This window comes from Scleropages formosus, chromosome 3 (genome assembly GCF_900964775.1).
Source record: "Scleropages formosus chromosome 3, fSclFor1.1, whole genome shotgun sequence".
NCBI lineage: Eukaryota > Metazoa > Chordata > Actinopteri > Osteoglossiformes > Osteoglossidae > Scleropages > Scleropages formosus.
In genome coordinates this window covers 9224367-9368545 of record NC_041808.1, presented here as the reverse complement: position 1 = coordinate 9368545, position 144179 = coordinate 9224367, and the positions used below count along the sequence as shown (strand labels likewise).

General features: G+C 45.7%; 1 protein-coding gene and 1 long non-coding RNA gene across 5 annotated transcripts; both read right to left on the bottom strand.

Moving 5' to 3' along the window:
• Window positions 1-40132: 40132 nt before the first annotated feature.
• Window positions 40133-101116, bottom strand: pbx1a (pre-B-cell leukemia homeobox 1a). Of its 4 annotated transcripts, none has more exons than XM_029250293.1 (9): window positions 100403-101116; window positions 98823-98896; window positions 51020-51264; window positions 48385-48575; window positions 47630-47765; window positions 46142-46301; window positions 44584-44696; window positions 43200-43289; window positions 40133-40607 (listed from the first exon to the last, which is right to left on the bottom strand). In XM_029250293.1, exons 1-9 carry the CDS (start codon window positions 100585-100587, stop codon window positions 40515-40517), a joined length of 1287 nt encoding a protein of 428 aa, XP_029106126.1. In that variant the 5' UTR covers window positions 100588-101116; the 3' UTR covers window positions 40133-40514. The 4 variants fall into 4 exon arrangements, with proteins under 4 accessions (XP_029106126.1, XP_029106127.1, XP_029106128.1 ...); XM_029250294.1 differs by lacking the exon at window positions 100403-101116 and adding an exon at window positions 99502-99544; XM_029250295.1 differs by lacking the exon at window positions 100403-101116 and adding an exon at window positions 99524-99534.
• Window positions 101117-105668: 4552 nt separating this feature from the next.
• On the bottom strand, window positions 105669-143447 carry LOC108923787 (uncharacterized). The gene is made up of 3 exons (XR_001965247.1): window positions 143299-143447; window positions 105889-105939; window positions 105669-105807 (listed from the first exon to the last, which is right to left on the bottom strand). It is a non-coding gene; the product is annotated as an uncharacterized LOC108923787 (long non-coding RNA).
• Window positions 143448-144179: the final 732 nt, after the last annotated feature.

Here is a 144179-nt window from a genome sequence, read left to right as displayed (position 1 = left end):
GGACAGTAAATTCCAGGATGGAACTGCTCAGATGTTTGAAAAGCGTTAGCAGCCAACACTCACACAGACCTGCAAACTGACACAGGCAGCCATCAGGTCCCTTCTGTGTCTTAAGATCTGAATGGTGAAAATTGTTTTTTTTTTTTCTTTCAAATTAAATTTTTTAAAAAAAAAGGGTGGGGGGGCAAGAAACAGTGATTGCCATTGAAGAGGAGCACATGGCATATTTACAGTTCAACGTTGCTCTCCTGTTTCTGATTCTACATTGCTGCGGACGCAAGAATGCATTATTGAGCAGCTCGGAGACGATTCCCACGGTAAAAAAAGATCCAGTGAATCCTGAAAAGTGGTTTGCAATGCTTTGCAGGCGGAAATATAACAAAAGAGAAGAAAATGCAGAAAGGGATCCTTGCCACGTCTACCTGTTCGCCTGCCTTTGGGAATTACATTCCAATCCATATCCATTTCCAGGATCTGTCTATCCTGTGTTTTATGCACCTGCTTGAACGATGAACCGCGGTGCAGCAAGTGGTAGGTAACAAACTAGGTTTACCTGAGTCACACATCTGCAGCTATGTCTCTTTCTCTTAATGTAATGAATAAATTGTACTTTTGCTGAGATGTACATCACTTTGGACAAAAGCATTTGCTAAATGAATAAATGTGAATGTAAATATCCTTGGTCCTGCTATCCATAGACTCCTTGAAGGGGTAAGCATGCATTGACCTTCGATGAAGACTCCCATTTCATACCCAAAACATCTCCTCCTCGTACACACGTGTTAGCCAGGTGTGGGACTCTCCATGGACTCCTGCAAAGCCACGCTCCACGCTTGCATTGTGTGCCCACCCAGGGCAAGACTAATCAAATTTCTACAGATGCATCTTAATTTCTCGCTCAACGCTCGTTGCGTCCCCAACAAGGCGTTCCCATCTCTGCCCCAGATGAGATTCAATTCATTTACGAACACTTGAAGCAAAACAATCGTATATTTGGAAACTGCTGGGGTAATTCTTTTTCTGTGGGCTTTAAGGAAAAGAGGAAATCACATTGCTCTTGCCTTATTCACTGAGCTCCGAACACAGAGACCATAATTCCCAAGACTGTCAATTACGCTCCCTTCAGTAAGTTGGCAGGCTTTCATTCACCAACTTTCTGCCCGAGAGCTTGGGCACAGCGAGCTGTATTATCCACACAAGATTTCACACCGTCGGAATGTACACAAAGGGGCCGATGCATTATTCATTTGTGGCTGCATTAGCTGTCCATTAAACTACACATGGCTGCGGTTCGAAGTGTTCCCCTGCCACCTGAGCCCTTCATTAACTCCTTGACCAGTTTGCTGTTTGATCAAAGCAATTCGGGCTTCTTTTTAGTTATTTTTAATGAGGGAGCCAGAAGATGGATGTAGCAATATTACTGTAACACAGGACCGTAGGATGTGAGATCCAAAAGTTGATGCTGAACCTTCTCTTCATTGGGTTTTTTTCTTGGTTTTAGGACATGAAGGGTACAACGGTGCTTCTCATGAGTGTTAATCTCACTCAGCATCATCAGATTTTATTTGCACAAGTTGTGTTGTGTTCCGTTTCCCCTGTATCTCACCTCCTCGTCTCTATATATTAGCTTCTGGTTGCTGCCCGTATCACATTTAAGACTCTGGGTAGAGCCTACAAGACCATCAATAGATCTACTCCCCAAGACTTACAAGAACTGATCACTCATTGTACCCCCTGACAAACCACTATGATCCACACAGCCACAAAACATCTCTTTCAGACCCACATCTCCTATTTGCATTACATGACTTGCTACAACTACCACTGTAATTGATACCAATTCTATATGCAGATACCCATGTAATGTATGCTCATTTAACGATGACATCAGACTGTTTACCACACTTCCAAGAATCGTGTCTGGACCCATATCGTTCCATCTCTTGGTTTCTCCGAGTTTTTGGTCACTTTGAAGAAGAGTGTCTACTAAAGGACTACAAGGCTTCCTTACAAGCTTGTGAAGAACAACTCACGCAGTAAGTAGTGGGACAACGGGGTGTCGCAAACCACTTGAGTGGATGTCACATATGAATATTTTATTACAGATCAGTGAGCTGGAGATGTGAGACAGGTATAGAGTAGCACTGGACAGGGATGAAGAGGAGCTGTTTGAATCTGGCACTAAAGCGTGAGCGCAAGGGGTCATCATTTTGACACACCAAACAATAAGGAGAAAGAGGAACTATTTGAGTGTGACACAGCGCAGTAAAACAAGAGGGAGCCATTTGAGTGCAGCACATAACATTGAGCAGGAGGGGAGACATTTACTGTGACAGTTATAGAGTGTAAGACATAAAGAGAAGAAAATGGGTGTCTGGGAGAGGGTAGGTGAACACAGACAATTCTCAGATCCAGATTTTTCAGCGAATTCCGTTTTTCGTCGCGATTCAGGAAGCGGAGAAAATTTGGCTTTGTTTCTCAGTTCATCTGCACTGTTCTGTAAAACAGTATTCTAAAAAGTCCGTTTTCCTATTTCGACCGCGTTTGTTCAACGTAAACTGGATTTATGGTAATTCAACGGTTAAAATGATTTGCTTATGCCTAACAGGGCAGCAGGTAGCATATTGGTTACAGCTGCTACCCTTCAACTTGAAAGACTCAGGTTCAAGTGTAAGTGCTCTTGTTCAAGGTATTTACTGGGAATTTTTGAAGTGAAAATTAGCCAGTTGCAAAAAATGGGGAAATTTTGCTAAGTGGGCTGCTCTGGGGAACAGCATCAGCCGAATGGGTAAATGTCACGTGCTGCGTGCTGCTGTCGCTTCCTTCATAACATCACTTTGTGGGGAAACTGTTTTGTCTTTTCTGATGGCAGTGTTTTAATCCATCTAAGAACAAATGTTTTTCAGTGCTCATTAGAACCCAACTTTGACTAGACATCTCCCTTACCGGCAGCTGCCCACTGCCTCCACAGGGGGTGGGACGCAAAGCTATGTTAACATGACAAGGTGTTACAGTCTACCTTCACCACCAGAAGGGCTCAGGAAGGTCCCTGCCTGTGTCTGGTTTTAAAACATCCAAGACAATGAGAGACATGCCACCACGCGCTCTTCCTCCTGTCCTCACCCACGTCTCCTGCTGAACCAGCAAGAAGGCACCAGGTGCCGCCAGCCGGGCGACTAGGTCCCTGGACCGCCGCCGAGGACATTCCCCGGTGTCTGTTTGTCAACATCTGCTGCCATTTAACAAGCAGCCGCCAGACATTCCGGCACATGGCAGGCGCATCGTCAACGGGCCGCTGGGTGTGGGGACTCCTGGGGGGGAAGTGTAACAGCTCACCCATCACCACCGCCGCCAATTACACCAGCCGTCAAAGAAACTCTTCCAGCATCCAAATTAAAACCTGCATAACCAAAAAAAAAAAAAAAAAAAGAGTCTAAAGAACCCCAGTGATTTCATTAATATTTCACACAGGATGTTGATTGTCTTCTAATTATTCCATATCTTCTAATTATTCCATAGTCTACATGTTGGGAGAAAAAAGGCTGGGAATGATAAGCGGGAGCCAGATTACTCAGCGTGTCACACAGGGTGCTGAGACCAGGATGCAGTCTGTGGTCTCTCTAGTGAGTTTGCTGAGAGGGCTGCAGCAGCACAACCCTGCTGATATTGGACAGGGGTCACCATGAGGGTCCCGGGTTTCGGTGATATTTCATCTCACCAGGCTTAGGCTCAAGTTGTCTCCTCAGGCGCCAGAATATGTGTAACACCATTAACCAGACTTGGTCCAGGAAGGACATCCACACCACTTCTCTTTTCTCTGCCCGAAAAGCAACAGCCTCCGTCACACCTGAGGTTTGGCGGAACGTACTGCCGAGCAGGTGTCATCAGTCTCGGGCGACTTCGCTGTCACTGGTTCCTTCTCCAGTCCCTCGAATCTTCAATTTCTCCACAGCACCCATGCAAACAGCTGGACCTTTGGGGTAATTACCAAAGCATCTTCTGCAAAGCAAGGACCGGTCCCCTGCGGAGACACTTGAAGCGTCCATATGCCAGAGTGGAATCTGTCAGGGCTTGTGATACAGGGAGCTCACTTGGCGAGAAGTCCTCCGCCACACACACAAAGCCTTAGAGCAACGATGTACGGTTCAACCACCTTCACAGAGCAATAACGAAATGATCTTTCTGTTTGAGCGCATCCTTAGTGGAGCCCGGCCAGGGGGTGGCAGGAAGTCAGGGTTTGCAGGAACAGGCATGCCTATGTGGTTTCAGGTCAGCCGCCTGGGCCACCTCTCGGGCGCAATCCGATCAGTCTCCCGGGACTGCAGATCCACAGTAATGAACTTCTCCGACAGCCTCGCCTCCGTGTCCCTGTCGGCAGATAGGAGGAGCAAGTAATGAGGGTCTTACAGCTCAAAGATGAAGTGCCAATAATTACATCATAATCCTGGTACGGCAGAAATCAATAATACAACGTACCGTACATTTAGTCAGGCAAGCTAGAGCTGGCAGTAACGTCACCCGTTAAGTGAGGGAAAAATGCACAAAAGCAAACTGGCGGCTTAAAAGGGAATAAAAGCAAGGCGTGGGAAGCCGACCGAGGACATCAGAACGAAGAAACTGGTACGTTTGGACACCGATTACGGCACGTCGCTGAGGGTCGTGGGAAGGAAGATGATGTCAAAGAATGACGTCAGCGTTCGGTGAAGAACCGCCGCCGCATTTCGGATTGGGATGGGCTGATCAGCTGGCCTGGTGGGACATCGCCTGCTCTTTATACTCGAGGAACGGAGAAAATCCTGGAGCTTGTGTCTAGGAGGCAAGGTGCCGCTCATTTCTGCAAATGTGACACCGATTCCAGACATGTTTCTGACGCCAGCGGGTATGAAGAAAGCCTTGCAGCGATGCTGTTTCAGCTATAGAACAATCGCTGCCTTTTCAGTGTCGGAAGCAAAGCTCCTTTAATGGGGACATCGCTGCCGTATCCCCTGGCACATCGAGAGGCAGAAGGCAGCGGTAGCAGCCATCGCCGCCTCCGCTTTCATCACGGCGGCTTTTGGGACGGTAAACTGCCGGGCCTATTTTTACACATCACGGGTGGCGCCTCCGTCCTGCTGCTCCACGGGCGCTTTGGTCTATTTTCCGCGAGATGCAACTTGTCAAACATCACACCACACCGCGCGCTCCAACATTACAGGTTTTTACGCCTATTAATATTTACAGTTCACTCAGAGGTGCCCACCTGTGTGCGAGTCAAATGCTGTCTGTCTTATTGGAGGTGGTTGATCGCGGCATTGCTGACAGTTATTACACCCAACTTATCAGAATTCATTACTTCGTGGCCCGTTATTCTTATTTTAAAAATCACCCCAAGGACACGGTTTAAGGGCGTTCTCAGTACTCACGATGGTACTCTTCACAGTCTCACATGCTGCAAAGCATACCAAGTGTCCCATGAATAATTTACTAATTTACACTGACACATTCATTTAGCTGACACTTTTCTCCAAAGCAACTTACAATGTTAAGCTACTTGCACTTATTTACCCCTTTATACAGCTGGGTAATTTTACTGGAGGAATTTAGGGTAAGTACTTTGATCAAAGGCACTACAGCTGGAGGTGGAAACTGAACCTGCTACCTTTGGACCATTCAAGTCAACAGCGGAAATTTTGCTTACAAAAGTTTTGTGGTTCAGAGTGCATCCTGGAGGCACAGGGCAATTACACTCACATAATTTAGAGCCACAAACGCATCTTTGGACTATGGGAGGAAAGCAGAGCTGGAGGAAACATATGAACTAGGGGCGTAAATCCAAACTTCATACAAACGTGTCCCCGAACCCACAGTACAGAATGTGAAAGGTGCCAGCGCTACCTGCTGCACCACTGTGCTACACTCCACTGCAAACTAACAAACTTTTCAAGCCTGACTGAGTTTATGTAAACAACATTACTGAATTTTAACAACCTCACAACGAAAGAGCCAGTATAGTCTATACAATTAGTATTGTCGAAGGAACACATGACTTTAAATTAAGTCCTTTGCATTATTTTACCAATTATCATCGTCAACCAAGCATTTCTTAATTACGCCCTATTTGGATACAAGCAGAAACAATTTACTTTTAGAGGCCCTGCGAAGCGGACTGGGATACCGCATTATGAGAGCGTTACTTTTTGCAGTCGGCACCCCCCCCTCCCAAAGTAAACGTTTCACTATTTTTTGTTTTTCTTTAGGGCCAATCAAACGGTGCGGCAAAGCTGGGTTGACAGCTGTACGAAGCCCGTCCGTAGCCCGGCGCGTCTGCATGACAGCACCTAGAATGAGTATGAATGGGAATCAATCAGCTAGTCAGGGCGGCGCTGTGTCTCCTGCAACAACCCCCCACGCCCCCCCCCATCCACTCCCCCTGTCTTATTTATCTCCTGACTGACACTTACAGATGTCACTGCCACAATGTTGAAACTCAGCCCTGCCAGTATCGCATCCCAGCTTGACAGCTTTAGGACCCTTTTAATTGATTTTGCAGTCGACGGGAAAAAAAATGAATAAATAAATTTAAAGATGCTCGATGCGCAAGAGAGGAGACGCCCGGGACGACGGATTTAAATGTGGCTGGCAGCGTGGATGGAGTCGGGTGGCAAGGGGCCACGGGGGGGGGGTGTTTATCTGAAGCAGAAGTAGCCCCCCCCAAACCTCCCGGAACAGTTGACAGGGACATCGTGGCACCTGCTTGCGCACACCTGCAAACTGGTCCCACCAGTGAGCTGAGCACACACCATATTGCACATTTAGTGTAAGCGGCACTGGCAGCCCAGGCGCACCGCAGCTTCCGCGCACTGGGACTTCCGCTGCAATAATGATCCTGCTGCTCGTAACTGGACGTAAAAGGTCCTTGGGTTTCCATGGCGATCATAAACTTTGCTTTCGGACACCATCTGAAACATGATCCTCGGTGCAACTTCAGCAAGGCAGCAAAAGCCAAAGGCACTTAATCAGTGTCTAAATCACCTGCGTTCTTAGAGCCGGTGTGGAAAGCGCTGCCGCTGCAGGGCAGTCAGTGAGGAATAGTAGCTGGGGAAAGTGCCAGAAAGGTGGGGTTGGGCCCCCAGCTGACACCGTTCTGATGGGCAAGGTGTCAAAAGGCTGCCACGTCCAATTCCCAGTGCGTGCCGTGGACCAGCGCATCATCTCACCACCAGCTGCCTGGCACTCTTGAAGAATTCCCACAGTTGATCGATCATCCCAAGGAAAATGGGAAATGACGAGCTGGCGCGCGGCTCTGCCAGCAGAGTGCTGAGGGGACGCGGGAATAATCTGCGCTGGACATCTTCCAGAGAAGAGCAGAGCTTCCACAGAAACTCAGGGTGCGAGTTATTAACAGGAATCGCCTGAGCAGAACCAGCGTTAAACAGCTACTGGGTTGTTAGCCATTCTGATCTCTCTCGCTGGGGTACAGCAGTTAAAGCACCATCCCCTGGTGTGCCCTGGAACACAGGTCTCGCATGGAGACAGCAAAGTGTAATAAAACTAAAAGCTTTTGTTGTCATTATTCGAGAGGTGTACCCGACACAGGCCAGCTCCTCCGTGTACTGATATCAAGGGTTGCTAGATTGAATCGGTGCTCGTTCTGGCCTCCATTGCTGTTCCAGACCAGATCTACCAACCGAATGGCACTTGCTTTGCTTACTCGCACACTGCTGCTGCTGTTGCTCCCACCTAAGTGCTGATTCAAGGCTTTTGGAGAAGCCCTGAGACCAAATGTGTTTTCCAGCCTCCTAAAAACAGATGGTACATTTGTTTGAAAACAATTTTAAAAACGTACTGCCATATCTCCGTTTCATGCCTTTCATCTCTCTTCCTTTGGAGTAAAACTAAGGGGTAAATCAGAAAAGGATTCAAAGAGTAAAATCCACAGAAAAGCTCTTCATTTCTTTTCAACTCCCATCAAAGCATTTCCAGCTTGCATCCCTGCAATGTTTTTTTAATAGTTGGCTGGACTTCACTTAGACCTGGGGTTTATAGCAACGGTCCTCCAGAGCATGGGGTCATGCTTATTCTTGCTCTATCTCAGCGCTCTGCAACATCCTGGAATTCTTTGAGTAGCAGGTCACCAGACCCACTAATATGAATGAAAACGAGGTATACTTTATATGTATTGTTAATCCGAAAGAACAGAGACTGCCAAGCCCAGTTAATTAACGTTTGGGTATGAGATCCACTGTTGAAAAGGCTAGATGTTCCCAGCAGGTTTGAGTCACTGTGAGGGTGGCCAGGTTTCCCCAAAGTTCCCTAAGTTTCACAGAGAAATTTCAAAAAGAGCACGAAAACACCAAACGCCTCTCTAATGTCACTCGTTGCTATAAGAATTAATTTTTCTTTTAAAATGGCAATTGTACCATCAGACACAGTCAGTCTACCTCGCATCTAACCAATACCCATGCTGGTGGACATCGTATTTCACTCACACTTATGGCAGGGTTTGATGAAGCCTGAAGCAGCACCCGCAGCCCACTCGGGGCAACAGGATCTCCAAACACACCATTTCCGCCGCTCCTACTCGTTACTGTGGAAACACTCCACTTAGGTTTAAAGCTTGTTCAGCATCACATTGACGATGATCCTGTGGTCCATGGGGTCAGCAGGTAAGTTACAAGAGCTGTTGCCTTGCAGTTTCTGCTGATTTGAATCCCTCTCCTGAAGTAGCACCCTCAAAGACCTTTCCCTGAAATGTCTAGCTGTATAGATGGGTGAGTCACTGTGAAGTAGACCAACAATAAGTTCCCTAGACACAGGAGTCAGCTAAATAAAGATGAATAATAAGCTGGGAATGAACAGCCTGAAAGCATGGGCTAAGGTAGGGGGTGAAAACTTTTGAGTTGGTCATAAGCTGCAATACTGGGAGAAGGTTTTTTTTTTTTTCCTTTTTTTTTTAAAACGAAAAGTCATAAAAAGCAATGGAAAGAATTACTGTGGTCTTCAAATGTGAGTGCAATTGTAACTTTTGGCCTCTGGGTGGCAGAATTACACCACAGCCACAGTAATGATGTGTGGACGTTGCCAAGTCACTTGTTTCCCCCTGCGAGACAAACCTTTAACACTGAACCTACAGACACTGAATGATTTACCTCCAAGACATTCATTCCAGTTTTTCAGGGTTGGAAACAGGGCGCAATTCAATGATCTTGGATCCATGTTTACAGAAACACTGAAGCTATATTTTGTAATTATCATTAATCTCAGCACTCCTAATGTCTGAGGTCAAATTGGGGCAGTTGTTGCTGTCTGATTTATTTTCCATGTGCACCATATTAAACATTTCATTGCCAAGATGATCCAGAAAAATAAAATACTTTGGAATAAAGTTTGAGTTGAACTGCTTCACAGAAACTTTATTCGGATTCTTCGTTTTCACTATTGCATCCCAATGAATAGAAGAATGCAGAAATTAAACTCAGGATAACCACCACGTTATAAAAAATAAACTTATTGCTATGAATAAGTATGCATAATTATACATTTTTCTGTAAACTGTTTATTTTCAATTTACAGGATATACAAGACAGCATATTATTAGCTTTGCTGTGCTATGAAAAAAAAAAGTGTGACATCTTACTTTGGAGGAAAAACAATAATAAAGGGAGGTATTTGTATGTGTTCATTGCCACACACCTATGTGGATTGCTTGTGCTGAACTGTTGTCTTGGCAACAGACTTGGGTTTATTCGTGGGTGCCATTTCCAAATCTGTTTCCAAGACAACGGTTCGGGATACCCAGAGTACGCATGCACTTGGCAACTCATTTAGGTGAACAAGTCCCTGCCTTCCAAGTCAGACGGGACTAGTTTGCAATAGAGAGCAAAAAGATGTCAAACCTTTCACTTCAAAGGGAATGGAGTCGGTTGTTCTGGATGACTGGTCATTGAATGAGAGCAACACAATACACACTTTCCTACCTAGCAATTCCATCTGCAGAGAGCTCTGCCCTTTTTGCAAAATAAAACTTGCTCGACATAAGTGTGTACAAGATACCAGAGCAGATTAAACAATGAGAAGGATAAAAATGCTTTTGAGAATTTGCAAACACAAACCATGGGAGGATCTCAAACCAAGAGAACCATCTGAAAACATGTATGAAAACTCAATACTGTGTTCTCATTTGTAGTGTGTCAACATCCACACCACTCACCACAGGATTCTACTGCCTGAAATTACAGAAGCATTTCATGTCAAACTATTGTTTAGTCAGCTGCTATTGTGAAGTTCACTGCGTGCATCATTCACAACAATGAGAAGTTTGAATATACATACCAGCATGAACAATAGAAAATGAAATACGAACTACACAACTGCCAAGTACAATCAAGTACTCATGTGTGCTATGCTACATTCCATTATCAGGTTTTCATATTTCACTTTATACAGCAAATAGTCAAGGAAAGTATTAAAGCAAAAATCTAAGATGCAGTATTAATGTCAAGATACTGGAAAACAAATTCTTGGATCACTGAATACATTTACAATTGTAGCTATTCACAATTACTCCCAGATGAGTATTTGCAGCATTCAGTTCAGCTTCACAACACCAATAAAAGCAAAACAGACCACAGAAAAATAGAAGTAGTGCAAAGCACTTATCAGTACAACGTCTGACGTCACAAAGATGCTGGACAACATGCCGCTCAATGCCGTTGCTTAATGAGTTCACACAGACACAGTCTCTCAGTAGCAGAGAGGCAACGTGCAGAGAATAACTGACTGCAGACTGCATTACAATCAGGAACACCACCAGTGCCCAATGTGTGTCCTGGTCCATCACCGTTCCTCAAGAGAGCTGTCAGGTATAGCACTGGTGCCAAAATACAAAGAAAAATGCAGAATTTTACATTTTGAATACATATCTGAATGTCCTGTTCTGAAAGATCTCAGCATATAAACTAAGTACTTTGAGTAGCCCTATGTTAACACTACAGGACAGACCTACACACAGTTTTTCCATGAACAGTCTAGGTGCTTTTTGAAACTGATATGTACAATTCCTTCAGCTGGTGACAGTGTACTGGGCTTTTCCAAAACTGACCATCACAGGCATCAATTCCAATGCACTGGAAAAGCAGGATGCCCCCTTGTGTTGGAATGCTGCTACTGCATGTGTGGCACAAAAGTTCAGTCCCATTTACATTTACTCATTTAGAAGACACACACACACACACACACACACACACACACACACACTTTCTGAACCACTCCAAAGCGAACTACAATGTTAGCTAGACAACTGATAGTGTAGTGGTTACAGCTACTGCCTTTAAATCCAAAGGTTGCTCGTTTAACTCTCACCTACTGCTTGCTTTAGGACCCTTGAGAAATGCACATATCCTAAACTGATCCAGTATAATTGCCCAGGTGTGTAAATAAGCTGTTTTGGGGAGAAATATCACCTACACACATAAATATAGTTGTACCGCTGCTCAAAACATCATACATTCCTTATCTCTATGGTTTAGCAAGCAAACAAAAAATTTGAAAGAGAAGCTATTATACCATTTCATTTTCCAGCAACAGCTAAAACAAGTCTCCAATATTTTCAAATTAACAATGAGTGCAATCTGCAAATCTAGACATTTCACTTGATATTTACCCTTAAGTAGCAAAATGTGGATAAGGCATTACAACACCACATTTGCCTGAAACATTTTTCACCACTGCTCCCCACAGGGGATGCACCATTCCAGTAGGTGCTGCAATAGCAGGTCGATGTGCGGAGTACACAGAGAAAGCCCTATTCCATTTCCTTGTTTCAAATTTCCATTGAATATAGTCCCCAAACAAGGAACACATCAATTTTTTTTTTTTTAAACTTCATTTAATAAAGTTATCAATAATACACAACCAAAACACCACATTAAAATCCACAATCCAACAAACCCAATACCATTTTCCTACAGTTGGTCAACAAAGTTGCTAAGCAACCATTACATAAAACACATTGTCAAGACAAAGTCTTTCCCATAACAATCCCTTTCTGGCATTAAAAAATATAACTGACCCATGTCTTCCCCACACCAACATACCCAAAAGGACTGTCCCCCAGTAGCATATATATCAAATATTAAACATAGTTATTTGATGCCCCCCTCCAAATAAAGTTACTTAATCAGTTAAAACATACTCAGGCTTGAGTCATGCTGTTCAGGTGGACTGGTGACTAAAAGTCACCCTTAGTGTGTGTATGTGACAGAAGGAAAGTATTTCACTGGTGTATGTATGAGTGATTCATTGTAAGCAGTGCAAGTCACCTTTGAGTGAGTAAAGTGTGGGTAGGCAAGTAAGGCAACCTCTGGTAGGATTTGGTTAATTGTTGTTGAGTTTGACAAAGAAAGAATTGTGGAATGCACGTATTAACCTTGTCCGAAAGGGGTTGAAAATGGGAGCTTATGGTGCCTTTTTGAAGATTCGAGCTGAACTGAAGTTCAGAATAAAGCAGGATTGGATTGCCTGGGGCTACCACGAGGCAAAAGACAGATGGAAAGACCTCGTGGATAAATGGGTCTGAAGCTCTGAGAATGGACGTTTGCCTTTTGGAACTGCATTCTTTTAAAACATATTGTACTTTCTTGTATCTTACCCCTTTGTATATTCATTTTTATATATATATGTGTGTTTTTTTTAGTTGTGCAGTATTCACAGATTTTAGTGGTTTGGGTTTGTGCACTTTTAACTAATAATTTTAACTTATATGGGTTATTTGTATAAGTGTTACTTATAGATTTTAATGGCTTTGTCTTATGTGTTTTTGTGCACCGAGTTTTACATTGATTATTTATGTGCATGTTTGTTTTGTATTTGTCCAGTTTTAGGAGTATGACCAAGTTTTATTTTGTAATTTAGAAGTATTTTATGTGTTTTGAAAGAAGCATGTATTAAGATGATGACTTCAGCTGAGCTGCTATTGGGGGACAGTCCTTTTGGGTATGTTGTGGTGGGGAAGACATGGGTCAGTTATATTTTTTTTTTTTTTTTTTGATGTCAGAAAGGGAGTGTCATGGGAAAGATTTTGTCTTGACAATGTGTTTTATGTAATGGGTGCTTAGCAACTTTGTTGACCAACTGTAGGAAATGGTATTGGGATTGTTGGATTGTAGTGTGTTGTTTTGGTTGTGTATTATTGATAACTTTACCAAATAAAGTTAATTAAAAAAAGTGTGGGCTAATAACACTATATAGTGGTCACTGGAAGTCACTTTGGAGAATTGTTAAATGAATAAATGTAAAAACTACAAATATCCCATAAGGCAACAAAGTATTCCCGCAACTCACTACACGTGACACAGAGACCAGCGCGAGGACAGAAAGTCGTCCAATTGCAACGTCACAAAAAGGGGTGTGAACAGAACACTGGGAGCATGGCGTTTACTGGCAATACTCAAATACATAAAACGAACAAAGAGCACATTTACATTTAATCCTGTGGACATTTTTCTTTAAAATGCCTTAGGGTATACAGAAGCGCATTCAACATTTATTCATTTAAGCAGACGTTTCTCCAAAGTCACGTGACGTACAACTGAGGAAAAGTGCAACGAAGAGCTTTAAGTTAAACAAAAAGAAAAGAAACTCTGCATGCCAAATTGCGTTTGTCGAAGTTTGATACGAAAACTAATAATTACATTCTTCTTTACAACAAATGTTAACATACCTTAAACATTTAGATAAACATTTTCACTGTGCGAAAACACCATGCCATGGAAATTTCAGATAAAGAACTACACTGAGTAATATCTTCTTGCTCAATAATATCCAAGCACTAGTAAAAAGGAACAGTGGACGTGGTTAGCGCTGCTGTCTTTACTTTATATCCAAAGGTTGCAGGTTCGAACCCCACTTCCGGCTGTAGAGATTACCCTAGAAACTGCTCCGGTAAAGCTGCTCGGCCGTGTAAATTGGTAAATAGTTGTAACCTTATATTGTAAGTCGCTTTGAATAGAAGTGTCAGCTACATGTAGGTGTGTGGAAAATATCGCTAAAGACAACAGCGCGGACTGCATTGGCTCAAAGGAAGCAGAAGTTAAAGTGTGGAGTGAGGGACCCTGGTGGACAGACATGGACACTGCACTCATGAAACTTAATTGAAGGCATTACAAACACAAAACACTTTCATCACGACGATCAATGTACGATACCTGTGCGGAAAAATACTCGGGAAGTTGCTACTTGTTAACTGTGAGGGGGGGGAACAAAAAAAAAAGTCTCGTAACCGGATTAACAGAATGGAAAAAAAACTCCAACTCCACCGCTGTTAGAAAACGGGTTATTACGGCAAAACATTTTCTACAACTGGAATAAGCACAAAATCCCACTGTTCCTCAAGGTCAACTCCACAAGGAGCTCTGGAAAGTTAAAGTATGCTTTACCGTGTAGTCAAACTCAAAAGCATTATTTGAGATGAGAATCAAATCACTCAGACGTCGAACTTGAATGTAACGTGCTGAAAACGCTGTGTAAGTTACGGTTCGTTAAGCATGAACGTTTGAAAATATTTAAAACTATTTGAAAGTGTGTGTGTATTTATACTTACAGGATACATCCTCCATTGCCGTAAAATAAACGAAAAAGAGCTACAGCCCAGCGCTAACTTGCCTCCTGTGTCTGACCCTACGACCTGCCGTGCCGTGACAGCGCAGACTGGACGAGGCCTACTCCGGTATCACACACCTTCTTCCTAGTTCACTTCGGCCGCGACTCACACCATCAACTGGTATATTTTATTTATATATGTTTATTTCCGTTACATAAAACTACCACTCTGCGCGTCAGGCGTTCATAGCTGTTCTTTCTCCTTTGGAAAGAACCGCCAACTGCTGTCCTCGAGACACTGAACCAGGCGCGCGCCATCCACCTACAATCAATCAATGGGAGCACGACAGCACAAGACGTCGCATCACATTATGTATCACTACGCAGGTGGCACATAGTCCTTGCTATCAACCCTCATTTTATTTCCAATTCCAGCAGTTACGCCTTATCGATGCAGACTTCAGTTCCGCCCCCCCCCAACTATTACAGTTCTGCCGACCTCTCAGACACGTAACCCACAACATACTTAAACTCACAGATATGTAAAAGACTTTAAAGTTATATCTACTGTACAAAAAATTATGTATATGGAAATACTTACGAGCCTTTCGCGGAAGAATACCTTCTCTTTGAGTACCTTGAGTGGTTCACACGTCTTTGCATCGGTGGACGGTTTGTTTCCAGTCGTGTTTAAACAACTTTATTCTTCACCGTGAATGGTAAGGAAGAGTTTGGTTCTTGTAGGCAGTTTACAATTTCTCCGTTGGGTCTGAAGAAACACGAAATAGTTTTAAAATTTTGTATAAAAATCAAGGAGGCCAAAAGCTGTTGGCCTTCTTCTCAGGGCCCTACTTTTCCTGCTGTAATGCGGTTCCTAACGCATAGTTTCACAGTTTATTTCATATTTTCAAGTATTTCTGGTAAATGTCTTTCTCTGAAAATAATTTGTAAACAGTTTGTGTGAACAGTGTTTGGTAAAGTGTAAGTTTTTAGGGTAAGTTGTCAGACATGCCAGTAGTCAAGATCCGTGTGTCCCTAAAGGGCAACAAACCAAAAAAAAATTGTTTGAATTCCTGGAATGTTACCTTTCTATACCTCAGGGGTTTGCTGTACCCTTTTCCTTTACGTTGAGTAGGCCTACTTACTGAGTTCTCTGTCTAGATGCAGCGAAACGAAAGCATTTTGCATCTGACACTGTTCCCAGATATTAGAAATAGATATCACTGAAAGGTGCTGACTTCTCCACAGGTTTTGAGAGAATAAACCATGTAGCATCACTGCAGATGATAAACATCCACTCTTTCCAGGCCATCTCAAGCTGGACAGTGTCCGGCCTTTGCTCACAGGTGGGTGGACTGCTCAGAAATTAAAATAACCTCAAGATCTCACTAAGTCAGCTATCTTGTTAGGCATGCTGGTACAGACCTGTCAAAAACGCAAGAACTGAGTTGTGTTTGGTCAAAGTTCCTGTTGCCTGTTTACGTTCCAGAACCATGCAGAAAAACAAGCACTGACATTTAGGCTCTCAGGTTTGAAATGGTCTTGATCTGAAATACCTGTATTGTTTCCCATCCACTTGACAATGAAAATCTTATTCCTGCACTGAAGTGTCAATGATACACATCTTAATTAAGCCAAATGAACAAATATAAAATGCATGCAGTCTGTTGTTGCTTAGTGAGAAAACTAATGTGGCATTAATGCTGTTTATTCTAATATTTCTGTTGTATGTCATGTCACAGCCTCTGGCTTTTCACTTTCAACTGGTAGGGATAGCAGTCTACTTTGCGCTCTATGGTCAAACTTTCAGCTGTTTTCCTTTCTTGTCCATTATTGAAATATCTAGAGATGTATAGGCTGTGGTTCATTGTGTGTCATTCCACTTTTATTTTCAAACGGCAAGTAATTGAGTAGATGATTCATTTGATAGATATGACTTACCAGTTTAGTTTTATCGTATCTCATAGCTTGCTGGTGCTTGCCTGTCAGAACTTTTCAGACGTGGTCTTGTGTCCGTGAGTTCATGTCTTCATACTTGTGTTTCTGTCTTGAGACAAATGGACTCTAAGCTGTAATGACAAAGGGCAAAAATGAAGCAATTATAAAATGTACAGTATGCCTTATCTTTTGGATCAATAAGTGACAGATGTTATTCCCTCAGCCAGCATCCTTACTAAAACAAACTTGCATGATTATTTTGACAAAGTGCTATTAAGTGATTGCAGCAAGTGCCTACTGACAACACTACTCCTGACATTTATTAGTTAACTGGACTAATGGTTTGATGTAATTGTGGTTTTTGTGTAAGACATACATTTTTTGGGGCAGTAGAGCAACTGCTGTGCAAGACTGCTGTATTGAACCCAGCCTTTTTTTTTTAATTCTTTCATTTCCTGGCAAAAAATGCTCATAAGTGTCTAAAACAGTTCTGTTTTCTGGACTTGGAACATTAGATTTTTGGGTCCAAATTTAAAAAAAAAGAAAAAAAAAAAAAACTTGTGGTGCCTTGCAAAGCAAACGCATTGACTGTAATAACTGTTGCCCTCTTGAGGACAAAGGTAATATTGCAGAGCTGTGTTCAGAGGTATTTTACGGTGATTCTCTAGGTCCAGTACTGCTTTGCCAACACATGCTACATGAGTAATTTTATCATTTGTTTACCCTGAAAAATAGTCTTTATTATAGTTTTGAGTCCTTGTTAAAACAAATGAAGGATAAACAAGAATACATTGCCCATGTAATGTGTGCTGGTTTTAGTGGTAGCATCAGGCAGTCTGACTACTTTGAGATTCGCATGTCTCTTTCCGTGTGATGGTGAAATGCATTTTTTTCTCTGAGTTGTACAGCGCTTCGAAGGAAAGCGTGCTTAATGAATGAATATATGTAAACAAGCATTTTGATGTACATTCCAGTTTATTTCCTTTAAGGATTAGAACCCAGATAAATTTATGCGTTGAGAATCCGTAGCCATGTAACATGGACCCTGTGTGCGAGTGGAAGGAATGTGGAGAGGTTGAATGGTAATTAACAGCCTTTTTAAGTGCCTCATTTGCTTTTTATTCAAGTGGTTTCACCCAGCAGTTTTTACAGCCAGGATCGGTCAAATCAGCCATGTCGCTACGTATTAGCCACACGGCGTTGTGGGTTCGTTAAGAGGGTTGGACAATGCAGCAAATTTTCTTCCCATGCTCCACGGCGGCAGCGGTAATTAAATGGGGAGCTTAATGACAGCTGGAATGCCAGATGTCATTGGAGACATTGATTGCGCTCATTGGTTTGGTGCCACCTTTGAAGGATGAAGTTGTTTAACACATCCGTTGCTGAAAGTTGTTCTACTCCATTTATGTGCAGGAATTTTGAGTTTCCAGGTATGCTAGTGTCCCTTGTGCTGCCATCAGGTCTTTGAGTAGTAACTGTGTCATTTCACAAACCAAAGTCGTTCATGTTTTTTCTCATTACAAAGGTTCTCTGTAACACCTACAGATCTTTGAAAAGCTGAAGCTTCAGTTTACTGGACACTTGCATATCAGCACAACACAGATATGCAGATGTAAGGGGATAGTTCAAATACAAATGAAGGTACTTTTTGATACTTTAAAATGAAAATGAATATAAATTAAGGCATGCATTGCAGATGTTGCATACCTTGGCACTGTACAGTACTACAGGATGCCTGGTCTGGGGATATTGTTCACTTGCATATGTGTACAGTGTAGGAGTGGCATGTGTGGCTGGGGCCTTGTGGCTGCAGCACGGGCAAGGTGGCCAACGGGGGATGTGTTAATAGGGCCTAAGTGACAGCTATTCCCGCCGCGTGAGTAGGGGTGGGGGGGTCGGTGCCGCAAGCAGTGGGGCTGACAGATGGAGGAAGCACCGCAGGTATGGGAGAGGGGGGTGGGGGCAGAGGAGCTATACAAGGGTATTGGGTTGGTAAGCCTCATGGTGTTTGGAGACAGCTCTTTGTTGTTTGACTGTCGGCCCACAGGACTCTTTAACACTGCATATTGTTTGCTTATTTTCTTGTTTGTTTTGTGTTAGCCTCAGCAAAGAGGCTACTCGAAGCACTTCACAGCATTCCAAAAGGCCTTCTGCAGATATGTAAATAAATTACTCTGTGTATTACTTTGAGGTGTTATTTGTGTAAGTTGCACATTATGCAAAATGAAGTAGGTTGATTTAACCACTCATAGGGTTAATCACAATAATGTCTGCTGTAGGAAATGCAAATTGTAGCCATAGTAAATATGTTTATAGGCAACAGCCGCAACAGCAAGGGTGACCCACACGCACTCAGGTAGGCAGGAGTGTACTGTGGGTGTCCAGCAGTCTGTCAGTTAGGATCACATCAGGTAATTGTGGTTAAAAAATGCATCCCCGGCAAATGGGTGCCTTTTGTGCCCTGCGGTCAGCGTTGATTGACATCCCTGCATACGCTCATGCTGTGGCCACCAGGCCATCACTCCTCATCATCTGTCGGGACCCTCTGCTTCGATTGCGGACCCGGCTGACACGTAGCAGTCTCCCAACATTAGTCAGACGCAGTGACACATCACTGTAATGCTGTGCTTTACCTTCATCTTTGTTTTTCATCTTATTTTTGCTGACTTGCTCGTTCATCAGCTGTTTGTTCATGGTTACGGGTGTTCCTCTGTGTAACCTGGAGGCAGGTCTGCACATCAGATCAAAATGCTCTATTTTGGGCCAAAGAAGTGTGCTCACATCCACAAATGCCTTTGCTTAAGTTTCACATTTTCATACGTGTGATGACCCCAACACAAATTTCACAGCAGCATCATATCTTCAATGGAATGAAGGTGCACGTGTGTATGCTCAGGCATTCTTTCTCGCAAACACACGCACCCACACACTTTCACATGTGGAAGCCGACAGGAAGGAGACCAGGGTCGAACTACCCTCGGTATATTAATATTCAGAGGGTGCCTAGGTAATATTCTTCACTGGCAATTTTCCAAGAAGTGAGACATTTTGCATACATTGCTTCTTAGAAAAGATAATCCGTTTTATGGGTTTAATAAAATTTCATAAAGATGTACAAAGAATTTTAAATGGATGCCAATCACATTAATGGAGCGAGGCGAGGGGGTCAAACTGCTTAGAATGGTTGGTAAGAGCCCAGTGGTTTCTCGAAGTGCAGCCAGCAGCTTTATTGCGTTTTAATAAACAAAGGCGGGGACGTGCCGCGAGCTGCCGACAGCAGCCGCATGCTGCGTAGCCGAACAGAGGGGCTTCCTCTCTCCTGTGACACATTTCTCACCGCGGCAGCAACGCCCCTTTGCAGTTGAGCTTCATACATATGAATGTAGCCTATGTATGCATCTATGGATGCTGTATTGAATGCGGTGTTAAACTGGTAATTATGCCTTTTGGAGGGACTGAAAACCTGTTCTTGACATTTTTTTTCCCCATCCCTCTTATCTCCAGTTAGTAGAGAGTAGATCCACTGTCTTTTCGCCTGCAGCCAGTGAAGGGGTATAGCTGTGGCATTTCACCATTGTGGGTTCAGAAGTCAGTCTTGGTGACCATCCAGTTCTTTTTTTATGTTTATATACCCCCCATATGCCTAGCAGTCCATAGCTTCCTGACTATATTTAGTCGATTATGAATATGTAGCAGTAGTGAAAGTAATTCAGTCAGACATGTCACTGTCCAGCCAAATAATGTCACCGCCATTAATGGAGGAAATCGAGTCTGTGCTGACAGAGGGGGCCTCAGAGGACCCGTGGCCTGTCCACTCTGCTGCCTGTCCTGTGCGGAACAGTGGCTGCTCCATGCCACATGCAGAAGCATCGTGGACTACCGCATGACCTACATATTGTATGCCCTCCCCCAACCCAGCTCTTAACATGTCGGCCATCTGAAATTATCTGCAAATGCAGAGGTCGGCTGAAATATTGGTAGAATCACTTTGAGTTTTATTACTCCTGCCGTATTACCTCACCACAAATGCACATGTGTTTTTAAGATGAATCAACATCAACAGAAAGTACAGCATCAGTACAGCAGATTATCAGACAGTAATATGATAAGAAAACTGACCCAAATGTAAAAAAAAACTTTTGAGAACAACTGTACAATTAATGTCAGAAATATACACTTAATGAAACATTGTTATAAGTTGAGCCCCCTTTTTCCATACATAGTCACACTTATTGTCTTCAAAATTCAAGGGGTCACCAAGGTGTCAGGTTCATCTGTGCAAGTTACGTTGCCCAGTCTTCATATGTGCATAGACGAACAGAATATCACAGGTCGTACTCTCCGTGGGCACTGTATTTGTACATTGTGTTCCAAGTCTGCCTTGGTACCCTCGCTGTAAAAAAGGTAAAATGTCTAAACTCATGTGACACACGTGCCTCATCATTACATGTACATGTACATCCAATTAGTCAGCTGTCCAAAAGACACTGGTCGAGTGCTGGTGATTGGCAGCTGGGGCCTGGGTGGTTGATTTCTTTGCCCATAATGTAATCGTCCTAGATGTCTGGGCTAGACAGTCATCCGGTGAACATCCGGCGCCCCACGACGGGTTCAGCTGTCAGCTCCCAGGAGGGCAGGCACGGATCACGGTGATTTCCAGCACGGGAAGCGACCGGGGATGATCTTTCGGGGTCAAGTGACACCCTGTTTTTGCGTGAACGGACCTTACAAGAGGTGACTGGAGTGCTCACGCCTCTCCCGCCAGCCCGCCAGACCCCATTCCATCAGCCATCTGCGGGCTGTCTAGGGAAAAGAGCATCAGGGCACACATGGGTTTGGGAGGCAGTGGTGGGCCAGGCCCTGCTGTAGAAAGAGGAGAGTGCAGTTGTGAAAACAGAAACAAAACTCCAAAGCTCATCAACTTCCCAGTTAAACTAGTTGCAGTAGGCAGAAAATATTTGGTAACTAATAATGGCAATGTTCTATGGTTACTTTTATGTAAAACGACAGTTTATTTTGTATTAATTTTGATATATTGTTGTTATGTGGTTTGATTGCACCATCCTCTGTGCAGTGTGCAGACCTGTGTTCCTCTGCTTTCACAGCAAAATGCACAAAATGTAAAATCAAAATAGGGCAATTCCAACTGGCTTCATCCCTGGTGGTATAACAGTAAATGAAATGAACAGCAGGTGGCAGAGTAGTTAGAGCCGTCACTTTGCAGTTGAAAGACACATATTCAGATCCCACCCCCTGCTGTAGTACTCTTGAGTGAGACACTTACCTTGAATTGCTCAAGTCAAAATTACCCAGTTTGTAAATGGATAAATCGTTGGAAGTAGTTCAGTGTACAAATTTAACCTTAATAAATAATAATATAAGAACATACAGGGCATACAGCAGATGGCTTTCTCATTCAGCATAGCAACACTCCTCTGGAGGACCAGTGGTTCTGCTGGGGTGCTTTTTAGAAATCAGTGATACCAAAGGAATGAGTTGCAGAGCCCCTCGTAATGCACCCTGAAAAATGTTCACCCGTCATGACTGTGGCTCCATGAAAGCCCACATTAGGTTCCAGTGTGTGTCAGTCACACAAATCAAATGTATTCTCCAGCCACATGAAAGCTTACACGGTTGTTTCATGCTGTGACAAGTTGCCCTGTCACAGGAGGTAGTCTCCACATGGTGGTCAAAAGGTCTCCTCACTGACAGGTACCAGTGGCTGGGTTTTTTTTCTTTTTAAACAGTGTCGTTTGCGCTGAACTTCAAGAACTCATATCCATTCACATTAGCTTGATCGCAATGCTCCTGCAATGAAGAAAATGTTACCTTGCAAAATCTAATTAATTCATAGGGCAGAGCCCACAATCCATGGTTGCCACCACCCCTCCCCACCATGGTCCCATTACAGAGAGACTGAGCGAAAGGACAAGACGAGCCAATGGCATTTCGGCGCCATTACCATTGCCGTAATTAAGTTTCACCTTTAACCAGAGCAGTAATCATCTCTGAACCAACACCCTTCTTCCCCAGTTTACTGCTCACTGCCTAGGAGCAAAAATTGGAGTTTGGCTCTTTAACTAGTCTGTGCTAAAGTTTGGTTCAGGAAGGCTCATGGAACTGATTTTATGTGTCTAACTCTGTCTGACACCATACTGGCCAGGTTAGGCCCAGTTTTAAGATTGGGAGGTGGGGTTCAAGTCAGACACTGCCCTGATATTCTGTACCACAGAGTCTGCGTACTCCCCCAACTCCCTTCCCCCAGAGAGAGCTGCAGCTGCAATGTTGCCTGACACCACCGATGTGCCTGTCTGACAGTGAAATCCTCGACTTTGGTACTTCCAGGTTCCACAGTGCACTGCAGTTCAGAAGCCAGAGGCTCACCGAAATCTTGAAATGAGGACTGTGGTATGTAATGAGAAAGGTCAGTCTACTGGGTGTGCACAGGAAATGGAAATGGAGAATGCACTTAAAACAAGTGATGACCCAAAAGTCTGCACAGTGCCACTTTCAGTTTTTACCTGCACATTTGAAAATGGGAAGCAGTAACTTTTTCTCTCTGCTCGCTACATGAAATATAAAACAAGATTTTTACAAACGAACATCGGCTGTTTTGAATACTTGATCAGCTTCATGCTTGTAATCGACAATATGGCTGACATAACAGCAATAAATATCAAATTTTGTATATAAACATGAAAATGGGCTTCTGCTAAGTGATCTTCCCAGACAAATACATTCAGCTCTTCACTGTGTGGTTGAGGTTTTCTTTTTTCTGAGTTGACTATGAAAATTGTCCATTAAGAATTAATTCACTCTTGAATATTGAGGAAAGTAAGTCACATCTGTGACATCATTTGAAACAAACTGATAACTGAATATTTGCACAATTTCTTTGCTTATCATGTGGCATGAACCTGCATAAAAAATTGATGTTTAATGTCTCCAATTAATTAACCTTATTGTAATGAGAGGCATGCTTTCCTCATCTATTATTTGCTGAAATGTTATGGAGATGAAAAGCATTCTAGTCACTGAAAGAGAACCAAGATAGCGCTCATCAGCTAGCAATCTCATTCTGTGTTGCAGGAACTATACAATTGGCTTGTTCTGTTGAGAGCTGAAAGCCATCATACTATGTATCTATTGATTATTTTAATTCAATTAAGAAATTAACAAGGATACATACATATGTTAATTACATCTTAATGGTCACCAACAAAGCAGATACATTTCTACTGAAAGTGATGTCCAAGTGTACGGTGTTTTGGACTGAATCTGTTTTGACAATGGTAAGAGATTTCTTTGATGAATCCCCAGGTAACATTTTGCCTCAGGGTCAGTCTGTTGTTTTTTGCTCTAGTTATGTAATAGTTTTAAGTATTTTTCTGTGACCTCAGTGTTCTGTATTTTAGTGGTTCCCTGACCTCTGAAGTTTTGCATAATGGAAATACGGTATTATTGGTATTCACTCTTTACATTGTGTAGACCTTTTCTGACAGGAGTTAAAAGTAAAATTGATCATGCACAAAGAAATTAGTTTCCTCATGTTGGCAGAGAACTTCCATTTTAAAGGATTTATTTTAGAATGGACTTGTATGAGAGGGCACTGTGTCATATGTTGTTATATCCCCATACAGCTGTTGTTAATCTGTTCTTTTTCTGGTTTTAAATAGTCACACCGTGAGATACAACCATACAGGAATTCAGCTTTACAATGAACTTAATGTAAAACCCTTATTTTCATTTACAAGGACTTTCTTCACTTTTGTGAGGACCAAATGGGCACTGTATATGTGCTGACAACTGAGTAGGCAAGATATTTACATTTATTTATTTAGCAGACAGTTTTCTCCAAAGCAACTACCAATGGATACTATGTAGTGTTATCAGCCCACACACTTTATTATACTGCTAGATACACTACTTACAATGGGTCACTCATCCATACATCAGTGGAACACACTCTCTCTGTCACTCACACACGATGGGAAACCTGAACAGCATATCTTTGGACCGCGGGAGGAAACCGGATCATCCGGAGGACATTCGCGCAGACACGGGGAGAATGTGCAAACTCCACGCAGACTGAGCAGGTATCGAACCCACGTCCTCTCGCACCACCCAGGCGCTGCAAGACAGCAGCGCTGCTCACTGTGCCACCCTATTTTTACAGTTATTCTTTTAGTGGATGTATTTCATCAACCCATTGTACAATGATTATTATGTGGTATGTTGCAGACATATTTTATCCAAGGTGACTAACAGTGCTGACTACACTACACTAAGTCCCTACAGTCATTCACCCATCCATGCATACGTTCACACAGCCACACACTATGGGCAATTCAGTCACCGGTTCCCATGAAACACATTTCTTAGGATCATGGCGAAAATCCACACAAACATAGGGAGAACATACAAACTCTACACAGACTGAGCAGGCATCGTACCCACGTCTAATTGCACAGCCTGGGCAATGTTACATCAGGCAGGAAATAGGAGTTTGGAGAATACTTTTGTGTGAATATTTCAGGAAAGCAGAGTCTGGAAAAATGTTACTCACAGGTGACTGATTTAACTGACTCAAAGGACCATGGCCGCCTGCTCAAAGATGAGCTTTGTTGCATTGCGTTGTGTTGTCTGAAGGGTCCAGTGTGGCTGCTCTGTAAGAGCTAGCACGGAGATGCTGACGAAGGCAGACAGGGAACGACTGGTGCAGAGCCGGAGTAGGAAGGTCCCAGCCCATTCCACTAATGACATTAGCAGGGTCTTGCCAACCGAGCTGATGTCATATTGCAAGGCAACTAATTCACCCTGTCCAGCAGGGGCTATCAAACCAGCCCTGGAAGTATCATGCGACTATCCACCTAAGAAAGTGTCCACCTCTTACGTGGCTGGATAGGCATTAGCCGTTACCCAGGAATACAGGCAGCACCGACTGGGTCAGTCCTCCTCATACCATACAGAGACTTGTTCATGTGGCATATAAAATATTGTTAGCAGGTTGCACAGTTTTTGACACAAACTTACATGGTGAATATTGTTGGTTCAAGCTCCATTTGGGCCATGCTGCCGTACCGTTGAGCGAGGTAGTTAAGTTGAATTGTATTGGTAAAATGTCTACATGTGTAAATGGGTTGAAATTGTGAGTCGCTTTGGATAAAAGCACCAAATAAATGTGGTAACCATAAAACCAGTATGCAATTTGATGGCTAAAATCGTGAAACAATTTTAGAATTTCTAAGCCAGCAAGTACCTGGCAGAATTCCAAAGTGGCTGCTATAGCATTCGTGGTGTTTATATAATATTTTTTTAATTGGTCTTGTTAACACAAACAGCAGAGGAAAGAGAGACCTCTGCGATGCTTAACCATGTGAAGAGGGGCTTTGCCTCCTAATACGCTGCCTTATTTCCCATGGAGAGCTGCTTTCCGCATGATTTTTCCCTCTCAGTTTCAAAGCCATTGGTTCTTGAACTTAATAGACTTGGAAACCTTGACATGCGTCTCCAAAGGCTCGTATTAAATCCAAGATGTCAAGTGAGAGAACCCACACTGCCACACTAACATCAATTCTCTCTATGAGAGGGAAGGGCCCTTGTCTCCTGCTGTCAATAGAATATGACCTTGTGAGGGATGTCGTGACCTTTAAGGCCATTTGGAACATTCCCATGAAGCAGCATTTAAGAGACAAAACAACCAAGTAAAAGCCAGTGGAATTACTGCATGAAAGCTTTTAAGAACAGGCATTTCTTGAGAGTAGGGTTCTGTTTCAGGTACTATTCGCATTTTTTTTTTATGTTTGAGCAATAATGTTGCATGTAAAAATTAGAATAGTTTGAAATCCTCCATCTGTAATTAAGATAGTACTTTATTAATCCCTGCAGGAAAATTCACACACAGCAGCTAAACATGATATGTAACTACAGACGGAAAACTTAACAGTAAAGGTCAGTTATACTAACAAAATAAGAAAGTCAACATTTACAAGTTAGTTACTCCCATAATTGTTAATTATAGTACTGTTAGTCTTGATTTACAAGCATTTGAATGACTAGATATATCACTATATTGTATCAAATTGTACTCATTGTTTGAAAGCAATGTGCCAAGTATGGTAACATGGTGGTATTTAATTCCAACAAACAGTTTGTGTCCAGCATAGTAACACTGGCAATTTTCTCGGCTTGAACGTTTCTTGGCTTGAACGTTCTGTATTATTGCAATCTTAATTTCCATAGTAATTGTCTGCCTTTTCTTACCACTACTGTCAGCACTTTTCAGAAAATGGTAGTGGGTTAGCAAACACAAAATGGCACAAAAGAAACATGATACAGAAGCAAAATTGGTACAACAACAATGGATTTGGTGGTTGTCTTGTCTAATTCCATGTACAGTCATGTAGTTATCGGAAGTGGACAGTAAATTAGACATACAGCCAATTTGTACTTCTGAATGTTGTAAGTTGAGCAATATCTGTATTTCAATCTGTATTTTTGAGAATACTATGCACCTGTCTTGGCAGATTATGCATAATTTATTTTCCATCTAAAGTGTTAAAAGCAGATGACTACAATCAACACAGCACACTGACCGAGGTAAAATCTTCATGCTTTTGCAGGAACATAATATTACATTTGCCGAGTGTTTGACTTTTTATGGGAATAAACCTGAAAGAAATTAGTCTGACAGTTAAAAAATAAATAAATAAATAAATAAATAAATAAAATAAAATAAAAAATAAATAAATAAATATGGTAGACTATTTCCTCCATGCAATTTGAAGTAGCAAATATTAGTTCATTTAGAGTGACTTCATAAACTGGGTTCCAGATGTCGGTAATAATCCAAATGTAGCTGGTCCTAGTTTTCTCATACATAAAATACTAATGAAAGGTTGTCGTGGTTAGGTGTATATGCACACGCACATGCACACTGACTAACCCAGGCTGAAATTAGCAAAATCAGCCAGTTGATATCTTGATGATCCCATACTAAAACTTCGCACATTGACTGAATCATAGAAAATATTATCTGTATCATTAATATAGCTTTTCAGTTTGTCTCAGTAAAGCATAATTGATATGTTTTTTTTTTTAATCCATTTTGTTGTTCAGATATAATAATTTAAAAGAGCAGTGATTGGTATTATGGACTGAATATCATTACAGAACTAATGCATGTAAAGATTGTCTCATGGAGTTTTATGGGAAGATGGGATGGAGTTTTAGATATACCTTTAATTTGGCCTATAAGCACATTGTGCGTAAATCTGTTATCACACACAAGCATGCACACGTTTTCTGACACTGTTCTTGATCCGTAAAGCTCATCCTCACTTATATAAAGGAATTACCAGCATTTTGCTTTTGATTTTGTACTAGCAGTACAATATCCGTGTTAATTTTCTAAAATAAGAAATATAAATCATTATTGTATTATTCAGTATGTATGTTTGTACTGTATAAGCCATATGGCATCATGTATATTCTAATTTTCTGTGAAACTATTTCATTAAAACTAAATTAGAATAATTTAGTAAATGCAAAAGATGCAATGTTAGTTTTTTCCATTCTAACAATATTCAGTAGATAGTTCAGCAGCTTCCAGAGGAAATGCACTGTATGCGAAATAAAATGTTTGAAACAGAGGTCCACCAGAAAAGCTGTATTATTCAACTTATATGGTTTTCTTCAAATTTGTAAAATGCTATTATGGTCCACAAATGAATACAAAAGCACAAGAGTGTCTGTCAGACACCCGTTTAGCAGTATGCGTCTGAACCTGTGTGTGCTGCTCCACAGCTAGCTCCGAACCCAGCGCCCGTCTTTGATGTTTACAAATCAGGAGCGCCCAGAGCTGCCTGTACCAAAAATACTTCCAAGTCTGCAAATTCAAGGTTATTTCACATCTCCTTTCTTCATAGCAAAGCCTCCTGAAATGTTCGCCCTCATGGCGTTTATTTCATGCTGAGTGACTGATTTCAAGCCTACCATGGGTTACTTGTTGAAGGCTTTCCTGCATTTGCTGAGTACTGAGGTCTGCCGACTGGTTACTCCTCTGTCTGCTTTAATTATATTGGCTGTTAAAAAAAAAAAAAAAAAAAGTCAATTTTCAAATGTGTAATATTAGATAAAATCAGATGTTTGCAATTATCTCATTTGATTTAATAGATGCACGGGATCTCTTTGCCATACGGTGGACTAGGATCCTGTTCAGGGTGCACCCTGCTTCATACCCCGTACTTCCATAATCGGCTCTGGGCTACTGCAACCCTACACTAAATAAGCAGTTACTGATAATGGAGGAATAACTGAGTGGATGTTTAGCGCCCGAAGGCCTGTAGTGCCTTGCAAGGAATGAACGCACACTGAACTGCGTGGTCTGCAGGGTGTTTTGTACGACCTTTGACATGTGGGGTCATTGTACATTTCGATAAAAGAGTCAAGAGCATAGAATATGGACACATTACTTTTTTTTTTTTTTTTTTACTATTAATGTGGTGGGAACACTTGCAGCGCAGCTTAAATTTTTGAGATTGACACCAAGGTGTGACATGTAAGAACAGTCATCTATCTGTAAGCTCTCTGTATTTGAATAGTCCACGTTACCGAACTAATGGCCGAGGAGGGCTTCGTACAGTTTATTATCAGAGGACACATTTTTCTGTTTTGCCTACTGGCTCTTGCTGCCAAATGATGCTTTTATGGTTACCAGATTAAGCAGAATTTTATGATTCAGATAGATAGTAATTTTGGCAGGAAAGGTCAATGTGCAGGCAATTTTCAGCAGGCCTGGGATAGTGTCATAAACATAAGATCTGTTAACTCTATCACTGTTTTAAATTGTCTTAGAGCATCTTAACTTGCTCATTTTAAAGTGACTTGTATAGGTTTATTACTGTAATCGAGCAGAATCTGAACATGTTTTGATTTCCATAATGGCGTGCGTGAATTCTTCTAATCATTAAACCCTTGTTTTGAATTCAAATTGCGGAGGAGGATGAATTATACATGATAATGTGGCTACGTGAATAACATCCCAAAAACCACACTGACTTCTGCACACACTGACCATAAGAGGTCACCAATGTTTCATTACCAAGATGAAAATGTATTTCCTTTTCACATCCATACAATGCTAATTGCACTTTTTTTTAAAAGTAATGGTAATTATAATGTTAGTCGTCTTTTTATTTATTTTCTGCTTGATAACTACTATATTATGTTACACTACGAGCTCAGTCCTGCTGCAAAGGGTCCTATATAAGCATTAACAGAAAATGTGAGTAATTTTAAAATGGAGATTGATATCGAGTGGAGGTAAGATAAAGAGAAATAAAATGCTAACAGTGGGTTATATATAATGTAAAAAAAACCGAAATCTTGTTCGTAAACTTGTTTGAAGCAGTTCAAAGGCCTTTAGCAGCAGCATATTTTTGTCAGTTTTCTGACACTTTATGTAATTCTTAACCGGTAGACAGCATCTGTTGTGCTAATACTAATATTTTCATAACTCCAAAACAATTTCTTATCAGCTGTACACCAGTGTTTTGTCTATATATAACATAATACTTTGTCAGGTATGACTGGCACATTCATCTTGAAACAAAACCTGTTCCACCTCGCAGTCCAACTCTCTCCAGCACATTTTGTTCAGATGTTTTTTTTTTTTTTTTTTTTTTAAAAAAAAAAAAAAAAAAAAGAAGGTTCTTTTCCCTGTCATTTTTAGCAAGATGTTTCTAGGGAGAAGCTGTTTTGGTAACAGAACCTAGAACAAAGTCCTTCCGTAATGTTTTCCACAAGAAATGGTGCATCGGTTTGGCATCGTCCATGTCACAGTTAAGTGACTCTACAGACGCCATTTCTGACACTCACTTTTTCCTCTCTTGTTTGTTTAGTTGTCAGTATGTCCCTGACATCCCTCCCCCCCCACCCCTTTACAACCTGCGCTGAGGGTGCGTCAAAAAATACTGAAATATGAGGGCTATTTACACGGCTATGAGAGAAGCAATTATTTATCAAAGATTTATTATTACTTATTTGTCAAAGTTTTTTAATTCAACATTTTTGAATTATTAGAGAGTTGGCCGGTGCTGTAATTATTGTCTCGGAAGAGGGAGATGCGTTATAAGGTACTCATCCGTTTTAAAAGAAGCGTGTCACAGCAAATCGTCTTTCCGAAAGTGTGTGCGTCTGCGCGTGTTACCGTTTTTTTTAGCTAAATCGCGTTCTTCTCAGAGCTGGTTTCTACAGTTTTGTGAAGATTCCGTCTTTGCATGTAGAACAGGGGTGCAAAGTTGGACCCTGTTCAATTAGCGCATATTGAACCATAACCGCAGTCATCGAGTAGTGCTGCTGGAACATAGTTTACACCACCAGAACTGTCAGAATGATTTTCATACTTCACAGAGACTGGGAAGGAAACAACCAGTGGCTGAATGTCATGACCTAACAAGCAGTGTGCCTTGCGCAGCACGGGACTCTCAGATGAGGAACGTTCATTCTTCATTGGTATTCTAGGGGCCATTGCAAATATTGGTTCATCTGTAGGGCTGCTAAACACATTTGAAGAGGTACAGCACATTTCTTTTTTATTTTTTTATTTATTTTTTTTTTCCCCTCTTCCCAAGGAGATGTTTCTTTCAATTTTAATCAGGCCAAGCGTTCCCTAGACAAAGCCAGTTAGAGAGAAAGCGTATCTCTACTTCTGGTTTGAGGCGCTTAGCGTATGGGCTTGCTGGGAAACCCAAAGTGACAACCGCTGCCTTTCCCTGTGCGCAGCTCGGGCCCAGAAGTGAGTTTACAAGGAGATGGAGGCAAAGCACACACACGCAGCATAAACAGGCACGCACAAACATGGGCATACACAAACATGCCTGAGCCCAGAGATAAGTGCACGCATGTAGGCATGCGTAGAACAAAGACGCAGTTTGTCGATGTATAGCCTAACGCAAAGAAGGAGAGGCAGAAAACACAAGAGGACAAGGTATGTCCTCCCGCAGAAAAACCCAGGGAGGAGAACCGCCAGAATCATGCCGCGCTAATTCCACCACCTCCGAGGAACTTTCTTTTCTCTTTGTGGACGAACGAGGCGACCCACATTCGCGCTTCTTCCGAACGGACTCCCTCTTGCATAGGGCTCACACTCGTGATGGTGCAAAGCAATAATGTTCGACCTTAACTTAATAGCGCCTATAATTAAGTCTGTAATTTACCCAACATGAAAAGTCAAACTAGTTTTCTTTGTAGTTTTTGCCAAGGTAATCCCTGAAACAGTGCACATTTTCTTTTTTGTTGAACGTGTATACATTTTCCAGCAATTTTTTATTTTTTTTAAAGGATTTGTGTTCCACTGAGATAAGACTGCAGCGCTACTTACTTTCAGGAAAAAGTGTCTCCGGGCCTTGTTTTTCATCCAAGGGTTATTTGCATTGGTTTGGGAAAAAGTCCATATCTGGCTCATTAACAGCGAGAAGGCTTTAGGCGAACATGGTAAAGCCACATTGTACACGTCGAGCGTGCACACACCCACACACGAAGACAAATCACCTAATTCACCACTGGCGTGCATTCCCCAAAATTTACCGCGTAGTGTTTAGCACTACAGCTCGAAGACATGTACATTTTTTTCAAAAGCAAACTTTGTTTGCAAGGGAGTTCATTTTTTTTTTTTTTTTTTTTTTTTAAACACATAGTTATGCCTGTTAACTAAACACAAGGCAAGCTACTAACTCCGGTTTTGGCCACATGAGACGGTGCTCTGACATTGCTGCTGGATCTGGTGGGAATTTTGATCTCGTCTATGAACCTCTGTCACCTTGTCTGTACATGAGGCATAAGGCTCAGCAAATTCAGGCATTGCACACAGCTTCAGGGCTGCACGTTCTCTCCTGGTGCTGCAGCGCCGGTCCCACTGGACCCCGTGCCGCTGCCAACTTGATGCGCTTCCAAGTCCTGGGCCTCCAGAGATGACACCAGCAACTGTTCCCCAGTTCCTGGAGACATTGCCTCAATTAACTACATTTTGTATTGCATGTAATTACAGCTTAGCTACTGTACCCCCTGTACCAAAGATGATTCCAAAGCCACTTTTCAGACCATTGTCATCAGTGTTGTTCAAATAAACGTTATGTGTGCATGTATTTACATGAATCAGTTTGTTTACCGTACAGCATTAAACACGTATGACCTTACAGAAGAACCGTGAATGTTTCCGTATTCTCCGTAGTGCGGAGGAATAGGCAAATGGCCTCACACTGAAACCACATTGTATTAGATTGCCAAAAACCAATTAGAAAAATTGTGAAAGTAATATCTGATATTGGTTGTTTTCTGAGCTCGATGTCTAGACTGGAGCAGCTTTGAGCTCTATTGGATGTTGTCATTTCGATCATCGGAGAAACCCTGACATGAGGCGTCTCTCCCTCAGCTGTCAGACAATCGCCCTCTGACTTGTGTCAGAAAACCTTTTGCAGCGAGGATCAACCGGGGGCATTTACAGTATCTCGTAACCACCTCGGTTAGGCCAGAAGATCTTCCATTATCTTCTGCCCTCCAGTCTGTGGCTTCGCTAGTGTCTCCTTTTGACTTGCTAACCCTCCCTCCCTCCCTCCCCCCAGGGGAGAGGAACTGACCCAGTTCGGAGGCCAGAGGTAACTGAGTAACCGGAGGTGGGAAAAGCTCTCAGAATGCGACCGAAAACATTCATTAGCTGGGATAATGAAAGGTAAGCCGAGAACAAACTGGTGAGGCCGAGCGTTTGTGTGCGCGCACGCATGCGATGTGCTTGTATATGTCCAAAGACAGATTTTCACTGTACAGATGCATATAAATGGCAGATTTTCCATGTGAGACTGCAGCACCATGCCCCCCCACCCCTTAACTCCTAGCCCCAGTGCTGGGTGAGGAACAGATGCACATTCATTCGAATGAAACAGCTGGGAGCAGGAGTGATATTTGGCTGGTATTAGACGGCGTGTGCAGGAGGCAGATAACCAGGGCCAGCTTTAGAAAAGCACCGTTTGGTCTTGTCGTCCTGGGGCTTTCTGCCGTCTCCTGTGAGGGGCAGATAGAGTGGATCCCGGGTGCAGCCTGGATTCTGCAGATAGGCCATGCTCTCCCTCCCTCCCTCCCTCCCATGCGAAAGGTCAGGTATGTGGCAGAATAACAAGGGACGGGGCACCACCTGGGGATGCAGCAAGGCAGGCGCCAGGTAGCTGGAATTCATGTGGCACATCCACGGTTGTTGGACACGTACTCACCTTTGTTGTAATTATTCCACTAACGCGGACGATGGCAAGCTTTCCGCCACGTGCTTTGTGCACTGCCATCGTTCTTCCTGTTTTCATTTTTCCCCTTTGTCTTGTGCTCGTATGAAAAGGAGCTGTGTTTAGATAGAAATGAATTACCAGTGTCTTTTGCTCATGCTGCCTATGGGATTTGTTGCAAACGGTTAAAATAAATCCCTCTAAAACCCAGCTGGGCATATAGCTACCCCCTCCTCCACACACGCACCAGCCCCATCCACATTCATGTACTGGATTCATTTTCAAACAAAGTCCCGCTCGCCGAGGATGAAAAATATACCCCGGTGGGAATTTAAATAGTGGCCATCAATAAATATCACTGCTTTGGATTGCATTCATCTTCCTCACTTAATGCGTTTCCCAGATGCCCATCCCACGGCGGCTGACCTTTTCCTGGGAAGCTCCTGAACCAGCACATACTGCAAAACACTTTGTTTTGTGGGCCAGTCATTTATAGAGTGTAGACTGTAAAGGAGTGTATTACGAGTTGGGGAAATGTCAGATTTCTCTCCAGGAGTGGCTCCTTTGCACACGGATGGTACGAGGCTTGACTGCAGGGCCTCGAGTCGCACCAGCATTTTGAGAATGACTTTTTGTTGATTCAAACTAGGGACCAGGGGATTACATTCATAAGTGAATGAGTAATGTCCTGCGATCAATTCGCACCAAGCGGTAGACAACCTCAGAATTATTTTCCGTCCGAGAACATGAAAAATGGACTTTGTTGCATTGTCGCAATGCAACCGGTCAAATTGGAAACGGCTGCGGACTATCCTGTTGAAAAACTGGTGTCACCGGAGCATGTTTTTGGGGAGAGGAATGCCATTAGTGAGTTAAAAACGAGAAAGAAAGAAAGAAAGAAAGAAAGAAAGAAAGAAAGAAAGAAAAGAGGGAAACAGAAAGATTACTGGAAACCTGAGCAGAGGTATGCGAAAAGAGCAGCGAAAGCTGCGCCGTCACATTAGGCAAAAGCAATAATGCGCAATTCACTCGCCTGCACAACAGCGATTAAAATACATTAGAAACACAGATCCAGCAGTTTTCTCCTCTCGTCTGTCAGCGCTGAGGGAAATTCCTTTGATAGCAACAAGGAGGCATTCCTGCGTAATTGTATTTGATCTTGTTGTCACTCCCACAGGCTTTGTCATGCTCCACCATTTCTCTCCCTAAAACATTTGGAAACCATTCCTAATCCCAAGTTGGGGATTTTTCTTTTTTATATTCCTTTCCTTTCTATAAGCCACACCCCCTCCCCCTTTAAGTTCCAAAGGGAGGTGGATTTGCAGAATAAAATCAGAAATTCCCTCGTTCGTCTGACTTGAAAGAGGTGTCCCCCGCACGCCTTCACCTTCCACAACATTCTTCAGTGAATTCTCATAAATCGTTCCTGGGGGACCCATGACCCTGCCCCCACCACCCCAGTGATTTTGATAATAGTGAGGATGGAACCAACCAACACACCAACCAAGAAGATCATTGCGTCAGGTGAAACTGGGAGAGTCGGCTGCGTTGTGCCTCCGCAAGCTGACACAACACATTGATGGCAGCTCTCGCACTACATGCCAGCCTCTTCATCCTGCGGTGTATCCTGACCTTGACCCAGTTTGTTGCACCCCAGAAAGCTGTGGGGTTGGGTGGGGCGGGGTTGCAGCAGAGCAGCTCACCATCGTTATCTACGTTTAAGTCGACTTGATTAACGCTACCACATGCTTTCGATAATTGAAAGCTAACTAAGATGTACGATTTTGGGTTGCTGGAGCTCCTTGCATATAATTTATACAGTGGTGTATATTTTTTTATGATTGGTTGAGTGTTCCTTTACAATGCCCCCATCTTCAAATGACAGCCTATAAAGGGAATGAAAAGAAACTATCCCCCACATGTTTCTGCTGTTGATGTCAGTGAAGCATAATATAAAAATGTCAGCTTTGTGTGGCTTGATATACAGGACAGGGTATTGCAATTTCTATCAGATGCATTACATGAATATTCCGGATGCACAAAGGTTGCATGCTCCTATGGACTTCCTTGGCTACTTGTCTATTGTAAAAACAACTGTATTTATTTACTACCAGCCTTTTCCTAAAGCAAAACTTTGTTTCCCCTTTGGTCAGTCTAGTTCACTGAACAAGTTAAGTTTCTGCTGATTACACAACGCAGCAAAATTTTTCAAAGTTCTCAGTTCTGTCGATTTTTTGCGTTGATTCTGATTAAAGTTTACTGATGACAGAAATACCACTAGTTCTTCTAGAGCATCCATTTTGCTTTGGTACTTTACAGCCATTGGAAGATTCTAAGAAGGCACCAGAACATTCTAGAAAGCATCAGATCTTAAAAGGTACTGGAATATTCGGTGCTTGGAACTCAGTGCCAAAATTCACAAATTTGCTCAAGGATGCGGAATGTTTTTTTTTTTTTTTTTTTTTTTTTCTTTTTCTTCCTAAAAACTTACATGTAATAAAGCTGAATGGAAAATGCAAAACAAAATAAAAAAAATCTAGTTTTTGTTACATTGTGTTCTATGCTGTTAAATGAAATAGCTTAACATTACTACTAGGTTGTACTATACGTGTGTCCTCACCTTGCAACAGGTCCTTCTCTGCCCTGGTGCAAAGTGAGTTGTTTAAAGCTGGCAGAATTAAAGCTGTATGGTTTGGTCATTTTGGTGCCAGTCCCCCTCCCTCCATCTTTTCAATGTCCAGTATAATTGGGTACAAAATGTAAAGTAATTATAGGTGGTAGTTATCTCAATACATGGTTTAGATTTTTTTTTTTTTTTTTTTAAGTAATATGACTACATTTTATTCAAGACTTTACTAGTTCTGTGTTTTCAGGCTTCTCGATGAAATGGTCACCTTTGAATAATAGTATAGCTTTACAACCCTGTAAACTTTCAAGTTTTCTTTTCTGTGAATTGCAATGTAAAAAAGTTTTTAATAACAGATGGCAGGGTAAAGGAAGGGGACTTGACACGGGTTTCTGAAACACGACCGGTTTGTCGAATGAAGCCTTTGCGTTACAGTGTAACCCTGTTGCATCATACTGTCAAACCGGCACGTTAAATGCTGTAGGAATGGCAGAGGCACTCAAGTCATGATAACAAAAAGAACAGTTGTGGAACAAAAGAAACTATTTATTTGGAATATGCATTACCAGTACAAATTAAGAGACCATAAAACCTACACCTTGTTAGCTTTTTTTCTCCACAGAACACAAGTTTTAGGTTGGAATCAAAAAGACACTAGTTTTGTGTTTTCATTTGTATACCTTTTTACATATGCAGTTAAAAGTTAAAACTGGGCCAAGGGCAGGCTCAGCGCTTTAACACTCTGAAGTCTTATAAAAAAAAAAAATAAACATTCAAAAACACTGCAGTATTTTATTAAAGAACAAAAGACATGCAACAAAGAAAACATTTGATGTTTTACAAATTGCTCAGCTTTTTCTTTTTATACATTTTATTCTTTTTTGCAAAACCTAAAAGCATCATTACATGAAGCTTTTAATTAATAATACCGTGGTATTGGACACGCAATGTGGAAAAAAGTGTTTCTAAAATCTGAAGAAAATGGTGATCTGCCTCAGGGGCCTCCGTGCAGACCGTCGCTGCAGTAGAATTTAGCCTTTCATCCCACCGTGGGGAGGTGGGGGGGGGGGGGGGGAATGCGGGGAATGGGGGTCTCGGCTCGGGTGGATAACTGAGCAACAGAATTTCAAAGCAGTCTACTGCTTGCTGCAAATAACTATCCTTCAAACACACAAGGCACGAGCGTGGAATAGCTCCCCACGCCGGCACACTATCTCACAACTAACAATGCGGTTTCACTGAACGATAAAACATTCTAATTGTGAATACAGCTATTTAGAGATAAAAAGATTCTGTGGTACAAATCTTTCTGTAGGACTCTGTCAAAGCACTTTTTTTTTAAACTGTATCCTAATGTCAAACTACAGAATGCATTTAAATCTTAACAGCATATAAAAATATAATGCATTTTTAGAACCGTCTATCAGCAACATTTGAGTGCTTTCATTTTAGCTCTCAATAGCTGTATTACAGCATGCCTTCCAGTGTTTTTGTTTGTTTTTTACAGGTTTTTCTGACAGGATTTGGTCTTGTTGAAAGCAATTTTTCATGAGTAAATAATTGCAAAAGTTTAATTTTCACATAACCTTAATTCAGTATCCACTGTGATAAAGGTATATTTGTATTCACGTATAAAGTTTATCTAGTGAGTCTTGTCCCTAATGTGCAAGAATGTTCCCCCCTCCCGTACCTCTTATTTCCTATAAAATATTTAGCTGCATTTGTATGAAGAATGGATATTGTCCCTTTCCAACAAAGCAAACTAAGAACAAAGGTGCACATCTACATATATAGAGCATTCTTGCACTAATTCACATATGAAAATGAGGAAACAAAATGCTGATATTCCTGTGCTGTAAAAAAGCAAAAACTTAACGTTAAAATAAATGATATGCATTGTCGCCCACAATGTAAGGACCCACAAAAATATATCTACACCATTTCTGAATTTGCGTGCCCCAAGGGTATTGTATTTTTTTTTTTTTCTTCTTCCTATAAACACTACTGAATTCTGAATCCTTTTTGGTTCTGAGTATACCAGAACATTCATCGTAAACTTATTGAAACTGTTAATAAAGCTGATGAATATTGGTTAAAATTTTACCTTTTTGGTATCCAAGTAAAGGTCTGGGTAGATATGTAACAATATAAGAAGGCAACAAATAGGAACTTATGTAAACTTCTTAAACAAAAACTTAGTTGTTTAACATTGGGAAAGTGAGACAAAACAATGATTTAAAAACGTACATTTCACATTTTGGATTTTTCTGCTTAGTTGACAGAAATAACATGTTTATTGCAGATTAGATTTACCACTTGTTTCTTCGTGTTGCCTTGAGTTGACCTATACTACTTTAGCATAAAGAAAACAGTACAAATTAGCCATGTTCAGCTCTGGTATTACCTGAACAAACAGAGCTAGAATTTACTGTACATATGTCAGAATCACATTATTTTAATGACATCTGCATTATATAGATTCCTGCAAGATGTAACTGGAAAAAAAAAAAAAAAACTGAAAATCCAATAGTTACTGAGACCCTCTTAGGCAAATATACTTGTAAGAGAATTTGGTATTCAGATGTTGAGTCGAGAATGTTTTTTTTTTGTAAATTTCAGTAAGAGTCTGATTTATCCACTATAACTTTATAGCACCAGCACTGTTTATAAGGGGCTAATGTTTAGCAATGATGCAAAACACAGGCAGTGTATTTAAATTACCATATCATTGTAGTACTTCATATAAATGAAAACTTTTTACAGCTCAGAAATTCTCTTATGCACTTACTACAAGTGTTTTGGTTAACAGCAGCATTTGGCTAAAATGATACATTTTATGTGTAGTGTGTGAGTATATCTATAAAATACTTAGTTGTGATATTGCATAACTTGTGTGATTATGCATTGGATGTAAGTACAGTCTTACCTTCACTGGTGGATTTTACACTTGAGCTACAACACTCTTGATCATAGCCTTTCCAGATACTACAAAACTGAAGTCAGTCCATCTAATTTTACTTGAATACAGCTACTACCCAGCTTTTTAATTATTAAGTGTAAAAAGCTTAAACCAAAAACACAACTGCATGGGGACCATTTGTGATTATAGAAAATAAGAGTATTCTTTAAAAAAAAAAAAAAAAAAATCAATTATCATAGTGGTACTTTCACTGTAGCTTTTTTTGTGAAACAGGAGCATATCTGAGTTCTTTTTGGACTGGCCCCTCAAGCTACAGTTACTGAGTCAGGGATGGTCTGAGTGTTAATTTTTAGATATTTACCATACTGGTCTTGGGACATTCTGACCACAGATACTGATTGAGAGAGGAAGATGTGTTGATGCCGTTTAAAGGAAGGGAAGTGGCAGGGCCTGTTCTCCTGGATGGTTTAGCTGAGCTCTCTCAGCTGTTGCTGTGTTGTCTGGGTGAACTTCTACAAATCTGAGTCACAACATTGCATCAGTGAGCTCATTCAAAATGGACTGTCATTTTACACTCTATTTGCCTCTAGTGTAATGGCCAAATGGCTGTCAAGGTTTTTGTTTTCTGTTCTGGGAATGAACAAAGTAAATACTTTGACACTTTGAACATGCCTATTGTTGTGGGATGAGAATAGAATTGGTGTCCTTTAAAATCTCACCATTTGGAAAGACAGGGGTGGGTAATGCACTAACTGCTACAAAACAGAAGTTTTAGAAAACATAGCATTTTGTTTTTTTTTGTTTTTTTTTTTTTTTGCTGAGAGGTAGTGTAAAGCAATACATAAATGTGTTGCTTTTACAAATTACAAGGGCTGCTTTTCCTCATTTTTGAGATTAGTTATTTTGAGAGAAATTATATAAAGGGAGGTACCCAAATCATCTGACCATGTTTAAAAGTGTACAAATATTTTGGATCTCTTTTGAAATAGTTTCCAAATTTCAAATCAGAACCAGAGACTGGGTATGCCATTACTGTTGTTTCATGTTAAAAGTAGACCCCCACTCAGGGGGGAACATTAGCGGATGATTGACCTCCATTGTGGATGGTGGTTGCTGGAAAGGCCGGCTTTGCAGTTGGGAGTTGTTGCTGTGGTTGGTGTGGGGTCGCTGCGTGGAGGAGGGATCAGTTAGAGGTATCGGAGTGGACGCTGCCGGGGCCCTCTGTGGGCGAAGTCACTGATGAGGGGGTTGTAGCGTCCTGCCATCCACCATTTGCCTGCATGGTTAAAAGGAGAAGGAAGGACTTTGAGCACACAAGTGCAAATATTTTTCTTCTCTGGCAAATCACCAGATTTGGGAGGGACACTTATGCAGCCTGCAATTTACAATTCATGTATTTCGGAGCATAATATCCAGTTGCTGGCCGTCTGTTACAAGTTTGTCTCTTGAACTTCTAGTACCTGCTCACCTGTGTGCCTTTGTCCTTGAGCACCACAAACCACACCGCCAGGGTTTGCTAGGGATAACAGGGCCGCTCACTTTGCTGTAAATATCCAAACGGTCAAAACACGCAATGCTACCGACTTAGTTTTAAAAAAAAAAAAAAAAAAAAAAAGTGGGACTGTGGGCCACGATGTGTGATGAACCCTCTGTCCCCACAAGAGCAAACAGTGTCGCCCTGTATCTCTGAACCGAGCGAGCTCACACTCAACTGCCTCATGTGTCTTTCAAATGCAAAAATGCATCAGCCAAAGCAGGCTGAATTAAAAGGGGCATTTAGCCGCCTTGTCAAGGAGTGATTTACATGAGAGACAATAAACACAAATTACAATATTGAGAATGTATCCTGTCCTCTCCGAAACAAAACTCGAAAGACAGGCAATAGAGGAATCAATTATAGCAAATTATCACATTGGAGATTGAAATGAATATATAATGGGAAACATGGAAGCCATTTCAAATCCCCGCGACAGGCCTGCTAAAGAGCATTTGGGACATTAATAGCAATTTCCATGCCATCAGAGAGGGCTGAAAATGGTCTCTGGCAGGCTCTTATTTCAAAGCCTGTTATTTAAGATGGAGGCAGTCTGTAATCAGAAAAAACTGAAAAAGAAAAAAAGAGAGGGAAAACTTCAAAAAAATCTTCAGCTTTGGTGACACTCTACATCTGTTTGGAAGCCATAATTATTGTTCTAAGACGGAGGATGAACAGTTCTCCACATAAATGCACTGTGTCTTAGCCTAGCCATTACCATCAGCGGGAGAAAAGGGAATTATCTGTACGAATGGGCACTCTGTCGTACTCTGACCCCTTCTTCGAAAAATGCCAGGCCAATGTCAGAGTACTGAAATGCCATTTTTAAGCAGAGATTTCATTATTTCAGGATGTGCGTATGCTTAGGCATTTTTACATGTGTTTTCCCCAAATGGTCTGCGTTTATATTTCTGCAGCGTTCTTCAACAGCACGGAAACTTTTACTCACAGATGTATAGTATTATTGTGAGACTGAAAAGAAACCTTACTACCCTTAAAATGAAGTTGCTAAATTGAATGTAGATGTTCTGCACAAAAGAAGCAATACATTATCAGTGTTTCTTTCACAAGCTGAATAAATTTGTTTGTGCTCTATACATACTGTTGTGTTAAACACAGTATACTTGTTGATGAACGTTGGTGCATATGGTGAAAAACAGTACTGTCCTTCTCCTAGCGTAATGCACAAATTGTATTTTCTGTGAGATGTACATCGCTTTGGAGAAAAGCATCTGCTAAATGTAAACATGCTTCTTTGGAGTATTTGTATCCATAATTCCTTAGTGAACAACAAATACTTTTATAAACAAAGTCATTAAGGCAATGTGTAATAAAAAGATGATGAAAAAAATTGTAGACTAGGTTTAAAAATCAATGCATCTGATGTGAAGAAACTGACACTGTTTTGAGGGATAATTGTAAACTTATTGGGGGCAGTCAGCAGCAGGGATAGAGCATGCATACGTTAATGTTCTCTCGGGTTTATCAAAGGCTGCCTCCCAGGAGAAGTCTCATTTCCTCTTGGAGGGGGCAGGAAAAAATGTTTAAAAAAAAAGAAAAAACCTTAAGTCATTTGAATGCCCAATTTTCCAAATGTATTTTTTTCTGCGGGTCGATCTTCAGGTCATTAAAGTGTGGACAGCGACAAAGGCCAGGGAAGGACTGAGAGTGCGTCCGAGTTGCTGGCTCTCCCTGTGTTGCGGCTCGCTGTCAGCGCCATTAAGATGGCAGATGCGTGATCTGACCAATGCACTTGGATTGCTGTCCCAAATCTACACTCAGCTTTCCTTGTGACTGTCTTATTGATTTTCCTCCATACGACACAGCTTGTCGCTGTGAATTTCCATGCTAGCCTCAGCCGCCGGCATCCCCAAAAAGCTGAGCAGAGCGCGCCAATCGCCCCCGATCCCCTCTCCATTGGCTAGCAGATTTATTTTTAGGGGGCCCAAAGCCTGATTTCCGAGTCGTTTTGTTTGCATGTCGTTTGGACCTCTTCAGTGGCAAGCCAGGTCTGGTCTTGGGTGACATTTTGAAGCTAGTGTTGCGGTAGGTGTCACCTGTTCTGCGGCTATTCCCGGCTGGGCTCGCGTGGCCGCAGGTGCCGCGCAAACGCTGATCATGTCTGACAGGCTAAGACGCCAGCTGCCTGCGTGGAGCCCGCCTGATCTCCGCTCTTTGTGGGCAGTGTGCTGCCGATGGCGTGACCGATACAGAAGCAATCAACTAGGTGACCGTGAAGCTCAGACAAGTCCTACTAAGTGGCATTCTGAGCCCTATGGCTTTGAAATAATTGGTAGGGGGAACAAGTATTAAAAAAGAGCCTATTTTTCTTACATTGATGCCCTGCGGACTGTACATCTGGCTCGCCGCAAGTCCATCACTGTATCCGCCTGTCTGACTGATAACATGGCGAAGGGTATCCACCTGAAAGACAGCAACACATAAAGCCAGGTCAGGCAAAGCTCTGCACCACAGAGAAGCCAACGTTCCGTAGCACTCTGAATATGGTGCAGAGGATGACAAAAGTCTGGAACGGAAAAAGACCTAATTAAATCAAACATTTCAATGATATGCTGCGTACCCAGAAACTAACTTGGGTCTTCAGTTAAACACATTAAAACTCAATAGTAGCATGAAGAGAAAATTGTAGAAAAACACACGGAAAAGATGTATCAGCAATTGTGTGCTGCATTCACTGACGCCTATAAAGACCGTTACAGACAATCGCTAAACTGCTCCAACAATGAAAGCGGGGCTTGAACAATTTGCCTCTTGACAAACAGATGCAAGGACACTTGGACTGCCAGAGTCAACCCAGGGGACACTGTCACAGACCTACAGGCCCTTCCTTTGCATATTCATGAAAACACCCGCGGTGCTGGTGAAGTTAACTTGTGCTGAGGGGAAGCATTAACAAAACATTGCTACTGGGACACACTGGAGCAGCTCTATTTGAGGAAGACCATGGAAGGCAACCTATTCCAGCAAGCAGGGCAAGGTCGAATGCCCATGGCAAAGAGGAAGCCACTGTTGTATTGAAGTTGGAGACAAAGACAAGTGTTGAGCCGATTCCAAAACTGTCTGTGGTCATTTATTCCAAAGGTGACTGACCACAACAACAATGTCAATAACACACAGCTGTGGGGGTTTAAAAAAATCTACTGTGTTTTTTGTAGCAGGAAAACAGTCTTAGAAGCAACACTCTTTGCACAGGAAACCATCATGAGGCAATAGCACAATACTTTCAAGAAGGACCTGACCTATATATTTTCCTAGAGGAAGGATCACACCTATTCCCAGAGTATAATCAGGTATGTACTTAAGACTGGCATTTATACCAAGGATCTAGAGCTGTGCCATCTTCTTCTAAGAGCTGTCTGTTTATAACAGCATTTTTGAAGAACTCATCTATTTACAGTCACAGAGCTACCAGGACACCAGTGAACAGCAGCTCGATTTTTTTTCCCCAAAGTTTGGACTGCTTTTTAAAAAGGGTGTGTGTGTGTGTGTGTTAAACTTACTATCTTAGTGCTTTGACTGAATCTTAAGACTGCATTCAAATTCTGGTTTTAAAGGGCTCTCTTGCATTCGCAGATCAGGTTAGCACAGATGGGTAACCGTCGTAATGCCAACATGAAAGTACAGTAACAGTCGACTGGATTTCAAGAGGGGAGGGAAGGGATCAGGCGGGTCTGCTCATGTGCACAGCGCTCCGTACCTGTGACTGCACGTTGGCTCCAACCTGGGCCCCTTGGTACGAGTCCCCATTGAGTGACTGCACGCTCATGAACAAGTCTCCGGAATTTGACATGTTAAAAGAGCCAGCAGAACCTGGAAGGAGAGAGTGAGCACCTGAATCACGGAGAGAAGGAGAGTCCCACAGCCCATCCCTGGCCCGGAGGACCAGGCGGCTGCTGCCATGCAAGAGCAAAAGGGGTTAGTGTGAGCTGGTTAAGGTGAGGAGAAGATGAGCGCAGCCAAGGGGGAGACAATTAGGAAGAAACCAGTAGGAGGGGTGCTGTTGTTAAGAGCAGCCAGGAGTGGCCTTGTTAATAGAACAAAATGTCAGTGATGATAATTATGTGTAATTACTAAGAAGACCACCATAGTTCATGTGGCTAAGCTGCTGGTGACATTTAGACTGCGTATCATAGTGTTAAATATCAGTGTTCTCCTGTACATAGATGCAGTTTCACGTGGCCAATGAGACACGGAACAGACGTTTTCTTCGCCAGCATTTCGTTTTGCTTCACTTCCCCTTCTTCAAGACATCCGTTTTAGCGCCACACATTTAACCAGTTTAAATAACCCGGAGAACCTGTGTAAAGATTCCAGTTTTTACGCAATACAACCACACTAGGTTAAAAACGAGGTCATATTGTAGACAGCAGAGGAAGTCCAAAATGAATAGTACAGAGGCTTAATCAATACTGGGGGGTCCATTTTAATTACCAAAAAAATCTGATTTTTGTCATTAAAAAGGACCACAGTTAAGATTAATAAAACAAGAGGTCCCATTATCAAATCTGACACCTAACCATACAGTGCAAAAACTTCCTGCATTGTCCTCAACGTTGGCGTGTGCAGAGGGCCAGAAAATGCAATGGGTAAAATGGCAGGGAACGTTACTGCAATGACAGCACATGTGCTGCGTAACATGACGAGAAGGCAAAATGCAGGAGGACAGGAGGCTGCAGCACAACAGCCGTGTTAGTGAGGGGGAAGGAAAGGTTGAGGCATTAGTGGTCCAGTGGGAACAGAGAGACTTGTTACTTGGAACGGGGCCCAGGTAAGCTAATCTCTTATCGAAACATGGTCTTGATAAGTACTCCGTTAGGGCATAAAATAGGGTGTTTCCATGTTGTAACATGTAGTGGGTATGCTGGTGTTCTGCAATCCCTGACATGGGTCACGTCAGTCACTTAGCCCAACATCAGAGGGCTCTCAGCAGGGTGGGGACCACCGTCTCCATGTGCTACGTCCAGCAGACATTTACGCCATTCACTCACCTGGCACCGCACACTTCCACTTCAGGACATTACAGCTATTACATCAAGTGCCACCTCTTCTCCAATAGTTATTCTCAAAACACAAACGGAAAATTACACTCCAAGGATTAAATCTTTTCTAGTGTGTCTAGCTAAACTGTCCATCTAACAAAGTTTTAATATGTAGTGCAAAGGAGAAGGGCCCAGTGAACTCTGGCTACAGTCCTGAGGGAAGGACACACCACAATCACGCCTTCCAGGACAGCTGGGTCTCATCTTGTCACTCACCTGCCGAGTTGGGGGTGGAGGGGGAGTTGGCTTGGCTGCCATGAGCGGACGCGTTGGCTGCGTTGACGGCCGTCTTGGCAGCATACATGTTGGCCTCCTCCTGGAATTTTCCAATGTTCTTCTTGTATCGGATTCTCTTGTTTCCAAACCAGTTGGATACCTGTGGAAACAGATAACACAAACACACACGCTTTATAAATGTGACTAAAAGAAAATGTATATGAATAGCACAGAAATAACACCATTGGATCCACATGAGAAAAAACACAAAGCTAAACAAAACCCCCCAACATCTGAAGATGCATAAAAGACTTGTTTCAGAATCCCTAGTTGCTCTTTATTTTCAAGCTAGATTAGTACATCCTCTAGTCAGCGTTGGGTCTGCATCTCCACAGGGAGCTTTATTCCAAATCCATTACACTTTTTACCTTACACTGTGCTGTACCTTACACCCCCCCTCCCCCCCAATTATTATTCTTCTACACACAGACAAGTCACTGCCTAAATCTTGCCACTGTGTCAGTGTTCACCATCACTTGCAGCTTGCCTCCATCAAAAATAAAAGAATAAAAATAAAGGGTCAGGCAAGGGTCCATGCAAGGACCACCTATCCACACACTGTATCCAACTAAATGTCCTTGGCTTTCCTTGTTCTGTACTGATATTTTTCTCCAAAGAATTTAAACTTTTCAGTATTCTCTGATGTATGTACAAACTAGATGATCATTCAAGGTAAAATACTAATCCCTGAAAAAAGGTGTGAGTGGAACGACAGAGAGAAGAGTATTTAGTGGTTATCCTGGGTTCTACGCTGGGCTTTGGCTCAGAATTGAGCACAGGTGATGGTGAAAGTGAACACAAGGCCTCAGTGGATCAGGAGCCCATCCTCGATGAATCAGTCTGAAGCAATAGACGGCACGCAAACAGACAAGCTGCCATCAATCACATATCACATTAACTGCCGTTATTGATAGGAGCTGCATTTAGTGCACGGGGAGATGTGGGGAAGACACAGAAATGGTGATATGAGCCAAACGGAACAATGGCCCAAGTGGGCAATTATTGTCTTGTAAACTCAACGTGTTTTAAGCATATTCATGTCAATCCGTCTATAACACAGAGCTTCATACTGTAATTATGACATTTGGGACTTGCTGTCAATTTTTTTAATGTTAGCTGTTACATGTGTGCCAGACAAGATATCCTAATATTCAGCATCACTCACTGAAGCACAGCACACATTTACTTGGTATATAAATACATATTTTGTCAGGGCCATGAAATTTTAAAGTTTTGCAGAAGCTGATCGCAGTTTATTTCTCACATCCAGGACTAGACTGAAGTACGCATCCCCCCATATGCGGAGAGTAACACTTAAGGTATGTTTTACAGACAAGGAAGAAGACTAGTTAATGAAACGTAGCAATTTAGCCTGCAGTACTTTGCCAGGGCTCTGGAGGGAGCTGTCACAGCAGATGCAGAACTAACCTGTGACACTGTAATGGAACACTTCTTGGCCAGCTCCTCCTTGGCCTCCTCACTGGGGTAGGGGTTGCTGAGGTGCGAGTAGAAGTACTCATTGAGGATCTCTGTCGCCTGCTTGTTGAAGTTCCGCCTCTTTCTCCTGGGGGAGGAAGCAGGAGGGGCACAGTCATGGGTGAGAGGATCATTCAGATCCAAGGATGTCACATGGAATTTTAAATAAAACAGTCTTTTAAGGGAACTGCAAAAGGAACAGTTAAGGCATGGTTACTCATTACACCTCCATTGTAACATTTCTTTTGTGCAAGAAAAGAAATATGAATTAATAAATATGTAAACATCAATACGGTTAGGAATCTGCCAACCCTTCTACTGCGGATGGCCTATTTGCATAAGACATGGACCATGCAGTATTTAGCAGGGTCAACACACACGTCCCTCTGGGTGTGGAACAAAGGGACTCATCTGTGCAGTGTAATCGCACCTAATGGACCTTCGCTCGAGGGACTGATGGCAGGGGCTGCTTCACAATTATTTTTTAAAAAAAAAAAAACAGGTTGGGAATAAAAACAAGGAAATGTAGAACATGGTAGAAGAAGGTTTCATGGTCAGTGAGACCGGAGGCAGACAGAGGAGCCCACGTTGCAGCTACTGCTGCTTGTTAGTCACACACACACACACACACACACACACACACACACACACACACACACACACACACACACACACACACACACACACACACACACACACACACCAACCTGGCGTCTAGGAATCTGGAACGCAGGATCATGACGGCTTCGCAGGTGCTCTGCTTGAGCTGCATCTGGATGGAGCTGAACTTGCGGTGAATGATGCTAACCATGCGCTCGATTTCCTTGGGCGAGATGGGCCGTGTGCGCGACTGCTCCCGCAGCAGGTTCATCACGTGGGTAGTGAACTCGTTGCATGCCTGCGGCGGGCAGAGACACGCCGTCGTTACAGAAGATGAGTCATTCGGCGATTCTGCGAATCAATGCGCCGGACACAGCACAAAAAACATTTGCCGATACACAGCTACGTTAGCGAAGCGCATATTTATAGCGCCGTCTTTGTAACGTGGACACTGGCACTGTGAGAGACACAGCTGGCAATACTAATGAGATCAGTCACTTTAGAGAGCGGTAAGATGACGGTACGTGGAATTTGTATTCAGCTGTCAGAGAAAAAGCGGTCCGTTGCTTGGGAGACCTTGGCACAAAACTCTTCGGCGTGTGCAGCGAACACACGTCCACATGGCGCTCGCAGTCTGATTCCGCATGGGTCACATTTCCATCCCAGGCAGACACGGGACGGGCCTCGCAGGCCTGCCTCGAGTTTCGCAAGGCATCGCTCTACATGACAGAAACACGGCTAGCGAAAGGGGGCGTTCCGCAAGACAGACAGCAGAAATGACAGCCTTTCGCTCGTGACAAGTGCACCTGTTCACGTTCAGCGCTTTCAGACGTGAGCCTCCGCGACACCGCAGTAATCTCTCTTTGTGCAGTTCGGCACGGGAACATGTGACGATATTAGTCATCTCTCCTTCGCCCTGCTGAGAGTGAGTGTGTTTGTGTGTGTGTGTGTGTGTGTGTGTGTGTGTGTGTGTGTGTGTGTGTGTGTGTGTGTGTGTGTGTAAGAGAATAAGAGAGAAGCAGATGCCAGATGCAGGCACTCTTCTCATGGATAGACTGTTTATAACAAGGACTACACCCCCTATACTGACAAGGTGGCTGGGAGAACACACTTGTGTGCAAACTTACACACCTCCACCAGTTCTCTCCCTCATTACCTGTTTAATTAATCCAACATTACATTTCCAAATGTAAATTGTCAATTACATTTAATTTCTTTTCAGGATCTCTGCTTCTGCCGCACAAAATCAGAGTCTGGGTCGGCGTGTGGGATTTCACTTATATATTCCATGGCCGCATCGTTGAATATGTGTGGAAAGTGCGGTGTGTGTGTTCCTATGAAAGGCACATGTGAGATGTGTTGGATGTGCAGGGAGGGGTACCTGTGTTCCGCTGCCATGACTCGCTGTGTAACTTGGACTGCCTCTCCAGCCGCCCTGGTATACCATCTTGAATATACAAACCAGGGACACGTGATGGCGGTACACTCACATGACCGTTCACCTCGTTCTACTCTCTCTGACTGCAAGGGGCAGCAACACTGACTTGGATAGTGGTACATGGACACAGTAAACTATCTGTATAGCGCTGCATACAGGGACGGTTCTCACTGGACTGGGCTACGCCACACTCAGATACACTGCATGCACAAAGGATGGCATCCAGGCACATGGCATGCGATGTAGGGGCATGACTCTGTGTGTGAGACCTTACACGGTGTGTGTTGGGTCAATTGCTATGAAGGGATTAATCACCTTTGCATTACATTACTTCATTTAGCTGATGCTTTTCTCCGAAGCGACTTACAATGTTAATCTACTTAGTGATTTACTCATTTATGCAGCTGGATCATTTTTACTGGAGCAATTTTTTAGGTTAAGTATCTTGATCAAGGATGTTGCAGCCAGAGGTGACTGAAACCTACAACCTTTAGGTGCAAAGGCAGCAGCTCTAACTCCTATACTACCAGCTGTCCCTATCCTGTATAGGCACCTCAGAGCATATGTTTTATTATTTTGTTTATTTTAAATTTTGCTATTGCAGAGTCTCCCTCTCTTGCTGTTTACCCCCTGGAGCACATACTATCCAGCAAGAGTGAAGCTTAGTGAATAATTTCCCTGCACAGAGGAGTGTGTCCATAAGGCTGCCTGTCTAAAGAACCTGCTCCAGCCCAATCACAGATAGTGGCCAGGGGCTCGGGACAGAACGCAGCCCCACAATGCACTACGGTACATTGTGATTTACAGCAGCGTTGTGCTTCCTGCAAGTGAGATCACGTCCCAGAGAACGCATTCGCCTTCGTCAACAGACAGCAGGGATCGCAATGACTAAATAATAATCTCCAGAGTTATTTCAGAAATGACACACATACCCGAGGCGCTGTTTTTTGATCTCTTCCCCCTTTAATAACATGAAGAGGAAGCGGCACAGTACTTCAGTGAAAGGGTGAAATTTGATAATCTGACAGCCTTCGAATAGATAAGACAAATTAATAACAGATAGCAGAGAGCTGACAGCAAGGGTGGGCGTGGAGGTGGGGGGTGCGCCAAATCCTGAACACCTGACAATAACAACAATAACAACAACGCTGTGTGTCTGGGAATCCCACACGGAGCTCCAGCCACTCCGGTGTGAGACCAGCGCCCAAGTTGGAAATGAGGTGGGAGGTGGGAGGTGAGTCGGTGGCCTGCAATGGGGATGCGCGTGATGACCGTCAAGGAAGAACGACTCGACGCGCCCTCACCTGTTCGTACTTTTCCAGCTCGGTGTGGTAGATCTGTCGGATCTGGGACAGCTTGGCCCTGTAGTCCGAGTGCTCGGCCGAGTTGTCGGAGCCGGCCCCCCCGGCGGCAGCTGCGGCGGCAGCGGCGGCTGCGGACCCACCCCCTTTCTCCGGGCCTGACACGCCCTCTGCCAGAAGCATGTTATCCAGCCGCATCAGCTGGGCATCTGGGGGCTCTTCCTCCTGAGCTCCACGGATACTGAGCACTGCAAGGATATGGACACGGACACACACACGTTAGGCAACGGTCACACACCTCCAGAATGGAAGAGCAGCCCTTTACTGGGCCCAAGCACCCAGGTGACGACATGGACCAAGGTACTGCTCCGGAATTACTCTAGAGCTGGGCAGGAAACGGGTGGAACCAGAAAGTGATTAAGGCAAAAGCACAAGTTAACAAAAAAACAACAATTAAACCAATCTTTTTGGTATGCAAGTGCCAGGCTGAACCTCTCACAGGAATTTGTTTAAAGAACAATCAAAAAAAAAGAAAAAAAACACACACAGGTCGACCTGCTTCTTCAAGCACACGGCAGTGAGCAAGTGACTGTTTACAGTGCGAAAACCTCACGGGTCTCTTTCCGGCGAGGTTTCAACGAGTGCTTCGACACACGCAGCCGTGGATCTTGCCACCTCGCAACCCCGTCACTGATATATCGCCGGCCCTTCTGCTGCTCATTGCTTTGCCGTAAAATGCTGCAGCGACACACTGTTTTGGCAAGCCGCTAGATAATTAAACCATCATTTCATCAATTAGAAACATCATCTAAATGGAAAAATCCCCAGCGGTCTCCTTAACACACTGCTTTTCTACACCTCCCTTTAAAATTGGTCCTAGTTGCTCTGAAATTTATGTTTCTCGCAAAGCCAGCGTTGTTACACCAAAAATTAACTCGGTGGAATGAACAAATAAAAACAAGTGTGTGGAAACACCGTCCCTCGCTGTGCAAAAGCAGCCTAAGTAGGAACTCTCTAGAACCGCTGTTATTGATCTCTGCGTTTTGGCTGTACAAGGTTGTGTGTCGTTTGATCCCCTGCTTCCGTGGGGCATCCTGGAGGGCTCTGTCCCCCCCGCCTCCACCGAGAGCACTGAGAAAGTTGCGCAGCAGTTCTCCAGCCATCATGGGCAGGGGGCATCTGATCCTGAAGCCCTTGTCAAAGTAGGTAGAACAATTGTGGGAATCGGGGGGGGGGTGTCTGAAAACAAAAGAGCACCCCTCCCAAAGGGGGGAACACGAGCTGCTGGGTGGGCCATGCATTTCTTTACCTCCAGAGACCTGTTGCAATGAAATGACTAAAGAAAAACACTTTGAGGTTCACGATTAAAGAACATGCTGAATTCTTCAATAAATCAGCTCTCACTTAGGCTTCACATTGTTAATTAAATGTGTGACCCTTCTTGTGCTCAAAAAAATTTTAAATGACAAAGGTTTAAAAAAAAAAAAAAAAAAGCCTGGTGAGGTTTGAAAAAGAAAAAATAAAAATGCGCAGTAATTTTTCTCAACCCAACAACCATCACTTCTCCCAAAACAAGTATTCTTTTCTAAAAATTCAAGTTAAAAAAATTGTGCTGAACACAATCGTTTTGCAGGTGGTTTTTCTGAAGACCATTTAGACCTATTGATGCAGTGACTCCCAAAAGGTAGTTTGAGATGTTTTTGCACCACGGAGGGTTGTTCGAACCCTGACGTCAATGTGTCCCACAGCCGGTGGACAAAGTGTTGTGAGAAGTCCACACACACAGGTCACACTCAGGGAGCAGATCTGCCCAGTACCTTAAACATGATAAATTTATTTAGGAAAAACTGCAGCTGTACCTTCAGGGGTCGTTATGGCAACATCCCATGTACACGTCCAGGCTGAGGACTGCCACCAGCAGACCGAGAGCAAAGCACCGGTTACTCGCATCCTTCACCATTAGCACCGCAGCTCCTCTTTGCTTAATAATGAGCATCACGGCATCTCAGCATCTTAGCAGGGGGTTGGGAAGCAGGAGCCCCATGATGCACTGCTCTCCCTCCTGGACTGACACTGCAGTGGTGGCTCCAAATGCTCTTCTCCTCCATGGCCACTAGAGGTCTCTCTTAGTGCTCCAACCGCTCTCCGAACAGCGCTTCCAAAGGGGGACCTACCTGCAGCACATCTTACACCCAGTTTACCACAACCTGTGAACAAAGGACCTTCAGCTGCTAACCGTATATAAATGTTGTTCTCACCCAACATACTGGCTTTCTTCTCTATTAACGCTTAGCCCCCATGACCACAAAGGCATGATGGTGCCCAGCCCCCAAGTAGAAAGATGACCAATTAAAAATGGTGCCAAAAACAAATTAAGAGAGAAATGTTATCTCATTGTCTTGAGCTGCCTCCGGCGAGCATCAGCCGCGGTCAGCAGACGAAGCGGCCCGCCTCATTAGCCCGCAGACAATGGTTCGTTTCGGGGAGGGGGGGGGTGCCCCCGCCTCGGCTCAGCTCGCGCTCCGGCCTCAGATGAACTGGCCACCAGGATGAGAACGAGTCCTGCTGTTGGACCAGCAGGGGGCTTCCACCCGGCCACCTCCCGTCAAAGCCCAGATCCTCTTTGTTTTATTTTTCTTGAGCGGACCCAGAATGCAAATGTCATGACTGCTGGCGAGCAGACAGGGTCGGGGGTTCAGGCCGCGGGCACAGTGGCCAAGGACCGAGCTAGGGGAGTGGTCCCTCCCACCCCTCAGGCGCCCCACGGGGACTGTACAAACATCCTGTTTCATTAGCGCGTGTCCTTCAGCCAGCTGACAAGGTAGAGGAGTGGGAAAACAAATACAGTTCACCCCACCCCCAACACCTCCCAACCGGCCACATGCTTTGACTCCTCAGCCCTACGTGATCTCATCAGTCTCCAGGAGGCGCCGTGATCGTTTCCGGAGACCACACTGAACTCTCCAGACCCTCTGTTTCCCAGGAGTCCGTTCCTCAGTTCATCTGGCCAACGTGATTTACAAAGGTCCCCATTTCATCTCGCAAAACCTTCAGAATGGAGTATAAAACATTTTTTTCTGCTGTAACTACCTCATAAATACCAGAGTCAATGAAGCACAAAAACAAGCCCATAGTTCAAAACATAAAATTAATAGTGAGACGGAGGAGCAGCACTTCATCACGTTTAACTTTTCGCAGGTACTTCCGGAGCCTTCCTCTCTAACAGCACACGCTGCTATTATTTCAGTGCTGAAAATTAACACTAGAGCGACACGTGTGTAAAAAGGGAAACGAGTTTTTTAAATCCAAGAAACACGGTAAAAATAGCAAGGTGTGCTGAAAAGAGTTTGCATTGTTCACTATTTTTGTCATACAAAGAAGCATCAGCCACGTGGGGTGGAAAGAGTGGAGCAGGGTAAAATGTAGCCCCCCCTACCCGACCCACACACGTCTAGACTGCCGCATGGAAATGGAATACCGAGGCTAGAGAAGTTCAAGCTACAGTTCCATTATGTGTTCCAGCCCCCTGCTTTGCATTTGCGACTGTTTATTTTACTTGGCTGAAGTATCGTCGCCATCAGTCTTCTAGAAAGAGGGAGGTTGGCAAGAGACTCGATCCACTGCCAACCATTTGTTACAAAAGCCTAGGGGGGGTGGTGGAAACACGATACTTGTCTGGAGGAACACAAGCATGGACACCTGACACCTTCAGTGCTGTGCTCCATTCTTGCGGAGTCTCTCTCTTGAACAAACTTTAACATCAAGTGATCTCAGACTCCGACCAGACCATCTAGCAGCACAATCACCTTGTAGATCCACTCCGAATACCAAATCCATCTAGCGACAGACCCATCTTGTAGCCCCAACCCATCAAACGGCAGACCCACTCTGGAGACCCAACCTATCTAATGACAGACCCGATTGCCTTGGCTTCGGTGAGTGCAGAGTATTTTGTTAAAACAGCTTCAACATATGCAGCAAAACAGCTTAAGTAAAAGTTCCCCCTCCACTTCTCTTCCTGGACAAGTAAGGACAGTGTGAGGCACCTGATTCACTGCTGGGTTGGGGTTCAGAGCCTCCGTGGCAATTAACATTTGAAAAGTGACATGTGCTGTATGAGATGAGGTGTTGAGAAGCCTGTGCTGAGAACAGGGTCAGATACAATGTGCGATACAGCCATTCGCACCCAGGCATTCTCTCCAAGTCCAACCGACAGCAGTGCTCATCTCCACGAAAAACAGGAGGCTGACGGGGGGATCGCAGAGTGCGAAACCCCAAATTCCTCATTACCGTTCCTCCTCCTCTTAATCCCGTCTTTGAAGCCCTTTCTCAAAGAAGATTCTGGTCCGAATTGTTTTCATTCCACCGTGCGCTACGGAAACAGGAACAGGCTCTGTCTTGTGGTTGCGGCTGCCGGCCGCTTGAAAAACGTCTATCAGTTAGGGGGGTGTGCTCCAGAGAGGGGTGGAAATCATCCGTCATTGACAGCAGACCTCTGGATCCAAGCTACCCCACAGCTGCTCTCCATTCTTCGAGCTGCCATGAGAAGCATGTTGCTTACTGAGTGAAACTGAGTCTAAACTGGCTTCCAGAAAGTTTCTCCAAAAGCACTTAACTCTTATGCTGTGATAGAATAAAAGTGCAAGAAAATTGTAAAAAATAACTTTAAAAATGTTGTCTTGTGTGATAGCGGAACAAAAGGGCGGGAATGCAAAAGCGGCAGTAGGTGGCGTTGTGTTCAGGGACCAGTGCCTTGCAAATTGTGGTTCCTGATCCAAAATTCCCTGCTGCTGTTGTACCCTTGATTAGAGTACTCACCCTGAACTGATAAGTTTATCAAGAGAACATGAAAAACACTGGTATCCGTTACATATTATTATATTATTTCAATTATTTCACTGAAACCGGTTCGTCTGGAAAGTCTGGAAGGGAAATTTAAAGATGGCAAATAATGATTTATTTGTTCCGTTCATATCCTCTAGCACACAATTAAAAAGAATGAAATGGATTAAATAAATACAATTAATAAAGGAATGGGGGGGGACTTCCCATCTTAAAACTCACTTCCCTGTGGCTCATAATTAGGCCCGAGCATCACAAGGCACTTTATTTTGATTCTGTAATGGCGAGCTAATTGATTTGTCCGTATGCAGGCGGGCTCTCGCTCTGGCTCCGGAGCATCCCTGTTCGGAACTCACTCAGCCACCCGCTGACGAACATCAGCTTGCTCTCTGAGGGATAAACAATTATCCGAGTGCCTTCTTCCCATCTCCCCCGGCTCCCGCCACAGCAGCGCTCATTGGAAGTCTCCGATGGACACCCTTCTCCCGTTTGGAGGCGTTTCAAAGACGACTTGTTGCAAGACAAGCCCCTAATCGCCGTCCCCCGGCGGCCAACGTGCTGTTCCCACTCGGCTGCCCATTAGCCAGCCTCTGATGTGCTCATTCGGCACTGGCTGTTCGCTCCCGGCCTTAGACCAGGGATGTGAACCGGGACCCCTTCTGGTTCTGTGTGCAGGACCACCTTTCCATGCAGGAAGGTTAGCATTCCTACACGTGCTCCTGTTTGAGAATAAAACTGTGCCACAGAGTTGTTAGAGTGTCTCCACAAACAAAAAAAAAAAAAAAGGGGGGGGGGGGTGATGTGTATAATGTATACACACACGCACACTGGCTGAAACCGCTTGTCCCGAGCGGGATCGTGGCGAACTGGAGCCTAATCCAGCAACACAGGGCACAAGGCACCCCAAGCAGGACTTGAACCCCAGACCCGCCAGAGAGCAGGACCCGGCCAAACCCACCACACCACCGCGCCCCCCACATATAGTGCATAGTGCATTACTAATTCACGTAAATACATATTTATGGAACATTCTCTTCAAAGTGACTTATAATGTTAAGGTTACAATTATTTACCCATTTAGATAGCTGGGTAACTTCACTGAAGCATTTTAGGGTAAGTACCTTACTCAAGGGTACTACAGCTAGATGTGAGACTTGAACTTGCGAGCTTTGGGTCCAAAGGCAGCAATATAAATCTATATAAAAACATTAATGTAACTTTAAAAAGAAAAAAGACATTTCAATGTCTGCGTGCATCACTAAGGCAGCCCTAAATTCTAAGCGTCGGCGGTGGGACGATATCTTGTATTTTGGGGTGCATGCAGGCTGCCACGGGGCGCCGTGCTTCCCCTTACTTGTTTCGCAGCCGCCGCCGCTCTCTGTGCTCTCCAGGTAATGTCTTTCCCCGCCTGTCATTAACAAAAACACGGCACACGCGCTCGCGTGGGCCTCCCGCTCTAATGCAACGGCGCCCCTAGATGCTGAAATATTAATTTGTGCCGCTATAAACAGAGCCGCAGATCATTTCGACTTAACCCTTACTCTCGGGCAGGCTTTAATTGAACAAGGACAAAGACAAATCCCAGCTCTCCGGGCTCATGAATAATTGAGTCCAGTCCAGAAGGACGGAGGAGGTCCCATCTGCGGAGCACGCGGCGTTGGCAGCCGGCACGATGAAAAATTCAAATGACTGCGGGCCACCCTGCTATTTATTGACTAATTGACGAAAAGCAGGGAATTCTGCCGCTTCTCCTGCACGCGATGGCCACCAAGTCGAGTCGCCGTGCGGCTGCCGACACCCCCTCTGTACCCGTGGTCCCTGACCGGACCAAGCGTGTGTGTCGTTGGGAAGCGTCATTAAACAGACGGAGAAAACAAGACAGTGATAAACAAACAAACAAACAAATGGAGCAGCCACTGTTGTGGGGGTGAGGGGCGACCGAGCTGGAGGAGCAGCTGCATAACGGAAGACTAACCAAGGCCTCCTTGGCTCTGTGAAAGCGGGCTAAATTAAACCATCTTTAATTAATGACGCCAAAGTGTTCTGTCACAATTAGGAAGATGTATGGTCAAACAAGCAAGTTGTGATGTTTCTGACAGAAATGATAAAAGTTTCTCCATCTCTGTCTGGCAGCTCCCCCGGCCGTTGGAACGGCTCCATTTCGCGTCGATACCGTAACACGATCCGGTGGGGGGTGGGGTGGGGGGGGGTGCGCTGATGCTCGCCGCCGGTCCCGATGGGACAGCCACAACATCGGGACTACTTTAGCTGGGGATGGCCTCCAGCACCGAATTCCACAGCACAAAAACGCGTACGCACGCACACACACACAGAAAATCCAAAACTGGGTTTGTGGCCATGAAACACTGACACAGACATACAGCCTGGAGACCAGTGTACACATTCACCATTTTATTACATACCGAGGGCATTATTTCCTCAGCAGTCTGTCCTGCTGTATGTAAACTGTAAACACAGAGCAACACTTCAAATAATCATGTGTACTGCGTGTGTATAGAGCACGTGTGTGTGTGTGTGTGTGTGTGTGTATACAGGATATACGCACTGAAGATGTCACATACACACCAACCATAAAAACACAAAAGTTTTGAATGCCACCACACATTTGATGTTTCACTTTAACACTTTATTTCCCTTTTTCCATTAATAGTGAAAGTTAAATTTGGTTACTGGACAGCTGCATTTGTACTGATGCCACAACGGATCCCCCCCATTATAACACTCAGTGTTTTCCATAACACACTCCCTACTTCTGGATGGGTGAAAAATAAGAGTACTGGGTTGCTTTGAAAAATACATAAATTTAAAGAACTACATCCTGTACCACAAATGACTTGCTTACTTTTTCCTCTGTATTCCTGACACAAATTTCACACTTTGTCTTTACATACTGCATTCAAATGCAAAAGAGCTGCTTCAAAGAATGAAATATGTCCATTTCAGAATAATCGCTAGAAGGATTGCATGAGACACACAATGGGGGGGGGGGGGTTTACACAATACAGACAAAGCACAGCAAATCAATTAAAATTAACACAAAATGCACTTAAATAAGAAGCGCAAACAAGGCTCTAAATAATTAACCCCTGTAGGTACGGTTGCACCGCGCTTAGGGGCTCCGTGAGAATTTATGGTGACAACGTCGGCCCTGTTTGTTTGCCTTGGTGATTCAGTGGGTGCACTTCATTGTGGCTTCGCCGGTTAATAAATCACGGTGGCGGTGGCGGCCCCTTGCCTGACGCGAGCATGTGCGACGGTGGGCCTGTCACATAGCAGGCACCAGAACCAAAGCGACAGCTACATGCTAATTTAACATCAGCGTCATTCATTACGGCAGCGCGGCGGAATGGAAGAGCCGCTGGAACACCGCGGGAGGAAGACAGCGGATCAAACCGCTCAAATACAGCGCTGCGCCCGTCCCCCTTCTCCGGAATTTCTCTCCCCCCTTCCAAGCGAGGCGCGCCTTCGAAGGCCTCCTCCTCCTCCAATGCGGCTACAAGTCCCAGGAGGCGTCCGCACACACCAGTGCGGGTGCCGTCTTCTCCGCCAGCGCGCGCGGAGGCACCACTAACACAATAACGTAAACGGAACGGCCCGTTGCGGTTCTCAAGAGCCAGACGCAATTACTCGATGTTCTAGGCAGCAGCCACAACAATCGTTATCGACTAATTTGTTTCCTTTTTCACGAATAAGGTTTCGCGGGTCGACGGCTGAGGACGCGATGCAATACGTCTGAATAAACATAACATTACGAAGATCGGCGATTCATCGGGGACATTGAGACTTGGACAACCCACCTACTGCGGTAATGGCAAGCGATTACCGCACATATAGTTCCCTCATCTTATTAAAACCATCTCAGAGATCATTACCATGAAAAGAAGCGCACCATTAAAACATCCGCTGGAGCTCTGAGCGACGCTCCTCCGACGACCGGCGACCAAAACAAACCAACAAATGGGACGAGAGGTGAAACCATTATAACGTAATTGGACCACGGCTGGAGAAAAGTGCCCTCACCAGGAGGTGGCTGACCACGTACGTCGGAAAGATGGACCGACAATGGAACAATGAAACAAGCTCAGAGTTTGGGGGGTGCGGGGTGGTCGACGGAACGGGGCTGGGGGGGCAGAAACAGAATATAAAAGTAAGGTGTCAATTAAAAGAATGAACCCCAGTGCGTTTCTGGGGTGACAGCTGGCAGGAGCGGATCTGACAGCCGTCACATTAGCCGGCTTTGGTGGCCCCCTGTCCACCCGAGTCCCCAGAGCGCATGACCAGTGGCGGCGAGGCGAGTGGACAGGCGCACGCTCCGCTTGGTGTCTGCACACCTCCCCTCCAGCTATTTCTAATAATGGTAATTATTGTCACTGGGGGGTTGAAGCAGGCCAAGCCAGGCCCGGGGCAGCCGGTAATGAAGCAGTCAGCGGCACGAGAAACGCGTCTTTCCGGGCCGTATTGTTAGCGAAAGGCCTTCCTTAAAGAACCGCACTCCTCATTCAAAGCAGGCGACACATTAGGCCTGAGGTCACTTCCCCCTTTCTTTAAGGTGCATTAAAACACACACACACACATTTACCGCGACTTGACCTATTCTGTACTCATAAACTAAGTAGCTTGAGGCTTTATAAAAATCTTTAGGGTTAAGAACATGTTCTTAATCAATGCAGAGATCTTTAACGCATTAAATTTGAGCCAAAAAAAAAACTAAGTGGAAGACTAACAAAACTGCAATTTGCTGTGACACAATTACATCTATTAATTTAACCAACACTTTTCTTCAAAGCGACTTACAATGTTGAGTTACTTACAGTTCTTTACCCATTTATGCAGCCAAGTAATTTTACTGGAAACATTATGGTAAGTACCTTGCTGAAGGGTACTACAGCTAGAGATGGAATTTGAACCTGTGACCTTTAGGTCCAAAGGCAGCAGCTCCAACCACTACACTACCAGCTGCCTCATATTAAATCAAAGTGGAGTTTATTATTTACATTGTTTTTAAAAAAAACTGGACACCCAGCAGTATCCCACTTTCTGTACCTGCCATTAGCAGTGTGACACACATAGATGCGGGCACGTACACGCACACACAGCACCCTACAACAGGATGCAAATGGGTGAGCCGAGCCTCGTCTTGAACCCCGACATGTACCGTAAACAGTGGCCTGCGGAGCTGTATGCTCTCAGCCTGCTGCCCTGCGCCGATGCCCAAGAGGCGCAGTTGATGGGCCTGCACTGTCACGTCATTAGTGGTGGCCCACCTCAACTCGCAGCTCTTTATTAAAGCCATTTATTCAGGAGCACTAATGAGTGTGTCACGCTTTCAAACTGTGCACGTGACCGCCGTCGCTGTCACCGCAGGCCTGCGAAGTAGCACAGAGATGCAGGATTTTGCTCGCTGGGGGCCTCAGCTCCCTCACTTCCACAGCCCCTTCATCGCCAGGAGCCGAATGACCGGTGACCAGCTAGCGCTCTGGTCGGGCCCTCAATCTCCTACGGCCCTGGCCTCTTCAACTTTGGGGGTAGTGATCTGCCCCTGTGGGGGTCAGCGAGTTCCGTATTCATTGAGTGCATCACAGTCACAGGCTTCACCTCACAGTTTCCGTTCCACTCAGCAAATACAGTACAGGACAAACAGTCCCTTCCCACTTCACCTACAGGGGCTTCCTGGGATTATTCGTATTTGCATTGCGGTTTCTACTTTCAATATTTCAAATAGAAGTCCAAATAAAATTTCAAAAATTCCAAACAGCATTTCTTAGAAGGGCTTTAAAAGGCAGAAAAATCCCACAGAGAGCAGAGATATTTTGTTGCCTCTGATGACACGAGAAGAATGAAACCGTGTGGTCAGTCTGTTGATTGCAGAAGCTTTTTTTTTTAATTTTTTTAATATAAATATGAAATTTGAGAAGGTTAAGATGGAAGGCGTGCACTGCCAGTACCTGCACGAGGGTCCTTATGGGTGTGGGGTATGATCGCCAGAGCCAAGACACGATGGCTCCACCCCATCGGCAGGCAGGCAGGCAGGCAGGCAGGCAGGCGAGGGAGCTGTTCTCCTGGGCCTGGCGCTCGGGTTCGCTTGCATGGCACATTTCATAAGGCTCCGCTCTTTGACTGCCGATGAGTTTATGTGAACGTAATTAACAGTAATTAATCCTTAATTACTGTAATTAGCCAAGTCGCAGTAAATTAAACCACATCTGGAGCAGATGAGGGCTCGCGAGCGCGGCCCCGCCACCGTTTTCACGCCGAGAGACGCTGAATTCATCTGACAGCATTTGTTTAAGTCTACCTGTTACGTCGGGCCTCTCCAGCTGAAGCCTTGTTTGTTCCGGGTTCCGGGTTCCTGGGTCCCCCTGCAGCACCACCTGCCCCAGGACAGCAGCGGGGCGAGGAGGAGGATCCACGCTGCAGGACACGACGCATCTCCTTCTGCTGTACGGGAGACATTCCCCTAAGCCACCGTGCCAAGAAGCTCGCCATATGTGTGCTTACGAAGCGAAGTGCTGCACGCCCATAGGGCCCCGCGCCATCGCCCCACCGCTGTACGTACAGCACGCACTCTCACCGAACACCGCAAACACTTTCTACACAACTGCTCTCTGGAGATGGCGCTAATTGGTCCACTATTAGTTTATTCTAAGCGAAGACTTGACCAAAAATAATAAACGGCACAGAAACCCAGCACTGTTCGGCTTCCCAAGTATTTCCGAGGGCAAACAGCTTGAGGAAATTCAAGGCGGTGTGACAGCCAGGGATGGAGCGGGTGGACTACGCCCCCCCCACCACCACCCCCGAGCGCGTACGTGTCCACTTCCTCTCCCACGGTGTTCGTGATAGGTGCTCCACACAGAGGCGTCCTGGGTGCTTCTCTGCATGCCAGCACTAGAGACTCCCTCCAAACAGCTTTTTATTTCGGCCTTTTTTTTTATTCCTGCAGAAATAAATAATGCATTAGGCGACATGCTGCGCCGGGGAGCTGCTGTTGTCACAGTGGGGTTCAGTGTCCTCCCCCCACTGCTCTCCAGCACTTCCTAAAACAGCCATGCACTCCGCTCCTTCCCGTTCTACCGCTCCAGATTAATTACACACTTTAATGAGATGAATTATTAATGGCGGCCTTACTTGGCAGTTTAAGGAAATGCAGTGGAGCAGTCAATGGAGAGCAATGGGTTCCTCGTCCTCATTATAACATCACACGCCGCCTGTGGGACTGATATTATAGAGTGATAGAAATAATAGGATTTTGAATTTAACATAATACACGTACAGTAAGCCGTTATGAGTCTAATATATTCAAAATGAAGCATGGCGCGCGTTGCAGAGGGGATTTTTCATGAAATTATGCCATGGTAATTGCGGGCCGAAGGGAAATGAAAGGAGAGACAGCCTGGGCAGATAGCGCGACAGCTCCACGTAAGTCAGAGCTGCTCTGATTCGGAGGGGTGGTGTAGGGTGGGGGTCGACTCTTTCAAGTCGAGCACAATTTAAAAAGGTCCAATTTCGTTCCTAAACATGGACTTTAGAAGAGGGATCACGCGAGACTCCTTGAGTTTGCTCCCAAAACAAAAGCGTTCAAGGCGCAGTTGCTTTCGCGCCATAGACTTAACCCGGAGGGCCGAAGGGACGAAGGATGATGTGATACCAGAGCGTCGGCCTCTTGAATCCATCAATCACGGTGCTGGGGATTAAGGCACCGAAGGGTACCGTGTGGAAACCAATCGGCACGGGGGAGACATGCCCGTAAACCGGGGAAGGCGAGGCGAGTCGAGAGCCAATTACAAGCGAGGGAGAGAAAGTGGCACGTCTCCGTGACCTGCAGTGGGGGACATGGTGGGGGACACGTTGGTGCTTCCTGCAGTGGGACTCTGTGACAGCCTGAAGGCACGACGCAAATGTGAGGGCCTATTATTTTAATAACAGGATGCAGCCAGTCAGTTTCTCCAGCCACGGCCTGAGGGGGGCTTCTCACTCCAGATATTTGGTTCTTCTATGTGCCAACCACTTAAAACACACAAAAAAAAAAAAAACGGGGGGGGGGGGGGGGCGGTTATTGAGTCTCTGTCCCTTGGTAACCAGTAGGTTGCTATGTAAAACGCAATTTAAATAAAACCTCAAGTTCTTTATTTTCTGTGTAGCACCGCTATTCCTCGATGGACAAGACATTTGGACAAAGAGGTCATCAACCACCGACACCGTTTTACAAATTTCCTTTCGGCATCTCCCCCCCTGCAAATTAAACGTCCTACGGAAGCATTCATAACACCTTTGCGTTGCTGGCGGTCCCGCTGTAGCGTCGCGTCTCGGAAAGCCTCTGGCCACGGGATGAAACGCTGCATATTCGCACCACGGTGTCGACAAAAGAGCTTAAAAGGGCGTTATGTGAAATGACACTCATAATTGTAATGCGTTCTGACATTGTAATAAAGGCTTAGCCAAGGAGCTCAGAGGGTCACAAAGAATCATTTTAAATTTGGTGTCGCTGCAATTATTCGTCAGTGGTGTCTCGCTGTTAGCATTAAGGGTATAATAATTGTTTTCTGCTCTTAACAGCAACTTTACTATGAAGAGTGCAGCCAAAGGAGAAAATAAAAAATAAATAAGAACTTGGTTTACCGTAGAGCGCCTGGGAAAAGTTTCCAATGTGTCACTGCCGAAATCTCGGGGGACTTTCCATTTGCAAGTCCTTGTGTATAAAGCGTTCCCAGTGCTAACTTTGCTCTTGGCATTCTTGGAAAAACAATGCAAACCATCAAAAATATCAGACTTGATTAGCGGTAGCTCTGGCGTCATACGGGCTTAGAGACGACCAGCAGTCTGCAGCGCCATCTCCACGAAGCCCAGGAGAGAAGTGCATGAGCGCTGCTATTCTTACAGGAGCAGGAAAACTTAATGACTTTATAATAGTAAATATCCTATTTTAAGATGTATTAAGGAAGAATTATTTTCATTTATTGTATTTATTTATTTTAAATGTGACAATGTGGAGAAAGCGATTACTAACCTCTAACAAACACATAAACATAAACTTTAGTTTGCTAAATTTTTAAGGGCACCAAGCAGCTTCGTGATTAAAGCTGTGGCCGTGCAATCTGAAGGTTGTAGCTTCGAATCCCTATGCCTATCCTAGTACCCAACGACATAGTACGGGCAGCTGGTAGCATAGTGGTTAGAGCTGCTGCCTTTGGACCCGGGTTCAATTCCCACCTCCAGCTGTATCACCCTTGAGCAAGGTACTTAGCCTAAATTGGTCTGGTAAAATCAAGTTGCTGTATAAATGGGTAAATAATTGTAAGCAGCTTAACATTGTAAGTCATTATTGAAGAAAAGTAGCAGCTAAATGAGTAAATGTAAATGTAGCCTTGATCAAGGTACTTGGACTAAGTACATCCAGCTGTATAAATAAATAGGTGGAGTAGCTGTATGCAGCTTTGCATAGAAATGTAAAAGTAACTGTGGTGTCAACTAAATAATAAATCACTATGTTTCGTGACTTCTATTATATACTGATGTGAAGATATGCAGGCCTGGGCTGGATAGGACACCCAGACACATGTTGCATGTTTATAAAAATCCTTATATTCATTTGCTTGCAGACTTTCACTGGACTTCCCCAGAATTAGATATACAGCAGCCTTAGTTTTACCACATTTGTACTGTACCTGTATTGCACTTGAACAGCAAACAGTGCAACGCTTAGCAGCATTAAACCTCTCTTATACCCATTTCTTTTGTTTGGAATAAGCTTTGGCTAGTTATTTATTGTGTATTCCCACATAATAAATTGCCTTGATTATGCAGATATGTTCATACGGAAAATGTGTAAAGTCCTTCAAGACCAGGGTGCAGAGCAATGTCTTCTCGAAGCAGAGAGCAGACAACACAGCAGTCCAGATGGACCTGCTACACCACGTGCCCCCATAAATGTACACTTAAAGTAAGTACAGATGAGCCTTAAATCACGGCCACTGAACGTAAAGTTCTATCGCGGTTATTGGTTAAGGACAAAGTGACAAATCATAAAAGTGTCGCGTTACCGTTTCATTTCCATATCAGATTAGCTTTAATCACAGTAATTAGTGATCGGGGGGCTCTGCAGCCTGGCGCGGTGGGAAAGCACCTCTCTGGAGAGCCAGACATGGGGACTCACGGGCCCCTGGGGACACAGACATCATGAGGCCAAACCATGGAAAAGCACTCGCGAGTCTTCAGGTCGACCATGTCGGAGCCGCTCATTACCATAAATCCTATATGGGTCACACAGCAGATGCAAATGTAGGTCAGAAGGAACCTCTGTTGTCAATCAAGAGACAAAAAAAGAAAGGAGATGGGGGGGGGGGTGAGGGTGCGAGAACACGGCCTGCGTGCCCCAAACGTATTAGCGAAGGGTCTATAGCTGCATCACCTTGGGGCTTTCTTCAGGAGAGCTGCACCAAGGAAAAAGGAGTAAAAGCACAGCTTTACCTTGCTGTGTGTCACATGCTGTTGACTGGTCCACACTGGGCACAAGCCGAAACACTGATGTTTCACGCTGGGGTGAGGGTTGGGGATTGGGGGGCGGGGGGAAGGGGGACTCATCCTGTTCCGACTCAGAGCACAATCAAGTTATCCTCTCTAATGCGCGGCCACTGAGTAGCATTAATGTCAGGGAAATTTAATTCCCATGTCCAGTACCGGCCCCCAACAAACAATACTGCAGCAATACCACACTCGTGAAAGACGCTGCCATCGACGCAGGGTAATCCAGCAATGTTGCCGAACCCCCCCTCCCACTTCACACAGACCAAAACACACCGTATCTCCAAAATAAGATAAAGAATCATAGGGCACTTAAGTATTTTTATTGGATACTTATTAAAAACGGGGAGAGGAGGTCAGACTGTGCCTGCTGACCATAGACACCTGGTCCTCTCGCACGGTCATCTGCTCTCCACTGAGCAAATCGAACACTGGTGGCACCCCAGTGAGGTGGGGAGGGCCTGTTCCACTTTGAACTGCTTTTGAATGCTTTCACCATACACTTCGCGTGACGGCAGAACACGAGATGGGGTGAAGGTATCTGCGGAGATGGTGCCGGGTCAGAGACCATTCCAGGAGCGAAGTCACCGCTGCACCGCCACTGCGCAGTGCAGCTCACATCTCCACCAGCAGTCCGTTTAGCCGCTGGCATGGAGTTCTCCGGTACCGACCGAGCGACACGCCGTTATCGTCCATGGCGGCGGGCGCCTCTACACCACGACGCGCTTGATTGATACCTTCTTTCAGCATTCAGCAACTCGAGATGAGTGCATCTCTCCCCCAAAGAGGTGCACGACTGAGGTACACTAGAGATTCTGAGGAGTGGGAGGGGGTGCTTTTTTGCACAGATAGTAGCTGGATTATAAAATCTGTCTGACCTAGTTGTCGGATACCTCCAGAGACTTGCGATCCGAGCTTCTCGGCAGAGCCTGCGCCAGCGCCACTCGCCGTCTGCGCGCGGCTTTAATTTATCGAGCCTCCCCGCAAAAACGGGCGGGGGGGGAGGGGGTGACGGGCTGACAGTTTTCCTGACACACACGCAGTCTCCATGGTGAGCGCTCCGCACGGTTCTCCTAATGGCTTGTTGTGGGCTCGTGTCAAAATTGCCACGGCGGAGTGCGACTCCCCTGCTCAAGGCGCGCAGCAGCCAAATCAGCGGTTTCGTCGAGAACGCTGTCCGCCTTGCGTTCCTGCGTCCCACCACTCCGCGCCCCTCTGATCAACAGCACGAGTGTGTGCACGGGCCTTTGACTGCTCATGCAACTGGTCTTGAGTCACCCCACGTGGTCAAAGTTGCTGACAGACGGACAGACAGACATAACCGGTGCACAACAGTGCTACACGGTACGTTCGAGCTGCATCACTTCTCTTTCCCCATCCCACTTGGAAACCCCTAACAGCTCTGCGTGTGTGAGCGTGTGTGTATGAGAGCGTGTGTCGGCTGTATGCTTTCATACGATGGGTTGCTTTAGCAGGTATGCTAACGGCACGCTGCGAACCAACAATACTTCCTGAGGAAACGTGGTGGAAGGTCGCAAACCTGTTCTGCGCACCCGGGGCTCCTCCGACCCCCGCTCCAAAGCCACACCGGGTACCCGAGCTGTCGAGAGCCTGTCAGCTCAGCCAGTAATCTTACGCTAATGCTCGGGGCTACCTGCATTTACCCCTTGGTGCGCCAAGCACTCTGCTGATTGCGGGAGAACCATTTTAGAGAGAAGGTGAATGGATGATCTTTTTTAACGGCAAGAAAAATACAGGCAATTTGGAAGCGGCGCAGCTGACAATTTTGTCATCCCCTTTGGAAATAGCACCATATAATTGCACCGTGGTAAGCCAGGGCCATTAGGGGCAGGAAAGGCTTTGCGCAGTATCTTCTCCTGACTGCTCCACAGCGCCCCTGGTGGCGGCAAGAGCGAGCACCTGCCCAACGCTTCAGCGAAGCGGCAACACAGCAGTGTCATTCATTTTAAGAGCGCTTTTATGAACGCGGCTCAAATTGCTGCCACGCTTCTAATTGCCAAACGAACATTAACACCTCAGTACTTCTGAAAACAGCCCTTTCTGCTAGATTTCACTGCTAGCGCCACTTTGTCGTCGTACCTGGACATTTTCGACCATTTAAACTGGGATACGCGGCAGGCAGAACGCAGAGCGACCGATGAGATTTACACAAACACTGTCTAAGAAGCTTAAAAAGGCCAATGTCACACAAATTTAACAAACAAAACATCTTACAAAGTAAAACACTTAGACACGCAAATCGTATCCTGACGAACGACAGTAAAAAAAACAAAAATGCTTGCACTGCCACAACAAAGGATTAGAGAATAAAGAGATGCAGAGAGCAACCAGCACTGTGTTAGTGAGGGACACACTTTTGCGTCTTTTTAAACCACCGGTGCTGAGCGACGTGCACTTCACTCCAATGTAGGACACTAATCTGTGAAAAGCTGACTCCCGAACAAGACGGTTAACATTCACATACTGCTCTGCCATATTGCCTGCATGCTCTGATAATTAGCAGTTTAAGCACAATCACATCCATCATGTAGATCTGTGGATTATGGTGGGGGGGGGGAATCACAAAGGCTAAATGCTGCAAAAAAAAAAAAAAATTTAAAATAAAAGCAACTGCGAGACCACAGTTCAGAACAGACTGGTCTGTGCGTACTGCGGTACAGCAGCCCACGTCAGAGCAGGAGAGCGGGCTCCGGTTCGGCCGCCGTGTCCTTTAGCCACCTGCACACTGCTGGCAGAGGGGAGATGTGGAGGCCGATTGCTCCCCGGGCCGGCACAGGGGGCGGAGGGGGTGGAGGGGGGGACTTGCTTCTAAAAATAAAGCTCGGCGGCGGTGACGGCGGCAGATCGAGCGAGCGGCTGCCCATCTCCCCCTGCGATAAAGCCGCTAACAGGCCCCTATCGCCGAGTCGGGGAAAATGTGCTGCTGCCAGATTAGGCCCCGGTCCCTGCCAAGGTTATAAACAGCCGTTATCGGGCTCCCCAAACAGAATAATCCGCACTGTATCAGCGCCCAAACATATGGCCCACACAGAGGAGATAGCCTCTGACGGACACTTCATTTCCATTGTAATGCACGCCAGGATCCGCATCTTCAAAAAAAAAAAAAACCCACAAAGAGAAGCGGATTCTCCTCCGCGATGCTGCACCCCCCCGCCAACACTACTCTTTTAACACACGCTGCTATTGCCATATTTACTTGTTTGGCTATTGTCACCTGGAACAATTTACAGAGGGACGAACACAAAACTTCAGAGTTTTTTGCTCCACTCAGACGAATCTACCGGCCTCGTTGCAGGAGGGAACGCGTGTGCCAGCATGGGGACCCGGCCGTCCAGCAGAGACAGCAACATTTTTAACAAGCGTTCAGGACAACATCTGTCTTCTTTGAGAAAGCGCGTCCCTGTGTCCTCGGCACAAAGTGCAGTGGCAGAGTCAGCGTTGCTCCTCCCCCCCAAAGCGCAAACAGGATCGCACAGACAGGGGTGCTTTTTGTCCACACCACCCAGCAGTGCTGCCGACAGCCCTGTTGAAGCCGGAGGACCACGTGAGCGTACGGGAGGTCGGTGGAGCAGAGCCTTTCCCCACGGGCCAGCGGTGACAGCCGCACCTGCGTTCCAGTGCAGGGTCACCTGCCAGCGCGGTCGAACCTCTCTGCTCCAAATGCAAACCGTGACACCCCGCAGAAAGGGGCCAGCTCGACCAACCCCTCTTACGAAAACAACAACGTAAAGGCCTCCGATGGACTGCTACCTCTTGACAGTCGTCAAATTTGGTTAAGACAAAATTATTTTTTGCATTAAAATGACATGACCGTGGTGTCAGCTTTGATATTAGTGCCTATGTCGCACAACCTGGTTGTATAATTTTATCTGTCTTTCTACGGCGTGTTTTAAAGCAGGAAAAGCACGTGGCCCGCAGAGGGAACACCTTGGCGAGCGTGAAGATGCCTTTGGTCGCACACCAGCAGAACGCGCTTCTCCTTCACTGCGTCCATGGACAGACACAAGCGCCACGCTTCAATAACAGCCCTTAACAAATAGCGTCTTCGCCACGATTAATAGCCCTGCAAACCGCATCTGAGACGAGTGCCCCCCCCCGAGCCCTCCCAAATCCCCGCAAGGGAACTCGAAGCACGTGGTAAAGGCAAACTAAATGTGGACGCATCCCAGGATGCACAGGGTCACCCTGCGTGACAAAATGCCAGCTATTACCAGAAGATTTCCTGAATTACAAATAGTGACATAAGCAACCTGTGCGGCAACACAGGAGAAAATGATCAGTACCCAGAAACCTGAAATCCCAAATGGTTTCTGTGTAACGCAGTGTATCAGTCAGAAGTAAAAACTGATATCTTCACAAAGGTGCAAGCTTATGTCAGTTTGTGATTAAATAGCAAACAAAGAGAAAATATCTCATATTTGAAGATACAAAAACCTGAACAGGCCGGAGAGAGAGAGTGTGTAAGGCACAATTGTGGTACGTAAGGGCACATGGAAGCCGGTACCTCCCCTGCTGTGTTCTGCCCTCGTACATCCAGCAGCCAGCCATCTCTCCGCCAGCTCAGCTGTGATCTGAATTTCTCTGCCTTCATAAAAGATTCAGCCCTTACTGGCATGAAGCTGCATTGCCCCCACCCGCTCTCCGCAACAAGCCGCGCGCACACACACACACGCACGCGCCCCCCCCCCCAGCTCTTGCAAAACTCCACCCTCCTCCCACATCTCAGACTCCACAGAGGCAGACATAGAAGCTTCCTCGGTATCTGTTCGGCGTCCACTTGGCCGCTTCTGAAAAACAAACATGGTAACACACTGCCGAGATGGACGGACGTGGTTTTACACCGATCCTGTTGTTGTGCGTGATAAAAAACCAGTTCCGGCAGTACGGGGAGTGGGGGGTTTAAAACACAGCAGACTGTTCTGAGTGATTCACGTTCAGAAACTGCCTCCCAGCCCCTTAGTTTATAATATATACAAACTACATACCCAACATTCGAGATTTTTAAAGCACACCATTCCTACAGGAGGGGGTGCGGTGGCGCAGTGGGTTAGACCAGGTCCTGCTCTCTGGTGGGTCTGGGGTTCGAGTCCCCCTTGAGGTGCCTTGAGACGGACTGGCATCCCATCCTGGGTATGTCCCCTCCCCCTCCAGCCTTGCACCCTGTGTTGCTGGGTTAGGCTCTGGCTCCCTGCGGCCCTGAATGGGACAAGCGGTTCAGACAGCGTGTGTGCGTGCGTGCGCGCGTTGCGCGTGTGTGTGTGTGCGTGTGTGCGTACTCCTACAGGTTCCTGTTTTAAAAAAAATTAAAAAACAGGTAGAAAGCCACCACTGTGTATGTAACAGTACCTGTGGAAAGATAATAAAACGCCACTCTACATTGAGAGCAGAATGTCAATAAAAACATATATAGGATCATATCCTGGGCGCCCCAGAACTCCACGCTTGCTGTTCACTTTTATGAATGAATTACGGCGCTCCGGCATGACACACACTCAGAGTCGCTATGGCGGTTTGCGGGCTTCGCTCAAAGACCTCGACTGCCAGGGACACTTATCTGTGCAAAAAGGAATAAATTCCTCATTTTATATACTTCCTCCAGATTTAAAAGTCTTGTTCAATATAGTTTAAAATGTCACAGAAGGGCAATAACGGAGATGCTTTAAACCCAGGCCTGGGAAAGCTATGCAAAGAGACACTGTCCCTTCTCCACTTGTGCAATAAAGTTTTATATCTTTGAATCGGCCATAAAAAGGTTTGGAAGTGGTCAACGGGGGAATAATTGTCACACTTTATTGTTATTATCATATTTCCCACAAGGCTCCTTTTCGAGGTGTCAATGCGTCTTGAGTGTGAGACACTTTAGTGTGTGCCGCAAAACAACCACGTTATTCCTTCTTTCAATAATTAACGGATCAGCCCGGAACGACCCGCTCCTTTCCCACATGTCCACAACACATATTCAATAATGCAATGATAAGAATTAAGTGGGCCAATGACAATCATGACACGACATTCATAAGTACAAAAACACTACGTTTCGAGGGCCGAAACCAGATTGGGATGGTGCAGGTTAGACGCCTCCCTCCGGGCCAGGAACCGACCAGTACCTCCGAGGCGTCGCACTTCACACTCGGGGAGCAGGCAGAACACGGCCCTTAATGACAGACAATCCCTCCTGTCACCTAGAATGAGCTCGCCGCAGTGAAAATAGAAGAGGAACTCAAAGCGCTGCTCGTGGTTAACCCTTCGCATCCCGCAGCACAGAAATCCACCCGGGTCTCCTTTTAATGTCTATTTATATGTGCGTTCTCATGCCCGCGTGGCCTGTGGTTCTGTCAGAGGAGTCAGGGGAACGATGTAAAAGAAGCTACTTGCAAAAAAAGCCTCCCTCCCTTCTTTATTTAAAAAAAAAAAAAAAAACTGGGGGGGAATCCAGTCTGAACACAAAGTGTATGTGGCAGCACTGAGGTACGCTGGACAAGGGCTATTTATTACATGCGTTTATTGTCCCAACATTTAATGATTATCCTAAGAATTATGCACTTAATGAAGCAACGCCTTATTTATTGGGAATGTAATTTGACCAAAATGCAAATGTTGCGCAGAAAAGCTCTCTGTCACATCAATGTGGATCTCTGCAGTAATCGCACCAATGCCGGGTACGGGGACCCTGTCTTTGTACGCCATACCGAGCGGCCATCTCCGGCTCTTTCTGAGCGCTCCGCTGCCTCCCAGCTCGGCGGCTCTCACATCAGATGCTCAGGGCGCCTCTGCCGCAGGGATCCAACTCCACCAGGGGACCACAAAGGAGACGTGGCCCTCCAAGGGTTAACGCTGGTCTCTAATGAGCTCTTCTGTTCCAGTATGGTGCGTAAACCCATTACCTCTCGCCACATTACCTCATCTATTTCTTATATGTGGATGGCTTCCTTTTCCCATGAGCACCCTGCTTCAGACATGGATGGCAGTACATGCGCTTGTGCACCCCAGCCCCCATTTTCAAATCCCACCCTTCACCCCCCATCCTGATCCAATATATCACATTTAACACTTTGACAGTAACAGTCTATAATGTTTCTATTTTACAAAATCACTCCGTCAACTCTGGGATACCAGAGCAGAGACTGAGGAAAATAAATAACAGCCGGAGCCACGGGTAGTAAATTTATATTTGAGAGGAAAGGCAGCCCTCTGCATACTCGCGATTTCCTCCCGCATGCCCGGCCGGCGGCTCTGTGCAACGCCGGCCGATCTGGGGACGCGTGTACACCGCGCACGCTTCCTCACCGTGTCTCTGATGCGCTGAAACCAGCCGTGGTTTATTGCCTGCGCAGCACTTTCATTACTGCTAATGCCTCGCTTTCCGTTTCCTGGTCATTCGCCGCTACCGCAAAGTGTCACCAGTCGTCCCATAAAGTCTACATAAGGAACGGAACATGATGAAGTGATATGCGCCAGCTTCCCTTGCAAAGCAGAGATCTTAACATGTCCAATTAATAAATCCTCTTAACAAACACAAGTTACATTTTATATTTATTCATTTACCTGACACTTTTCTCTGAAAGTGTCATTTATACAACTGCGTAATTTTACTAGAGAAATTTAGGGTAAGCCCCTTGCTCAAGGGTACTAGAGCCAAAGGTGGGAATTGAACCTGTGCCCTTTGGGTCCAAAGGCAGCTGCTCTAACCAGTACAATACCAGCTGTTTTGCTATACATACTACATAGCAGTGTAAACACTACCATGTTATTACTGATCGCAAAATTAGGAATCTGTATCCAGTGAACACTTATGCGGAGAAGAATATGGGAAGTAATAACTGACATGGGATATCTCATATTGCTAAAGACCCAGCAGAAATTTAAAAGCACACAATTACAAGAGCACAGTTCTAATAAATAGAAGGTATACATTTGTGTTTACACTTTCCGTTGACGTCAGTGATTCCTACAGCGCGAGAAACAAAAGCACTTACATATCCAAAAATTCACATATTGTACAGCTGTCACTATGATGAATTGTTCGCACTGTGTACATAATCAAAGGCAAAACTCTTTCTCCAAGTTGACAAAAATAGTGCGAGGAGCAAGACTGAGCTCATTAATTCGTGTTATGTTGGCTTCTGTATCAATTACCTTCCATTTACCTTAATTTTTCCCCCCACCGTTTCACTCGAGACGTACCCTGGGAAGATTTACTTTGTCCAGATTCAATCACCTCTCTTTTTACTGTGGTGAACAAGAGTTTCCCAAGTATTTCACACGTATAAACAAACATTCGTTTTACTTTAGGGGGTATTAACTTTAATGTATTGTCAGCATAGCTCGCAATGAGGGCGCATTCATTTCAATTCAGCGTTTTAAACACTTCGGTTTGTCACCATCGCTCACCGCAGCACGCCACAAGTCAACGGAAACAATGGCCCAATTTTTCAATCTAATGGTTGGCTTTTGGTTGCCATTAGCAAGAAGGCTGTGCCTTTGAATAAACTGTTCAAAATGTGCCTTGTATTCTAATGTGTGTTAATAATTAATTACACTTTAAACCCCGGCTACGATCCCAAAGAAAAGGGGGCCTTGGTTTCGGAGTTTCAGAGAGATTGTTGCCCGGGGCCAAAAGATGTCTTGTCTGAGGAAGACAGACCCGTCACTCTTCACAAGAGCAATCTCCGGCAATTTAATGAAACAGATTAAAAGATGACGTCACGCCTCGGCGAATCAAAACAAGAAGGCTTCCTTCCCTTCACCCATGAGGTTCTGCAGATCTGCACCATCTACTTAGATCATCCTTTATGAGCTGCAATAGAGTCTGTCCCAACTTTCAGCGTTGCTCACCCTTCTGCTTCCAGTTTCGCTAATGACTGCGACCATGCACGTTCCAACGGTAACTGCATTTCAGGAGCCAGGCCAGTTCACCGAACCAAGCGGACAGCGGTAACTCTTCCGTCGGGGGAACACGTGGAGCCCAAAGCTCAAAGTTCAGCCCAGCCCCCCACTCCCACGCCCAAGCCTGCGAAGATAAATGCTCTCACACGGTAATTGTTTTCATGCCATCATCTTGGTGTCGCCAACCCATTGTTCCAATATGAATGGGGAACCGTTTATTTTGGAGGCGCGTAACGCTTAGCTGGGCTAATATATTATACATGAGCCCCACTCCTTTGCTGTCTTTATCTTTTTAACCGAGGCACCACAATCAAGGGTTTAATAACCGGGGAAATGGCTAAGGCCGGAAAGGTGCCAAAAGGTACACCTGGTGGACCTCTGAGGTAGAGTATATTAAAAACCACACGCGTTCACATCCCAGGGGGCTGAACCAGAGTGGTGCTGAACTGCATTCGTAGAAGCTAATGCTTCCTTTTCTGCAGGGAATTCAATGTAAGAGGGTCCCAGCCTCCTGAGAAATTAAAGCCGGGGTGAGAGCGGGAAGGTCCAAGGGGTCTTCCTGTTAATGTTCCAGAATCAAATCTGTGCTTTAAAAAATATAAACACATATGGAGTTCGGCAAAGGAACACCGGGCACATCCTATGGCAGATCTGTTTTTTTGTTGTGGAATGGAGGGATGCTGAAGGAACAAGAGTTTGGTACAAAGCACCATGCCAACAACGCGAACGCCCAAAGAAAGGCACAAGTGAACGCGAAAAAAACTATCTGTGTGCCTATGTATATAAGCGGGTATTCGCACTGCAAAGGAACACCCCCCCCCCCCCCCCCCCCAACACCCCATCCTTGCCGAATAAATGTGGTTGACAACACATAACTGTCAAAAAAGAAAAATCCTTAGGAGATAAAATGTTTGTTTCTGTATACTTTTCAGAAGGAAAATCAACTCCTCCCCTCCACACCCCACCATCCCCACCTGTACCCCAGGGGCACATGGTTAACTAAAGAAGGGGGTCTGTTTGGTTTTATTGCCTCTGTACCTTTAAAGTTAAATCTCCAGACTCAGACACATAAGCTCTTAGCACCACCATTAAGGCCTGGGTCTAAATTATTGATCTGCTGCCTCTATCAGCATAGCAGTCACGTCTGAGTATCAAGATCTAACTCCGCCATGGTCCCAGTGCTCCAGCCACTGAAATAATTAGGAGGAATTCTCATTAAGGGGACGTGAAAGGTTCAGGGGGGAGGCAGCGCAAGGGGTCTGCAGGGCGTTTAATGTTTCCCCCAGGGCCAGGAGATTGCTCCCATCAAATCCCCAGGCAGGCCCCAAAGATGACAGGTCTTATCCACAGAAAAACACACACAATAAGGCGGCTGTAAAAGAATAATACATGAAGAGGAAGAGAGGCGAAGCATAAATAAAGATGTGGTGCAGCTCCAAATTAATAATGAATTCTGAAGGCCAGGATCAATAATATCAGCACCCCAGCTCCCTGTATAAATAAAGCCTCAGCTTCCGCCTGCCTCTCCACATCCCCAAAGATAATCCTCGGGAATTGCTTTTGCCTCCAAATATAATAAGAGAATAAGAGAAGCACATGGGCTCTCGACATACCCCCACCCCCGCCGATTGATTATGTTTACTGATACATTTATTCATTTTAAACACTGCGAGCGACACTTCAGGCATTCTGCTCTGACTAACAGTTAGGCGAGACGATGGGGGAGAGGTGCGGCCCAGCAGGGGAGCGCATTACATACACATCACCGTGTTCCAGAGTCTTCCGGACAGGCAGGTAGGGTGTTGAAGCCCGCAGCTGGGAGATGACATCATGGGAGACCAACCATTTGTATGGTGCAGGATTGCACAAAGTCAGCATGGCATTTCAAAGAGCGGGCGAAGGAGCAGCCACTTTTGTCAAAGATGCCCCGCGGGGACCCCGCTGCAGGAGCCCTATCGAGACCCACATGCACTCTGCTGCGTGCCGCTCATTGATCCATATGAACAAGATCACGTCAATGACCACAAAGTTAATCTCCTTTCTCGACTGCGGTGCTCATAACCAAGCATGCCATCATCTCGACTATTATTATTCCACGTTTCCTGTTTGTCTGATACGAGTTCCCAGCACTGTGGCCACACCCCCCCCCCCCTCCCCAAACTAACAGGAGGGGTTTGATTATGCAAATGAGAGTGCTGGAGCAGTATCAAGGAGGCACATGTCTGTTATCGTTCTCTCCCGCCAAAGCACTCCTTCTCCCCAATCGCTCATACAGAATCATAGCCTAATAGCATCCCATTAACATAATTGCCAACACAACTAGTGTTCCGTATCTCCCAGCTATTCCCTTCCTCCATGAAGCGAGGGAGAGAAAAAAGGGTGGAGAAAAATTAAATTAAGCCAAATAAGGCATTGCCCGACCTCCCCCCATCTTTAATGTCTTTTTTTCCGTCTTACGTGCTGTTGTTTAAAGGAGTAGACCCGGCCCACTGGAACCACCAGGAGAACCCGCACGGCACTGGTTCACGTCGCGAGGTGCTCAGCATTCAGCCGGCCGGCCCGTGCCAGATGCATGCACAAATTTAAACTGAATCTGCCAGGCGAAATGAAATTCCCATTATTTCTAATTAATCCTTAATTAAAATATATTACTCCACAGATTCCGCAAATCTCTCTTAATATGCAAATGTGGCCCATTCAAGGATATTTACATATCATTAATTAACGTGGCGCATTCTTTTAGTCTAACAAGCTGTGGGATGGAGCTGCCAAGGTGATCCAGGCCAGGGTTCCTAGGTCTACGAGAATGCAGTCGGGTCGGACGGCCTGGCGCAACCTGGGTACTCGGACAGCAGCCACACGCCAAATACACAAGGGGATGACAAGCGTCGTGGGGCAAAAGTTCTTTCCAGAAAAATCCTGCGGTAGAACATCTTTTCAGAAAGATATAAGGAAAAATGTATAGCAAGGTAAAATAAATAAATAAATAAACAAACAAACTTGGTGCCTGTATGAATAATATCGCATACTGTCCATCTCTATGGATAGTAAATTCAATCTACGATGCCCCTGAAATGCGCCTACTATTTTTGTTATGTTGTGTATAATCTTATTTCATTATATTGTTGTGCATGAGCTGAATCTGGATCTTGAAGAACTGTAATTATCAGGCATCACCATAACGGTTTACATAGTGGTCCCACTGACACGTTCCTTCAACGGTACACATGTTGGCAGACAGTGAAGCAGAAATGTCCCTCAAGCTGATTTCTAGCACCACGCATGCTGAAAGAAAGGAGTGTCAACACAACCACGGTTTGCCCGCCAGCCGCCGACACAGTGCGCACCAGTGTGTCCGTTAGTGGGAGAAATGACTGACACCGTTCCCTATTTTTCCGATGCCATTGCCAGAGAGCGAAACGGCCACACGCTCCGTCTTGAGTTCTCCTTTCTTCACTGGTGCTCTGTCGACATTGCTTGGCCCTGGCCCACGGGTCAACAGGACCTTTCAAACGGCATTATTAGCACGGTTCTGACAGCCCCAGCACAGCCAGGACTTATACGATGTAATGCCATTCGTTATCGCCGCTGCTCCTGGGATGTGTAATCACTGATATTTCAGCAAATTATTCCAGCAAGGTCCTTTACGGTTTGTTACGTGCCGCTGTGGAAGAGAACACAACTGGGAAAAAAAAAGAAAAAGAAGTCCACTATACAACCAGTAAACTAGGTAGGAGGGGACCATGATGACAGTTATAGTAGGAAGCAGTTTATGATCCAGTATTGGGGTCGTGACTTCATGCTGTCAACTTGAGAGGGGAGCCAGAGGGACCAACATCAAGAGCCCCATGCACTCAGTAACCAGCCATGTATTTACAGGCACCGCCAAGGACGAAGGATCTTGTTGGGTGACGTCAACCTCACTCCAATTCAAAATTGCCAAAGGAAAACAAGCTTTCAAGCTGCACGTTTGGGAAGAGCTGCTACCATGCAGTCGGCTCCCCCGTTGCTACTGTTCAACGGGTTCAGATTGTGTACCTTTGCCCTGAATAAACAGAAGAAGACAGCAGTTCTCATTCCAGGAAGATAACTGATGCTACACACTCCCCAAACTTCACTGTCTACCCCAACCCGGACAGAGTCAATATTTTTCCACAAAGATCCCAATATAACTGTAACATCTTATCCTGTGTACGTTAAACATGAACGAATGTTGTTGAGCATTACTTGATGTTCTAATCAGTTCTGCACCTTTAGCTAATTAGAACTGAAAAATAATGGTAAATTCTCCTGATATTCCTTCCGCTTTAAAATCCAACAAGACCTGTTGTCCCAATCAGCTTTATGTCACTATCACGTAAAAATATATGTTTAAAGGAGCTAATATACAGAACTCAACACACGTCAAAGCCGAGAAACGTCATCTTCATGCACAGCACCCTCATCCTCATCATCATCTTCAGAACCATCGGGGAAGAAGGGAACATCCTGAAGCTGAAGATCATGCAAACTCCTCCAGCTGGGCTCTCCACCCCATGTGAGAGGTCGTTCCTGAGCAATGAGTTTCCCAGCAGAGAATCCCACCGCTGCCTCCAGTTGCCCACCCCCTGCATCTGGCCACCCTCTGGTTCCTAGCCTCAGCCCAACCCTTCACTTTCTTTTTCCAGGCTGCTTTTAATTTGACACCTTGAGCTGGGGTAACGAGGTGGGGAGCGGGGGAGCCGCAGCGGAATTCATTAGGCGCAGCACTGCAGGGTCCGCTCTCCCCGCGTTAATGACATCGGAGGATAGGGAGACGAGACAGCCCGACCACAGGATGAAACAAACATGAGGACTGTCAGTGGTGACAGCCACAGCAAAGGGACAGGGGCCATTGCGGAACGGACCTTCAATCCACTAGACAGCTTGCAACCCTAAACAATATTTCTCAGGCTTAGTGTCTGAGGGGGCAGCAACCCAGTTATTAAATGAAAAGAACAGGGATGGGGGCAATGGATTTAAAAAAAAAAAATAATAAAATTTAAAAAATGAATTAAAAAACAAACAAAAAATAGACCTCTCTGGGATTTTAGCCCATCCCTTCGTTTGTATCATAAACAACATGAGCCGTGTACGCACGGCTGGCATTCGGAAACACCTTCAGCATTAAATTATTAATGTTTTCTCCGGCACCTTGGAGGAGCTCTCTCATTGGCCGTGCACCGGGAAATCATTCCGCGAGCGCAAAGCACGCCCTTAATATGTGCTGTGAAGGACATTAGAGCAGGGCCAACATTCGTCTGGCCTCCCAGTAGCTCTGTTCAAATTTTCTTAAAGCGTATGCAGTGCGAGAGGAATGGGTACAATGCCTGGTGGAGAGGGTGGATGGGGGGGCGGGTTGAATTCGTAATTTCTCTCCCGCTATTTCACGTCACTGCTCTCAGGAGAAATGTCACAGGATGGCAGGTAGAACAGCAGGGAACTGCGAGAAATTGCCTCCTAAGTGGGGAGCCGGCTTTTGCCAGGTGCTTTTATAATCCCTGCGCAGGAATGCAAGATGCAAAGTGAACGGGTGGGGGGGGGGGATAACAAAAAAGAATATCTATGAGCCGCAATGTGCCCGTTTAATTTTTAAAGCAGCCTAAAATATCTTGCGTCATTTTCCCCAACCGTGCTGTTCTTTCAGACCGTGCCATTCCACGTCAAGAACGGCTTGTCCTAAAGACGGGCTCCTGGCATGACGGCGCCGCTGAAAAGATGCACTGCGAACACGGTCCGACGGTAGGCAGCGCCTTTAATCGTCTCAGACTGGGAGACTCCTTCTCACTCACGCCCTACAGCTAACAACAAAAATGTGACATGAGTGCTCTCGTATGAGGAGGTCGTGCGACCCATCTTTCGCCGCCGCTCCCGCGTGCGTGCCCGTGCTTACGGGGTGTTTCTTTCCAACTGACTCAGCGTCAGCACCGCCATCGTGCCAGGCATCTGCCCCAACAGGGGTGACACCTGTCTCTCCCATCGCCTGCTCCACTGTGACACTGGGAATTTGGCAGGCAGGGCAGGTGAGGGGCAGACAGGAGGACTGGCAACGATGCCTGAAGCCCATGCTGGGGGAGAGAGAGTCGTGTCCATCTCTGGGACAGACGCCGGCACAAATCGGGCCTTTTCAGAAAAACTTGCTAAAGGCCTAAAGACCCTGCTGTTTTGGGGCCCAAAACTACAAACTCCATCTGCAGTCTCTGACTTGAGCACAAAACTGGATTTTGTACTGCACGCTTCCTGAACTCATGTTATAAGATTCCTGCTGTTCCAGTGTGAGAATCCAGAGGATGCAGGGGGTGCTGCTATCACTGTAGCCCATCCTGGGAACCTACCACTTTCCTTAGGAGAACCACAAGCACCAGGACCTTTGGGACTAGTTTGAGGAGATCCTCGCCTGAATCAAACCAGAATGCATTCCAGTCAAACCAAGGGCCCATGAAGAAGGCGATGGTCCTCACGTTCTTCCAAGCATAGATGGGTCTGCTGCGAACCCAGACTGCCCACTGACTCTTTACACATCAGCATCCTGTTCTACAACCACCTCCAATGAATCCATCTGACAGTTACTGTGGTTAAAGGAAAGTCAACACTGTCCATCAGGGATTGGGTTTTTTTTTTTGTTGTTGTTAGTTCATTTTGATCACTTGAAAGACCCCAAGCTCCTCAAACATATAACGGTCCATATTCAAGCCACAAAACTGAGTGAGAAATTCTATACCACTTAAGACAATCATCCATGTTCTTTACTCACTTCTACACCAAGACAGGTTTTAACCGGCCTTTATTAAAACTATTACTACTGCTTTATTGAACACTGGTGGATTGCCACTATGTGGCCCAGGTCCCAGGGCTGTAGAGGAACCCAGACTGAGACAGATTGTCTTCGCTGCCCAACAGGCTCCAGGAACCATCCATCTCCCTCAAGACCCACACAGAGCCCATATTCAGCGGGGACATGGAAGGAAAAGAAATGATTGACAGCTATATCTTTGCAATGGCTGTCCAGCATCTGATCCCACCCTCTCTGCTGAACGTGCTTTGAAATAAGGTCTAAAGTCCTATAGGCAAGTACACAGAATAATTTTTTTTTTTAAATCCAATAGAGTCCAAAGTTTTCCATTTTTCAGGCTTACAAATGCACATAAAAAAATGTGTCCTGCAAAACGTAAAACATCTATAACTACAAGCACCATAAATGCAAATTATCTATATATAATGAATGATAAAAATGAATGAGAAAAACATCAAAAGGCTCCAATAAGAAAAAAAAAAAAAACCTGTTGTATCTACTGACTATAACAGTAGAAGGCAAAGCTGAAAAATACAGCTTATTTGATATCACGTATAACGCTAAACGTTTTTACGACCTACGTGTTTAAATCCCACATCTTCTTCAACATGTTGCATCCAAACACACTGGACATCATTTACCCATAAAAAAGGTAAATGTTTGGATCATAAAATCCCCCAATAAACCCACAGCCTAAATCACCAATTAGCTTAATAAACAGGCAAACATTTGGAGGGGGGTGTTCATAAAAGGGATGGCAGAGACACGGAGTTAAATGAAAAATATTGCGTCCTATTGAGCGTCGTATTTGCATAACTCATAACGCAGAAAGAACAACAAAGTGTCTAATCAAAATTCCACTCGATAAGGCTGCCGACGCCTCGTGATCACAAGAGCGACTAACAGATATACAGTACACACAAATAACACAAACTGTTAAAAAGCCCTTCAAGCTCACCGCATTACAGCCTGGCAGACTTTTTGTTGTTTGCTTAAAAAGACAATTAGGATTTTTTTTCCTGGTTGGTTTGTTTTTGTTTATATATACTGAGTTCCACAACGGAGAACTCATCTCGCAGCAGGCCTGCTCAATACCTTTTGACCCCATGAGACTTCGGAGGTCCAAAAATGGCAAAAAAGGTAGTTCCAAAACCTAAAAATGGAGCATCAAAAGTGACACAAATGTACAAAGACAACAGCATCGGATTGTGCTGACAGTTAAAAACAAAAAGGAACACGTCTGTGTAAAAATTTCTACATGCTATTAATTTTTTATGAGTCACCGTATTCGGTCGATTCCTTGTACATCAGGAAAGAGCAGCAGGGGCGTGGGTTGGTGTGTTGCACGAGGGTCCGATATGGGGTGGGGGGGGGGGAGGCGCTGGATAGAGAGCAGAAATCCTGAAGAAAACCCTGTAAATTTGCACGGTAAGGCGCTGATCACCCTGAGCGTGTTATGCTCAACATCTAAAGCCAAAGAAGACACAGTAAATTTGGACAGTAAGTAGCATCACCCCGTCAACGTGCTACACTGAACATTTGCAACGGCCCATTTAACTGCACTGTACTCCTATCTGCTCACTTCATTTGCATACTTCAGCAGCACCGTGATGGATGAAGATAGATGGGAGAAAATCAACCTCATTGAAACAACTGTTTTATCAAGGTTAAACTATCCTCACAGCTCTTAACCCCTTTTTATCTCGCCCCTGGTTTTGGAATATTAATTTATCAATACAATCTTATCAGCGTGCGGTTCCTCTCCCGCCTCTCTCCTCCTTTCCGCAGGGGCGCCGAAACAATCCGAGCCTGGCGACGGAGAGACAGGGGAAAAGCGCTTTTATGAATGTGCAGGCAGTACCTGCTGAGCACGTTGTCAACTGACATTTTCATTAAAACTACAGAGTGAAGACTCCCAATAAATTAAAACGGCGCTGTAACAAACAGGGAAGATTAAATTCCTCAGCTCTCGGAGAGCCGAGCCAAGCGGCTGGGCCCGTCTGCGCGTCACCGTGACCGTAGCAAGGCGAAGGTGCTCCAGCCCCGCCCGCAGGAAGACCAACAGTTTACACGATGCCTGTGCTCCGTCTAATTAACCCGATTTTTCCCCAGTAACCCTGTAATCCATAATAATGAATTCAGGCCCAAAGTACAGCTCTTGCATTCGGAGCACTGTCGCTGGCCAGAAAACACACACCGCAATGCCTCCACAACGTGTGTTGCCTTCCGTCTATAAAAAATAACATTATACTCATGTCTCTCTCTACTTGTACTGGTACTGACCCCCAGCCCCTGTGTTATGGTAGGTATTCCACTCCCACTGGCCTTCGCCATCGACACACACCCACCCACCCACACACAGAAATGCACACAAATACTCATGGAAGGTAAAAGACAGTATTTTGATGGAAAGCTTCTCCTACTCTGGGAGTAAGGATCGGACATGTGAGGAGAGATGGAGCGAGGTGGGCTGGGGGGGGCATTGAGGCTGCAGCTTGAGGACATGGCAAATGTTACCGCACATGCCTCATCGCTCTACTCCCTCTCCGGAAGGAAGAAGTCCAGATGTGAAGTGAGAGCAAGCGCCTCCCCTCCTCCCAACCACCACCGCCGCCCCCTGCCCCCCCCTCTCCGAAGCTTGCGTCGTAAGCACAAGCACCCAGAAGCCAAAAGGTGTGCACGCAGCTGAATGCGATAACGCTGATTATGCAAAAGAAAAAAGAAATGACAGTCATTTATAGAATACCGGTAGGAGTTAACTGTGCATAACTAACACTGGCAAAGGCAATATGGCCAACAAAAGGGAAGGGGCCCACTGCCTTTAACGTGCAATATATGGGGGGCTACAATATTCAAACACAGTGTGTCCCAGTAGAAAGCGAGACAGGTCATTTGCGGCTCTAGGGACGAGCTCCGTATGAGTCCTATGGTTAAGGCAGATGGTAAACGGTTACTTTGGGTTTGCACCTTCACTGGTGTCCATATCGACCACGTTGGGTACCCAAAGATTACGCACTGGTTGTATTTTAGGATCTGTGAAGTAACTATACGGCCTCAGTTCCATCCAGGTCTCTTGTGGCCGCACACTCTGCACACGCTGCCTCGGTTGCATGAGCTCAATTAGGAATAAAAGCAAACGAGCTCAATTGCAGAGCTGCGGCAAACGGGCGCGTACCGTCACGACTCAGATGGCGAAGAGGGGTGCCCCAGCTCCTCCGAGAGCACCGTCGCCACCTTCCTCGGGTGCTCCCTACACACGGCCACACTAACACGACTGCTGCGCACTCCGGCTGCCAGGAGGCCATGCCAGGCACTGACCCGTGCCGAGGGTCTCATGCTTCACCCCGCCGCGCTAAAAGCTACCCGCCATGTCACTCGTGTCCACGCCGGGAAACGGTCCAGATCCGCAGCGCCCTCCTTCTTCTCCTCCAGATTTATCCCCCTCCGCAGCAGAAGGCCTACACGGTTATTTCAACCCCCCCACCGCCAGCGCCTTGTGCAGAGGCAGTCTATTTAAAGACCAAGAGCCCACCTGAAACCGTACTCTGTGTGCAGCACGATCTGGCCACTGCTGAGGGGAGCTGAGCATATGTCCTTCTGAGCGCAGAGATCCACCATGCTGCCGAGGCGAGCTCAGAGTGGGTGCCGAAAAGTGACTCGAACACGTCACTAATGCGGGAACACCGTTATTGATTCTTCAACTTTGTATTCAAAAGAGCAAAGCCATACAAAAAAGGCCCAAAATCCAAGCTGACAGAAGATCTCCTCAGCCACTGGACCTGGAGGGAAACTTGCGCCATTTGCCAAGAGACCATGGATCATTAAAATCAGGGCATCGGTAGACCTTTGCCTACGTGTACGATTGTGTGCTAGAGCAGGCATGTAAGAACTGAAACAGACACTTCAAAAAAAGTGCCAATCTACAGTTCAGCTTGTCCTCTGCCAGAGCAAGAATCCCTCCTTTTCCACCATGAGATGCAAAAAATATTGCGGTGCGAAGAGAGCAAAGCCGCCGACGACAAGAGTGCAGCAAACCCAGTAACCAGTAACTGTACCTGAAGTGGCCCAAAACCTACACACAGCGCAGGGTTCTGGGATTTCAAGTATCAGAAGCCAGACCTATTTGTATGACTAAATTTTTAAACTGCTGAGTTCACGTGAGCTGAGGTGGTTTATTATTATTATTATGATTTTGAGACTCCCCATATTTTAATGATGACACAAAGGCAGGCCACAGTATGTCATTTGCATTGACTTGAATATGGAGTCCAGGTCCCCCCAGGCATTTCTAACATTCTCCACGAGGTCTGAGTTGTTTTTGGACATGAATAAAAGGCAAGGTGAAGCCACTTGTACCTTGAGCTACTGGGATAATCAGGGCAGCCATTTTTTTTTTTTTTTAATAAAAATTTAAAAAAAAAAGAAAGGAAAAAAGTAACACTAACACTTGGTGCTCAGTTACAGGTAGAAATGTCATTCTTAACATTAGCAATCCGAGGAATATCACAGCAATTTCCATGTAAAGATTATTCTCGGTACTTTTTTTTACTCCCCATGCACACACAGCGAGGAAAGAATAGGCAACTTAATGAGACAGCGGTTTATCCCTGCCATACATTAGTATGCATAATTAGGATGGGTTCGCGAGAGGAGGGCTGCCCGCGTTAACGGGGAAGGAGCCTGCTGACATTTCGGGTGTCACCTCGCAGAGGCACTCCGCAGGGGCAGGACCGCTGAGGCTGGGGACCTTCCCACAGCAGGGACAGCGACACAGCATCCGCAGCGGCCCCTTTGTGTCTCGTGGTACTGGAGGGAGATGTAATGGAGGGAGCTTCATTAACATAAATTAGCATAAAGCGCGATGAGACACACCTCATTGCGATGCATTACTTTCAATTATTGACACATGCCTACCCCACACGCGTGCACACTACCGACCACCCCCACCTCGGCGGCATCTAAATTCAGAACCTTTCGTCACCAAAGGAACACTGTTGGAGGCACTTAATAAGCCCCCCTACAGATTAGAGATGCTGATATCCTTATTTCATGGCCACAATGCAAATTGCATTACCTTCCCTAATTGAAATACTCTCAGTCGACTGCATCGCCACACCAACACCGTCTGAAGCTACAGACTTCACATTCCACATAAAAACACCACGTTTGTGTGCTATTAATCCACCGATGTCTAATTTGGGCCCATCGCTCCAGTTTAAAAAAATGTCTTTAAATAAGGCGACTAAATTTAGCAGCTCGCGTTTTGAATGTGCAACGGGCTTTTCTCCCCCACTACAAAAGGCCCTTGGGAAGACAGTGGACAAGACCGGCGTAATCCAGAGATAACATTAGGTGCTTTGTGTCCCTCCATGCACCCTGTAAGCAACGGCGGGGATTTGGAGCATTCCAGTTAGACTGGGAACGAGGAATAAGCCCAGGGAAATCTACTTATGTATACATACATACATAATGTATGCGTGCATCTGAAAACATAATGCACATCGATACGGCTAATGCAGTGGCGAGCTGAGGACAGAGATAAGGTCCTGCAGGGGGTATGCGCGCACACACACACACACACACACACACACACACACACACACACACACACACACACAGAAAGACGTGTACATCCACACACATGCCCGCACAAACAGGGACAGATACACAAACACACACCTGGCACAGCTGTGAAAGGGGCAAAACACACACCTTCTCTCTCTCTCTTTCTGTCCCCACACACACACACACGCACACGCACAGAAGGAGGCACATGATGCAGTGCATACAATGATGGAGCGCACACTCGCTTTACAGTGCGAAATATCCAATGCAAATGAAAAGGGAGAAATCTATCATGCGGCCCTGATAGAAAGAGGAGCGCTTTCCTTTCAAGGAGTGGCGTGGCGCGGTGGGCTTGATGTATGGGGGAGGAGGATGGGGGCGAAGAGCGTAGCGAGACGGACGGGAAAGCGGCGGGTGGGGGGGGGTGCGGGTTCAGCTTGAAGAAGGGGGGGGGCGGGCGCTGGGATGGTTAACGGCGCAGTCCTCTTGCATTCCACCGAGCCCAGGGCAAAGGAGGAATAAATGTTGATTAGTGTTGATTTTGTCCAACGAGCGCCAGCCCGACTGACAGTTGGACTAAGCTGCAGCGAAAGAGCACCATTAATCTTGGTCTGGTTTAAGTAGTGTATATTAATTTGTGTCATTTTTACTAAGTCAAGCCGGGAAGGGCCTCTCGCGGCTCCCCGTTTCGCTGCCTAGGTGGCTGGTCTCCGCTTGCTGTACCGCCGGGCGCCTGGCGCAGACGTCGCACTCGAGCAGCGGGGCGGGCAGGAAATGAGATTCCAGCCCCTGAATTAAAGAAAATGAACTCCCAGGATGTTGGTATGGCAACCAAAGTTGAAAGCAGTGCTCGATGTTAAATTTAACATATATAACAAATTTGTACATTTTAATGCATTTGCAACACATTTAAACAGGTATAAAAATCATAGGGAGGGATAGAGGGGAGGCAGCTGTGTTGCGGAGGGGTGTGGAGGGGGTGCTCATCAGAATTCCAAAGTCTGCAAGGATCGACAGGAATTACCCAGCACTGCTGAGAGTTCATAATCTAGAGACAAAAATGAAAAATACAGCAATAAAAGAAAGGCTCGGCATCTCGTACTGTCAGAGAGATGGACCCCACTCTATTTGGAGGCAAATTTCCTTTCCGAGGCAATTCCTAGCACAGTAAGTGACAGGCCATTTGGCTGTAATTGATTTGAACACAATATATGTTATACAACTAAGAACAGGAGCAATTTCAGAACGAAGGAGCGCATTCGCGCAGCAGCCAACGTCGCCGTATTATACGCATATTAAAAAGTGTTTTATAAACAAGAGCCTGCAACACTAGCACCTCACAAGGTGCACTAAAGCTCTGTTATTAGAAAGTGAGCAAAAAAAAAAAAAAAAACCCCAATTCTTTCAAGAACTGCCATATTTAACCTCATCAATAAATCATGTCATTTTATAGGTGCATCTGTACTGAATATGCACATTGGCCTCTGAGAATGAAAGGACAATGCGGGGAAACTGTCCTGCTGGACGCCAACGGTTCACAAACTGGTGTAAAGGGCCTACAGCAGGCAGGGAAAGAAACCCAGACAGACAGCTGCTAGTTATGTCCATCCTCATATCTTCCTAGGGTTTTTCTCTGCCCCTGCCGAAGACAACCCCAGGGGACCCCCTGAAAGAGGCTCTTTCTTTCGTCAACCATTCCCGTCTTTTTTCTTTTTGTCATCTCCAGCCCACACTCCTGCACAGAGATTGGCTACATTTAGGTACAGCCTGTGATAGGTGCACCGTTTATTAGACGTAGGACACTCCCGTCCGTCGCCGCAGCGATCGGCACAACAAAACAGGAAGTGCACAGGCGCTCATTCATGTCCACGTTCTCACCCAGGAGTGTGTACTCCACTATTCTACAACTACATCCGAGCTCTCCCTTGACAAGCAAAAATTGATCAGCTTCTTAAACAGCCCACCTTTTTTTTTTTTCTTTTTTCTTTTTTAAACCCCCCTCTCCCTCCCCAGTGACCTGTCACAGGTTTTCTCTCCGCAGAAAGGCCCTGGCGCCGCTCGGAAACCATCTCACCGCAAACCTGTTATCACAGCTAATTACCAAACTGCGCTGCAGTTATACATTTCTTTAATTAGGCCCTTAAAATATGATTAACATGTCTCAATTATGCCAGTGATAATTTGCATAATTTATAAGGACTCCTAATTGTGCGTGAGTTCAGATTTTAAGCTCGGTAATAACAGAACACAAAATGCATTATGCCTTTACTGAAGCATGTCCATCCGACTGCCAATATATGGATTCATAATTACGTTTCAAGTGCAAGGGGGGAACTCCGACTGATACCCAAAAAAATTTTTCCCCCTCTCTCTTCAAACGGACACACTATTTCCTATTTCTACTATTTTCCTTTTTTCATTTCTAACCATCTGAATTTGCTCATTTTGCTCCATGAATTTAAACAGCAGCAATCAAAGACTGATTGAGTGATGTTATTGGATGGCAGCTGTGGATGCTGACAAGTTTTTTTTTTTTTTTTTTTTTCTTCTCCCCTTTTCCCTCCCCCCCCCCCTTCATTCCGGCTCCGCTGCTGCGTCAGCAAGTGCTGTTGCTGTCAGTGGTGTACAAGAGAAAGAGAGAAACACACACACACACACACACACACACACACACACACTTTAGTCATGCCACAGCTCTTAACGGTCAGGCCAGGTCGGGTTCGAGATGTCAGGAGGTGGCGGAGAGCCTGGAGAGGATGCTGGCGTCCTGCCGTACACATGCCCTGAAAAAAAAATATATATAAACCTCTTCTGGCTGCTAGTTAACACTTTCAAATAAAAGGCTTCTCACTTTTCTGCCAATAGGGAATCAGTCTGCTGTGTAAAGGCTTTTATTCATTTTTACACACTGATCACATTTTGTGTATGTGGGGGAAAAAACCAAGAGGTCTGTGCAATTGCACTGATCATCCACTTTTCCACAGTCCTCCAGCAGAGCTAATGGCTTCAGATGTTTTTATTTTAATCCACTCCAGCGCTGGCAGTAGTCAGGACTCAGGAAACTATTCCGGTCCTGAGGCCGTCTGATGCGCGCGTTTGTTTGGGAGGTTAATAAGACACAGAGGGGGTAACACAATATCAATGGATTCATGTCTCGTAAAAATAGATGCACGCCAAGCATCCCAGTGAATTAATGACCCTAAAAATGCATTCAGCATTCTATGGAGTAGATCAACAATACGAATCCCACCAAATCCAATGTTTTTTTTTTGCTGCTTTGATGCCATTAAAATGTAGGAAGAAAAAAAAAAAAAATAAAATTGCAGTGTGAATTTTTCTTTCAAACTACATTTAATCAAAAGTGATGTTCAGTTTTTTCTACCTACTATTATGCTGCTGCACTTCATGAAGCAAGAAAAATAAATATCACACCACAGTCTTACTCATGTCTGCAGTTATGAACGGGTCACCCCTTTGACATGTAACCCAGCACTTTTCAAATGGCTTCGAGGAAGAAAATTGCCATTACGTTACCAGTCCATTAAAAAAAAAAAAAAAAAAAAAAAAAAAAAGGGGGGGGGAACCACTGCAGCTCCCTTTATGACAATCCCATTTCAATTTTATCAGCTCAAAGCCATTTAAATTATATTTGCAAAATACCCATGCTGAGCAATAACAGATGAAGGTCCTGCTGTTTGTTTACACTAGGGAAGGGCATTTTATATACTTGTTTAATAAAAAAAGGACACACTTTTCAAAATAACGCAAAACTGTTTATGCAGAACACACACAAGTATTGCATTTTAACATTAGACACCCGATAGCGATAACAGTATTCAAGTCATGTAAAAATGAGGACAAACATAATTAGAATTAAATATAACCCACAGCAACCTGCAATAAGAAGATGCAAAAATCCACAGACTGCCTTCTTGAAGTGTAAAAAATTAAGACTTTGAAAGTCCAAAGGTTTCAGCTGTTTTTGCTGGAGATCAAAAGCAGCAGTCAACCAAACGTGGGGTGATGTAAAACAAACAATCTAACATCACCACTAAGTGGACAACTCATGTCTCCATATGGTTTGAATTTTTCACTCCATAATCCTATACTTGTCCACCGAAGGAAACCCAAAAAAAGAAAATCTGAAGGAACACAAACTGAGCCTCTGCACTTGAGCTTTTCCCCCCTTTTGTTTCCTACACAAAACTAATTTCCGTGACACAGCTACTATAAATAGTTTTATTAATACAGGAGAGGAATCAAAAGCTGGAGAGTCCCCCGCCTTCCGAGCAAGCCCCCCTCATTGTTCGAGTACTGAATACGAAAACAATACATAATGGCTGAATCTTTTGAAAGGATCCGCTAATTAGAAAAGCTTCTCTCCTTAGACTCCAGAGCTCTTTGTCAAACTGCAGCTAATTGTTCTTCCGGATAAAATAATAACTCATCCTGCTCCTGACCTCTGAAAAACAATCCCAAGAACCCAAAAAGGAAAAAGAGGACACTTCACATTCTTTGAACAGAAACTATAAAGGTGAATAAATCTGAAAAAACTACACAGCTGCTGTGGTCACTAAAACGAGTGCCTTAAAAAATACACTTAAAACATCACACTAAAGTGTACTTAAGTACATGCTGCACTTTTCTGTTATTTAAATGCACGTGTTATGTATGCAGAATTGGGGATCGTTGGCGAAAAGACCGAGTTCAATGGGTCTTTTCAATTAAGTTCTGAAAACCGGCTCTAGGAAAGTATAAGCCGTCTGATAAATCTCTGCGGCTTTAAAGGAGAAGGCAAGTGTTTGGTTGGTCACCAGGGATTTAAGAAAGAGGAGTAGTGACTTTTTTTTTTTTTTTTTTTAAAAGGCCACATTCAAGGGGATTTGCTTGAGGAGAGATTTAGCTTCGTAGGTGCACCCTAATGAAAGAGGTCATTGTTCTTTGGGACGGTTACTTTCAGCTGAAATCTGGGCCCTGTCTTACATTAAGGCAGACGTAGAGGTAATTTCCATCATTGCGAGTTCTAGCAAAACTTCTCAGCACATACAGGACACCAAGGACCAGCACCGTGACAACAACTCCACGTACACTACTGCTAAGGCCAGGTCATCCATTCCTTCAGGGAATCAAAGTACAGTGTATTTCTTATATCAAACTATTCAATAATTGGCCAACAACAGTAATAATAAATTACACTACTTAATTTAACTACCTTTTTTCTCCAAAGCATTTTAAAATGTTAACCTGCTAATAAGTATTTACCTACTTATACAGCTGGGTCATTTTTACTTGAGCAATTTTAGGGTAAGTACCTTGTTGAAGACTAATACAACTGGAAGTGAGACTCAAACCTGTGACCTTAGGGTCCAAAGGCAACAGTTCTAACAACTACTCTACCAGCTGCCCTTAATAATAATAATAATAACAACAAATTTTTTTATTACAATTATTTGGCAGTACAATTGAAAGCCAGGTTAGGGGACACCTAATACACTGTTACAGTATTTAGAGGCAGTAAAGGACCCTTTATAGCTCTGATGTACTTCCCGGGGGAAGCTAAATATCTATACATCACAATACATCAGGGTTTTGCTCTGAATTAAATCAGCCAAGACCAACTGCAACCAAGAGTGAAAAAGTTATTACAAACATGATGTGTGTGTGTGTGTGTGTGTGTGTGTGTGTGTGTGTGTGTGTGTATAAACAGTGAGGTCAGCTGTAAATAAACAGCTGAAAGAGAGGTGTGACACACTGTGGCCAGTGGTGGCGCAATGTTTCATAACACACACACACACACACACACACACACACACACACACACACACACAACTTGAGGAGGTGCAGGGCAGGCAACATCAAGTGAGAGAGCCTGACCATAGGAGAGCTGTTTTGGGAAGGGCCAGCTCATCAAGTGCCCAAGGTGTTTTCTGTACAGCAACACCTACTGCACTTTTCAGCAAAGGCACTGAAAAACATACTGTACAAAAAAAGTTACATTGCCTTTAAGAACACATCCCAAAAATGCAGTTTTCATGCTGAAGTTGAACTTACAAGAACTTTTTCTTTTAAAAAAAAAAAAAAAAAAAAAAAAAAAAAAAAAAAAAAAAAAAAAAGAAAACTGAACATATCTAACATAAATGGTAGCCTAACAAAAACCGGTATAGAGTGTGCATGATGTATGGATGAGTGACCCAGTGCAAATAGTGTATCTAGCAGTGTAAGTCACCTTGGTGAATGAGGTGTGTAGGCCGATAACACTACATAGAGTTCACTGGAAGTCGCTTTGGAGAAAAGCATCTGCTAAATAAATAAATGGAGAGTAGTGTTAAGAGTTGAACCCATGTATGGGTGGGTACAGGGAGGTCAGTGAAAACTGCCACGACAATGTCATCTTGATGGAAACCTCAGCAGAGTGTGTGACACACACGCACGCACGCACGCACGCACACACAGTTGAAACCTGACACCCAAAAATGCTCAAGTTGATGTCTGGCTTCCCCTGGAGACCTAGCCAACCTGTACGTGCCAACCTCCCTATCCGTAATGGTTCCACAGAAATACACACTCACAGTTGCTCTCCCAATCCTACACACACACACACAAATGCAAACAAAGTTGGTTGTTATCATTGATGTACATACAAGTAACACACACACCAACTGAAACTTTTCTTAAGTCCTCCAAAACCCCAGACAGTACAGCGTGCCTCCAGTTTCGAAGAACACCAAGACGTTTCTGGAATGAAACCACAGCAAAGGGCGGGTGGAGGGGGGGAGTGGAACCTGTGTCTGGAAAGGAAAAGGGGGGTGGGGGGGGGAAAAGAAAACCGCTTGGCTTAAATAAAGTGTTCCTTCCTGCTGCTTTCCTGTGGGCTGATAAACACCATGACGCTTGTTTATAGTGCGCCACATTCTCCTCCTCATTGCCCGGGCCCCATCTCTGTAAAAATACACACAGAGGGGGGGTCAGGAGTTCAGGCCTGTTCTGCCCGGGGTCACCCCATGGCCCCGACCGAGCTGTCAGCTGCTCCAGAGATGGACTGAGACAACACAGGAGTGGCCACGAGGTCGCCCACCGCCGCTCACATCCCGACCCCCACTCGGCATCCACACACGCCAGAGGCTGGCTGCGACAGCCTCAACAAGCTGCTCCCTGGCATCCCTGGTCCCAAAAATCCAAACCCTGCTCAAATCCAGCATAACTGAGGTTAGGGTTTCACCAGCTGCACCTTCTATTAATATTTAACATTATATCACCAAAACAAAAATGATAAATCAGAACAAACCAGCACATGGTGTACAAGTGTCAATGGAAAGTATTTTATGCAGAAATGCTCTTGTACGTTTTGCGCTCATGTGAAGCATTTTACATAGAATGTACACATATATATACACATACATACACACACAGACAAAAAAAAAAAAAAAAATCAAGCAGCACATCTCCACAGCTAAGGGCGTTTCAGGACGTATCATCGGGAAACATCCCCCCGATGGGGCAGCTGCGGCGACACCGTGGGCAGGCACGGCTCCGGCTGCCGTACGCGCTCGGCAGCAGCTCCCGCTCAATCCGCTGGGGACCCGGCCGCAACCATGTAAAACCAAGCGGGCCGGCTGAGTCTTTAAAATATAAAAAGACCTGACAAAAATCCGTGTTCCCGTTTCACACGGCGCTCAGCACAATCCTAGTAAATGTCAGCAGGCAGTTGGAGTCATTTTCTCTCTCACTTGTGGAGAGCATTTCCAGCATTGGATTGTGCCGGATAAAAATATACCCCTAAATTAAATGCAGTGGGACTGAATTATGGAACTCTGCTGCTCTGAAAAGACAGACAATATAACCCCAGAAAGATACGCCAACATTGCATTTTGTTTGATCAAACTGCACGCGTTTCCTGTTGTGTTGAGTATCGTGCAGGGTGACGCAGAGACCAAAACGCAAAAGTTCAGTGGATGGAGGCATTTAAAGAAATACGCAAAGTCCAAAATAAAAATCCATGTTACATTTTGAAACGCGGAGAATCCATTCCAGAATGCAAAGCGCATTAAATTTTCAAATCCCAGAGCAAACATTTTTAAAAAACAGATTGAAAAAGCCAATATGAAGGGGGGGTTATAAATATCTGATACTGAGAAAGAAGAAGCAGCATCCTGGCCTGCATGTACCATTAAAACAAAAGTAAAGCCAGGACTGAAAGTGGTCTATAGCCCGGCATGCACACGTCTGGGCTTTTAACCATTTTAGACGAAGACAGAGAGAAGCCAAGAAAAACATGGGCTGCAGCCTCCTTTTAAAGGGAGCTGCTCTCTGGTTTTAAGCCTTTTTTGGTCTCAGGCCAAGAGATGGTCGTCTTCTCAAGTTTTTCCAGACTCCAGGAGCCATTCCGTACAACAGCAAAAAAAAAAAAAAAAAAAAAAAAAAATCTTTGTTAAGGCTTGCTCAGTTTCTCATATTTCAACATGAATCTGTGCCCCTTGAGTCTCTTAGTACGTACGACTCAAACCAGACAGAGACTGAAGACTACTTAATATCAAACTTTTTTTGCTTTTGCACTCTCTATGAAACACTGCAGCATTACGTGTTACACTGTAAAGAGAGATAAAAAGTTCTCACATAACAATGCGTCTCATTTATCCATTTCAACGTCCATCATTTTTGGGACAAGTGTGCATAGGGTGAGTGCTTTGACTTTGTTAGCAAGAGCGCTACATGAAAAGAATCCAGAGACAATGCAACATGCTACTTCTTTAAAGAATAAGTGTCACCCCCCACAACAATGGCACGCATGCAGTTGTATGGTTAATAAAAAAAAAAAAAAAAAAAAAAAAAAAAAAAAAAAAAGAAAAAAAGACACATGGGGGTCTCCATTCGCAAGTCAAAGGGGTTCCCCCCGCAGGGTCTTTATCTTGAGGATTCAAGTGTATGAATACTGGAAATGAACAGCAGAGCCTAAATTACATAAAAATGTACCCAGTCGCAGAAAAGCCTAAAATGGAAGAGGGGGTAATTTGAACAAACTGAAAAATTTCCATTGTAGTTATTTAAAAAAATAAAATACATGGGTAAAGGTATGCAACCACTTTTGGAGGAGTTTGCTTTGAGGAGGGGAAGAAAAAGCAAAGCAAAACAAAACAGGATACCCCCTTGTGAAAGCCCCATGGCTCCTGGTTGCCAACAGTGGGAGCGGATCAGGGGTGAGCAGTCAGGAAAAGGTCCAAGTCACTTTGTTCTTCATCGCCATTCGAACTCTGGATGAACCCACAGAAAACGCCAGGGAGTTTGAAGAAGTGGGAGAAGAAGAAAAAAAAAAAAAAAAAGCCAAGCGTGAGCCTTTCACTCCTCCGAGAGCCTTTGCGGGACAACAGAGCAGAGAGGAGTGGGCGGCTGAAAGGCCCCCTGCTCTCCTGAAACAGAGGTCGATTCACGGCGACTTGCAGGGAGGAACCTTGAACAAAAACGGCAGGCGAACATGGGGTCTTTGAGCAGTGGGCATCAAGCCAGCCTCCACTTCGCAGAAACGGAATCTCGGTGAATTACACCGTAGAGCTAATTAGGAGGAGGGGGCAACCTCCCTTACCTGGCCGCCAATCGCCATTATTTCATACAATGGCCAGCGGTTGCAATGCATGGTAAAAACACGGCAGTGCTATGCTAAACCATGGGGTTGCTTTGTTTCCACAGCTGATTTTTTTCCCCTTTAATTTTGTGTGATGGGGAAAAAAAAAATGTGCACAACACTGTAGCAGGAGAAAAATTTCATTTCTAGCTATTTTCAAACAGCAGCAGGAAATTGTTTGGGCAACACAACATTCTATATTAATGCATGAAAGCAAGCTCTTTAATATTCTACCACAGGCGGACGTTTGTAAACCCACAAAAAGGAGGTAATGGTTGCGGCTGGAGGTGCAGAGCAGCAGTGACGGTAAATAACAACACTACCACCGGAATGTTGGCGACAGCCAGTCCATTTTATCAGCTGCAACTTAGGCGCTTTATAATTAAATGCATCTTTTTTCTTCTGATGTCACCCAGAGCTCGATGAAAAAGAGCAAAGCCACCCCCCCCCCCGAAGCCATGAGGAAGACCCCGTTTCTCTGACCAGGAGAAACGGAAACCCCGCAGACCGATCCCTGACGCAACCAGGTGAACGGACATCACAGATACCCGGCGATGCACCGACCAACACGGACAAGGGTAGCTTGGAAGATCAGCACCCCCTGACCACCCAAACCCCAGCAGGAATGACACAAAGTCCACTTCCACGGGAGGCCACTTAAGCGCCGCCACTGATGTGGAAATCACGCTCAGTGCCGTTTCCAAGCGCTGTGCACCCTTCTCATTTTTTGCAGCTCCGCCTTTCACTCTCCCATCTCTACATTCTCACAGCTCTCTTTAGCATTTCTATAAGGTCACCCCTGTCAAGGATTCTGCCTTGAGTTTGGCTTTAATGTTGATGTAACATTGGAAACAGGCAGTGCAACGTACTGGGGGAGGGATAAAATCAGATTTGTTGTTGCTTTCTCACAACTAAAAGCACAGGTCGTTGCTGTAACCATATTCCTCTTATCCGCATGACAAGCCACAACTTGACAGTGTTATAAAAAAAAAACCTCATCTTCATGCAAAATAGAATATATAGCATTTTGATTTCTATTTAAAAAGTGCTGTGGTGCTAAAGTCCCGTCAGTAGGATGTCAGCTACGTATTGTACTTTTCCACTAATGGATCGTGACATTTCTGTTCGACATTTTAGTCAATATGAGTCAAGCAATCATAGAGCTTCGAGTACATTACAGCCACGTAATTGTCTCACTTTAAATGTACATCTTACAGAAAAATTGCATTTATTTTTTTTTTTTTTTTTTTTTTTTTAAATTTTCCCAGCAACTGTCTAGTCAATTAGAAGAGTCCAGTAAATTCACCTCACCGCCATTCAAAATTATTGCAGTGCACTGATGCATCCTTTTAGACCCAAGGTTGCAAACACATTGGAACACACATTACACTGACAATACATAACAGTGACATTATTACTTTTGCATTCTTCTACAAAAACAAAAATGTTACTTCTAAGAACACAACTCAGAGGAAAAAAAAAAGTGTGGGGGGGGGGGGGGGGGTGAGAAAAGGCCAGTTTACCTGTTTTCTCTTTAATTTCGCATAAGACGTTGAAGAGAGCAGGCTTCATTCTGTGGCAATTCAAAGCGTGTTTCCTAAAAAAAAAAATAAATAAATGAATAAATAAATAAAAGAAAAGCTGTTAAACACACTAGCTAATGCAATATTTAAGAGGGCGCACATTAACTGTTTATTGACAAGGTCACATTTTCAGACAGCTGGCACACGAAGCACAGCACTGTCCACAGCAGCCTGTGTCACAGTGTGTGCTGAGAAACACACACACACACACACACACACACACACACACACACTATATATAAACCAATAATAGCATATTGGCCATAACATTGCTTTGTTTAAAAAAATACCCCGCCTACACTGTGACTGACTGGGTCACATGTCAGGCACTCAGATTCTGTTTCAATACCTTTACGGATAATACGTGCCCATTGATAACTGTCAAATAGAATAAAAGTGACCAACACTTTCTTTGGTTTTAATCATTAATGGATTTACACTGCCAGTAAAATTCGGATGTAATTTCCACTGTGAACGCCGTAAAATCGCCTCACTCACAGCGAGTGACACAGCTCGCGCATTGAGGGAAACGACAACTCTGCCTCAGTGCGTTTGGTATCATTCATTTCCACACGTTTAAAACGCGGGATTTGTTGCATGTTAACATTTTAATCCGCACCATTTAACTGCGTGCCCGAGACCTGCGTGTTTTCCGCGGATTCCTCGTTGAAAATGACAATACGGACACTCGTCCGCGGCGGTTTTGTCACCTGGCTGGAAAAAGTGCCCACACCTTACTGTACTCGTACTCTGTTCGCGCGACACTCGCGCGCTACCGCAAACGGCACGAGGCCCAGACGTATCACGCCAGGGCACTTTTCGCTCCATTTTTCATGTTACGCGTGAAGAAAGTGCGCCGGCGTATTAACGAACTTTGTATAGTTCGGATTTACTTTCTATTTTGCATTCTGAGTGAAGCACGGCTTCTTTGGGCAGCCGAATCTCTCTCTTTCTCTCTCTCACACATACACACACACACACACACAGAGAGAGATCGCAAGTGATGCTTCTCACACTGAACCGACGTTTTAACACACGCAACATTACTTCAACTGTTCTTTTCCCGTGAAACCGGGCACCGACTTCTCTCGTAAATGTCAGCACAGCGCCGAGTTACTCTACTGTGTCTATGCCGAGAAGGTAAAACGTGGGACTGCTTTACATTTTACAGGAAAAAAAAAGTGACGACGACGGTGAGCAGGACAACCTGTGGACAGCGCGGGCACGTGACGCTACACACAGTGAGTGACGTTAGAACGGCGATTTTTTTAAATACATAATAAATAAATAAATAAATAAATAAATAAATAAACACATTAAAAACGGAGCTCCGGGGCTGCCTTTCGAAGTTGCCGACGCGAACCGTACTTAGTCCCGTCTGGGTCTGGATGCTGTGGGGCCCCTCCGTGTCCCTAACACTTAGTTAACGGCACTTATAAGTCTTATTCGCAGTTAGCGCCACTTGGACGTGTTTCGGGGGGGGGTGGTGGTTTTTCTTTTTGGGGTGGGGGGGCGCTCACCTGGCCTGCGCCTCGTCCAGGCTCTGGTCCGTGATGGTCATGATCTGCTGTAAAATGTCCCCGATGTCCTGCTTCCTGGCCTCGCCGTCGGCCGCCGTCGCGCCGTCCTGCATGTGCGGAGCCAGGCCGGGGTGTCCGGCCATGCCGACCCCGTGGGAGTGCATCAGCCGGGGCTGCTCGTCCATGTCGGCCGCCTCGTCGGGCTGCGGGAGCCTCCTGAGGAATTCCTCCGGATCCCGGTCCGGTCGCTGTTTCTCTGTCTCTGTGCTTCTGACTGTGGCAGCCGGTCAGCGTGCGTCCTCCTTTCCCTCCCTTCGCTTCGCTCGCCCGCCGCGCTCGGCGCTCTCGAGCCGCCCGGACACGGAGATGGGCCACGAGCGCTCCGTGTCCCCGGATCTCCCGGATCTCCTGCTCCTCGCCCCGCTGAAACCCGATCTCAGGTCCTGCCTCTCCGTGCGGCCACTCCTGCTCCACCAGAGAGGAAGGAGAATGAGGGGAAAAAAAAAAAACACAGAGAGGGTCAACTTTAAAATGCAGCTAATCCTTCCTAACGGCTGCGCGGGCGGCCTTTTCGGAAAATGCGAACTTTTTTCTTTCTTGCTGCTGGAGAGTCGAGCGCGGCCCCCTGATGCGGGATGTGAACGCGCTTTATGCGGGTTTGGCTCACAGTGGTATGATCCACCGCTTTTGTTTAGCTCGGGACTGGCGACTGACACAGCGCGAAGAGTGTGGCGCTCTAACCCCGCCCCCTGTCGCGTCTTATTGGACGGTTCAGCAAACATTCCTCCGCCCTCGGGACACGTGATTGGACCGAAGCGATGAGGTGGCCCCGCCCCACCTGTGCCGCTCTTGAGACGTCAATCAGCGGGCCTCAAGGAGGCGGGGACGCGGTAATGAGCTTAAAGATGCGGCGCTCGCACCTGGGATGTGTCGCGCGCGTGTGGCGGGACGCCTGATTGATCGAACGTGAACTTGAAATAAATAACTCGTGTGGACGCGCGAGGTCTGCCCCAGGGTCCCGCCGTGAACCGGAGGAAGACCCCGATTTCTGAACGGCACTCCATTTAATTCTCCTGACCGGTCGCCAAGAATTAGATTTATTCCACTGGCCTTTATAAAATCTATCACAAGAATCGACTTTCTCGCCATATATTAGAAGCTTTACGCACATGAGTTATTTAATTTTACATTAATGAAAGTAATGGCATACCTTTACTCAAAGATTCTCGGTTAATGCATGAATAAATGCCTCCTGACAATATATATAGTTTTTTTTTTTTTTGCTGAAATGCATCAAATGGTAAAATTTGAAGTTTTTCCATTAGCTAAACATTGTCTATAAGCGCATGGCTGGGCTTGTAACTGTCATGTCATCTCCTCTTAGTTCACATTTTTGTTGTTTATATGTCATGGGTCCCAGTGCCACAGTGCACTGGCTCTGCAGGTGCCTCGGCAGACCATGCTCCAATGAGCATCGCTGGGTGCTCTTAATGTCTGCCAGTGACCCATACAGAGCAGCCATGCAGCAAGGCCTACGTCGGCCCAGGCTCTTCAGGCTCAGGGGCGTCCTCTCGGCCCCCGGCGGCCGAGCGAGCATCCAGAGCGAGCATCCAGAGCGAGCCGCGGGATGCGCTCGAGCCGCTTTAAGTCTAAATTGTTTCCCGTGGAAATACGAAAAGGAAAAGAAGCACTGTCCCTCCAGAGACGTCAGGTTCGAGGCGCTCTTGTTGAAGGATGTAGAGTGCCCCTTTCCATTCCAGTGGGAAGCTCGCCGTTTCAGCTGCATGACAGTCAGAAGGAAAAGTGAAAATCCATCTTCTTTTATTTCACAGTGCGCCACAACACATGCAGAAATAAACTATAAAAATTCAACTCGTTTTGCATCATTGACTTGTAAGTCCATAAACTTTAAATTACCAAGGTATGTGCTTCAATAACTGCACATACAGCAACAACTCATTATATACCTGACATAATTTATTTAAATCCACTATGTTTCACAAATGGGTCTATCTTCCCAATAAATATTGTAAAATTGTCACAGCCATACTGTGTCAGTGTATTGAATATTTTTTATATGATTTTGAACCTGAGGTTCTATCATTACTGTTTTGAGAAAGAAAAGTAAACAAGGAACAAAAAACAAAGATAAATGAAAAACTTTTGAAAATGGCAGCTTTCCCATTGTGTTTCAAGAGAAAATATTGTCAGTGATCCTGATCTTAAATCCATTTTTCCAAAGCGAAGCACCAGTAAACTGCAGTAAAGGCTAACAGCATGGCCCTTCATATCTGAAGGCATTTCCACATTAACTGAAAACAAAGATATCTCATCTTATAGGTAACTTGTTAACAGAAGGAACTGGCTCAGCAAACAGAAGCTTGTGGTGATAGGCTCGGTTTTTTATCCTTAAATCAAGTACTTGTCTTTAACTGTGTAAAGTGTGTAATCGGTACCCTTTCAGATCATTTTTGGATCAAAAGGATCTATTAACAGAATAATATAATGGTTACGCCATACTGTCATATTAAAAATGCAACAGGCCAGACAATCTAAAAAACAGGGATATCAGTGATGAGTTATGCATCTCAAGAATTTATACATCCTTGTTATAGAACTTAGAATGTGCACACTGTGCATTTTCATATTTCTCATAACTTTCCCTATGGCTTTTAATATAGCTGACCTTTATGAAAAATGAAGGTAGTTGCAGAGCGGAGAGTAGGAATATGACCTACAGGTACGTTGCCCTTGCCAATCAGAAAGCTTTCAGTGTATCCATGGATCTCTCCGAATAGATCGCCAACACCCGGGGCCCCCAGGCTGAACACTTTTGTCCACCTACCTGTTAAATTGTTAAATGTGTCTTGTTGGTCTGAAACCTTCAATGCCTCACATAACAATGCTGTTCCTTAAATCCAACAGCTGCATCAGCAGCAGTCAATAGCAATTGCCACAAACAAATCAATACTCTCTGATGACTTTGTAGGGCGGAAAAAGGAAAATGCCCACACATTAATGACTGCAGGAGGCTGCAGGAAAAGATCAAATGGCTGCCTTTTAGCTGAAAGGGAGAAGCCGTAGTGCCCAATTTCTTCCCCGCACTGGCCGGCGGTCGCAAATTGAACACGATATGGAACTTTGTGTTTGATAAAGGCAAACCACTTCCCCCACCTGCGACTCTCTGCTGCGATTCCCTCTAATAAGGTTTTGGTTACTCAACGGCCGCTTCGAATGGCCCTGTCAGATGTCACACTTTAGTGGAAGCTGCAGCCCAGTGTCACTCTTTGCATTCCCTCATGGAATACAGCACTGAGGACAGCGCCATCCCTCCTGCCGCTTTCCCACATAGGCGAGGCTGCTCCTCCTGTTCATACTCTTCATGACATCACTTTTAATATAATAAAGGAATAAATTCGTTACTTTCGATTATTTCTCCCAGCACTTTGTTTTAACAGAAAGGATATGATAGGACTGATAATACCTTATTAATCCCTGCAGGAAAAACTTGATGAGGAAAGTTTAGTCTGTTGTAGAGCTTTAACGTAACGTTTAATTTCTATACGTAGTCTCCAGGTTATTTTTCACATGGATTCCAGATGTGTTACAATATTACTATATTATAGAAAATAAAATATTTCAGAAAAAAACATGCTTTATTTCTATATACAGTCAACATTTCTACATGTCTGCATCCTCGATAAGTTGATATAGGGGTGCACGAGGAGTCAATACACTGGTGTAAACAGTCTGACTGTAGTTCTAGTGTATCTGTAACCTGAATATGTTGATTTAGTCGTTTTTTTCGTTATTTTGTTATTTATTTTGTTACTTGTTCATTGCACCTGTTGAGCTGCAGCATGTGAACTTCCCTGCAGGTATTAATAAAGTATTATCCCATCCTATCCTATCCTATAATGGTTTGTGTTAGAATGTTAACGTTCAAAAATATTTTTGAGAAACAAAAGATCTTATTTTTATATCTGTGCTCTCAATTCCCATTGCATAGGAAGATATGTTTGCAGTTTCTGAGTTTTGACTTTTGGCATCCAGATGAATGGCACTTACACAACTTCCCCGGTCCAACCAGTGCTGTGCTTGTATACGTCCCATGCAGCACTCTGGGTCATCAGCGCAGTTGGCTGTGAGCAAATAGGAGCTGACAATGTTGCAGTCAGTGGCGCATCAGTTGACATTCGTCGGTGCCGCGCACAGGGCTCTGTGCTCGCCGCCCCGGGTCGTTTGCCCGCGCATGTGAATGAATTTGCGCTTTCCCCTTGATTTGATGCACTTTCCCTGTGATGTGTGTTTGTATGGTTAGGAAGTTTATCGAGGGTGTTTGTGTGGACAGGGTAGGGGGAGTGCGAGGCGAGGGGGTGTGTGCAGACTAAGAAAAATAGAAGGTGTGACTTTCCCCCGGTGGGTGTACACCACACACTCCACTGAATCCTCACCCTTAACAGATCCCAGGCAGCAAGGCAGCCACTGCAGACAGCACTGCGCGCTTATTCAGTGCGATGGCTCTTCTTCTAATGTGAGCACATGCATGTGGTTCCCTTTCATCGTGGAAATCGACAACATTCATACAAGGCTGCACGCTGTCGCTGCGCACTTTGTGAGAATATTGCTTATAACACTGCAGAATTTAATCAAACGGTCACGCAGTGACTGCTACTACACATATTACACTCAATGTAATTATCACTTGCACTGCAGTTTTTTTCTAGCTTGAGGGCAGACAAGGCTCCCTAATGTAAATACATCATAAAAGGACGACAATTATCGTTATTATCCTCCATTCGTTGCCGTTATCACCGATTTGGTCACTGCACTGCCATGTACGGGAAATAAAGAGAGACCAGCTCAAGTGTCCACACCACACCTTTCCATGTTTCGACTCACACTCTCACATGCCTTATGCACAACTAAGGGGCATGGCAAACACATGTATAACAGCTCAGCGTCATCGCCCGTCCGTTTGAATCCTTGGCATCATGCTACTTTGTGAGCCTATACCTTGAGTACGGTGGCTGTAGACCTGGCTATCTGAAATATTAAATGCAATCTGAAAAATATCCAATGTTCGGTGTGTTTCAAAACTGCTTGGGGTGTATCCATGATTTCATATGTAGCCAAAGCTCTAAACACATAAATAATAATAACAATATCAATGTTCCTTTGGATGAGTTTGTACTGTTGAGTGAAGATGCACAGAAGGGTCAAGGTAGCGTCGCTGGTGCCTCCGGCTTAGAGCCTCACCTGGTGCCTTCTTTATTGCCCTAGCTGGTGGGGTGATGGGGGACCACTGTGTCCCAGGGCGTCTCTTCTCCAACGGTAGTCTGGACGATGAGAGCCACGGCGCAGGTGTGTACTTAGCGCAGCTGCCTCATCCTAGCTCCCAGATTCTATCAAAAAGCACATTTAGAGACAATAAACTGTATTGAGTGCACCAAAGACAGTCTCTCAGCTATTTTTTCCTGACCCACCTGAACGATATGGCGATCAAGACCTCAGAAGGTGTTCACTCTTTGCAGAGCCTAAGGTAAAAGCATGACAGATATAAATCAGACATGCACAGTTTGTTCAGTACAGCATGGTTTTGCAAACACATTGTCACCAAAAAATTCTATACGTGACTTTCCATAGAGAATCGAAAGAGCGATAACCCAGTTTGCTGTTTTACGGATCCCTCACGTATGAAATCTGGGTATCCAACCATGCCTTATGAAAGCCACAGGTTCCACAGGTTTCTATCGTGTTAGACTACTCGTGTCATTAGCAAAAGTTACAGAAAATAAGATCACTTTGCATTTACAGGGAGGATTCACTAGCCGTTTTGTTCACTTTGCAGGTTACACCTGGTTTGCAGCCCTAGTTAACATTGATATGTTTCTATTGAAATTACAATATTAATTAATTAGCTGAGTGCTGCTCAGCCTAAGCTAAGCCTGCAAGCCTGTGCTCCCTAAGACATGGCTGGACATCCCGCTATTTGATACAGACCACAGATGAGAAGAATCAGGCCTATGGTTAACAAAATTAAATGTATCATCGTATACCATTTTACATTTACACTTACATTCATTGATTTAGCAGACGCTTTTCTCCAAAGCGACGTACATCTCAGCGAAAATACAAATTGCACATTACATTAAGAGAAAGAGACATAGCTGCAGACATGTGACTCTTAAGTAAACCTAGTTTGTTACTTTCCAATTGATGCACCGATTTTAAGTGTGGCAGGCAGGTAGTTTAGTTTTGGAAACTTATGAACCCAAGACTAAGGGCTTTAACCCTTAGGCACAAGGCTATTTTACTCATGAGCAAAGTACTTGAACCCAGTCATTCAAGTCATTCAGTCATTTAAACCAAACCATGCGAAGGCTTGAGCTCCAGCTGTGCTCCTTGTAAAGTTGTATTACAAATGAGGCTAAATGAGTGTTTGGGCTAAGCAAACTAACCAGTTAAACTATGTGCCGTTCAGGAAGTCCTCCGGTGTTCTTACGTTCTGGTGCGAGTCCGCAGTGCTTCTTCAATTTAAAACATCTCCCTGTATACAAGGTTCATTAATTGTGATAAGCGGGACCTTCCGAGTTTTGTCCTACAATGATCCAAGGTGAAATGTAAGGACAAGCAGAGGTGGGACTACTCAAGATATTCAAAGTAGTGCATAATTTGCTCTACCAGCAGACACCTGGGGATTGAGCTGACATCAAAGTTGGAAATATTTGAGGTAATGAGCACCAAGCGATGGCAGCATGGTAGTATTCCCCCAGTATCATTATAAGTAGGTTAGACTTAATGGTCAAACAACACAATGAAGAGGACACACACACACTTGCAAAAGAGTTCCATTGCAGGGAAATTTTTCTTGTACTCAGGAACCTACAGTCCATTGGGCCCAGTTCCATCCAAGGTAAAACATGTTACTGTTGGAGCAAAGTTACCAAAGCAAAAAGGGACAACTTCCCTGCGATGACCCAGTAGGTGGGTCTTCTATTTTTATCCAGGACCTTGGCAGAGAGGGTGCTTTTCTCGTTAACGCCAGGATTGATGTTTCAACATTATTGATACTCACCACAGCGGTGACACTAACCGATACAGGATTTACACTGTGGGAAGAACACACCCCTTCCCTTGTTATGTCTGCAGTTAAAAGGAGGTTTCTCATTTCTCCTCATAGAGAAGATTGGAGAAACCGGCTCATTCTAGCCCATCTGGTCGGAACAGTGGACAGTTCACAAGTGATCGTGTCCAATCCTCGTCCACACATTCAAACTCATAGAAGGACTTGTATTTGTTGTTATTGCAAGAGGAGTGTGACGAAGCTCAATGTCTGATTTTCTATGTATGTGCAGCTCGCCATCATCGGTTCTGCTGGCCCAGGGTGTCTATGCCCTGTTTCACATACAGTTTTCCCGAGGGTGCAATGGCCAAGCAAACTCAATCAATCGAAGAGTCAATACAGTGACTGATGGGTCCATCCATCCGGGTGAGAGATGGTGTGTGCTCTTCTGCGAGATCCGTGTCCACGCTGCACGGGGTGAGGTGTGGCAACGGGGAGCCATTTGGCTGCCGATCAGGCAGAACCAGAATCATGCAGCCCTGCCATTTCAGTCAAGGCTTCATGATGAACACCCGGCCAATAGCTGGCGAATGGAGGCCGCATTTACAGAGCTAAAATGGTTCAGTTCATCCACAAAAAAACTGCAAACTGTGTATTTATTGAGCTGACAAGGCGAAATTTGGCTCAGTTTAAATTGATGCGTTGTTACCATATTTATATAGCAAAAAAAAAAGATCAGATTAAAATTCTAATAAACCCTGGTGCATGATAAAAATTACACACTTATGCATATTAAATGTTTGGTTTCGTTGGTGCAAAAATTCCTCCTGCATTTCACATCACTTTTGCAAGATTTTCTTTTTAAATCAGCAGTTTTATATTCCCAAGAGAAGTAAAGGAAGGAAGGTGCACGAGCGTCTCAGACTTCGTTAAACTGCCTCCCGCATCGCTTTCGGCACCGTCCGAGCTCGTGATCGTGCAATGCATTCAGACTTTAAAAACACAAGCAGGTATTGTTTAAGGGGCCTCTGCAGATTTCTGTAGGACCTTTGTGAACCTTGTAAGAGCAACGTTTCTCAAACACGAGTTCAAGTGAGGGGTAGATCGCAGGCAAACGAGAGTCAGAGGTCAAATTCTTACATCTCCTCTAATATTTCAGTAATGCATACTCGGTGCCACTTGAACGGGCACACTTCTCCGTCCTTCATGGCTGAGCAAAGCAATTACGCAGAGGGACAGGGATCCTTGATCCAGAGTTACACATGAATATGCGCTCCCACCGTTCCCAGCGGAACGGGTCAGGCTGCTTTGATTGCACAGAGGAAGTGCAGCACATTGCAGTGTTCGGCGGGCACCGGCCGCCTGCGCGCAGGACCTTTTTCCTTTCGGTGCAAGTGCCATGTCCCATTTCCTATTACGAGGAGCTGCTTCAGATCTGGCTGCTCCTCCGAAACAAGTTTCCCATGTCGGAGAAGCAGCAGAAAGGACCTACGGCCTAAGGGTTAACATGCTCGCATGACATTACTGTAACACAAAATTAAAGCAGCGTGTCCCAAAGAGAGATACTTTGTTTCATATTTACATTTATTCATTTAGCAGACGCTTTTCTCCAAAGCGACGTACATCTCAGAGAATACAATTTGCGCATTACATTAGGAGAAAGACATAGTTGCAGACGTGTGATTCTATGTATGCACGCACACACACACACACACACACACACAGCTTTCATGTCCGAATTATTGCAAATTTAACAGCATGCACGTTCCGTTTGGGGACAGTGTGCAGTGTAGTGGTTACAGGTGTTGCCTTTAAACTCTGAGGTCATAGGTTCAAATCCTACCTCCTGCTGCAGTGTCCTTGATTAAGGTACTTACCCTGAATTGCTCCAGTAAAAATTACCCACGTGTACAAATGGGGAAATCCTGGTAAGTAGCTTAGCATTATGAGTTGCTTTGGAGAAAAGTGTCCGTTAAATGAAAAATTGCCTTTGCCTGAATTGAGTCACTCATATGATTTAAATTATTTTGCACTGGCTAAGATTTGCTGGCTAAGGTTTAACTTTAATTTTACCCTGCACATGCATCAAAACTCGAGAGGCTCATCCAAGATTTAATCACGTTCACACGAGAGCTGCGCTTTGGCTCATTGTGTCAGCACCAGTTGACTCCTTGCTTTAAGCTGTGGAATTTCAGTCGAATACTTCAAACAGCAACGGTGAACTTTTGTTTTCATTTTTTTCCCCCCTCCATTTTTTTTTTTTTTTTGCCCTTGGCAGTGTTCCATCCTGGAAGAAAAGGAGGGAGATGAAAAGGCAGAGCTCGTGCAGTCATGAGGGGGCTGCAGCAGCAGCGGGGGAGGAAGGAGCTGGGAACGAGCTGCCGGCTGGGTTTCAATGGGGCTAGTGGGAGGGGGTGCAAGGGGCGGGACTGGGTGGGGTGGGGCGGGGCAGGGTGGAGTGGGGCGGGGTAATGCTGAGTGGGGTGGGGCAGGGTGGAGTGGGGCGGGACAAAGGGCAAGTGGGATGGGCCAAAAAGATCAATATACTGCTAAAGGCGAACGGTGGGAGCAGAAAAGACCTCAAGTCTCTCCACACACAACTTTCAGTGGAGGCAAGAAATGAAAACAGGGAGCTGCTCTTTTAAATGATTTTTTCTTGGAAAATACACATTTACATATATATTTGCATGAGCCATAATGTTAAGGTGATTACCCCACTGTTGGAATGCCTTATATTTGTTGCTTTAAAGAACAATAGCTGCGCTTTTGGAAAAAAATACAAGCATTCTGGGAGATTTAGACATCTTTCAGTTTGCAGAAAATGAGTGCTGAATTATATTTAGCAAAATTGTGTGTTCATGTTTGTTTTTATGATTACATCAGTCAAGTGTTGTGGAAACCATTACGGCCACACATGAAGACCATAAAAGACAAAACAAAACACATCCTGTTGACCCAAACTATGTATCGAGCAGCTGAAATTAAGTCCTTGCAGTAATTGTGCATCCCTAGATCAGAGAAGCATTTTTTTTTCCTTCCTTGCAATTAAAGTCCAGGAATGCCTCCATGAGCGGGCTGTCACATCAATCACAGCCTTGTTTATTCACGCTCCTGATTATGTTTCCGTGGCGACTCTCCTCCTTGCCTGCAATAGGTCTAATGTTACGATTGCCCTCGCAGACTAAACAGCTTGGAGAAAATTGGCAATTGAACAAATGCTACGGATAAGAAATGGCTTTTATTGGAGACTGGCAACTTCTTTGTTATTAAATGCTCTGTTCTTTATTTAGGTCTGCGATAGTGCTTTAGAAATGACAAGACATATCTGTCATTTGCGTTTTACAACGCACTGTTTTTTTGTGTTTGTAGTACATACTATAGCTAAAGGCAGTGAAGGTTTCTTTTTTTTTTCTGACGATACGACTTTGAGGTTCTCGGTTTCATTGAGTTTACAAGGAATAACAGACTCTTTTTATCCAATCAGAACGAGGGCTTCGGGGCAAGAACACGTAATCCCATTGGCTGCCCCAAGGGGAGTTCAAACAGGCCACAGACTGGGGCTGAAATGGATGTCTCCCAATAGAATAATATGGCCCTGAATTTAGACCTAGTGTTCACCCCTTGACAGACTATCGTACATACTCCCACATAACAGCATCTGGGAAAAAAAAAAAAAAAAAAACAGATGACACAAATCTTCCAGTCTGAACAGTCAGAGGAAAAACAGGCAAGGGAAAAAACAGGGCTCGGTCTCCATATGCCTACATCTGTCTGAAAAGTCCTTGATGAAATATTCAGTTGTTTGCGTTACGGTGCACCCCCCCACCCCCCCCCCATGCATGAATGAAGTGTGGTTCGGGAAAGCAGATCTCTCGTCACGGCTCAGCGCCGCTCCTACACTCGACCTGCGATGAAGCCGCCTGGAGTCCCGACGCGCCAGCAATGGAGTCGAGAATTAAGCTCTAATCAAACCCCTGACAGATTGGGCAGCACTGCTTGACTCAGCATTCCATGTGCCCTGGCGATCCGTTGACCCTAAGGACCGCTGCGAAGAAATTGAGAAATGCTCGTTTTAATGTCTATTCAATATATACAACGTCTAAGTCGAGATGGGCTGAGCAATCAACTATCAATCCATTAGAGGGAGATGTTTTTCAGGAGTGACGTGTCGCTGAGCCGCTGCCTTTCCTGGCCGCAATTCAAGGTTAACCTTTTACAGGCAGCTGATTGTTGCTAGAAGGTTAAACAACACATTAACATGCATTAAAATATTAAATTATGGTTCCATTTGCTATATGAATGAAAACAACGGCATAAAAAAGGCTTTTAAAATTATGAAGGCAATTGACGAAATGGAGGCAAGCCGAGAAGATGTGTTAAAAATGGGAAGATGTGGGAGAGACTAGAAGGAAGAGAAGACGGCAAGGTCAGCGTAGGGGGAGCAGAGGATGTCACCGGCAGACCAGGATCTCACCCATCCAACGGGGATGCGAGTCGTGTTATCGAGAAAGCCAGGCTCCGTGACAGTCCTTCCCTTTTGATGAGTTACTCCAAAGCCTCTGCGCATTATTAAAATGTCTTTTTGGCACTCTGCTCATATAAAAACCATCTCTATTACAAACAGTGTAAAACTGGGCGCAAAGGACTGTGCAGTCAATTTATAAAGTCTCTGCAGCTTTGCAGAAAAAAAAAAGAAACGCTTGGTAATATGGTGGCCAGATGACTCATAGTGTGAAGAGACTAGAATGTGGCAGAGCAGGAGTTCAGCTGGTGAAATCAACTTACGCCAGAGTGAAACGCGCGCGTACACAAGTCTGAGTTCACATATACACGCTCCGCCACGGTGTACACACTGCGTCATTTGTGCACACATAAAACCGTAATTAATTTGACTGTGTGTGCTCTAACACTTAAGGCATCTGCAGGGCTATATAATTTTAGCGTGCAGAATTCATGCGGTTATGGCGATGACGCTAAGAAGTCCAGCCGTGCAGACGGTTTAGCAAGGTCAGTGCAATGCACACATTTAGCTGTGTATTCCACATGAAATGGCTCGTATTACTTCCGTATTGAAGAACTTCCAAATCTGTGCTCTCCGTCTTCTTGGCTGTGTGCCCAGTCCTGACCTCACTTGTCTTTTACCAATGATTGACAGCTGTCTTATTACTAATGGCCCCGCCTCCCAGCACCCAATTAACACAGTCGCTAGGCGTTTGCGTCGCAAATGGGTTCTTGGAGCAGAAAGTGAGCGGAATGGGAGCGGAAAGGGAGCTGAAAGGGAAGTCAGGCCCCCCCCTTCTACTCTGAAGCCTAGCGAAAAGGCTCCCCGGCCCCCCGGCTGCAGGCCATGTGACCACGGCGCAGAGGCAGACCTGGGCAGCGGGACATTGCCAAGCGAGGCGAGGAACGTGGCGGCCGGGGGAGCGAGGGCCAGACCTGTCAGACCACATCTCACTCAGAGCCCCTCGGAGAGCAGGTAAGGGGAGCTAAATGTCAGAGGACACTGCTGGAAAGCAGCGTGCCGCCCCCCCCCAAGCACTTCCTGGTGCCAAGGCAGCGGGCATCTCGAGTCGCCGGTGAGCTGAGGTTATGTGCCATAGCAAGTTCCTTATAGAGGCTTTCATTTCCAAACGAGGCAGGAGGGTCCGAGAGGTAGGAGGGTAACATAAGTCATTACAAACGGCAGCACGTCCACTGGCACAGAACACATGTAGGTAAAAAGGTGGGACAGATACCACAATCTTTCCTACGCACAGCAGCGACCGTTCTGCCAAAAAAATGGCGCTGAAACACGTGAACTGAAACAATTAGAAACCAGCCACTTTTATGATATATATCAGCGCCACTGAATGCGCTGTTCTGGTCTTTTCCATCCAGTCCTCAGTCAACATCAAAATAAACACATTTTAGTTCTGGAGAATGAATGAATGAAGTGATAGGACGATTAGCTGTTTACAGCTAACCTCTGAATGAAAGGGTCTCGCGACACAGTGGAGTGGATACCGCGGTGTGTCCTCTACCCTTCAGAATATGGGTTTATTGGATCAGATGAAGCGCTTTCATGCGCTCTTAAGTACCTGAGAACCATGTCAATGAGTACTGGACACGTAATCAGACCAAACATACAGTATGTCTTTCATTATGAATTATACATTTTGGAAATTCGGATGAGTTTTATCATTTCCGCGCTCCAGTTTGCCCTTGCTAAATATACGACCCTTCGCTATAAACGGAGGGCTTCGTGGGAGGACCTGGGGAGAAATCAGAGGAGCGGAAGCAGGCAGGTTTCCGGCCAGCGAAGCGGTGCGCGTTCAGCCGGCCGTGCCAGTAGCGTCGGGGCCGCCGGCTGCCTGTCCTTCCATCAGAGCCAACAGGAGCCATTTCCACAGCACCACACTCCGGGCCTTCATTTCTATTCAGACTAAAACATGTGAGTGATGCAGGAATCTGGAGCCCAGTAGCTGTTGTGAGCATTTTTCTCGGGTAATTTGCATTAATAAAGAGGCTGTTCCTTGTCGGAGTGCGTTTTATCCGCCTTAAAATCCCTGGGCGATCCCGCTCGGAAGAGCGCTGGGAGAATCCGACTGTCAGAGACGACAAGACAAATGAATCCCGGTGTCAGCGGCGTGTGGCTCAACGATGACAGATTGAGAAGACCTGTCCCTATGTCGACAGGCATGCTTCATTTTCAAATTAATAAATCTGAATAAAATATTTTTCCCTTCATTATGAGTAGTGCTTGCTTGACAGCCCTGCTGACGGTGGGCTGGATGGTGGGCGGCCGGGGGGGGGGGGGGGGGGGGGGGGGGGATCAGGTGGGGAGGGGTGTGCTGGTGAGAACAGCTTGCTCCAATTCCACCTGGGCCTTGGGTATGCAACACACTTGTGTAAGTGTGCAGTTCTCTTTTTCGCTCTTTTTTTTCTCCTCTCCCATCACCTGCTGAAGCCACCTGCACACGGCCATCCAACACACCGGGGACCGAGAGGGAGGCTTCCAGCAGCAAGCTTTGCGGGCGATGCCACGCAACACTGCCCGTGCTCCCCGATGTTTCTCCTAGAACCGCACTCAGACTTTGACGGGAATCTAACTCTGACCCCCCTACATTTTTCGTCATTAACAGAGTGACGACTGACCTGATGAAGGAGTGAGAGATCGTCAAGAGGACACCAGTCGAAAAGCTCAAGGACTCCATCCGCAGTGGGGGCTCCGCACCAAGGGCAGCATGGTCGTTTTTGCCCGCACTTTCGTTTCCAATCCACAGAAAGACATGTACAACCGGCTTCCTAACTCTTTTGATTTGCCAGGCTTTCCAGACCCTCACAATACTCCTATTCCACATTCACAATACAGAAATTAGAATGAACATTCGCAAAGTCCATAATTTTTCTGAACAATCAAACAGGGTGGTCAGTAGGAATGCAATCCTGAACAGATAACCTTTAATTATACGGTATAATTCAATCACTGTTTAATCCCCATGTAAGTATTAAAATGGTTTACAGCACACAAGGCTATTGTTGCACTTTTTAATTCTTTGCTGCTATCAGAAACAGAGTCATAGGTTTTGACTTCTCATTTGTTCTTGCAGCTGATGCTTTTCTCCAGAGTGACTCACAACACTTAGTTATTTGAAATTATTTACTTGTTTATACTGCTGGGTAATTCAGGGTAAGTACTTTGCTCAAGGGTACTACAGCAAGAGGTGAAATTTAAGCAGCTTTTACCACTACACCATATGCTGTCCCTCCCCGCCTTTCATATCACTTTAATATTGTGCGAAAAACCATAAAGATGGCTGTGGTACCTTCATGATTTTTAAGTGAACAAATGAAAAAGAGGACTGCGTTTCACTGTGCTCATTGTTAAAGAGATATTTTAAGAGTCTAAGCTGCTCTAAATGTGTCTTAATTTTTATTAGCATATTACATGAGCAGGGTTTTCTTTATTAAAGGCCCACTCAAACTGTAAAGAGCATCTCCCTGGAGAATGCTGCCTAAAGTTTAACAAAACCTTTTTTATGTCTAGTAAAACCCCATTTAAGGAGTGTATTGCTCCAGTGCCAGGAGCGCACAGTGCTCCCATGAAGAATGGGAGCTCACACCGCACACGTGGCCCTGTAAGAAGATGATAATGTATGTGAACATCTGGTGCGGATCAGGTGCCAGGAGGCAGGACAAAGCCGAATGTCTCGGAATGGATGAGCAGGAGTCCCCAGTGAAAAGGCGCGCATGGACACTCACCTGGCCACGAGATGGGGGCTGAGGGAGGGGGGTGGGGGAGTTGGTGGGCTGGCAGGGACACGAGAGGGACAGGATCAGCACAAGAGCTGGTAAACAACCCGCCCCCCAATGACTATCAGCGCGCACACATACACACTCATTGTTTAGACCCTCGTTAAAAATCCATGTCAATGAACCTGATTATACAGGAGTGTCATCAATATTAGCCAATGGAGAATGGATTGAAAGACCAAAATCTATTTAGATTTTAATTAGGAGAAGGGTTGTGAAAGAAAGAAAGAAAGAAAGAAAGAAAGAAAGAAAGAAAAAAATTTTATTCAGTATGTGTCCCTCAAAGACAGGGGAACCACGTAAGGCTGCGAGGGGCATCAACATCCATTTGGACCAAGGCTTCGTTTTGTCTGATACAACATGAATGACATTCAAGATACACAGGACAAGATATCACACCCCATGTGTCTATTACAATGACTATACACAAGGACCTAGTCCAACCGACTTCGCCATGAAGCCACAGAGAAATTTTCCGTTCAACATTGCGAAAGCTAATAAGCCTAAACTGATCTATCCCAACAGCTTCCTTCTCCTTAGGAATAAAAATGGATGAATATCCCTCACTCGCTCACTCGCTCACTCACTCGGTACGGATAGCTGCTTGTCCTAATTCAGGGTCTCGGTGGTTTGGATCCTACCCGGAAGCATATGGTGCCAGGCTAGGCAAGGTACACCCCAGATGGGACGCCGGTCCATCGCGGGATAGAATGGATGAATATGAAACAGCACAATGAATGTGGCCTCACAGTACTTCTGCTTTGGTGTCAGAACCACCCAGGTCCTAAGGCAAGCTGCGCCCCACAAAGCATCAGGCTATGAATATACAAAACACTCTGACGCACACTAATACGACACTGACAGCCATCCGCCGGTCAGATGCACAGCTTAAAAGGGACAGGAAGTGCTGTGATTAAATAACTGTGTAAGTCTTGAGGGGAACACAGAAAACATCCTTCTAATGGGGTACTTTGCCGTGTAATCGAGAGTTTTGCTCGAAAAGCATTCATGAATACCTGTGTACGTGAGTTAGGACCATTGTCCTCGATCAGAAATCTTCACTGATTACTGATCGAGTGCATCTGGGAACACATTTAGAGGATTTATGACATTTAAAGTACCAGTCAAAAGTTTGAGCACATCTACGCAACCTGGGTGACACGTTATGGGAGGAATTGGAGAGCAGAGCAAGAGCAAAGCAACCTACAAGTACCCTGCATCTCTGGGAATTGCAGCAGAAGAGCTGGAAGACATGTGGGCTCAGTTCCTGATCAAACTTCAGCAAGTGGATTCAAACTTTTGATGCAGTGCTTTAATTTACTTAAATAAAATACCAAGAAACCCCACAGAGGACGATTCGCAGTCTAAGGCATGAATTAACACAACATTTATTTAGTGACATAAAACCATTAAAGGCAAAATCACAAGGAATTTCAAAAGACTTGCTGGAAACATGTTAGGTCTACTTTCACGATAGCTCCTTCCTCACTCATTTCATTCTCGTTGCTCTCAGATATATATACTGAGGGATTTAGAGATTTTACCAATTAATTAACACCACTTAACAAATGCAAAACAATCCCCTCAGTCGGTCGCACATTACATTAGGTGATACTCCTGTGCTGACGGGACCTAAATATTTGAACGTGGAACATGTTTTTTTGGAGGGGAGGGTGACAAGACCTGTCAGAGGAATCTCCGCGATGAACACTTTGCTGACAGGGAGACAGGCCCCGTCCCAATGGGAAGGCACGGCTGCGTCAGCAAATATCACTTAATAATACAACACAGGTAAATGCCACCGGAACACGGGGCGGCACCCGTTCTTCGAACAGAACTCCCGATTAGATTCTGCGCTGCTTCATCACACCTCTCCAAACTAATCAGAGAGGAATCCGAATGACGTGAACTGAAGTTCATGAATAGCTGGGGAGCGGCTGTGGTGTAAACTCGTGTTTAACTTGTGTTTTTGCCATTCGTTGATGAGGTGTAACTCACGCCGTCACAGCTCGGCCCCTGGAAAGTTATGAATGCACACATTTTAAAGTGTACATACACGGAGTGTGTGATCTTGATGGAATTTTAGTGCACCAAGGAAAAAATAACTCCCTTTGGTCCGGCGGGAGCACGGTGTGCGTAGGGAGGCGGTGGGTCGGGGGGGAGGGTGTTGAAAAATGAAGGGGCAGACGATGAAGAGAGGAGTGGGAGAAATGTCACCCCTTCCCCCCCATTGCTGCCCCTCATCACTGCCCCTAATGGGTTATGGCAACTAATGTAGACCAGACGTCACAATATCTCATGTCAGGTCAGGGGCGGAGTGGGGGGCTTTCAGCACTCAGGAAGGGTGCACACGGAGACGCGGCTGCCAGCCCATCAAACATTGATGAAACGTCAGGGGCCTGAGAAACCATGCTTCAAAACGGTGAACGGGGGAAAAAAAGGCATCCGTGCACTTTTCCACGGGGAATGTCCTTGCAAACATTAAGCTGGGTTAAGGTCATTAACGTCGCAGAGGCCCTCTTCCTGAGAGGACCCAAATGAAATAACTCATTAAGACAATATAGGGTTGCAGGTTCAGCGGGCAATTTATGGATTCAAATGCAGCTCAACGTTAGCTCTTTGTGCCCACAGACTATTGATCGTCCCCCGGTATTCATGGCAGACACAGAGGACAGATCATTGCTTTACCTGTGCTGCCAAAGCTAAATTGGTTTAGCTACAGAGTAATGAGCATCAGTCAAACACTGAGGGATCAGCCATCTTTCGGTATCCGTGTCCAATCAGGAGTCCAATATGTGAGGATGTATAAGGCGTACAAGTGGTACAAATAGGGCTGCAATCACCTTGCCTTCCACATGGCGCCCTTGGCATCTCCGTGACGGGCACTGTCGGTACGAGGGGGTGGTTCTCTGGTCGAGAAACGGTTAAAGCCATAAAGACGTTCCTCAGCCCTGACCCCTCGCGCTCCAAGGTATCCCCCCGTGCAGAATTCGCATTCAACTCCAAACTGACAAAGTGTTTTTAATCTTTTCTTTCCTTCTCTCCTGGAGATTGGGAAACAAAAATCAATACTTGCTGGCAGGCGATCTAGCAGGCGGTGAATTACAGGGCCGCGGCTGTGGCCACGCCGCGCTTGGCAGCCTTGAGCAGGGGACCTTGGGAGCGCCATTTGAGACGGGGAGGTCACGGGTTCAGCCCAGGACCACAGTCCGAGGAGCTGGGGATTTACTGCCAGCGTGCAGTAATGAAAAATAACTTCCGTGCCGAGAAAGAGAGAGGGCGATAGATAGGTTTTGGGCTGGGGGGGTGGCGCATGTCGCTTCCGTTCCCGTTCTCCATCTCACCCTCTTCGGTTCTCCTTGGACCCCTGGCACACGGTGGGCGATACATCAGCGGGAGGGGCTGGCAGCCGCGCCCGCGCCGCAGGTCCGAGGGGAGAGCGCATTGGCACCCGGTACCGCCATTATCTGTTAATCAGGCTACCGAGGCACACTGCGGTCCAAGGCATGGCGGCCGCTGCCCGAGCCATAATAATCACTTTTAAATGATTCCACCTGCTTGGCTAGCGAGTCCTTTTTCTGTTTTCTGTTATAAGGTTTGGTCTTTGGTGGAAGAGAAGCACACCTGCAGTATTTCCAAGTGGATTCTCAGAAACGTTTCGCTCTTCGGAAAGCCCCGCCGATGGCTCGTGATGGAGAAGCAGAATACTTCCTGCAGACCGGATAAACTCTACCTCAGCCTTCCGTGAAGAGCGGTCTGCTTAGCAGCCTTTTTGGGGAGCGCACAAGAGGCCTGTCGCTCTGGACCTCTGAACTGGTGCCCTAAGGAATGTGCACTACTGATTATGAATTATGGTGAGTCTGACGGAAGACCCACAGACACACGAACCCACCGTGGGATTAAAGGGCAGGGCCCAGCGTAGCAAACCACCCGAAAGGTGGGTTCATATTCGGCAGCTGGTCCCATACATCACATCAATGCAATCCAGCGTAAGAAAGCGGATAAATTAGATGCGAACCAAATTTTATTAGCCAACGCGGACATAGGTACACACCATCTATATGACAATGGCTTCCTCTTAAAGACAAATCCTAGTTCACGGAGTTCATAGGCTAGAAACTGTTGTAGAACCTGGGGACTGCGCGGAAGAGATCGTATCTCACAGCATTGTATCGTGCTCCGCGATAACGTTAGCTAATAAGCAAAACTCGATTAGATCGGTAGCTTATTTTCTGAGAGCATAAGCGAAAAATCTCAGATGCCACAGGCCACAATTTTAGTCGCAGGCTAAAATGTCTCCAGCAACAAAGGCGCTGTGATGTTTGTGCCAACCGTGAAATTTAGATAGGCATCCTCATCCTTATCTCTCAACAAGTCGGGAATGTTTACGCCACAGCGAAAGAAAAATTTCGGACCCAAAATTTTACCACGGCCCAGCAGAGAACTGTCTCTCTTTTGCCCCTCAGCAGGAACACCAAATGATTAGTTTGTGTTTGAGATGCAAAACGTGACGGCAACCAGCGATCAATATTCATGCGGTCACCTGTCAATACTGGGTTTCTTTATGTAATTAGCCGATGTGCACCAGCAATCGTGGGCAACAAACGGTGACTGGAATAAAATCACTCAGATTAAAGCTGCCAGGAAAAGCCGCAGTGGCCTTTATTCCAATTCAAATGACCGTGAAAGACCCCTGTGACCATTAACAGGTCTGGGCACGCTAGATGCATACTCACATAGTGCGTGGATTCTCGCAGGCAAACAGGAAACTGGGAGGTTGGAAGGTCAGAAGAATCGTTAGAACACAACACCAGACCCTGCAGTGTTGTGCTGCTTTTTTAATAAAAAATTCAAACTAAATCGGGAGCAAAGGCCTGCAATCACTGCTCATCGCTGACAAAAATTCCATCATCGGTATAAGCGAAGAAACTTACAAAAACTCTCATAGGTCGTAAGGAACAGACTCGCAAATACGATTCATTCAATATCGATAACGGTTTGCCCTAACGCAGGGTTACGGTGCTTCGAAGTTGATCTTGGAAGCATAGAGACGCATGTGTTAAGAAACCCACAGGAATACGGAGAGAACGAACAATCCACAAGCAGGCAGAGATGGATTTAAACCAACGTCCAACTTGGAGGCAAGGTACTGCGAGGCACCAGCGCTGCACCAACATGCCACCACGTTCTGTCTCGTCCAAAAATCCCAATCGGTTTTAATTAGAAAATTTCAATGGAGCACATTTCTGTATTACCTTCTGTTTAAAACTGGAGAAAACAGGATCTTACTGTTGAGAAAGTGTTAATTGCAACAATTTACTCATTGGCTTAGGCAAATACATGGTAATGAACTGTAACATCTAATGCTCAGAGCACTTCAGTATTTTTCTAGTACACATGAGCAGAACTTTATTGGCAATTCATCAATAAGCGGCAAATCTGTGGGATCCGGATCTGAATCACCGAATCGCTTCTCCCCTAGAAACGTCCCTCATTTAGGTAAACAAGCATTCGCCCGTGATGTGAGATTGTTTCAGGATGCCGTCTCGCAATGTCAGATTACTCAATTATCAAAACTCTCGACAGCTGGCTGCCAAACAATTAGGACTGTGACGATGATAATGATGATGATGATGAACTGAATCCATAATCGTTTTTTAAATAAGCGGGAAAATTTGCACCAGAACATGGGCTCACACATCAGCGCGGTTATGGGCGCCCCCCGTTTCCCTCTACGGCGACAACGCGTATAAATGAGCGCTCTCGATTTTTCCATTTCGGAGGCGTTTATCCGTGAACCGCACGCACTAAAAAGTTGCTCGAGATTTTTTGAATTTGTCCCGGATAAAAACAAGGTACTACAGGGAAGTATTTCTCAGAAATTTTAGGACTGCACGTGTGAATATGGCTGGCGATTAAAAATAGACCAACAGACAACCGCCGTTTCGCACTGCAGGACACACACCCACACTACGCACAGGGCTGATATTAATGACTAAGGTTTTGCAAATGAAGTCCGCAACTTCAAAGCAGTGTTTTTTAAAGTGCGTAAAATAGAAATTGCTCCGTTAAATTTCCGTTTTCATGTCATTTTGTGCGCTTTTATCCTTCGAAATTCGGCGATGATTGCTTTGTCGCGCTTTACGCTGCAAATAACAAGTGTTCCTGAAAGTTCTTGTGCAGGGCATACAAAAGACACTTCTAAGACAGGCTCAATAAAAGCAATTCTGAGCGGTCAATATAATAATTGTGCACCCTTGAAGAATCCAATAGGTGTTATGGACAAACATCCCTGCTCATTTAACATGGTTACTTGCAGGTGACTCCGAAGACCTTGTCCGGTTCTATCAGGTAGCCCGAAACAAGAAAGAAAATCGGGTCGACGGAGGAGCATTCTGCGATACATTCCATGCATATTTCATCAACCAAGAAACAGGAAGCCATCCATTATCGAAGCGCTATAGAGGCGGACACTGATGAAACAGAAATGAGGAATAGGAAAACAGATAGAAAAACAGATACACTGGAAGGGATTTAGAAGGGATTTACGAGCGATCGACTCTTCCGCTTCTTCCACCTTTGGGCTGCCGTGAAGTCAAATGAAAATATTCCATTCCGCCCCGGGGCACGAGCGTCACGTTCCTCGGACGGTGAAGGTGAAGCCTGGCGCCCGCCAGCCTATTACAGAACCAGGAGATGTGGTGGAATTCTTTGTGACCTCTAATTTCATCCACAAAGGCCTAATTGAAACTTTCTCGCAATGTTTTGCCGCTTGATTTGACACTGGCTTTTCCCATTGTCACAAAATCAATGCGGCTGCCCGTCTGAGTCCTAACTGGAAGGCCTCCTTCGCGAACGCGGCGGCCACGGAAGATCAATGGGGTTAAGCGATCTGTTTATAATGCTGGTGGGGGCGTGTTGGTGGTTGAGCAAAGTCGGAACAAGCTCCACCTTCTCGCCGCTCTCTGACGCGTCTTCCTGTAACACGAGCGGGTAGGTTAGTGGTAAAGGCCAGAGAGCTGCAAGCAGAAGACTGCTGGTTCTGATCCCATCAGTGGTCCCGAGTAATTCGTTTTGGACAGCAGCATCAGTTGCCCTGTGACAGTATGGTCCCACAGGATAGTGGAACAGAGGTGGTTTCAAGGGGCAGTTTCGCACCTTGACTGGCAGACAAGATTTCAGATCATCCATTAACTGGAGGCCTGCAGTGCATGGTCCATTGAAGGGAAGGGGCATTAAAAAGACAACATGAACCACAGAAGCGCGTGTGTGTGTCTTCTGCTGACATCACACATCACTAGCGATGCCACACACAGAAGCAGCCAGAGATGAAATGTCATCCATCCACTTCGCTGAAGTGAGAGCCATGCAATAATGTTCCCGATAAGCCACACAAACACATGTTGTATGTTATATTTTAGAATGTTTCGAAAGAGAATTATCCCTTTCCTGCACACGTTAAATATCCTATTGGTGTTGACATAGGTGTTGGTTGACTCACGGAAATAAATATAATAAGAGTAAAAGGTAAATGAGCATGACATAAAGCGGTTATGAAAAGGGCAAGCTGGGGGATGGACTGGGGCTGTGGGGTGAGAGCCGAGGATGTGAATTAGCCGTGGGGGGGGGGGGCGGGGTTGTGGAACTCAAAGTGAAATTTAAACAAACCGATATTCCACATTAATGCACTTAAGCAAATAAAGAAAGCGGGAGCTATTTAAGTAAGTAGGGGAGCGCCTTCACGTGAGAGTGATTTAGGGGAGCTTTTCCAAGTAAGGTGGGGGGGGGTGGCAGGGGAGGGGGGCAGCAGGACCTCTTAGGAAGAAATAAAAATGGCTTTTGTAATGGCGCCAGTGACAGTGTGACCGGTTCGGACCAGGGAACTATTACAGCTTGTCAAAACAGAGAAGAAAAAGAGCAAAACTATGAGGCTCATAATTACAGTGCAGGATGGGAAATGAAATGGTTGGTATAGAGCTGAAGAAAGCATTATGGGAAAGGACTTTCAAACAGGTGCTTAGCGTTAAAGATTTATGAACGTTTTTTTCCAAGCGGTGCACAGTATAAATTATACGTATTAGCAGTAGTATAAATCAATTTAATTATTGTGAATCAAAGAGCGGAGTCGTAAAAACACGTCCAGGTTGGAGTGTTGTGTATCTCGTGTGTCTTGACCTGGAGGCGCCGATGAAAGTAATACTAGGTTGATCCTGGCCGTTCCAGCAAGGCCAAGCCTGTCTCGAGGTTGGCAAGAGCTGCTCGGAGGAGGTCAGCTCGTACCATCGCGCTCCCCGCAGGGCTTTTCTCAGCAATGGCGCGTAACTGGAGGGAACAGAGATGCGGGACCAACCTCCTGACCCACACTGCTGCTTTGGCATCCATCCGATTCCCCTTCCTTGACTTTAAGCGTCTGAATCAGATAATAGCCGGCCATAATGAGATTCACCCTGCGAGACGAAGGTGAAGTAAACATGGTTCTTCCTCTTCACGCCGCTTATCAGCCTGTGTTTTTGTTTCGGTCTCCTGCGACCTGGCCGACTGGTGTCCCCGCAGTGACAAAAGAGCTGTCCTGCCTGCGGGTGGTGGTCGGCGGGGATCCTGTGGTGACGTATCAAGCCACCCCTGCTGTAAAACGACACCAGATGCATTCTGGGAGTGACAGAAGACGGTTCAGGAGTCAGCGCCGGAGTCAACGTGCTAGTCAATGCAGGCAATGCTGAGCTATGTACGAGTCAAGGCGTTGGGGGTGGTTTCACCATTATGGCTGGAGCATATTTCAATGATTTCCCCCTTCCCTGTTTATTAGTCTCGGTGTACACACAGCGTAGATGAAAATAAAATGGTCTGAACTCTACGCATCCCACGGCAGGCTTTTGTTGCTCATTTGCATTTGAATATTAAAGTGTTTTCTGGAAATGAGCTATTGGAATTAATGCAGGATTAATTGATGCCTTTATCTCATTAGGACAATCTAATTTGGGGATGATGAAATTGTTTAGACTCCCGTTTGCATAATTGGATTGCCATGAATTGCTGTCATTATTGGCTCTTTAGCATCATCTGTAGGCCTTGAGTTCCAGCTTCAGCCTCATAAAGGCCAATCATGTGTTGTGGAGCTGTTTTGTTAACCCCTGGAAAGAGCCCCTTGTTGTCATGGACGGAGGTGGGGGGTTGTCGCTAGCAACGCAACAGTGATTAGCGCGCACGCACACCATCAGCGGGTTCTGCTCAGCTGCTCTGCTCCAAATAACACTGCCCACGCCAGCATGATTGCCTTTAAGGGTCCCGCTGAAGGAGAGCGTATGGGGAGTCACACAACAGGATCTGGCATCCCTTCTCAGCCCTTAGCTCTGGACGCGTTTGCTCATTTGTTCTCATTCTCACTTCGCGCTGTTTAATACCCTCACCTTCAGCCGATTAATTACAGCAGAGAACACAAACAAATCCCATTCGTAGGGGTGGGAACAGATACCCCTTATAGGCGAACGAGGATGAGAGACACGGCTACCTGGAGGTGGGAGGCTATCTAATAGCACGACATTTTCGGGCCACAGCACCTCAGTGCCCAAGCTCACAATGCAATTGGCACATGGGTCCATTCGATGTCACGCTCTGAAGGCCACATACCATGTCAGCAATACAACAGGTCAGCATGTGCTTTTCCTTTGGCAGGGGGACTCAAGGAGCACTGGGAAATAAATGGTGTCCAAAAACGCATCATTCCAGAGTGCAAGCAAAATAAAACACAGTATCCGACTTCTGCGGATTTAAAAGCCAGTTGCGCAGCGCGTGGCAGTAAATGCCTAGTTATCGTTCACACGTGACACATGGCAGCTGGAAGACAAAGTGCACTGTCAGATATGACCTGGGAAAATAGCTCACATACTGCAATGTCACAACACGCAGTTGTTTGGAGCACGATTCTCTACCCCAGTGCAAGATTCGCTGGCAAATGTTAAGGTTTCGGTGTATGGAAATTCAAAGGGGGAGGAAAAAAAAAAACCACTGGAGGTTTAACAGACTTTTTTAAAGGAGGTGGAAAGTTTTTATAAACTTAGCAGACCACATTCTGGGGTGAAAATCAAGATAACTCTCTTCAAACTGTCCTCTTATTTTCAAATCCAAACAGCGAAGCCTTCATTCTGTGAAGAGAGAGACTCCTGGAACAACCCTGTATTTCTTTTCTACCCTCTGCTTTCATGACTGGATGGCCTGCTTCATGTTCAATATTTGATTACGAGGAAGATCAAATGATGAAGAGATGACCGCCGCGTTTCATGGGGCTTCATTATAACGGTTTGAGACCGTAGGATCGCAGACCTTAGAACGCTTCTCCTTTCTCAAGGATACACTTCAAAATGTTTTCTTAATGAAAGGGAAAAAAAATACAAAAAAGCCATGAATTCGTTAAAAAGAAACTGTAGAGTATTGTGCTCCGAGATCTACATATGACTACGCTGAAATCAAACACGGCTTCGTCCCCCTAGGATTTCCCACAATCCTTTGCCAGCCCAGCAATACATCCAGGTGAAGACTGGGGAAGGACCTTGAAGTATCAGATGTTGCCGTGTGTCTGAACAAAAAAAAAAAATCCAGCTTGTTTCTATGGCTCCATAACTGCAAAAAAAAAAAAAAAAAAAAAATGATGATAAAAAATTTTTTACAATGGCATCGTGCCTCAAGCGTAGTGGAACTTCAGTGGAACCGAAAAAGAAAAAAAAAAAACTGTAGAACCGAAAAACAGCTAAGAAGAATTCAGAAAGGAAGGAGAGCGATGGAGCAATGAAATGACAGAAACAGCAGGGAATTGATTCAGAGGAGCGCAAACTTTATACAAGCCAGTCATTCCTCTAAAGGGGCACATAAAGTTTTATGAGCACATAATTATTTCACCCACAGTACATGTTAAAAGTGAAATTCAGACACAGCACTGGATCCCCTCACCTCGAACACCTGCCCTTCCATGAGACGAGGGAGTCATATCAGCGTAAAAACATCATTGCAATATAAAAAATATCATGATCTATTCTAAAATACAGATTCTAATCGTATTATTCTGACAGCTGCTATCTTCGGTAAATGGGGGAAAGCGGGGGGGGGGGGTGAAATTTAAAGTGTTAATACAGCGTCAGTGCAGCGGGTCCCTAAAGAAGATGCTGTAAAACCGCAGGGCAGTGATTTATTTTGCCAGAAATAGAAGCGATCCCCATCAATACAAAGACATGTAGGAGGTCACTTGAAATGTCCTTATTTAAAATCTCTTGCTTTCCTCTTTTCAGAAAGGCACCGTGGAAGTCTGTGGACGGGCACAGCAGGCATATAAAAGGAATTTCAGAATCGTGACTCAACCCAAGAAGAAAGGAAATCCATTTTTGATGTGTGGAAAGTTTTAAAGCGTTCCGATGTCAAGCAGGGTGCTTAATGTGACGGATCTGGAAGTGAGCAGAAACTGTTTATAACAGGAATGAATTAGGCGAGCGACTCCGGCTTGATGGTCCTTGAGGCCCTGCCGTCATGCCGTCATGTGACAATAACACTGTGTCAACGCCGTGGGGATGTTACCGAGATCGAGGCACCAGGAAGACTGTACCGGGGCGTACGGCCGTCCGTTTGGGACGGAATGCGACATCCCCCGTTGCCCTCGTACCGCCGGGACCGAGCGCGGCCTCTCCCCGCCGCGGCTCGTCCCGGATGCAAATGCGGCGTCTCCGTGGCGTGGCGTTCCGCTCCGCTTTACGCCTCGCTCGTGTTCAAAACCCGTTCGGAATTTTTTTTTTTGCGCCGCCTCGCCTTCTCAGTTCGGTCGTTCCTCGCGATTTGCATACACTTGTTTAAGTATTCATGATTTTTGCGCGTGTGTGTGCGTGTGTGTGCGTGTGTGTGTGTGTGTGGGGCATAATGCTTGCCGTTTAGGCCGCTTTCCGCAGGAGGTGGTGGTCCGCGACCGTGCGCGTGTGTGCGTGGGGCTCCGTCCGTGGAAGGAGGAACGCTGGAAGCCATCGGGTTGACAGACAAATCATTCTTACATGTAAACATAAATATGAGAGTATGTTTTGAAGGGCCGCAATAGCCGTTGCTAGGCTACATCGCGTTGCGGAGTCGCTGTCCCCGCTCGTTTAGCTCAGGGGATTTCAGAGGCGCCATAAAAGAACGTGTTGCGTTTTATTAAGGTTTCCCCCCGTATTGTGGTAGCTGTAGTTAACCTTCCTTTCCAGGGCTGCGCGTCACAAAGCTTTTTTTTTTTTTTTTTTTTTTTTTTCCCCCGCAAACATAAAAAATAGTCCTTCGCCGCCTTATTTCTTTGAACCGGACAGCGCGCGGTAGGGTGGACGATCCCACACAAATTCAGACGAATGATTTCACGCCGCGAGCGCATCAGTCTTTTTTTTTTTTTTTTTTTTTTTTTGCCGGTCATTTTCGGTTATTAATAAGAGATGACATGTCGGTCGCATCCCTAGGAAAGCGCGTGAGAAACCGTCAGAATTATTCAGTTATTCCGCATTAATTCTCAGGCGATGCTGATGAACTCTCGGAAGGACACATCTGACCGCACTATGTGAGAGAATAATAAAAAAATTAAATATTCACTCTGCTACGAGCACCAATTAATCTCTCAAAACAGCATCACTTAGCGGTCTGCCGTGCCAATATTTCCACTTCTCCGCAAGTAATTGATCCGTACCGAAAATAATATTGGCTTATTACAGCATATCTCCTCGGAGCTTTGTTTTCCAACATAACAATTCCATATTTGACGAGAATTGAGTGTGAGCCGTATCATTTTTCTTATGCCCGGCGATCGCTTTTGCAATCTATTTCAACTTGGCACTTTTTAACAGCCGAGAAACGGGCCCAGTCGCCGAACAGCTTGATCTCTCCCGTGCCATCGATGCACAGTGATGTGTGGGAATGTGCCGTCATTCCTAATCTCCGAATGGCCCCGGTTCTTAAAGACAGCTCCTGGTTCTTCAAGACATGTGGCAGGGTCTGTCAAGGAGTGACACATGCGGAAGTGGGGGGGGGGTGGGGGTCTGAGCTGGCTCAGTCACAATGAATGCATCAAGGAACAGATCTGAGGGTTGTGGGTTTGAATCCCGCATCCAAAGCTGCTGATGTTCCCCTAAGCAAAGAACTAAAGCCCAGCTGTTCAGCGAAGACTTACAGAAACGGGATCCTGCTTAATCACGGTCTCTTATCCACGCTCGCTGGATGCGTCCGTACGACGTCTGAGCCGCTCGGAAACGCCTTATACTTTTCTTTGTTTAAAACCGCACGTGATGATGGGGACAGAGACTTACGAACAGCGCAGAACAACCATAAATATCTCTTTCATTCCCTCGCCTGAAAGATCCATGCAAATGTATTTATGCTGAGCGAAAGTGCAGCCGACACTAGGAACCTCGAGTGGTATTAAGTGCAGTACAGGGAAATCTGACCGCCGATTCAGTCACTTCAGGCATGGTAAAATTAAAACGTGCAAACAAGTGAATAACGAGATTATCTTCATTAGATCGGCCTCATTATTTCATCAATGCAATTAAATACAATTGAGTGTTGATCAAGTTAGCTGGTTAAATTACGTCACGCATGTCTGTCTGCTTAGTTAAGTTAAATGAGCTGTTGTTACTTATTCAAATGAGCCATATCATTGTGAAATAGCTGGTAACAGGACACACTATAAAGTCATTAAAATATTTGGTGCCAGACCCCCCCTGGCAACTTCAGTAATCCAGTAATACTGCTCTTTTTCAAATTCCAGTGTAAAAGATGACGAAAAGTCCCCAGCCTGCTGAAACTGGAGATGGCAAACACAGGTACAGATAGCGGCATGTTTCTAAAGAGCGACAAGTCGCTGTAGTCATCTTTCATTTTTCATCTCGCATCGCTGCGGTGCTTTTCTGCAGCTATTTAGATAATACGAGCGACAACACGACCGTCTATGTCTACAGTCAGGACTAGAAAGTGGAATCCGGGTGCAACCGCCTTCGGAACTGAAGGTTGCAGGTTTGAATCCCACCTGCTGCTGTAGTATCCTTCACGTATCCTTAAGGTACAGTACTTATGCTAAAATTGTTCCAATAAAAATCACCCTGCTGTACAAATGCATAAATAATTCCGAGCTCCTTTAGAGAATAGTGTGAGGTAAATGTACTCAACTTTTTGTCCAGTTTAGTTTCTGTTTAGCCTTTCCACCCTGTGTGGAGTCATTTTAGAGTTATTGAATTAAACACACACACACACATTTTCAGAACCGCTTGTCCCATACGGGGTCGCGGGGAACCGGAGCCTACCTGGTAACACAGGGCGTGAGGCCGGAGGGGGAGGGGACACACCCAGGACAGGATGCCAGTCCGTCGCAAGGCACCCCAAGCGGGACTTGAACCCCAGACCCATCGGAAAGCAGGACCGCGGTCCAACCCACTGCGCCACCGCACCCCCCTGCTTTGAATTAAACATTTAAATTTATTTAGCAGATGCTTTTCTCCAAAGCAACTTCCAGTGAACTCTATGTAGTGTTATGAGCCCACACACCTTATTTAGCAAGGTGACTTACACTGCTAGATACACTACTTACACTGTGTCACTCATCCATACATCAGTAGAACACTCTCTCTCTGTCACACACTATGGGTGAACCTGAACAGCATGTCTTTGGACTGTTGGAGGAAACCAGAGCACCCACACAGACACTGGGAGAACATGCAAACTCCATACAGACTGAGCGGGCATTGAACCCACGTCCTTTCGCACCACCCAGGTGCCGTGAGACAGCAGCGCTACTCGCTGTGCCTCCGTGCTGATAAAGGGACCGTTGTCACATCATTTCAATCTGTCCCAACAAATGCGCTATACCTTATATTAACAAAAAGGCAACGCAAGTTTTCATCTCAAAAAAACTGATCGGCGTCAGGTCCGAATTAGCACCCTTAGCGGAGTTAAGGGGTACGGACACATGCAGCAGCTCCTCTCATCATTTCCCCCGATCGGAGAGATGCCACAAAGAGCATTCCACTACAATGATCAGCACGTCTGGAACAACAGCGACAAGGCTCGCTGGGAAGGCCTCTAATGTGGCATATATTTAGGCAGGCGCTCAACAAAAACCAAATGTGCAAGGCTTAGAGGAGAGAATGGGCTGGGGGGGGGGGGGGGGCTGCTGTGAGAAAATGGAATAAAAATGGAAATCACTCGGTACGTTCCGGAGCCTTTGAAGTGTTACACACACACACACGTGCATGCGCACACACACACACACACACACGCGCGCGCACTCGCTCTCTCTCTCTCTCACACGCACACACACCTCTTTAATCTGGCCCTCACTCTTTCATCTCACACACCACTAGCAGCTCCAGGGACGCCCCCCTCCGGCCCGCTCTGCCTCGTTCTATGGCCGAGCTTTAATGTCCTCCCGGTACCAGATCAAGAAGCGGCTGTGGATGCCACCCCCCCCCCCCACACCCCACCCCACCCCACACACACACCTCCGCCTCCTCCCCAGCGTCCCTGCCTGGAGCATGGAGGCATCACTGAAATCACATTTCCGCAGCAGGGTATCAGTCAGGCCTGCATAACGAAGAAAACCTCGGTGTAGTGAATAGGCTTATTAAGGTACCGACTCGGCTGCTTTTCATATTCTAGCATTCCGAAAAGTGCGCTTTCTGTTCTCTTTAGACAGTGGAGGGATGCAACGCTTGGGTAACTCGAGATGTCTGCGAGTTGAAATGATGTGCAGACACAGCTTCATTTTATGTAAGTCCAGAGTTCAATGTGAATATCTGAGCTCGCACCGTAAATGAGACCCGTGTCGGTACAATGAGATTTGTGAGGGGGAAAAAAAAAAAGTCCCCATCTCTTGGAGTCGCCGATATTTGGAAGTGATGACGTGTTCCAATGGCTACCGAAACAATTTTGCGTTTGACCGAAGCCTTATTTACGCGACATCCAAAAATAAATAAAGCATAGACCTAACCGGAACGATTAAAAGAACGTTATTTAAAGGTAAAAAATTCCGCAATCTGACCGCCTCTTCCGAATCGCTAGGGGCTTCTTCTCGGCCATCCGAGCTCCTGGGTGGCGCTTCCAGCTGAGGGCTGTCACAGTTTCCAGGCCACCAATCACTCCTTTAATGAATGGCATGAATCATGAAAATGTCAAGCGCAAAGTCCAACGTGACACGAGGAAGGGAGGCGGCGGCGAGGTGGGCGGAGGGTACCGGCCTGCCGTTTCCCATCAGGCACTGCTTCGCGCTTCTGCCGCGAACTTCCTGCGCAACGCGGCTGGGGCGGAGAGCAAAGCCGGCCTGCGTCACGTTTACGGTCAAGGCGGATCAGCGACGGACCCAAGTGTCTTACTGCACGTTTTACTCCCTTTTACAGTCCCTAATTCCCGCAACAGAGTATTAAAGCCATTAACCTCATGAGTCCCTGTAACCTTAACCGTACCTGCAGCCCGTGTCAAGTCAAGTGACTCCACTTATTATCATTAATAAGCGAAGGAACGGTATGGGTCTCTATAACCCCTGCCTCCCTACCACTGGAGCGGGCGCGGAACTTGAGCTTCCGCACTGATCCTAATTGAACCTGAGATCTATTAAGTCGCGCCGCATATTACGGCGTTCGCCAGGCTGCGATCCTGATATTGCGCATTTTAATAAAACAAAACAAACACAACCAAAAAAAAGAAAAAAGGAGAAACGTTATTAGCTGTGCCTCACACGAGTCACGTTACGCAGCCCCAGCAAGCGTGCGGCAGGGCTGAGACATAATGATAAGTAGTTACCATTATGCTAAGCCCCACATTGCATTAAACACTGCATACCAGCAAACATCAAATGAAAAACATAACAACTGTAACAATTTCCATATGCCCGGGGCGGGACTATTTCTCTTCATTGCGCTATCCGGGATGGCATTACGTTACAGCTATTTCATGGTTATGGGGGCAAACGCCACGCTGCTGCCGTGCGCGAGAAGCGGGTTGAGCCGTCATTGTTCTTTCCGCCCGCCGGCCCCCAGGAGTCGGGTGGGAAGGGGGGCAACGAATAGCTGTAACAACACACCCACGGCTCTTGAAAGCCTGCCCAGTATCTAGTGCTTCTGACGTGACGGGCCGGTCTCCCGAATCCATTTAGTCGTCCGTGGACCCGATCGGGATCGATCGAACAGCGCCGCCTGCTCCGCTCCGGCTGCTCCGCTCCGGCTGCTGATGGAGGTTACGGAAAAGCAACGCAGCTGGGTGTCGTGTGCGAGTGTGTGTGCGCGCGCGTGTGCTGGCGAACAGGCGTCTTGGAGAGCATCGCTGCACCATTCGAAGAACTGTCACTGGAGATTCGATAGGAGCAGCGCGGGGGGTCTGGACAAAAAAGTGGCCACAGGTGGTGGGGGGGGGGGTCAGAGTTTCTGTTCCCCTGTGACCAACTACAAGTTACTTTTTTTATTTTGTCTGTTCCAATTCGGTTTTTGAGCGAATGCAACATATATACATATATATATAGACATACCCATTAATTAATTAATTTATACATCATTTTCCGTTTATGCAGAATTTTAAATGGTATTTTCTGATTAAAAAAAAAGCCTTCATTAAATAGATCAGACATTCCATATATTTCATGATTGATTTACTACCCCTGCGACAGAAGTCACACATTATTTAAGTGCGCGGACGATATTCACTTTAAATTTTGCACGCGCGAGTGTCAAACCATCTTACTGACTGGTCGCAAATCAAATCAATCACTCAACGAGACACTTTACCCGCCATGTGCCGGGGCCCAAAACCTCGGATGGTTCTTGAGCCGCAAATCTGTGCGTTTTGCACGGGGGCGCCAGATTTCCCCGCCCCACAAGGGCTGAAAACAGGTCTACCGATCTGGCTGCGTGCGAGGTGAGGCTGGGCAGCTCCGGGGGACACTGTTGTTTGTCCAGGACGCGACAGCTGTCCCGGCCCCCCCCGCCCCGGGCTCCTTTGTGTGGCGGACCCTTTCTCCGGGACGGCCCTCCAGCGCACATTGTGCCGTGTTTGCCCTGCATGCAGGTGTCCCGTCCTCTCCTCGTCCATGTGCGCCTTTTCACATGCATCGGTTGTTTTCCTGCGCTTGTTAGACCACAATGGCATCAGCGGCTGCTGTTTGCCTTGTGTGTGGACCGTGGGCAGGACGGGGCGGGGTCCATCGGATAGGGGTGTGGGAGTGGGGGTTGGACGAACGGCAGCACAGCACCAACCAGGAAGCCCCGGACGCACATCCCACCCCGCCCTCCACCCCCACACCCACACCCACCCCCACTCCTGCCTGTCGACAGGCCCTTTCTTCTACTGCAGGGTGTTCCTGCAACCTCAACCTTTTCCACTTATTAAAGAGCGCCTTGGCGCGCTCGGGGAGACTGACATTTGTTTCAGACGGGAGAGACAGAGTTTCCACCTCGTGCACTTTAAAGCAATTACATGGGCGCTCACAGAGCGTAAGTTTTAAAGAGGGGGCCCGCCTAGCATCTCGAGTATCTGCTACTGTTCGGAGGGCCGTCCCAAGATACGCTTCTCAGCGGGGACGTTATCGCTCAACGAATACGCCCGCCGTCCCCTCCGTGCCTCTCTGTTCCCGGAAACCCATGGGAGAGGCGGTATTATAATAGGTGTGCACCTCACAGTCAACAGAGATATGAATTATTTTTAATTGTATTCAAGATATCCTTTTCAATTAACTTCGCGCAGCGAAAGTGCGGCCGCTCCCTCGCTGCGTTTAATTTGTACCCCTGTTACCTCTTATGATGTTCATTTTTTGGTCTGCATCATTTTCATACTTTTTCCCAGCAGACGAGCGTTTAGCGGCATTAATTTGTCTCGATTCCTGAAAACTCGCGCGGTTTGGGGGGGATTTAGGTGGATCCTGCAATCAGGGACAAGCCTCTGAAATGGCTGTCAATAACATCTTAAACTAATGTTCCACAAATTCTCATTTAGGACCCCATGCGCTAACCTCTTTACCGCATCCCCTTGAGGACACGGGGATATGATTAGGAATTCGTTAGCTCGCTTCTATTTTTGTGCTGATGACACACTTTCTGTCCCGTCCGCCGATGATGCTGGTTCTTGACTTTCTTGCCGTCTTTCTAAACTGGATCGGTTCTTTTCGGGCACGTGGGCGTGACTCAGGATTGCAACGACACGCCCTGAAGGGAGGGCAGTTGGACGGAGGCTGATCGGAATGACCTGCGGGACCTGCAACATTGCTTTTTTTTTTAAAAAAAAAAAAAAAAAAAACCTAACTATACCTCCTTGTTTCAACTACAAAACTGCAGGGGGTCTCATGTCAATAATTGCTAACTGAAAGAGCACAGCGACCTTCTGCCGGAGGTGGGCTTTGGGACGGGCGCGGTCCGAGTACCACGCGAGTGGAAACGGGCTTTCTTTGGGACCGGAGGGCAGCTCGGACCGACCCCGGACAAAACCGGGACTCCATGGGTCCAGCGAAGTCCCGTGATCCCTGAACCCTCCATCCCGTGCTGTTCAGATTGTCCATCGCTCTCAGAGAGAGTGCAAGAGTCTCCTGAGCCTACTGCAGGGAAATGACCCAGGAGTCACATTTTTTTAAAGTGAATAATGTTCAAATGCTGCTTGTTTGCGAACACTGGGAGGATTAAGCACGGGGAGAGGCCCAACCCATTCGGAGCAGGAAGCGTCAGTAACCCCCTCGATGGCAGTGCTATTGTGCACACGCAAACATGATTGTGGCACCGGACAGAGGCTTACTGTCACCGCGTTTGTTTTCCAGTGAAAAGGATTACAGATCCTGACGCTCGTGATTAATCATCGTGTGCCAGACATCAGAATGCAGCCCGAGAAAGGTTCAACTTTTAATTCATTCCACATACAATCTATTCAAACCAGCTGCTGGTGCCGCTAATTTTCCCTCGTATTCTTAATGACCACTGCCTTTTACCTTTTTTTTTCCCTCTCTTTTCCTTTCTACAGCGTACTGAATGATATGGGGGAAGAAATATATCGGCGTGGCGAGTTTTTGGGCTGAGGGACATTGCGGCTCATTGTTTCAAGCTCTGCGCTCACACAGCAAAAGCACGGAGTAGAGTTTGCTGGGAAAACAGAAACGTGGGGTTCTTGGAAGATTCCTCTTACTTTGGTTTCGCCGAAAGCTGCGTCTGAACCACGGAAGGGCTTTATATGCCGTACGTGACAATCGCTCACTTTTCAGATACTTGATCTGGAATTGATTCCTGCCGAAGAGAAAAAAAACACATGAAATGAACACATGGATGTCATGCCATTGGATGTGAAATACTGCCCGCTAGCCCGTGCTCGTGTTAAAGCGCTTAGCCGTACCTTGATGTTCCCCGTCACTCCGGACCATTTGTCTCATTTTAGGTCCCAGATTGGAGCAACGCGTGCACTCGCTCGCTCTGGCGGTAGAATCAGACTCCGCGATGGCGACCAGAAGCGTCTTGTTCGACGAACTTGATCTGCGACAGATTGTCAGCGAGCGCGTGAGGTACACTCCGCCGTACGCGCGTGCACTATCCCGACAGATGGGCCGACAACGGATGCGTCTCTCAGAAATCTGGAGCTCTTAATAATTCAGCAACTTCTTGTGTGTGACACCGACTGTAGTTCAGCTCACTCAGACTGGGCACAGATGGAAAGGCAGGCCCGTATTTTGCCGAGAAAGCTAAACAAACAGGAGAACTCTCCAAGGAAGCCAAGGGAAAAAGTGGAGTCGCTACGGATAGACAGAATGCTGTTGGACTCTCCTAAGGCCCGGAGAGACGTCTCCCTTTCTGGAGGCACGCCGCCTGAAAAACAGCTTGAAATACTTGTCGCATTACGCCCTTGTGGAGGCGTTCTCTTGCTTGGCACTGTAATTCCTGCCATAGCAAATCCTTCCTACAGCCCTTTCCAAGCGTATATTTTTCTCTTATTGCCAAAGATAAATAAAAATAAAAATGGAAAATTGAAAAAGAAGGCTAATGAAAGTTTTGCATGGTATAATTTGCTGTGACCGGAATTTTCTAGGCCTGCCAAGCTAAATGTTACATGGAATACAATGGGCCAGTCAACACCTATATTGATTGAGATAAGAGCACTTAGCAGAGATATTTAGTAAAGTGACCTCTCATGCCTCGGTATTGGCAGTTGACGTCTTGCTGAGAAAAACCACTGGTAGCCTTCCAACAATTGGTGTAGTGCTCTGAGTGGGGGAAAAAAAAAAAAAAAAACCGATACCTTCCCCTGAAACAATTTTGGCAATAACTAATTAGGGGCATCCAAAGGATCGTAAAGCATTGCATATTTAAATGCCTCATTATTTCAAAGGGGATTTGAAATCCCATTCGGTTTCACGTCATTCTCAATATCCCCGCCGTCCTGGAGCGACCCATAGCACATGAGTGGAATCACGACTTACGGTGTCCTTCTCCCATAACCACAGTGCCTAAGAGAAGGGAATTGTTCGCGAGAGGTCCTCTACTGGCTCTGCGCGAGAGCTTGGCAGCAAATAACCATGCAGTTTGCCCTCTGATAATGAGGAATTTAATACTATTAAATCATGTGAAAGAATTCAACCCCCACACCTCCCCTCAGGTTACAGTTTCATATTAATTCCACACTGTCTTCGGGATGAACATCTCCATTCTTGAGCTTAAAGGCTGCCTTATATGGTTGAAGACATTTTGATATCTCATATATTGCTCCTCCTTCCATAATAATCCTTAACATTGTGAAAAATGAGTAAAAACACTGAATTAATGGAATTCATTCTTTGGCGACGCCAGCTTCAATATGGCTGGACGTCCCCTCTTCTACCAGTCAGCTGTGCTGCTCGAGTAAACAGACAGCGGTGCCGGTGTGGTGATTACGAAATAGACCTGCATCCAGAACGTTTCTGATTCCAGGCCCATCTGGGTTACTCCCACTGTACTTTTGTCATCCTTCAGTAAAAATCCAGCTGTGTGCTAGGGGAAAGTCACACACACAGTCTGAAAGCGCTCGTCCCGAGCGGGGTCACGGCAAACCGGAGCCTAACCCGGCAACACAGGGCGCGAGGCTGGAGGGGAAGGGGACACACCCAGGACGGGACGCCAGTCCATCGCAAGGCACCCCAAGCAGGACTCAAACCCCACACCCACCAGAGGGGAATCTGGCCAAACCCACTGTACCACTGTGCCACCGTGTCCCTCTCTGTAAAGGAAATAAATGGGGCTAAATACCCTGTTTTGAAATCTGAAGATCCCATCCGAGAGGGGAAGGTCTGCTCAAGCGATTACCCCGCATTTTGCAGGTAAATTATGTTTGAGACAAAATGAGGAACGCTCGTCTGTGGCAATGAAATATTATGTCGGGGTGGCCAGGTCTTCTGCAGCCATGTTTTGTCTAACAGAGTAAAATATTAGCGGCGGTGGAGTTTCCACCGGTGATCTAATCTGCAAAGACACAGGGCCAAAGTTATATCCAAAATCTGCACCAAGAGTTTGTTTCCGCACACACGTTTCGAGCGTGTCGAAGGGAGTTGCTGACGTTCAAAATCCCGCATAGCCGCTCGAAAGATTTGAAAAGCGCACGTTTCGCATTTTGTTATATAAATAAAACGTAAAGCCTTTTAACAAAAATCTAAATATCACAGTGAGTGGGTGAGGTGGCACCGGGTCTAATTCTGAGCGTGGGTCACTTCACACCTTTCCAAACACACCACATGCAGACTGTTAGGGGCCGTAATTAACGTGTTTTCCTCCACTAGGGCTATCTGGGCTTTCTCACTGCTCGGCCAGGCTGGAACCCCCTTGCGTTAACTTCCTAGGCCTCTTTGACACTCTCCTGGACCCAGAACAGCCAGCCGGTGGATCTCGTTACTGTCTGCCTTCGCACCCTTATTTACAGCCTAGGTGATTCTAGGTTCTGGTCCAAATGGGTCTTCAGAGGCGAGAAGTCTGCTGTTGCCAAGTTAGACTGCCACTTTGGCTCTCGCCAAGACAACTAGCAAATTAGTGAATTACACAGACACAGCGGCTGAAAGCGCTTGTCCCGAGCGGGGTCACGGCAAACCGGAGCCTAACCCGGCAACGCAGGGCGCGAGGCAGGAGGGGGAGGGGACACACCCAGGAAGGGACGCCATTCCATCGCAAGGCACCCCGAGCGGGACTCGAACCCCAGACCCGCCAGAGAGCAGCACCCATCCAAGCCCGCTGCGCCACCGCACCCCTTCACTTAGTAAATTACAGCAGGGGAAAAAAAAAACACAGCTGAGCCCTCGTGACTTCTATGTGTTTAAAGAAGAAGCGTTCCCGGCAAACTACTGTATGTTGTGAAAAAAACCATATGGCTCTAAAACGGCTAAAAATTAGTACTTTAAATAGGCACCCAGAATGTTTTGCTGTAAGGCATGAGGCGACGGAGGGAGAAGAAGGCAAGAGCTTGTTCTCTCTTCCATTTTGGGACTGCCTTTGCTGCACATCGGCTGCTGGCAGCGGGCGACGCTTCCACACAACTTGGCAGCGCTCCCTCTAATCCGTTACTAAACCTCTGGCAGTGTGTGACTCACACACTTTAGACGGATATCTTCCAGTTCAGCTAGTTAGGTGGGCTGACTCCAGCAAGCTCTCCCCGCCCCGTTCCCCCGACTCTCTTTCTCTCGAGGACACCCCCGAGGCCGTGGTAGTGGCATGAGTCTGGCGGTGGCGCTGGGTGCCGGGGGGGCGCCCTCATTACCTCCGCATGCCGCCTTGACACGGAGGCGGCGGGGTGGCGGAGAGAGACTGATTCGTTTGGACCGCAGAGCCCGAGCGAGGCGAGGCGCTCTGGTGTGACTGCGGGCCTGCGGTGGCCGATCGACTCCTTGAGCATGTCTAATGCAGTGGCCGCTCGAAGGCCGGCCTCCCTGCTGACCCGCCGGCCACCGTCATCCCCCGAGCGGCTTCCTACAGCGTACCAGCCAACCGTCACGGTACTGCCGTATAATTGCCTCCTCGTTGTCGAAAAACAGGCATCGCAATAGAAGAATTAACAACCCCCTGTGCAAAGTGGAATGACACATAATTCCTAGAAGGATTCATTTGCGCTTCGTTCCTTCACACACCAGGCTGTACAGTGGTGCAACGGTTCGGTACCCAATACACTGCAGTGTCTCTGATATAGAAATCTCACACACACGCGCCGGATGAAACTGCTCGTCCCGAGCAGGGTCGCAGCGAGCCGGAGCCTAACCCTGCAACACAGGGCGTAAGGCTGGAGGGGGAGGGTACACGCCCAGGACGGGATGCCAGTCCATCACAAAGCACCCGAAGCGGGACTCAAACCCCAGCCCTACCAGAGAGCGGGACCCGGCCGAACCCGCCGCACCGCCGCGCCCCCCCCCCCCGTGATATAGACATCTGATCGAGCGAATGTGAATCAAACAAGCTGCATCTGCCCGTCTGCTTCGTCACCGTGAAACCGAGGACTGCCAATGGGATCATCGGGCGAGGATGGAAAGCCAGTGCGTTGGCAATATCGCACGCTTGCGGCATAATTGCACCCGAGTGCACGGTGTCATCACAGATATCGCTAACATAATCTTCACTCCACGCCTGCTGTCTGACAGAATGGTTTGATAAGACGTCAGCTTTTCCATTACTGTGTCCAGGATGATGGCTAAGGGTATGTACACATGTAGGGCTAACATCCAACTTGCCCACTGTGCTGACACCTGGGGCTGCCAGCCTTAATACCCCGTGATAGGTAACTAATACATTCACCCTGCTCAGCCAGTACAAGGCCCCTCTCTTGCCTCTCGCCTAAGCCTTAATGATTTCAGAAATTATTTAATGAATTGATTCCTCCAGCATATCCTGCATTTTCCCGCAGAGCAGCAATGGCTGTGCAAGGCGATGCTGTCTCGCGTATAGGTTAAATTAATACCCAATGAACTTAAATAAACAACACGGGCCTACTCTGTTAATTATTGCTGCGGAATAAAATGTGCGGCGTCGTTACGAACGCTTGTCACATTTTTACTTTCTCAAAGCGAAAAGTGCTTCAAAAAAGCTTGGTTTGGAATAATTATTATTTAGTCCTGCGGTTTTTTTTTTTTTTTTTTCCCCTTGCTGTTGAAACATATCAGTGTAAATCATATTCAAATGTAATCAAAACTGGGCAATTTATTTAATCAAGTAAAGCTGAGGGTGCAGAATGCTGTCAAATATAATGGGGTAAGGGCTAGCAATGGTCGGTATTTAGCATTCCTAATGGGTTTTGCTAAATTGAAAATCGGGGCTGCGTTGCTTCCGCGGTTTGGGGCCGTGCCATTTGTCGGCACGCGCAAACTGTGTTGCTAGCACTTCTGGCCTCAAAACAAGCACGCTCCTCCTTGTCAGCCAAGACTCCCTCAGTTCATTAGCGGAATACAGATTGTGCAATAATTAAAAGTATTGCATGCGGCTTGTTTTGTTTTCTTTTACCCAAGTGGCTGTTCTGCGGATTCGGATTAAATGCGCACAAAGTGTTCCGTTGACTGCCCTTTTTTCCAGACCGAACGCATGTCCGCCGGGGTGGATGTTTCGCCGAGACGCAAACGATCGCCGGGTTTCTGTGTGACACAAATTGCTGGGTCTATAATCTGGGGTGTATGCATTCTCAATATGTTCAGACTATCTGCACAGCAGTTTTTCCACCTGCTTGCTTGTCACAGTGTCAGTTTCAGTCGGAATCCTCCGAAATCCCAGGGCGCCGGGAGGCATCTGTCTGGAATACAGAGACGCAGGCATTAACAACGGGCACGTAAATTAGGAAGGTATCGAATGAAGATGTCAGTAAAATCCGATAAAAGGAGTTTTCGCACAGCTCCCGTTTCCTAATTTGTGTCACGCGCCTAATTGGAGGAGGGTGCGCAAGAATTTGACACTGGCTGAACCGGGAGGTTTTCCTGAATCTCGTGTCTTTGACCGAAAACAAATAGCTGACTAGGACAAATGCTCCTGCTGAACGGATGGTGGTTGGGAATTAAGAAGCTATTTTCTCCCCTTCTCTGCTATGACCAAGGCTGTCCTTTTGGAACCGAGTTCACCAAAAACTGGAATTGGATCTTTTGTGGGAGCCCTATCAGACTGGGAGTCAATTGAAAGGCCTCTGTCTCAACTCCACTTGTCCCAGCTATCGATGAAACCTACAAAGGAGGCACAGATGGGCAAAAGTAAGTGAGGATCTGCAGGCATATCGCTGAGTTGGAGATGAAAACCACTGACGTTCCTGTCAGGTTACTATTATCTCACAAAAGACGTAGGGAGAAAAGCAACCAGCCAACATTTGCAGAGCCGTCTATGGTCAAGTTTCTTAGTCTCCCCTTCAAAATGATGCATCTCCCACAACCCATAGTAATAGTCGCCTGGAGACACAAGCGATGATTTGAAATATATTCTGAAGATACACCGAAAATGAGAAAGACGCAGGTTTTGAAACACTGTAAGAAAGAGGGAAGACTGCGACGGCAGTACAGCATGAGTGCCAGTATCGCCTTCAACGGTGTCAGAAGCGTAGCGCTTCGGGTTTGCTGCGCTATGGTATTTTTCTATTATTATAGAATCTATGATTAGGCCCTATGGGGACAGTGTGGGCATTGGAAAAGAAAGCCATTTTTGAGAAAAAGAATTAAACAAGACGTTTTCTTAAAAGGGGTGCAAGTTTAGCTTTTCCCTTTGGTGGTTTTTAAGCCGCGTAAAGCGTCTGAAGAGTTTAAAATACTCGGCTCATCTCCGGCGGCTGTCACCGGGGCGCCCATCTGGGCTGATGATCACGGCCGCTGGTCACATGGTGAGCTGCAGCGTAGCCTGGTCCTACATGCTGAGCTTTCGAACCTCTATCGGCTTACATTCGCAGGCGGTCCAATGGCGGATGGACACGTGCTCTTCCAAGACTAGAAAGAGGAACGCAAATCAATCCTATCAGGTCAGGTTAAATAAGCAGTCCCGATATGCAAGATGAACGTCGTTTTAACAGTCAGAATTACATTCACATTTACATTTATTCATTTAGCAGACGCTTTTCTCCGAAGCGACGTACATCTCAGAGAATTACACGTCTTTTACAGCGGAAGACCAAACCAAACCAAGTTGCAGTAGCAAGGTCGGCAGCTGGGGAACACTGGTCGGCTGGGCTTCGCTTGGTCCTCCCGCCTCCGTTGTGAGCACGCCACACTTATTTCACTGGCCTGTCTAACCATCTCTCCGAGGACACTTTGGGAAGCAAGATGTGACACCTCAAAGAGGCTCTCTCATCTGAATCATAAGCCCGGAGAACATCAATATCCCATTTTGTTGTAAACTGTAGCTCTTGAACTGCACTATTTGTTCCTTAAATGTGACAAGCGGGGGTGTAGCTTTCATCAGAGAGCTGGGGATTCTGGGAGCATACTCCGAGAGAGGGGAAGGCAGGCGGAGGGGGAGAGAGAAGGGGCGAGAAAAAGAAAATGAGAGAGAGGCAGAGAGCGCGAGAGAAAAGAACTTCAGATCTCCTGCTAGGTGCCATATGGCTGCTGTTTGATCACGGGAGCAATGTTTACCGGCAGAGTGGGTCGGGTGCCTCTCCTTCCTTGAGTTCTCCTGCACAGGGGTGCTTTGGCCTCCTCTATGCGTCCTGAAAGCAGAATAATGCCGAGTACTTCACCCACCGCAACGCCGCGGCACGGGAACGGACTCGCCGTCCTGCTTTCTGAAGGTCCTTTGGCCTTGGTACAGCGACTCTTGGGAACACACCCCCGATGCAGTCGCGTTCGTGCCAGAGACCTGGGGGGTGGCTTACGCGAACGAGCGTGCGCACAAGGCGCACGCACAACGCAAAGTTAAAAGCTGCAGCGCTCTGTGCGGTTCGTGTGACGCGAGCTCAAGGTGTCTGTTTGGAAGAGGAGTTAAATCACTGCAAAATAACCTGGCCTGGCACGACGACTTGGTTACAAGCTAAAAGGATATAAAAATATTTCATTTCATTTCATACCAGCATAAATCTCTGGAGGGATTTGATCCAACGGGTTTTGCAAAAAAACATTTTACTCAGTGCTTGATTTGAACCTGAAATGTAATTGGAGCTGATTTTTCTCACCAAATGATTATTTAAAGCGAAAGCGGAAACCAGCATAAACGGCGGCTCTCAAGGACGAGTGCCGGTGACCCATGGTGTGCAAGATCTTGATAAAGACGAGATCTCATCGGTGGATCCCGCAACCATTTTGATCGTAACAGATTATTTTAAATAATCCATATAAATTATGGGATTACCTGAAACTGTCTAGGGGTCGAACAGGAATAAACAGCGGGTAGTGTAGCGGGTAGAACTGCTGCCTTTGGTCCAAATGTTGCAGGTTTGATATCCACCTCTGGCTGTAGTACCATTGGACAAGATACTAACCCTAAATTGCTCCAGTAAAATTACCCAGCTGTATCAATG

Bases quoted from the DNA above. Each gene is read 5' to 3' on its own strand.
- pbx1a (XM_029250293.1), bottom strand. From the start codon at position 100,587: ATGGACGAGCAGCCCCGGCTGATGCACTCCCACGGGGTCGGCATGGCC. The intron at 51,265-98,822 runs GTAAACTGGCCT...ATATCCTTGCAG, and splicing joins CGAAATTAAAGAGAAAACAG to TGCTCAGTATCCGTGGAGCT. The intron at 40,608-43,199 runs GTAAGAAAAATA...TTAACCATGCAG, and splicing joins ACAGTCCGCAGGGCATCAAT to GCAAATGGTGGATGGCAGGA.